Here is a 144,179-nt window from a genome sequence, read left to right as displayed (position 1 = left end):
TATCTTACCCGAGTCCATCATTATTTATTCCCCTTTTAGCATTCACTAATTCACCCATTCCGCCTAGAACGACATGCCATTGATTCTTAGCACTCTATTCATCCCAACCAGATGATTCACGAACATTTCTCGCCAACTCACTTCAACAATATTAGTGAATATCTTACCCGAGTCCATCATTATTTATTCCCCTTTTAGCATTCACTAATTCACCCATTCCGCCTAGAACGACATGCCATTGATTCTTAGCACTCTATTCATCCCAACCAGATGATTCACGAACATTTCTCGCCAACCTCACTTCTACAATATTAGTGAATATCTTACTCGAGTCCATCATTATTTATTCCCCTTTTAGCATTCACTGATTCACCCATTCCGCCTAGAACGACATGCCATTGATTCTTAGCACTCTATTCATCCCAACCAGATGATTCACGAACATTTCTCGCCAACCTCACTTCTACAATATTAGTGAATATCTTACCCGAGTCCATCATTATTTATTCCCCTTTTAGCATTCACTAATTCACCCATTCCGCCTAGAACGACATGCCATTGATTCTTAGCACTCTATTCATCCCAACCAGATGATTCACGAACATTTCTCGCCAACCTCACTTCTACAATATTAGTGAATATCTTACTCGAGTCCATCATTATTTATTCCCCTTTTAGCATTCACTGATTCACCCATTCCGCATAGAACGATGTAAATTGAATGATAGAGATTCTGATGGGTAGAATATCCATTCATGCATTGCTCTGGTTTCAGTTCTTGTAGTCGACTATTGATTTTGGAATATTATTATTACTTCATCAATATGATATGAAATTATGGAGTCTCTCTAGATTTATATTTCAGAAATTAAAAATTATCGCAAGTTATTAAGCCAACTGAACTGGTGTGGTGAATTTGAATATAATTGAATTATGACCAGATATTTCAGCTCAATGGCTACTTTGGCATGATTATTGCACACAATTTTCTCTATTTCAAATGCTTCCTCAAACTCCGATACACAAATAATTTACCAAAGTGAATTTCGTTGTAAATATCAAGAAATGAGAAATTCGGCATTTTCATCAATACACGAGTTTAAAAGTTGACCTGGTCTTGAATCTTTTCAAGATTTAGAAATCCTAACTAAAACATTCGATTCATTGAAAAGGAATTATTTTCTTTAGTGTTCTAACCCCATAAAGAATTCTACATAACAATATGAAATCAGGAAGTGCAAAAAATCTCCCAAACTCATTATTTTTATAAAAGCAATCTTGATGTTCTATCAAATTGGGTTTGTTTTGTCTTAAAATTTTACAAACATTCTTTATTTAATGAAAACGAATTATTTTCTTTATTGTTTGCTAATAGCATCGTTTTTCTGATAATTTCTCCGAAATTTCAACAATAAATGACAGAAATTTGCTCCATCTATTTTTTAAATTTCTGTAGTCTACAAAAGCAAAGTAAAAAGCACCATAAAAAAGAATTACTGCTTTACTGCTTCTGTATGCTTGACAGTTGTAGACCACCAAAAATAATTTGCCAACAAATAGTAGCAGATTTAGGCACTTCTTGCTGCCATGTATGGCATATTATGAAACCCATCATTTAACAAATAGGCAACTTGATTTCCAAAACTGATACTATCTTTAAGCTCTCTGTAACTTCTATTGCAGGTTGAGATACAGGCAGTATAAATTGTATTTTTGTGGCATATTTTGTTTTTCTGAGATAATTATTTAAAGTTTAATAATATGCGGTAAAGAAACCATCAGTATCAAAAAGTCCGAATATATATATAAATGAGTGAGCTTAAGAATAAGCCTTTATAACAGTCGCCAATAACTGCATTGATATATGTTTGAAAAGTGCTTGAAATAATCTGCTACTATTCTGAAAATTAAAAAAATAATGATAAACAAAGCAGACTTTTTTTTTTAATTGAAAAAGAAATTTGAAATTCTTTCGCTTTTTATATATTGAAGTTTATGTTTTTGTAAAGCTTTTAATTGGTTTTAATAATAATGAGTATATTGGATAATATAATATATACACTATATATTAAAAATCATTGAAAGAAAATGTTTTGGAAAAAGAAAGAAAAGACTTCGGTAAAATAATAATTTTTTTTTATCTTCCAGTGATTTAGCATATAGTTGATTTCATTTTCTTTAAAAAAATCAGAGCTGAAATTAAAAATTAAAGAGGAATATATTTCATTATCGTTTTTGTAAAATAGTATTTTTATTCGTAATTTTCAATAAGTATATATATGAATAAATTTTATGTTATTGAAATAATAATTACTATTTTAAAAATCATTTTTAATACTTGAATACCAATTTAATAATATAAAAATGACAATTACGCAGTTATATTTCATGCTATTTATACAACTGATAAAAATCTGTTCTGTTTCTAAATTAATTTATTTAAAATAATACATTTAAAAGGAATATTATCATAAGCAAATATTTCAAACGGCAGACGATATAAAGTACAAGATCTTCAGTATTTACAATTTCCTATCTATAACAAAAACCTTTAATCACTTAATCAATTATAAGAGCAAAAGCAATTTCTCAATTTGTTTGCCTTAATATAATGTTTATTTTCAGCGATACGAATAATTTAAAATAAGGAATGATAAACATAGATTTTATAATGCAGCACAGTATAAATCTCAAGATGGAAATAAATACAATTTCAAAACAAAAAGCTTTAGTAAACAAATACATCAAGAAAATATATACAACGATAATTATTGCGATCGTTTTTTGAAGTGTGATGCATTTTCCTATGTAGAAAAAAATACACCAAATTTATTTTTATTTAAAAAAAAAAAATGTTGAAGATTGTTAGGAAAAAAAATTTGAAGAAATAAATGTAGTCATATGATTGAAAAATACTATTTTTTTTCTTTACTGATAAGTTTTTAGTTTAGTTATATTAACATCCCGTTTTAAAGCAACATTAGGGCTATTTTGGGATGGACTGTGGTCAGATGACGAGGACGACACCTGAGCTGGAACCCCCCTCTCCACACCACACCACACCAGTGGGAAGACGTTCTTTGCTGAGATGGATAATTAGTAATAAATAAATGCATGGGCATTTCAAAATAAGTATATGAAAATTTGGGAGGGAATAGAATTTTAAAAGATAAATTTAGCACACATAATATAAATATATAAAGTCAGTAACTTTATCTGACATTGGGGATGTTTGATTGCTTGAAACCATTTCTTTATCAATCTGTTCGAAGAGTATAAGCAGATGTAGGACACTCAGGAATGAAATCGTTTGATGCGAGATGATTTGACTGTGGCGAGAAGAGATTCCGAAAAAAAAAATGCACAGGGTGTCGGAAAAATTACTATTGGAAGAAAGAATCCCTGTCGATATATCATACAGTAAACATTTATTAAAAAACTAATTATAAGCTAAGTCACTAAGATACGTGATGATTTGATTGTGACGAGATAAGATTCCTAAAAGAAATGCAGATGTCGGAAAAACTACTCTTTGGAAGAAAGAATCTCAGAAGTTGTACTATCGAAAACTTTTATTAAAAACCTAATTCGCTAAGATACGCGATGACTTGACTGTGACGAGAAAAGATTGCGTGAAAAAATGTACAGGATGTTGGGAAAAATCACTGTTTGGAAAAAAAAAAAAAAAAAAAGAATCCCGATTGGTGTACCACACAGGAAACTTTTATTAAAAATCTAATTATAATCTAATCTTCTAAGATACACGATGGTTCGGCTGTGGCAATGAAAAATTCTTAAAGAAATACAAAGGATATAAAAAATCTCTATTTAGAAGAAATAGTCCCCTTCGATATACCATACAGAAAACTTTTATTGAAAACCTAATTATAAGCTAATTTACTAAGATACACAGTGGTTTGACTGTGACGAGAAGATATTCTTAAAGAAATGCGCAGGATGGTGGAAAAAAAACCACTGTTAGGAAGAAAAGGTCCCAATCGATATACCCTACATGAAATATTTACTAAAAATCTAATTATAACCTAATTCACTAAAGTATGCCTTGATTTGAAAGTAGCAATAACAAATTCCTAAAGAAAAATGAAGAATTGGGATTGCAAATGCAAATCAGAACAAAACTGCAATAGTTAGAGACTTATTTTAAACTATTACATATTTTAGTTTCAATAATCAGCAATCATAACACAAAAGAAAAATGTCGCTACAGTAAGAAGTATTTTCTTCGGGAGATTCAATAGATTTCGTAAATTAGACAATTAACTATCCGCATTGACACTTTGCCCACAACTGATTAAATGATATCATTCTTAGGCAAATGAAGGAAGCAAGCGTTTCCCACCACCATTTTAAAAACGAAACTTGGCTCTTAGCAGTGAAAAAAAAAACATATCGTATTATATTAACAATTATAACAAGATACTAAAGTATTAAAAAGGGTCTCCCAAAATTAACGCAAGATTTGAATTTTCCACCATTCATACAGTAAAATTTTGTCAACACTATTAAAAAAACAATTTGACAGCTGATAGTTTAGGGTTAGTAAAACTGGAGCGTTACAAGATAGAGCAACGTGTTTTTAATGTTGAACAATATTTAAAAAATAATGGAAGTCGAGCGGCTCCAGTTTAAAGATGTGAGAATTGACCCTCTAGATCGTGTGATTTAACACCATTGTATTCTTTTTTATAGGGTTGTTTGAATTCAAAAGTTCATGTCAATGAGCCTACAAACACGCGTGCATTTACGGAGAAAATCCAATGCTCTATCAACGAAATTCAGCTACAGTTATGCAAAATGGCCATGTAAAATTTCAAAAAAATGGTGCACATGTGCTAGCAAAGCCAGGGAGGTCATTTGTCCTATGTGTTAATCCATGCATAACCCTATCCTATTTACTTTACTATTCAGTAAAAATATAACAAGAAACCCTGTGTTTCTTATTTAATTCAAATTTTACGTTAACACGTTGTTCTATCGTTTAACGTTCTATTTTTATTAAACATAAACTATGAGCTGCAAAATGGTTTTTTTATAGGGTTGCCAACGTTTTACTTCAGGAATGATAGCCAATTCAAATCTTAAATTAATTTTGGGATATCCTTCATATAATTATTTTGCATGTATAACAGTTTTAACATATTAAGAATTTGAAAAAAGTTTAAACAAAGATTATACATGAAATATAAGGTTGTTTGGAAGTAAGCTATATACGCAAATAATAGAAAAATTAGAAAAAAAACCAAATTTAAAAAATAAAAGAAATAAAGTTATTATGGCGACTCAAACATAAAATCTGTGAAAATCAATGTGGAAGTTAAAAACGTTTTAAGTATCACATTTCTTGAAACAGAGATATGCAAATTTAGGGATATAGTTCTCTAATTAAGATTATTAATGAGCTTATTTGGAACAGCACTTCATTCAAATTGAGAATTTTTGCTCAGGAGTTGTAGAGGAGTATTCCCAAATAAGTTTTAATAAAAGTCTTTGGTATATTAATTACTGGAGTTGTCGGTTGTATATGCAAGATCTCTGATTTTGTGTTTACAGTAATTCTCTGACCTTGCATTGTAAGGAACCATTGTTCTAATAATTATACCATATTATAGAGCATTTGAAAGGTTTAAATATATCAAAAAGAAATTTTGCCACATACTTTATATAAATGATGGAGTTCCAGGTATAAGAATCAAAATTGGCATTCTAGTTTATGTCAGTTATGGATTCCATTAAATGCCATAATTTTTATCTGATTAATAGAAAGATTAAGATTTTGTAAACATTTTGAAGGAAGGAAATTTTGCCAAATAGTTTGACTGTAAATCAATTTTCGCTCTTTTGTGAAATAGAATTTGAGCATAATAAGACACTCACCAATGTTTTCGATATTGCAGTAAGTATTTTTTTGGCATTGATTGCTCATAATTTATAGTATATCTGGCTAATATAAATAGAAAAAACTAAATATATCAGATATAAAATATATCCATTGACTTAGGGTTAATATCTAGATAGACAATCATGGAAAATAAAATATAGTTTCGGCAGAGTAAGATTTTTAACCCAACAGTGCACTGAGCAATTGGTTAGCTACCGTTTGGCTACACGTTTTCATTTCCATTTATAAGTTTTCAGATCTTTTCTAGAGTATTGAGTATTTCAAAATTCTTTTTTAAATGCGTTTTGATAAATATTTGTAAAAAAGACAGATATAAGTCAATATCGGTACTATAATTAGATTTAAACTGGAAACTTGGAAAAATGCCAATATGATTGTTATATAAATAGTCCTACCATCAAAAATATTATCAAAATACTTTTCTTTTTTTCTTTATACAAAAATATATTGTTAAAAAGTGACTTTTATTTTCATTGAAGAATTGTTATAATGTGATTTGTGCCACTGCGATATATTTTAATTCATAATGTAACCATTTGGCACTTTTTAAATTTCACTAAAAAATTGATAATTTTTTTTAATATTTTTCCTTAAATATATATTGCTATTCAAAGCACATGTACTTGTAAAAGAATCATGCATTCTAGGGTTAACCAATGGCATTAGTAAACATTTAAATTTGGCATTTGGGCGACGTTGCACAGTAATGTTGCTGGTCTTGTACATTTGCTATCTGTGTTACTAGACTACGCCAACGATGTGCTTCGTGCACGGTGTTGGGGAGGAGTGCCGTATTAAATGTGTTACTAGACTTATCCTACCTCAATTAGATCTTTCAAGGGTCACATAGAATTTTCGGTATACTACTTACTGGTGCACTGTACTGAGAATACTGTCACAGATGTATTTGTAACTTCCACACATGAAGAAGATACATCTTAAAACTTCCAGAAAATTAACTTATCTATAAATGTCTGAGACATTGATCATGTTTGATCATCATTTATCATCAGTCATGTTTTTATTCAATTTTATTAAATATGGCATATTTCGCAATTCTAAAGATGACATTTCATAAAAGAAGGTTCACTCATCTTCCTATAGATTAGATATTTTGCGTTCTTGCCTATCTTTGCTGACAATAAGCTATTTTAATATATACAGAATTTAATTATTAGATGATCAATTGACTTATGAAAATTTTTACTCAATGCCAGTGATGATACATGTTGGCAAATTTGAGAGATTCCAAGATTTGCATGATATGCATAACAATGAATCATAAAGTAAATAATAAAACCTTGTCAAAAATTGAAATTAAATTATCTTTGCAATTAATATAAACACATGCCCTCTTGAGATGTATAATTCTTGAGATGTATTGTATAAAAAAAACAATTTTTCGACACTCAGTATCCTTAAAACATGTACATGCTTATGTGCACCGATAAAAGTATTTCTTAAAATCCTTTTTGTGTATTTGTTTTCACAACATTCAAGAATCTTTTCATCTTACAAATTTGCTTTGACGTTTTACAAGATTGACCAATTCAAAATCTTTCAAGGAATGATCCTATTTGATGATTAATGAGCAGTTTCAACGATGATGACAGAAAGATGAATGATCTTAAAACTCTAAGTTAATAATTAACAATTTCTACCCTGACCTGTGGCACAGATACTCGAATAACGAAAGATATACATACAAATGAGTTACGGAACTGCTTTTATGCTCTTGAAAGAAATGAAATTAGCATTTTTAAATTAATTAATTGAGACTTTATATTTCAGAATCGGAAGATAATTCTATTCTGCTTCAATTGCTTCAGTTATTAATTAAACCAAGGTAAAAAATAATTTTAAAATTTTACTTTTAATTATTTAGCAACAAAAAAAATTATTAATTATTTTGCAGCAAAAAAAATATCCAGGCAATAAAATATATTAATTATTTAACAACAAAAATGTATCCAGACAATAAATTGTATTTCTTATAGTCACAATAAGCGTGGATATAAATACATCTACTAATACAATAAAAAACGTATTTGTCGTAAAATATGTCTTAAAAGCTTTTTTTCTTTTTAATTTATAGAAATTAGGGAAAGAAACTGTGTAGAATAAAATAAGTGTCCTTAAAAAAATTATTTTTTGACTTCTAAAGTCTGGCAAATATAATTATAGAACAATCACAGTAGTTTCATTTAAGCTGGCTGTCACTAAATAGTTATCCATAGTGCTCAAATTTCCAGAAGATGTCATCTTTCGACGCGATGACTTTATAAGCATATATGCTCATTTGATTATCTAGCGATAGAGAAGACTGCTTTCAAAAACATTTTAAATTAAAGAAAGAATAAAGAATTTAAATGTTTAATAAAAGAGAACGAAATAATTGAATCTGAAAGAAAAAGAAATAAAGAATTTAAATATTTAAAAAAAAGAAACGATTTAAAAATTTAAAAGAAAGAAAAAAAGAAATAATTTAAAATTAAGATAAAAGAAAGAAAGAAGGAGGTAAAGAAAAAAGAAAAAAGAAAGAAGAAAAAGTAAGAAGAAAAAGTAAGAAGAAAAAGACAGAATCAAAAAATTTAAGAGATAAAGAAAGACTTAAGAAAGTATTATTATATCACAGAGCTATCACCAAAGGACTATCAGAAACGTTCATATATTTGTGTCGCGCTACCCAAAAATCTAATAATTATGCATGCGTGTTTCTTAGGCCATAATCCAACGACAGAGAAATTGAATGAGGATATAAAATGATAAAGAACTGAAATTTGAAAAGGAATCAAAATTCGATATATTATATTTGAAATATTCAATATTCAATACTCAATATTATTATATTTGAAATATTCAATATTCAATACTCAATATTATTATATTTGAAATATTCAATATTCAATACTCAATATCATTATATTTGAAATGTAATCGAAATTTATTTTACAAGCAATTATATAATGTTGTTGTCGGTAAAATTATATGTCGTTCCCTCTTGCAGGTCAGACTTGCATATATAATTTTTGCAAGACATTGCTTACAAAATGACAAAAATAAATACGTCTGTGTATCCAAACAATGGAACCTCTGAAATATTTTCTATAATTCCTAACTAATTTAGTGGATATTTCTATTCTTAAAATAGCATTCATGGGCTGGTTCCAGTACTACTTAACAAGCTACTTAACAAATGGCAAAAATGAATACCTCTGTGAACCCACAGTTGGATTAAAAGTTTAACCTTTGAAATATTTTCTATAATTCCAGACTGATTTAGCGGATAGTTATATTTTTTAAATAGTATTCATGGGCTAGTTACAGTACTACTTAACAAACTATTTAACAAATGACAAAAATAAATGCATCTCTGTACCCGCAGTTGGATTAAGAGTGGAACATTTGAAAATTTTCCTAACTGATTTATATCCTTAAGATAATATTCATGTGTTAATTACAATGCTACCTGACAATCTTTTAGCTAACCATATTTTGATGTTGTATGAGTATATAAGTGATAGATTCTTTTGAATGCGAAGTGTATCTGTGCTTAAAATAAACTCGACTCTATTACCATTTCCTTCTTATATATATATATATATATATATATATATATATATATATATATATATATATATATATATATATATATATCTGCCTACGGCGGTTTTTGACCTTTAGAAAGTAGTTTACAGTCTTCATCATGTGTATGCAATTTCAATTTCGTCATGTTCTGTTCCCTCATCTAACTCATAGTGACTTCTTTACGATTAAATTAGAGAAGTGTTTAAGGGTAATGTGTTGACAGTGGCGTGACGAAGGTAAATACAGTCCGGGTCATAATATTATTATTATTTTGCACCCAGAAATTATTACCCAAAAGATTGGAAACCATTTTCCCATGGAAATGCTAAAATTATTTTTTTTCTTGTCTACTCAACATAATTTATTTTTAAAATTAGCATAATCTAATTAATGCTTTTTCTTCAAGGTGGTCTTATGAATGGCGCTTGGCACATGTCATTCCCTTGCTCACAGTCATCATATTACATAATACTAAGTGCAGATACAATGGTTTTAGTACAATCATGTGTTCCATTTAGATTTTTTCCTTCTCACAGTCTGGGGCGCTGCTTTCAATCTTGAATAGACCATGAAATGTTTTTTACTTTTAAGTACACTAAGTATTCAGAAAGTATAGTAATCGTCAAAAAACTCGAGATTTTGACGTATCCCCACATTTTCGACATCCCTAAGTTCAAAAAATACCTTTTGGAAAATGCTCTGTGACATAACTCAAAAATGCTTTAATGAAGACAGATGAAATTTGGTGTACGTACTTTACACCAATTTTGCAGAGTTCTACCGAATTTTAAGTAAAAATCTGTTCAGAGGAAGTCCGTCTGTCCGCATATTCGAATATAAGTTAACACGGTAACTGCTAAGCGAAGAGATTAAAGATTCGGTACACATATTTAACATCTATAGCGTAGCCATTTTTCAAAGTTTGAGCCAAAACCAACAAAGGCTGACTCTCTGTATGTCTGTATTTTCAAAAACATGTACACGCGATAATTCAAAAAGGCACTGACTTAAATATATCAAATTATGTAAGAGATTTTGTAACTATAAGCGCAGTGCCAAATCTTTGTTACGATCGATTGAGAAAAACGTGTCTATTGCATAATTCCGATTTTCGAATATTATTAGTCGCAAGTCGCCAAAAAACTCGCCAAAGAAGACACTATTATTTCAGTAAAAAATGCTACATTCATGCCAAAAGTTAATATTTTGTAATTATTGTATGCCATTTTCAGCAAGGCATTCTCTGACACGACAAGTTTATCAAAAAGTGTACAAGAATATTTTTGGGAGACTACTTCCAATTATTTTTTCTTTTTATTTTCTGCTCTATTACTAGACAAAAAAAAAATGACTAGATGAGAAAATTGACTTTTCTACCAAATATCGATATATGAACAAATCTTGATTGAAAATAAAATAAACTATAAAATATGAAGAATTATTTTAAATTCTAAGTTTTATATGCCTTGAAAGTGGATATCCTTGATATATACTTTCCTAAGCCAAAAAATCCCTGCAATTAAGTTAATTGGACATAATTAAGGCGTTTGACTTGAAATGTCCATTTTTCTCTATATGTAATAAAAAAGTAAAATTTTTCATGATTGCGTTATTGTATTTTTCGGAAAAGCTGTTTTCAAGTAAGACTGAAAAATAATTCTTCCTTATGGCTTTAAATTTCAAATTATGAAAGTTGTAATCAATCATTAGTGAGAGGATTAGGATTGTAATTGTTTCCTTTTCCTTGAATAAACAGGATATTTAACGCCATCTAATTGCTAAATAAATTTTAATTACGTTTGAAACACTGGATTGTTATCTATTCCATGATGAAAGAAATAATTTTGTGATAAAATAATAAAATTAATCCTTTGTTATTTAACTATTAATAGGATACCAGGAATATGAAGAAATGACATGCAATATGACACATATCAACCTTAAAAGCAATCTGGAAAGGAACATAGTCAAAAAAGTGGAACAATTCTACTTTCATTATCCAAACTTGCACTCTTGTAAGATCATCATTTATGCATTACTTTCAAACCCACTTAACTCCAACTACTAAACGCATTTGTTTCCCTTCCAATCCACCTCCTTAGTTCATGGATCAAAGCCACAAAGTAGCAACAATTCATAAAGATCAAAGCATAATAGAAAAATAATTAGAGGCTGCCAAACAAGAACATGGCTGACAGAAAAAGAAATGGCCGAAGAAAATAAAAAAAAGCAAAACTTCTCGATTCGTCAATTTTCTGCTGCTCAATCGGCTTAAATGATCTTGCATTGTGTGAAAAAGGGGAAAAAAAGTAATGGTTGAGCAGAGGTAACAGGATTAGAAGAGGAAATTGATGATTTCCGCCATGGAAATCACTCGTGACGTATTATGGAGACGGCGCCAACAGATTCCTCTTATATCCTCTGACACAGATCTGAACTCTTCATTGCAGTTACAGTTTCAGCGTTATTTCACATAACCATTATGTTTCTGAAATATTTCACACATGCTTTAAGAAGTCGTTAAAATATTCAAGGAAAAATTGTCACTTTGCATATCGCCATCTTGTACTAAGCAAATTTTAGTCATTTGTAACATATCTAGATTCTATTTTTAAACTTGTAATACATTATAAATCAGAGGTTATAAAATATTGTTGTCATAAGTTCTATTATTTAGTGAGAGCTTAAGATTGCAATGCAGTATTCAATTTTGTATCTGTACTTATTATTTTGTAAAAAAATAATCGATATAATTGATTTAAATATTATTTTAATCCCCGATAATCTTTATTATGTGTTAAACAATAATTACTATCTATCATATAGCAAATGTTATTATATTTATCCTAATTCCCATCAAAATGCATATTATATCATTTACCTGTAATTGGATTGCCTTTCAAAGATTCTTAGTCATTATAAAACGTTTTTGGTTACAGATAATATTCAATAAATTTAAAAATATTCTGTCCTTCTACAAAAAAATGTGCATGTAGAATTGATAAGGATCTAAATACGGTTTATAACATTTTTTTCTGTTTGTATTTAATTTCTTTTTAAGTAAGAAGTGAGCCAATGATGAATTATTCTAATCCATTGCCCCTTTAAAGATCTATAAATTTCATATCATCCTGATATATAGATACATTAATGAAAATTAATATCTAAAGAAGGCACCGAATATTGAATGCCTGCCGAATATATCACTGCATAAACATAAAACAAAATTACAAAAAAGACTTTTCCGTATCTAGTTGGAAACATAGATGCATGATAAGCTCGATCCCTACATCTTTAATTTATTTTGAAAACTTGCTCTAAATTATTCATAAAATATTATATTGCATTCATAAAAAATACAATGAATCTTTAAATTAAGTCCAGTAATGAAAATAATTGTTGCAAAATAAACTTAAAATATCATTTTTAAGCTAAGGAAAAAATTTGAAATGCAATTGATGTCACTGAATACTATACAATGCTTTTTTTTTAACTTTAAATTATTTGCTCAGTACACGCAGTTTTTTGAAAAGTGTAAAAATAATTATTCCATCCTTATAATAATTATTTTTCTCTCAAAGATTCAGAAAAAAAAATTTGGAAAACATTTTCTCCGCATCTCTGTATCCAACGGCTTCTTCTATATTGTGTTCTCAATGATTATTTTATGTCATGCATGATGCATTCTACAGATAATAGAATAGATTATAAATGCTATGACATTAAAAGATATGAAGCTTCGGACCAAAAATTTAACGACTCGCTATATATCATCAAGTTCTTCAATGCGCTGACAAATTTGAAATTTAGCCTTATCTAAATTTGTAACAATATTACTAAATCAGTACACAATAACAATAGAAGACATTAAATGCAAGCGAAAAATAATTAGTAAGCTTATTTTTTTTCTAAGAATTTATTGAATGGAATACTTGTATCTTGTCCAGGGAATTTTCTTTATTCCAAATACCTCTATTCTCTGAAATATGTATTATTACGTTTTTATTATTTTTTTTCAAATCTGTAATAACTATAATTTTTTTTGCTTGAAAATTAATTTTTCATGTTCACCATATTTCTCTAGCAGATATTTTAATTGAGCGTGCATTTCAGTAATCTTATTACAAAAAAATTCATATGAATTTTTCAAATAACATTATGTTATATTGTTATAAGAAAAATGACAGCATTTTATTTAAAATAATAAACCTTGACTTTCAAAAAGTTAAATTATAAAAGAATTAAAACAATATTGTCTGTTATTAAAAGAAACAAATAAGAATAATTTACACATTTGCATCAGCTTTCATGAAAAAAAGCATAATTACTTTTAACATACATTCATGCTGTCTTTATTTTATTTGTTATGATAACGCAACAGTTGTTCTTTCCGAATATAAAACAGCAAAATGGTTCAAAAGAAAAGATAAAGGATAATGCAATTGTTTGCAAATAAAAAGAATAGTCGCCCTTTTGTATTTGCAGCTGCTTTGAGCAATCAAACAACATTTTAAATACCACGAATAGAGCGACTAAATGATGAATCATCATAAAATTCAGCTTTCATCAAATACTTTTTTTCATTTTATCTTTATGGAGATAATCTAGTTTGCATTACATTTCTCCAGTTTCATTCTTTCAAGCCCTACCCACCTAGAACGATTAATTTTGACCTGTTTCTAACATTGCAATTTAGCTGTCTTTTAACGATTTATTATGCATAGTTTCAAGCAGTAAGAGAAGTACAAATTATTAAAGTAATTATCAACAATTGATGGATCAAAAGATTTTCTAAGACGACAGATTTTTTTTTTTTTTTTTTTGTTAATACTAAGTAATTTTTTAAATTTATGTTAAATTAAGTATGGAAAAAAGATGATTTAGAACTATACTTAATAATTCGATCTATGTGATATAGTGGGTTGGAAAATATTAAAATTCTGTACTTTAAAAGAAAATTGTTTCATTACATGCTAAATTTCCAAAAGAAAGTATTGAAGAACCAAATAATTTGGCAGTGATATTTCGATTGATCTCCAAATTTTAAATGTTTTTAATTTCTTCAAAAAATGATTGGAAGGAATAGAAAGAAAAGCAAAAGAAAACAGAAAAAAAATGATTAAAAAATAAACATTGAATGTAATATTAGAAATACATTTTACAATCATTGCAGTCATTTTTGCAAGGAAAAAGAAAAGTGAAAAAGAATGCCCAAAAATAACAATTATGGCAAATTTTGGTCATACGCTTTATATATATTTTTATTTGTGTAAATTTGAGAAGTTCATAATGCCCATGCAATATATGATTCAAGTTAGTTTATTGATAAATACTCCTTATTGTCAATGCAATGGAAGCTAAATTTGTGAAGTACATAATGACATGGAATGTATCGTTCAAGTTAATTTATTGATAAATATTCATTGTTTTCAGTGTAATGAAAGCTAAATATTAACCTGCTGAGAGCTAAAGTGGGGAAGGGGGATGAGTTTCCTCACATATAAACAATCTGCAAATAATGTTTTGCATTCTAAAATTTATACAAAAATATTTTCCAATAATTGCCTTTTTCTTTCATAGTTTGTCAATGCAGTAAACTTTTTTTGCTCATATATATTTTTTTTAATTTGTAAAAATTAGGAACTTATGATATATGTTTATAGATCACCCCATGACCCTACATATTCACAGAACTGCATAGCATGTTGGTGCATTATTAATTTCAAAAGTTTTACTTCCCATGTTATTTTGCGCGCTGATTCGCAGAGCTCTCTTCAGTACAACAGAAATGCACAATACAATATTATCATTAATTTTCTAACTTTTTTCATTTACTTTAGATTAGTATTATTGAAAAATTCATAATATTGGAGAAATCACATTATCTCTGCAATAAATGTTGATTTTCAGCATTATATAAACATTTTTATATCTTAATAATTCGAGACTTATAATTCGATATTAGCAAACTTATATTTCGAAATCTATTAAAAGATTATTTACAGGACACGTATTGTCTGACAGCTTGTGGGACTGTGTAGGTTTATAAATTATTTAATGCTCCAGAAAATTTTATCAATTTATCTTCTTTGGGAGTCTTCAGACTCAATTTTAACCATGCAGAAATGGGACATAGGTTCGGAGCAGATGTGAGATTTTTGTGGTGGACAATGGTGATTAACCGACATTGGAGGATTTTTCTTAAAGAAGTATTTTATCTTCACTATTTTCTTTCAATGATTTTGTTAGTAATCTCTTGTTCGAAAAGTTCCTATATAGCCTGGATTAAAAGTCTGAATGAAGTTTATCTTTCTAGAAACTATTTATTTATCCATGTTCCACTTTAAATTCGGTATACAGTTAATTAAATTAATAAAATCAATATTTATTATTTGTAATTTATCTGAATTATAATGAATTTTAATTTATAATGTAATGTACATTTGACGTAATATGAGTGAATAAAATTTATAGATGTCCTTGCTGCTGTCTAAATGGCACCTCTCGCCTGACTACAAGGTGGCAGTCTATCTTTCTATGGCACCTTTCACTTTGCAGTCAGTCTTTACGATCAGACAAGCATCAGTCTTTATGATTTCTTTATCCGTAAACATCTTCACGATGTATTAAGCCTCAAAGCTCGCAAATGTTTTAATTTAACGAAATCTATAGCAGTGGAAGCATCAGTTAAGATATTCATCTGCATAGTCACAAAGAACGGTGGGTGTCCCATCCAGAATCCCATGATGTATTACTGACTCTGCGTTCAGTATCGACTATGCGTGTAACCTTCAACCTATGAATAACTGTTAAGAAGCATAACCACTGAGACCTGGCGAGCATATGATGAATCTCTTTAAATGCCTACTCACTAATCTACCTATGAATATCTGTTAAAAAGCATAATCACTGAACGCTGCAAAGCACATAATGAATCTCTTCAGATGCCTACCCACTAATCTACCCATGGATAACTGCTACGAAGCAGTTATTCATAGGTAGATTAGTGGGTGTAGCCACATAACTCTGCCGAGCACATCATGAATTTCTTCCAATGCCTGCCCACTAATCTACCTATAAATAACTGCTAAGAAGCATAAACACTGAACCCTGATGAGCACATGATTAATCTCTTCAGATGCCTGCCAATGTCTACCTATGAATAACTGCCAAGTAGCATAACCACTGAACCTTGCCAAGCACATGATGGATCTCTTCAGATGCGTACTCATTAATCTTCATTCAGTTGTAGGATAAAATATGATGCGAGTTTTATCATTATAGATAACTATATTTGCAGATGTTCTTTTTTGTTAAATTGATGAGTTTTCTTAATATCGGATGAATATCTTTGTGTGTAATTCTTTTAAATAAATATTTTTGTTGAAATACTTTGTTGCCTGATGTCTTCATTAGAAACTATTGATTGAGTCAAAAATGTGATTAGGAATCGACATATAATTTTAAACCTCCAAGAAAATAACAAAGAATCTGTTACAATATCTGTAGAAAGCTAGAAATTATGTTTATAAAAATACATGTCTTCAGATCTAGTCAAAGAAAACCACAAGAAGAACGTAATCGAAACTCATCAGATTGATCGAAATCACTAAATATTTAAAAACCTCCGCAGTCGACAAGGAAATTTACTATTTTGCCATGAAGCAGCTGAATGTATAGTCTACATTTTCAACAAAACAAATGCGTATTTAATCTAAACAAAAGCAACTTTCATTTTTATTTAGAAATCCTAAATGAAGAACTCGACTTACAATTAAAATATTATGCACAAAAAAAATGAACAGCTTTTTTTAAACCTCAAAATATGATCAAATGCGAAAGATTTAATTTAAGAATTATTGCTTTAAAGTTTCTATATAGTAAATACTAAATAATTATAGAAAGTAAAAAAGAAACATCATTATTTTTCTTTTAAAATGTTAAAGCATAAATAAATTGCTGACATAAATTTGGATATAGAAATACGCACCGCAGTTGATGCGGCCAATTGTTATGATTTGGTCTACATTTATTAAGAAAATCAGCAGAAAGCTTATTATATCGAGAGAAATAGAGTCAAGATATCTGCTAATTATAGAAATGAATTTTATCTATGTTCATTTTTCTCGTGTTTTTTTTTTTCTTTCAAAGTTATTTATTATTTTTTTTTTTTAGATTCAAAAAATTATTTAGTTTAGGTTTTTAATTGAATTGAGATTTTATGAAACTTCAAATAAATAATCTTGATTATGATGATTTTATTGAAAAAACTAAGATGTTCAATAAAAAAAAATTAATCAAGATTTCACAATAATACTTATATATGCACCAAACATATTTTTGCTTTTGTGAAAAATTTTAAATTAATAAATAATTAATAAAACACATTAATTATTACATTATTTGCTATAAAAGATAATTAAAATTTAATAAATAATTAAAATCATTACATAACTAAACATTCGTTCTAAAATAATTCGAATATAACTTTCCAGAAAATCTTTTTCTTTGCTTATTTACATATATTAGTAAATTTGCTAGTGAAATAAATTTTTTGAATAGGTATTTTTTTTTTAATTTAAAATATGAGAATTATTTTCCTAGAAATAATCAGCATAGGTTATATTTGAAAAATTATAATATTGACTTATCTCTATGACATTTCTAATGCAAAGCAGATCTCCAAAAAACTAAAATAACAGAAAAAGCACGTTTTAAGTGCGTAGAACCTGTTTTGCTGTTTAAGTTAAGATATGTATGATTTACAGAATATGTAATCTATTTTGTATGCATTTCATTGACATATAAATAAAAAAAATCTTTTCAGCAAGCTAGAAGGCAAAGGTAGATTCCATCTAAGTTACTATCCGGCAACATAAATTGCTGATGTTAGAAGCAGTTAAAATTAGAACTTGAAAATCACTTTTCAGTCCCTAATTTCTAAAATATGCAGTTATCAAAAATTTTAAATACAAAAGTTTTTCGTCTTAATGAGACACTAATTTGGGTAATTGGATTTATTTTTCTATCTTTAGTATTAAGAAAGTGCTAGTGAAATGAAAAATCTCAACCCACCATCATTTCCCCCTCATTTAAGCTGGATGGGCCATCTACGAACTCATCCGAGATTTTTACATTTGTAACAACATATTACAAGCCAGTTGAAATCTAAATAAAATTATTCATATATTTGTGTGTGTGTGTGTGTGTGTGTGTGTGTAGCTCTATGGATCAGGTTCGGTGAAGAACTGAAGAAATTTTCTTGAAGTCCTGTCGTTAGAACTATTGCAATGGGTATTCTTCCAATAGGAATCTACTTAAAACTCTAGGAAGTTTATATTTTTATTCTTCAAAATACAAAATTAAATAGAATTTTGTTTCTAATTGAAGAAAAATTCCTTTAGTATTTCTTGCTCACTCTCTTTAAATGAATTTAAAATAATAAGAATACAAAAATCAGAACATATATCCTTAAATAAAACAGATTTAATTCAATATAAAAAGTTGCAATTGCTAAAGAAAAATCTATAATTGTTGAGTAGTTTATAGTACATTAATTAAATAAATAGTTTAATTAGAATTAAATTAATGATTTGTAAGTCGTACATTAATTAAAGTGAGTTCAACAAATCTCCAGACAGCTATAAAATACATCTGCATGATAAAAGGTTTCACTCAGTAGCAAATGTTTTTTTTTTTTCGTATTAAAAAAAACTTTCGCCATCTGCCACATTAGTGTTGGCCTTCTGTCAATTTGTTACATTGGGCGTGTCTGTTATTATACTTATATTCTTTTGTATCTGTCATATTTGCAAGTTACTTAATAGTCATGTACTCAATCGAAACAGGAAACATCTAACCTGTTATGACTTGAATAAACTCCTTTCATGATGAACAATGTAACAAATGTGTATTTAATATACTGACGGTGAAAATATAGTGTGGCTTTTTTATTTATTTTCATCAACTTGTTGCTTCAAGAAATACCGTCAATATTCAAATTATTTCTCACGTAACTGAGATACTCGAAACACATTCACATATTTTATGTCTATAAAAACGTGTGGGGGAGGGGGGGGGGGTTAAGGCGTATTCTTTGGTGAATGTAAAACTTTATATCAGTGCCTAAAAATATCCTTTAACTCTCTATTTTCTAAAATTATTGGAGTTCAGACAAGTCAGAGTACTAATAATGGTAATTGTAAAATTTTATATGGATTCTCTCAATCGGTCATTTAATTCTCTCACTTCTAAGATCATTGGAGTTCAGGCACTTCAAAGTGCTAATAATGGTAACTGTACAACTTTAGATGAGTGTTCCCCAAATATCCATTTAATCCCTCATTCCTAAAATCATTTGATTTCAGGTATTTCAAATTACTAATAATGATAATTGTCCTAATAATGATAATTGTAAAACTTTATATGGGTGTCCCCAAAAAGTCCTTTAATTCTCTCATTCCTAACATAATTTGAGTTCAGGCAATTCAAAATACTAATAATGGTAATTGTAAAAATTTATATGGGGGCTCCCAAAAGGTCATTTAATTCTCTCAGTACAAAGATCATTCGAGTTCAGGAATTTCAGAACACTGTAATATCCAAATTACTTTTTCTGGTATTAGAAAAATTCTCTACCTATTAAAAATTCATAATAGCATTTATATTCTTTAGAGGTTGATATACAAAATAATACCTCATGTGTTCATAACTATTGTGCAAATGCTTGGTCGAATATCCTTTGAGTGTTCCCAGCTAACTCTTTGTCCTTAAAGCCATCTAGGCGATCATTTCCGACGAATTAAATGTACGATACGGGTATTCAATCAATTACAATTTAACGAAAGGTGAACAAAATTTCGCAATGATATCCAGGCGTTTCGGATTGTGGATTGTGGAATTTAAGGGCGCAAGAGCCATAGATGACTATACTGCGCCAGACATATGGTTATAATAGAAAAAGCGTGTCTTTATGTAAAATTAGAAACCGATTAAAAATTACTTGGCAATGTCTCTTAAAATTAGCAACGAGAATAAAAAATGGTAACGAAGCATTAAATAAGATGATATAAACCAATTTCTTTTTAAAATTTAAAAAGATTTTTGTGGGGATGTTCCTCCACAAGCATTTGCATGTCCACTGTTGAATCATTAAAAAATCGTAAGCGATGATGATTAAAAACAGGGCATTCAATTAAAAGGTGAAGAACCGTTAAAATCGTTCGGCATCTGGAGCAAAAAGGAGCTCGATCGCCTAATAAAAGATGTTTGTGGGTTAAACGAGTGTGACCAATGCGGAGTCTAGTCAATTTGACTTCGATCTAGCGCACTGGAAGAGCATCCCATAATGTAATTGTAGGTCTAATAAAATATAATTTGTTACTGTTTTGTTGATTCCACGATTCCTGCCATATAGCATTAATACGACGCTTAAACGATTTCTTCGCATCGTAAATGGGTACCTCACGCTGCATCAACAAAGATGCTGTTTTCGCAGCGTTGTCCGCCTGAACATTTCCTGTTATCCCAACTTGACTCGGTACCCAGCAGAATAAAATTTCGTAGTCCCTGTTTTCCAGAGTTCTTAAGAGGTGCAGATCCAGGCGTTTCGGACAGCCATCGTAGTGTCAGGAATAGGTGTCAGGAGTAGGTGTTCGGAATCTTTAAGTAGTGGTAGAATTAAAATATGGGTCAGGAATACATAAACTATTAAATTTTTACCATAGATCATGGGATCGTTAACGCAACTGGAGATTATTATAAGAGCTTCTAAGCTAATAAATTAAGTAAAAGAAAAATAAATGTACCAAATAAATTGTCCAAAATAAGTTTATTGAATACATTATCCTTGCATGAATAATAATATCGTGACATTTTAACCAAGGAAAATAAATATAGTTGGAATAAGAAAGCAATATCAACAATAAATCTTTGAAAGCAACTGTCCAATGGACTTCCTGTCTAAAAAGATACAAGATTTACATGCTATTCACGAAAATAATTGCTGCGCTATATAAATTTATATTCCATTAAACATGAGTTGTGCATTTTATCTGCTGCATTCTTTTCTTTTATTTAATTCATTGACTAGTAGTTGCATACAGTGATCGCCTTTTGCTTTTTTGACCATGTGCTCTTTGACAAAAGCAATTTAATTCTATATTCAAGCAAACTTCTTAAAATTATGAATGATTTTTTTCAGGTATCTTTCTTAATGGATTATACTTTCTTCTTTTCAATATATTATTTATTTTTTCTTTGACAAAATTTATTAATATTAATAGAATTTTATACCGTACGTAAGTTTACGAGGTAAAATAAAGATGATTATATTTTAGGTATTAAAAATTACTAAAACAATACTACTTTATGAAAAACAAAGTGGATCATATATATTTTTTTTATGATTGCTTCAATTTACTCCTTTCCTTTGGTTAAATATCAAATTGGGAATAGAATTTTGTTTCCTATTTAAGTTATTATCCACAGACAAGGAGAACATCTAATTTAAAGATTTGAAATTAGTCGAAGCACGCCATTTTAAACTTTCTCATGTCAAAACTTAGCAGAAAATTTAAGTCCACATATGCATATGCGAAGGTCATGGTTTCTTAAAGAATCTCAATATAGCATGATGCATTTTTGTCAAAAGCTCATTTCTACAGAATAAGAAAATCCAAAACCAACAGGGGATTTTACATGCAATACATTATATTGAATATTTGAGATGTCCTTTACATTTCTTTTATGAATGGAAAAACAGTGAAAGTCGAAAATAAGATGTTTTATTCAATTAAGACGTAAAAGACAATTAAGATTCAATTAAGACTGCAGCTCCAGGGAGTAAATGAAAAATTCTACTTCAACAAGAAATTCAGTTGAAAATCCCTCCGAAAAATTTAAATACTATTAAACAACATAATTATAAGAAATACTGAATAATTCAGAAATTTCCATAAATAATAAAGACATCTGTGTATGCACACCGAACGTGTGCATGTGTTCATGTCTATGTCTCCATGTGTGTGTTTGTGTGTTCGTACGCACATGCGTGCTTGTGTGAGTTCTGCTGACCAGACTTCCGAACCTACAGCTATCAAATTTAGTACACATATAATACTTTTGAGAGTGGTTATTAACGCTTTCCATACGGTTTTTTTAAATTTTAATTAGAATTTTAATAAATTTAAAAAATTAAGCTGAATTTTGCAGTTTCTCCCGAAAATATAATGGTACAAATAAAAATTATACAATGTTTCGAAATTTCAAAAAAAAAAAATTTTTTTTTTTAATAAATTTTATAGTTGAGAAAATTTTTACTGATTTTTTCCAATTCTTTTTGAAAGTTACTTTGCCAAATTTATAAAGACAGACTATATTTTTGTACTGAAATTCAAGAATTTCCATTGTTTCAACAATCATATGAACGCGATTTTCTACCTTTAGTGAAAACTTAAAAAAGGTATAGCTTCAATAGTTATGTATAGCAAAACGGAAAAAAAGTGAAGTTGCAATCCCTCGAAATTTAGAAGACAGATGGTTTTTAATAGAGCCATTATGACATAAGTGCCGAATAGAAAGTTCATGTACACAGTAGCCAGAACACATGTAAGGCAATTAAATGGGTTTAATGACTAACAGTTTGACGAAATCATGGACATAAAGTTATATCTAAACGATATAACAATATATCCCTGGCGAACCAGTTGGTTCGCAAAGGCGACATGTATTTAAATAGATGTTCTTATGATCAAAAATTTCTATCTGATTGCACCTAGTTATTAATTAATAGTAAAGTAATTCAGAATTTAGAGTCTAAAGTTTTTCTTAGTTCTCATTTTGCAACTCTGATCAAATGCCGTGATACATTATTTATATTATTCAGTAGAAATTCAATTAACTGTGTTTATCATATTTAATCTACCGGCATGAATTAAATAATTTGAACAAAATTTAAATTTCCTTGAAATTGTAAGTTTTCCTTAAGCAATATCAATACATCTAAAGAATAATATGAATAATTAATAATTTAATTTACATAAAATTTACAGGAGGATTATGTAGTACTTGAATAATAGCATTTAATTGCAATAAAACAAATCTTTTTCATATTAGTAATCTCTAACCAAATTTTTAATAAATTCCGTTATTATTTTTTTTAATTAAACTCATTGTTCCCTAATAAGAGCATATATTGAGATAACTCTTTATTTATTCAAAAGCATCAAGACACGAGCAGCTTGTTTACGACTTTTCCAAAGAAAAGCAATAGCGGGAAAAAGTTGGATTTTATTTTTTGAAGATCGTTTAAGACTTAACCTTGATACTTCAAACAGATTTTATTGACTTTCGAATGCTTTAAGGTAAATGAAGCGTCGTAAATCAATTGATAAGTAGTTAGAGGATTTTGTGATAGTTAAAGAAAGAATCTTCTCTTGAGGAAATGTTGTTCGACGCTTCTTTTCTTTCATTTGAAATGTACTTGAAGAACTCTACTAAAGATATAACAAGTTTCATTCGTGTTCGAAATAAAGTAATTTCGAAAAAAAATATATTTATGCAGGTTTAAGTTTAAAACAGGGATGAAATTTCTTTTTGATTTTGTAGTTATTGCAATGTATGTCAAGTGAAGGCTTAAATATAATTTTTAAGTTTATTATATGAAAAGATCATGTTTCACTTTTCGAGCGATTTTGTTCCAATAAGATGGCTTATAACGCTATCATTACTTATCATTATATGAAATAAGTACCATCTAAATGCTTTATTTTCTGTTTCAAGAACAAAAATAGGTTTTATAATTCTTTGTGGAAATTTATATCTAAAATTATTATTTGCATTTTTTTTGTGGATATATAAATAAACATTATCATAAAAAATTAAAATTGCATAAAACCTGCTAAGAAGTACGAAAGGAGTAATTACCTGGAATTTCCAAAGAAGTGCAATAGTAGCAATTACATAGAATTTGCAAAGAAGTATAACAGGATTAATTACATTAAACTTGCAAAGAAGTATAACAGGAGTAATTACATTAAACTTGCAAAGAAGTAAAAAAAAAGTAACTACATAGAAGAATTTTACAAATAAGTATAGTAAGAGGAATTACATTGATGTTCTAAAACAGAAAGAGCAAAAGAGCAAAAATATTTCTTTATTGATTGAAATAAGAAGGTCTAGGAACTTCTTACTTTAAAATAATTAACAAAATCCTCGCTTACATAACACTTCATAAATGCGCAGTTAGAGACTCTACCTAAATACCACCTTCCATAATATGCGGCTGTAAATTCAATTTTCCTGAAAAACCTTGAATTTCCAAATGCCAATAACGTAGAACTAAAAATTTCTAAATTTTGCTTTTGTTTAATTGGGTCATCAGTTTTATAAGGGGATCGGATGTACTCTAATTTTTAAGGTCAGGAGTCTAAAATTAATTTCTCCAAGAACCTCAGTATATACAACAAAATATGCATTACATATCAATATCAATGCCCCCCCCCCCACCCACCCACCTCATGCTGTTCAACAGTTTAGAAAGGGATATTTTGAGTGAAATATCATCAACGTCTTTTGTCTAAGCTTCAGATTTTTAATGCAACGTAGACTTTATTCAAATTCGAAGAAGTTACTTTATTTCGAAATGGATATAATCGATTCAAGTATCGTCTTCGTCTTCTAAACACGTTTTATAATACCAATACAAAGTAGTTCTCATGTACTTTCAAAAATTTACTCTCTCGTTTGGAAACTTATTTTAATTATAACTTATTAAATGCATTTAATATAACTTAAAATTATTTTAACTAAAATGAGATGCGATATATCTTGATTTAATGTATTTTGGAATGAATATGATGTATTCAAGTATCGTTCTTTTCTTGTCTCCAAAGTTCAACTTCATGGGGCATTCGTTTAATTTAAAGAAGCTATACTAATTTAATCTTATAAATTACTCGAACTATTGAAATTTATTCAAGGAAAAAAAGGTTCAAAATTATAACCAGTTATTTACCCTCAGCGGTATGATTGATGATTCAAAATATAATCTATTTTTACTTCTCTAATTTTACTTTTTATTTTTCGTTTACGGTTGAATAATTATGAACTGTCATTGAAAAATACCAACTTAAAGCACAAATAAAATTATAAAAAGTAAGATAATCGGTGGATTTGATTTCAGTTTAGAAAACAAATGAATCATTGAAAACTGACAAAATAAAATTCTGAAAGGGATCCTAAGAAGCCTAATGCAAATTTTCATTGGATGAAGATCCGTTTAACTGATTTAAAAGGTATTGAAATTTCAAGAAATTTTGCTCATGTTCTTTCATTTGAAAAAAGAATTAAATATAAATATACATAAAAATAATTCAGAGAAAATTGAGAATTAGAAAGCAATTCTCAGAAATGCACATTTTCCGTATCATTAAAAACCATTTATTTAAACTTCAGAAGAGAATTTAATATTTTTTAAATTATTTTTAATTTGAAAGTTGATATAAATTTCTAATAAAAAATACTTTAGACTCTTACCAGTAACAAATACGATAAAATTAAAAAGATATTATTGGAAAAATCGTGGTTGCCGGTCTTTACTCGAAATACAGTGAAATCAAAGCAGTGTTCTTAACCACATAGCTTCAATGCAATATTATTTTCTTTCTTTAATATTTTCCCCAATCTTCAAAAAAAGTGACAAAGTTTATAAAAGTATCGAGACATGTTAGCAAAATATTGATGATGCATAAAATTGCAAAAATTTTAAGATTCCTTGAAAACTAGAAGAAGAATTACTTTGCTAGTATATATTTTATTTTTTTATGGGTCAGATATTTAATGTATCGCTTGTAATAGCTTAAGAAATCATAATATTGAAACAAAATGTTATTTAAAAAGACATTTTAATAATTAAATAATAAATATTTTAAACGCAGTAATTCAAAATGCTAATTAGTTAAAACAAAGGATAATTTGATAAATTAAAAAATATTTTTATTCTATAAATGATTTATTGTATAATGCTGAATGCATTATTTTAATTATTTCACTTTCTTAGGAATTAAAAAGGGCAAATAGCAAAATAAAAAAAAATGTTTGATATTTCTTAAAATAAGTTATTTATTCCTGTTAAAAATTAAACTACTTTTTGTTCTCTTATTAAAAGTTATCACCACTGTGCAATGTTTTGATGAAGTACTTGAGGTGAATGATTTTTCATTTCCAAATAATATTATTGCTGGTGAAAAAGAACTATAACAAATAAGTTAATTTAAAAGCTTTAAACCTCTATATTACCCTTAAGTTTACTATAAAATTTAATTTCCTATTTGAATTATATGTAAAAGCATTTTTATGATTTTAATGAAATGGGGTAAGCTTTTCTTTATTTTATTTTTTATGTTGCATTTATTATAAAGAGATCAGTTGCTTCATGAGTATATTGATGGTTATGATGACTTAGGCAATGGAATTTATATAATTTTATTTCATTCATTAATTAATTGTTTTATTTCATTCATCCATTGATTGGATGCTGAGCATTTTCATAATTTTAAAGTTTTTGTTACGTTTTGTATTATTAAATTCATCATATGATTCAACTTTCTGTTGGACATTATTGTCGCTCTTATCCAAATTTCGAATTGATGATTTTTTTTTCTTGAAGTCATTTACTTTTGTTGGTGGTGATCTTTATGAATATCACTACATGTTACAAACTATAGCAAATTATTTAAATTACTGATTAGTTGTTTATTATTTCAAATTTTTTCATGTAAATTTTAGCTACTGTAATTTAAACAGGCTAGGCATAATTGGTACGGAAGAATAACATAGTTATCTGACTCATTAAAAAGCATGAATAAGTGTTCCAATTTTACAAACAAAAATGTTTTAACACATTTGTATTTACTTTAAGAAAAATATCTTACTTAGTTAGACTGTCAATATGAAGTAATCTATTATTATTTTTTGAATTTACTTGGATGATTAATATGAATCGCAATACATATTCACTGAAACCATACTTTGTCTACGACACTTGTTGTGATTAGGAAAGGACAAGGAATTTAGGATTTCTATTTTAATATGTAAAAATAAATATTCTTGAAAGTTAAATTAAAGTACGATTTTAGTTCATTTAACTATAATTAGGGAAAATTTTTTCAATTAACATTTAATAATTACAATTATTAAATATTTTACAATTAATAATATTTTACAATTAATAATATTAATAATTAATAATATTAATAATAATTAATTTATTGAATTATGTAAATGCACATCTAAACTGCTTGCATTTTGATATGCAGAAATGATTTTGTTATATCTCAGTTCAATAATGTAGAAGAACTGTAAATAAACTTGCTGTAACTTAATGATACTGATAAAATATTTTCTTAAAATAATGATACATTTTCATATTTTGATTTCTAAGTGTTTTATCCGCTTACTTCATTAAAAATATTTTAATCCACTGCCATTCGAATGTCTCAGGATTTTTAGATTAATAAATCAGATTTTGAAGGATATTAACACTATCTCTAATTATTAAACTAAGAAGATAATTATTTAAGATATAATTTATTTATTATATTTTGTTTTTTCGAAAATGTATCAATTCTGAAAATATGTTTTTTAATTCAAGAATAAAATATTTGTAATATGATAAAACCTTAAAAAATACTCAAGTGAATTAATTTATTTCCCAATAGTGACATTTTTATAATAAAAAGATAATTATCAGATCATGAATATTTTTTTCAATTATTAAAACATGATTAATTCGAAATGCGGCTTCTTATCAATTAATTTATTCAAAAGCCTTTATGTTTTGTAATAAGAATTTAGAAATGCTACATGTGAATTGCTTAATTTATTTAATCCATTGAGCTATCTATTAATCTATTAAGCGTACATTATTATTCCATTCGGGAGACACTGATAAAGCTATGAAGAATAAATTAATTTAAATTAAGTATTCAGCAAGATACATAATAAGTTTAAGATAAATTTCGTGAGATAATAATCAAGTATTCTGTGAGTATTTTTAAATTCATTTTTATCTGTCGTAATCAATTTATGGAATGCTAAAAAATTGGAAAATTGGTCACGCATTTGAAATGAAAATATTTATTTACAACGTTAATAAACAGGATTTATTAAAACGTTAGTACATATTTTTATTAAATATTTTTAAATATATTTTGCTCGGTATTGTTCTTTGGTGAATGTTTATGTTCAAAAGTTCTTTGGCATAGCAATCTTGAATGACTTTGTTTCCATTGATCTTCCATTGATTCCTGAAATAAAAGAAATAAAATAAAATTAATGGGATTTTTTAAAAAAAATAGTAAAAAATGTACAATAATATTAAAATATAAACTTTATTCTTCAAAAAATCATTTCAGTTTGATTTTAGGAAAATAAGACCCAAATGTTAATTTCTGGTAGTATATAGAAATGTTGAAATATTTAAAAATATATTAAACATTAACTCAATAATAAATCGCATTTTTATTTATAAAAAAATTCAATAATTCACGATATTTTTGCAATTTCTTTATTCTTTTCATTTTAAAATGATGCAAAAATGCAACAATCTTTTAAAGTTTGAAAGCCCCAGAAAAAAATTAATTTTTATAAAATAAATTATGATGGTCCAATTCCTTTGCTAATTATCGTAAAAGTTGTGTTTTAAAAGATTGGATTTATAATAATTTGGACTTAAAAATATTTTCATTAATTTTTAGCCTGCAATTTTGATATGTGAAAGAAATCGTGCACGATATACTGCAATTAATGTGCGGTTCTATTAAAGGAGCAAATTTAATCAACTGACTCCTTAACTCCATTCAAAAGTAAATACCATTATTTTCATACCAATGTTTAAAATAGTTTTCATGTTGGAAAATGAGAAGAAGATGTAAATATAACTAACAAGTTGGAATAGTCTCTCCGAAACTGTCTCGCATACTCTCCAATAAAGAACTTGACTTCCTCCCCCAATAAAATTGTGGTCTTTAAATAAGGTCGCGAATACACCTGGTGAACAATAATGAAGAAATAAGAACTTAGACGTGAATCTAGCATTTTTACTGAACTGTTGGCGAGAATATCTATTTTGGATCTTACCATTTTTTCGATTGATGCCAAAATTTTACACTGAACTACAGATGCAGTCACAAAATTACATAACGAACGTCATTGAACTCATTGCATTTATGAGTTATTGTTTACATGCATGCAAAAATATGGATTGATAGTTGATCAACCATTTTCCAGATTTAATTCAAAACTTAATAAATATTTATAATTTAGTTGCTACGCCTAAGCATCGACTAGCAAGACAGTTTACAGATTCCGTTCAAAAATTGCCAGAATCTACAAATTTTTATGTGATTTTCTATGCTAATATCACCTATCTAACTGAAAGTGGTTTTGAGCATCGTATTCCTAGAAAACAGACAGACATAATGCTAAAAACGTATTTTTTGTAATCAGGGATTTCTGAGATGTATATTCATTGAAATCTCGAGTTCGAATTTTTGACGATTACAATACTTCTCTATACTTCATATATGAGAAAGTAAAAAGGAAAATTCATATGTAATAAATAGAAAAAAGAAAAGAAAAAAAGAAAAATTCATATGTAATAAATAAAAATCTCAAATGATTTTAGTAGTTACTTAATGAGAATACTTAATTGTTAAAAGTATTTTTTTCCATAATAAATTTTATTGTGTTCTGAAGTTTTCTATTTAAAGAGAATAATTACACATAGAATTATTTTTTTCTACAGATTAAAAAATGTAACAAAAATACAGTCATCATATAAATAAATGTAATATGAAATGCATGATTAATAATCTGTTAACATTAATCTTTTAAAGAATTAGTTTAATATATAAATTCCTGAAATATTTTCTACAATGCTTTTAATTACAAAAAGAACATGGTATCCCAACTTGCTTAGAATGATTTTCATATTTTGCGAGTCAACCAAATGTTAGAAGTGACTCAATGGCTGAAAAAAACAAAGTGACATAAATTCATAGAAAATAACAGTCTTGTAGAAAAACATAATTAAGCAAGAAAGCTGCCAAAACCAATAAAAATCCAAAGTATGACACGCTGTTTGTAAACACATTTAGTGTCATTTCTATTTTGTCAGGCTGTATTGATGGTTACGCTCAACGGAGATTTATGTCAAAAACTAGTGATTTCGCTGAAGACGAATTAACGATAATTACCAGCATTTTGAAGACTTAACAAAAGAATTTCAACTTCCGGATCGTAGAAGCGTTAAGGCGGAAAGGTGGAAAAAAACTCGAAGTTGCGAGTGATCTTTGGAATACACTCAAACCTTTTACTTTTTTTGGCAGTTAAATGGATTATTACGTGCGGTTTTTTTTCCTCCGCTTTGCAACAGCAGTTAATACGGTCTGAATAGATTGACTAAAATAAATATCTATGAGAATGATTTAACATTTAGAATAATATATTTCTATAAAGTATTAGTTTCGGCGGAAATAGGGGGATATCTCTAGTAGCACACAAATGTTGTACATTGTTGCATATCATTGATCAATATTCGCAATATTGTTTAATATCATACAATATCGCACAATAATGTACAACTAGGGATTGCAATACCGGACCAAAATTTCAATACCGGTATTCGGTATTTTTTAAATCTTAATACCGGTATTAGAAACTTTGGAAACAGAAAGAAAACACAGGTCTTTTTTTTTTATTTGCCAGTTTTGTTAGAGAGTGTAAATATCACAAAAAATAATTTGCAACTTATAAACTATAACAGCATATAATCACAAAAAAGTAAAGAAACATCTTATGTATTTAAATCACAAAAATAGTGTAAATATCACTATTCAGTCTGTGGTACTATTACAAATTTTTGAAATGCGATCTTAAAAAACATGATGCATCAGTTGTACTGTCATTAAGCCTCAAAAGTAATTTTGTGTAAAAATTACCAGCTGTCGAAAACGCTCTTTCGGCATCTACGCTAGTTGGTGGTACTGTTAGCAATGCGCGATATACTTTTTCCAAGTATTTACCTCTAAATCCCTCATCTTCAAATAAATCGATTTCTCGTCGGATGGTTTTGGATATAGCTGATTTCTGTATTGTATTTTGGTTCGTTGAAGTTTTTTTCTTTATTGCTGATTCTAATTTTTGTTCAAGAGACAATTCCTTTTCACTATCGACAGAAGTGACATCATAATCTTCGATAATTGAACCGAATTCTGAATGTGGATAGGTTTGTGGGAAAAAAAGTTTTAGAAACTTTACTCTAACTAAATCAGATTTGAATTGGTTATTTTCTTTTCTTCTTTTCATTTTCATTTTTAAAATCATTAGAATTATGTAAATACCATAAGACATTTTCTATTTCAGTATGCCTTTCTTCTGTCCTATTTTTCAATTTAATATAGTTGGAATCCGAAGTTTCTATATCCACAGTATTTGGATTCTTCTGTTCTTTATATTTTTGGTATAATACATCTATTACTCCTATTTGAATTCCATGTGCATAGCACAACTGCTGATTTGCACCAATCAACTTTCCAACTTTTTTCATAATTGTTGCTCCATCAGTCGTTATGGATACAATATTTTCATTCAGGGATAATCCATGTTTCGCTAATTTAGATTTAAGCAATTAATTAAGCCATTAATTAGCTAATTAATTTCGCCCGTTATGGAGACATAAAAACAAAAACGTATACTATTTTGCAATGTTGGTGATCCCTGAACATATAGTGAGGACAATTTAAAAAAATTTCTAGTAAATACCGAAAAACCGGTATTTAAACTTGTGAATACCGGTATTACAAAATTGTACAAATGGCTCAAAATACCGGTATTCGGTATCCCGGTATACCGGTATTGCAATCCCTATGTACAACAGGTTGTTCTACCTGGGACATATAATTTAATACGAAATTTAAAATTCAAGAAAATAGTTTTACATTACAATTAAAATTTTCTATTATATTTGTTTCACCGTATGATTTGCTTTCTTATAACTATTTCATTTTTATTTACTTAAATATTAAATTAATTTTCCTATCCATTTGTAGATTTTATATAAGTAATATAATTGAAAGGACATTTGATTTTGTTTTATAAAATGCATATAGGAAATAAGTTTAAATAATAATACCAGTTAAAAATAAGTTTGTATTAAAACGAATTTTCCTAGAAATACTTTGCTTATACGTTGTTTTTTTTAAATTCTAACACTAAAATTGTAATGAAATTTATCTTTGTTAAAGAAAGAGATCGAATACTTAAGAAAATATGATTCTATTTTGAAATATTGTTCCCTTAAGTTCTTGGAAATAAGTTTAAATAACGAATAAGCTTAAAACGAATTTTCTGAGAAATGCTTTGTTAATACGTTTTTCTTTAAAATTTAATTACTAAAGTTGTAATGCAATTTACCGTTGTTAAATATAGGAATTGTACTCAGTAAGATATAATTCTATTTTAAAAAGTTATTTCCTTAAATTCAAGTGTAAGTTTAATTATTGCTTATAAAGAATTAAAGTTTAAAATTTGATTTTTACTAATCATATTATTTATTCATGTAATGAACCGAAAGTACTGAAAATAAATTTCCACATATTTTCAGATAGATTGTCTCTAAATCTGTTGCAAGTTTTTATTCTCTAATTTTGTAAGTAATGAATAAAAGCTGAATTTGAATTATTAATTAACTGGTCTAAATTAGAACTTTAAGGTATATATGGATTTGAAAATCACGAATTTTATTTATCTATTTATTTTGAAGTATAATTATATATTCCTAGTAATATATAATTTTATTGAGAAGTTTTAAGTTCTCTTAAATGTAAGCGCAAGTTTAAATATTTCTCATTAAGAATTAGAGAGAAAATTTAATTTTTACTAATCATATAAAAAACCGAAAATATTGAAAAAAAAATTTTAAATACTTTCAGATAGATTGTCTCGAAATCTTTTGAAAATTTTTATTCATTAGATTTATCAGTAATGGGTAAAAGCTGAATTTGAACTTTTAGTTTACTAAGCGAAATTAGAACTTTAAACTAAATATGAATCTGAAAGTCTTGAATTTTATTTATTTGTGTATTTCATTCCAAAACCTTCAAGACATGTTTTATTTGCTGTAATTAAATTATCACAAGGTGATCAAATACTGCTTTTACTAAGCATTCTACTTTTAACAGTGAAAAAGACATACTTATAAAAAAAGGTAAACTTTTACTCTAATGAATCTCCTATCTTTATGATTGCGTTGGCAAATTAATCAGTCATTGCTTATCAGGTGAATTACAGGCATATTTTATTCGAGTTTCTATCTTTATTTCATAATGCCTATCTTCAAAAGAATGTGTAAAATTTAATTCATTATTTTTAAATAACTATCCAGACAAATTAATTTTTTAAATCAAATTAAAATATATAAAAATGCGTTTTATATTTAAATTCTAATAAAACAATATGAGCCACATTTAAACATTCTAAAAGTGTATAGTATTTAAATAAATGATCTCAAAAAACATATTAAACTGTTAATAAAATTCTGAATTTTTCTCTAAAACTCTGAAATTTTGATCATATTGATAAGAATTGCCATCCTCAATTTAAGAGTTATTTCTGAATTACATTTTATGCAAAAATAATATGAATCTACTTCAAAGAAATTTGCAAAACTTTGTCGTTGAAATCAACACGTAAGCTTCAGTGCTGGGGATAATTCACACGAGAAAGTTTAAATTTCATATAATTACGTTAATAAAATCATAAATGAGATTAAAAAAAAGTAATAATAGTTTTTTAAAATGAAAAAAGTAACTTACTAATAGACCTTAATCCCATCATTGAACTGATTCCATTAAGACACCTGCAGGATTTTGACTGGCTGTGCCTGGCTCATTTGTGACGATTTTCGCTCTGAAACCTTTCTCATCTGCGATGTAATAGACCATTCGATGAATGCCGTTTTCGTCTACGAAGCCATAACTTCCTGTGACAACACCTGCTCCATCACTCTTTTCGCTTCTGTGCTGCTCACCGTGCTCATCTTTAATCGAGTAGCCGAAGCTGTAAGGAATGGGCTCGAAAGGCTGCAGAAATTTATTTAGTCAGTGAACGATAAAATTGAGAAATTATGAAAATTCGAGAAAATTATTAAAGCAATTGAAATGGTGAGATTTATTCATTGTAAAAGTATTCAGTTCATGCCATGTAAGTGCTGAACTGTGTTGATGACTGCACAAGTGCATTTTATTTAGTGCATTTTTTTAAATGTTAATTATTTAAGAAAAAAGAGAGAAAGATTACTGATGGTTGAAGTTGTTTTTCCTGTTCCACAAAACAATATTCTATTATTAGAAGCTTTATTATATAAAATTCAAGGGAAATATTTAAACCAATATCACAATTTGCATCATTTTATTTTAGGCATAAATCTTCTTCAACATGCGGATATATACTTATTAAATAATATATGGTGCATGTGTATATATATATTTATCAAATAGTACTACACATGTGTATTCATATTTATCAAATAATATTAAACATGTGCATGCATATTTATCAAATAATATTAAACATGTATATGCCTATTTATCAAATAATGTTAAACATGTATATGCATATGTATCAAATAATATTACACATGTATATATATATTTATTAAATAAACTATGAAAAGTCCGAACAGAATTTTTACTTATTTACTTATTTATCCAATTTAATCATTTTTACTAAGGTGAAAAAGATAAAGTTACGAGATGCAGTCGCATTTTTGGATTTGCTTTAATCCTCATGTGAGCATAAGAAAATCTACGATTACTCACCCTATTTAAAATTTGTTATCGCGTATGTATGCAAATACTGTTTCTCCATTGAATAATAAATAGAAAAAAAAATTTCAGTTTATAAAAGACTGAAATGTCTTTTTTATACCTATTAATATATGCTTATTTTTTTTAAAGATTTCATTAAATGCCATCATCATGAACGACAAATTGTTATTAGATAATAAAATTATTTATATTTAAAATCTTTTTATAACTAATTTATGTACTTTAAACTGTAGCCAGTAAATCTTCTAAATTTTGAAAAATGTGGTTAAATTATATATTACTGCTGAAAATTGAATTTCTCATCTAAACAAGAATTTAAATCCGGGTGTCATATTTCAACCTTAGCAAATGGAATCGTATTGCAACTTTCAAAAGGGCTAATATTGAAATATATGTTAGAAATATTGCCCGAAATCCCGTGATCAGAATAATATCGAGTAAGATGACATTTTTTTCTTCCGAAAATATTCAGTTAACTGAGGAAATTTTTTTTTTTTCATCATATCGCAAATTATATTTGTCAAATTATTTCGTTTTAAATTCATTCACATTTTATAAATAAAAATTATGAAATCATCATAGTAAATTTTCTTCTATTCTGTCTAAAATTTAAAATATTTTCTTTTGAGAATCTTTAACACATTAACGCATATAACAATTGATTTTATCTGATAGAAAATATTTGGTTTATTTTAATTATATTAACGTTTTATATAACAAGTTATTTTTAGATGTACTCCATAAAACTGTCATCAAATGACGAATAACACACTAACAAAATAGTTAATTTTAAATAGACTCCATATATCTATCATCAAATGAAAACATCTTAATCAACCTCTTAAATGAATTTATACTCCTCTGAACTTGAACTGATGCATTTAAAGTATTAAAGTCGCGTAAAGAGTGAGAACTAAGATTGCCATGGTATAAATCGAATAATTAAAGGTATTTTAACTACCTTTAATCTTGATTAATCTTGTAAGTAAAAGGTCCTACTTACTCCTTCGAATTCTTCAATTTTTCCTAACCCAATTTGGGCAACAACAACAGTAACGGCTGCTGCCAAAAGCAAAATCTGTCAAGAAAAAAAAATAAAGAGATTTATAATCATTAAAATATAACGAAACTAAAATAAATTAAAAGTAATAAAGAAAACCATGAAACTATATTTTGTCCAATATGAAATATAAAATTTAATACAAACAATTTTTACAAACATTATTATTCAATGATTAAAAAGGATTTTTTTTTATTTTAAATTGTTGATTATAAATTATTTTCAGTTATTTATTTAAATTATTTTGAAATCTTCAAATTATTTTCAATTTTTTTATTATTTAAATTATTGAAATTTAAATTATTCCCACGCTTAAATTATACTCATTTTTTATTATTTAAATTTAATTTTTTAAATTATTTTTAATTTCTTTATTATTTAAATTATTTTCAAGTTTAAATTATTTTTAATTTTTTATAATTTAAATTATTTTCAAGTTTAAATTATTTTTAATTTTTTATAATTTAAATTATTTAAAAAATTATTATTAAATGTAAAATATTTTCAATTTTAAATTATTTTCACATTTTTGCTCTTCATTTCATAACCCATTAGCATAAATAGCGCACATCTTGATATCCGTCCTTTCTAAGAATTTCTACGCTAGGGGTGACACTCGTATGTATTCAAAATATAATTTAGTTAATTTTTTAGCTGATGTTTAATCGTTGAAAGTATTAAAATAGTATTTTTATCATTGATATTTGATTTCATATTTCAAAACAAATGAAACATCCAGAAAGGAAAAAAAGGCGTTTGCGATATTCCATGATTTAAACATTAAATAAATCAATTAAATAAAAAGAACTCATAAAAAGGCTGTTTTGGGTGCCGTATAATTTAAACATGATTTCAAATATATATATAGATATATGTCTATTTCCTTTCTTTTTGTTAAAAAGATTTTATCTATTTTATCTTCAAAACACCTTAGCGGTATTGATTTAGAGAAGTATTTAAGAATTTGGATTAAAAAACTATTGTGAATTATATTTTTGTATGTCGAGTCTCTTAATTTCTAAATTTTGTACACATTCGGAAAGTCTGGACTTTGAACTAGTTATTTAATTCAAGCTCTCTTTTTTCAGAAAGTCAAACATTAAAATCCCAGTTTAATTTTAAAAGAAATATAAATGAAATTGCATCTGAAATTTGCTAATAAAGTTTCAGAAAAGTAATTGAATTCAATTTTTTTATATTAAATAAAAAATATTGAATGTCAAATTGTATAATCGATAAAAAATAATACATTAAAATATTGAATTGATTAAGTGAATATTAATGTCCGGATTCCATATACTTTTTACACGTTAGACATTAATGCATTCATTTCTGTATTTTCAACACCAATTTTTCTAAAAAAAATCTATGATAATAAAACTTCCATTTAATTAAAAAAACAAAAAAATATATATATTTATGTTTATTAACTTATTAAACCTGAGATATGAAGAAAAATAATTATTTTATTTTTTTAAAAATTATGTTGAAAATTTTGCAATTTCAGTTGTAAAAAATGCTTGTATGCCTGACACTTGATATTATATGAAAGAAAACTTATCCACTTACTTTGGCCAACATATTGTTTTGCTGCTAAATAATCCAATGTCTAGCTATTGTATTTGTGCTGTGATAGTTAAGTTGTGTGATCTGTTGGGAGAAAATTCCCTTTTATACAAACCCTGAAATCTAAAAATCTAGAACCCTGAAATGTAAATCTAGCGACCGTGAATCTAAAACGTGAGAAATATTTCTATTTTCTCTTGTCTGATTCTATAGGTAATACGTTTCCAAAAAAATGGGTTAAAATTCTTGAAAACAGAACATTGAAGATAATGGCCAAAATAATATATAGTATTTCACCCCGTAAATTGCTTGGCACTAGCCCTAGTTACAAACACTCATGACAACGCTACGGTTCAGTGCTTAAAGATACGACCTTATCTATAATTTTCACACTTTACGCAGAATCAATAATACGGTGTGAAAAATAGCACACAACAATAACAAGTATTATTTTTCGCCGCATACATGAATATGCAAATAAAGCTATAAAAAAATATACTACTTTCTGAAATAACATTCTTCTGTTTGATTTAGTTAAAAATGTATCAAATCGAACGTATTATAAAATACAGAAGATCATGCATTATATTGACCAATTTTTTTATTATTTGGATTTGGAAAAAAAATAAAAAACTACTTATATTGAGAATAAAGTAAATTAAAATTAAATAGTTCGAGAAATATTCATATTTTATTGGTTGCTTTCATTATAATTTTGCTTTTCTTTTTCTTTTTTTTCTTATGTGTATTCTTCTCTTCCTTTTTAAAACAATTAAAATAAATTGTATGTTGTTTCCTTGATAAATAATAACTGCAATAAATGTTTGTACTGATTACACGAATATTAGAAATTAATTTCTTTGTTTAGTTGATTTCAAGTGAGTTTTAAACACACAAAAAACTGAAAATAAAAAGACATAACCACATATTCGTGTAGTTATATCAAGTTAGAGAAGATTAGGTATGCTAATTTGTATACTAATTAGGTAATTAAGTGATTTATTAATTATGATATTAATAAAACACTTAAATAATTTCGATAATTGCTAATCATTTTTCAGTTAATTATTTTTTTTTATTTAAAAAGGTTTTTTACAGTATATTGATTACACACACATATATATATACACACACACACACATATACACACACACACACACACACACACACATATATACACACACACACACACACACACATATATATATATATAAAATAATTTATATTATTTATTTTATTATATTATATTAAGATTAATTGATTCAAATGCTTCTTAGTGTCTACATATCAATTAAAACTATTTTTAAAAAAGTTCTCACTTTTTTGTATTACCTTTTTTTGTATTACTCTTACTCACTTTTATATATATATATATATATTTATAGACTCCATATTATATATATATATATATATATATATATATATATATATATATATATATATATATATATATATATATATATATTAATATATAAACATAGTTTTTTTAATTTGCATCATTTTCTTTTGTGCAGATAATAAAATATAAACTAGAACTATTTTAAGACATTATTACTTTTAAATATAAAGGATTTAATATTGGTGATAAATATGATTGTATTTAAAATTTCATTTACATATAGTTTTAAGTTTTGTTCTGAGTCTTCATGCTGATAAAGTACTGTTCCACGTTTTAGTACCCTAGTAAATGCATATTTTTATGAGTGGTTTTTCACATTTATTACAACTTCAAGTTAAATCTGTTTACGATAATTACACTCTAGCTTGATTATTTAAATCGCCTTGCCCATCTTAAAGAGTAATCAAAAATTAAGAGCAATTTAAGAAATACTATTAAAAGGGCAATTAATGAATAATTTTAAATAATTTGAAGCTTTTGACAGGGATGTTCGGGCAACAATGAGCTGTGACTAAATACCCTCGTTATTTTTGTGATTTGGATAGTCCAAAGATAAAGATTCACACTTAAATCTATAGTTGGTTTTCTCCAAATATAATGCCTATACAATAATCTTTTATAGTTACATTTCAGATCTATATAAAGCAACATAGACTTTATTAATAATCCAAACAATAGCAATGAAATTATTTTGATTGCTATTGTTTGGGCTATTTGTTGATTGCTAAAGGCTTTCGGTACGAAATGATAAAGGTACAATATGTATTAAGATTATGATACAATATGTATAAAGATTAAGGTACAATAAGTATAAGGTACAATAATATACAATATGTGAAAGATTATGTACTTATAAATTTTATTTTTTCTTATCATATTGTTTGACAATGGAATTGACTGATATCCGCACAGTCATTTCAGTCAATTTATTTGTTATCAAACACATATTCATCTGAATTACAAATGTTTGATTTCAGGTATGTTACATCAATTTGCATTGCAAATCTATAATTTAAAAAAAAAATCCTCAGCGGGAGTGGTCTCCAGGAAACTTTCTTGAACACCTTCTCATTAAGATCTTATCGCCCTCCTTACCCGCATAAAATGGAAACCACTGTCTATCTTGGATGCCTTGACGAACAGTAGTTAGGAACAATTGGTTTTACGAGTTCATTTAGTATTTTTAATAAATCTATCGTTCGAATATGTATTTTGGACGACATTTTTGACCAATTGAAACCAAAATTTGAAATGAAAGCATAGTTGTAGTTACAAGATCGTATACCGGATTTCTTTGATTTAAGTCATTGCGTTTACAGGCATGCAGACCAATATACTGTCCAAACTGAATAAGAATTAACATTTTAGATATTAGACCTCTGAACCAAATTTTATATATATAGATCTTAAACTTACTTATATACTCTTTATAGATATAGCTCAGTTCACTTGTACTTAATCAGCCAGATAGACCGATTTTCTCTGAATGGATTCCATCAGAAATTTATTAGAAATTTAGTCTAAACTCCATGTACCAAATCTTATTCTCCTAACTCAACTCATTTTTGAATTACTTCAACTTGTTCACAAATGTATAGACAGACAGACAGATAAACATAATGCCAAAAATATGTTTTTTCAAAATCAGGAATGTTGAAACGTGATGATTCGTAGAAATCTCGACTTCCTTTTTTTTAATTATTATTTTAATACTTCCTCTATATTTCGTATACCAGGAAGTAAAAATGAATTTATGCCAAAAAAAACTGTTTTCCAGTTCATAATCTAGATTTTGTAGATATATTAATTCGGTAATAAAATGGACGAAAGATATCGTCAGAAATTTGCAGTTTTGACAAAAGAAATATCTATGCTCCTTTATACCATATGTTTATAAATTCGTTAAAATAAACTGAAGTGAATTTCGAAATTTTGTAACAAAAAGGAGCTTTTTTGTAAATGATAAGTTGGTGGTCTGAGAGTGTTTTCTTTCAAATATTAGTGAATTTTATGAGGGGAAATATATATAAGTTAAAAATGGTTAAATAAATTAGCTCATGAAAATAACTTTCATTGATTTACAAAATAAAATACCTTTTACTTTGATTATTTTATACTTTGTGATCATTCATCAATAATATTCTGGAATTTTCACTGAATACTGAGTATGAATTTAAAATTTTATTAACTCGATCTATGATTTGATAAGATTGAAAATTTAAAGGTATTATACTGTCATCAAGAATAAACAAATGTGGAAATTTCAAACATTCCCTCATGAACATGCGAATGAAAAATTGTCTTTAGAAACACGAAACAAATGGTTTAATAAGTAAGAGCTTAAAATATTAATAATTTGATTTTAAAATTTGTTATTCAGAATCTTTCATGAATTCTTTCATTTATATAAGAACGAGAAAACTCTATATTTTTTAAAAAAGAAAATAGTTAATTGCTTCTCTAACGATTTTCTTTTAAATAATAGATACTAATGTCAAACCTTACAGAAAACGATATTCTTAGAAAAGATACTAAATATGCTCGTGATTATATGATTAAAATTAATTTTAACGATTTTCTTTTAAATAATAGATACTAATGTCAAACCTTACAAATGATATTCTTAGAAAATATATTAAATACGCTCGTGATTATATGATTAAAATTACTTTTAACGATTTTCTTTTAATTAATAGATATTAATGTCAAACCTTGCAGAAAATAGGCTTGTGATTATATGATTAAATTAATTTTAACATTACTGCAAGAGAAAAAAAATGTTTAGACTTTTATTTAAATACAATTTTATAATATAAAAACCCTTAAAAATATCTGAAAGCCAATTAGAAAATAATAATAACGGTTCTTTCAAGTTAGTTTATAAGTTTAAATAATCAAAATTTTCCCCATAAAAGAAAAATTATTTTTCACTCTCAATAAAGATAAATAGAAAAAAAAATTAAAAATTCGAATATATATTTCCATTTTAATCTTAGAGCTTATAAAAAATTTAAGGGTTTAATTTCTGTTTTAAAGAAACTACATGATTATATCAACTGCATTTTTATTTATACAGATTAAAAAAATTCAAATAACAATGTAAAAAAAAATGCATTTTTTGAAGGATTATAATGATAAAGCTTTATTTAAGACCAATCTGAACGAAAGACATCATACTACGGTCGAGGCCATCACAAAAGGGAAATCACCTGTAAATAGTTTAGAACTCGATCATAAATCTCAAAAATACTTTCTAAGAACGACTTTCATTTTGGCCTCCGGCAGCGAGCATTTGGGTTCCAGCGAGGTAAGACGGTGAACTACTTTCATGGGCATAAGAGTCTTAACATAGCGGTCAGCTGTCTTTAGTGGTTTTGATTAGCCTTATTTGTCCACCACTTTCCGTTCAATTGAACTTTTTTTCTGTTGAAAAGAAACTATTGTTTTTATCTGGTGCAATTCAAGCATTTCGGAATTGCTTTCCAAAACAGCTGTGGGATAAGGTGGAAAAATTGTGGCTACAGAAAGGGCTTCGCATGCATTATCTGGAGCAAATGTGCCCTTCCAATGAGCCATGCCTCATTAATGAGTATAAAATTCTCCTCTGCCGTTTATTTATTTGGCTAAGGAATGTGATTAGGGTATCAAAAGGAATAATGTGTTAGTCCAAAGGGATTGGTAAAATATTGAACTGTTGCTTACGCATTTTAGTTAGATTCCTTTTGAAATAGTTCTCATGACAAGACTTTGGGAAAATTTCTGCAGTATCTTGGCTATCTTGTATATATGATCAGGATAACCAGAATAATTTTGTTTATTTTTTAACTGGCTTGGAATATGTTGTTAGAAATGTAAAATTCTCGCATGAGTTCGGAAATGGCCCACCTAGCTCAAATGGAATGTGGAATGTGGTGGGGGATTGAAATTTTCACTTCTACATAACTTTCTTAATATTGAAGATAGAAAAATAAATCCAATCAGCCAAATTAGAACCTCATTAACACGAACAACCTTTGTATTTAAAGTTTTCTATAATTGCAATATCTTAGAAGATACGGGTTGAAAAGTGATTTTCACTCCCCAACCTTTGACTGTTGCTTATATATCCACAATTTATGATGCTAAATGGCAACATAGATGTAAAGGAATTTACCTTTGGTTTCCAACTTGCCGAGAGGATTTTTTTTTCTTTTCTAGTATATAAATTATATAAAAGGTATTGTAATTGATCTTGAAGTATTGATCAAATTTGTTATTTTAGACATTCTTCAGAACGTAAAACATAATATTATAATTTTGTCTCATCTTTCTCATATATATCTGCAAAAGCAATAATACACAAATGCATTAAACTTGAAGAATGAAATTTAATATGCAGTTTTTCAATCAAATTTAAAGATTTGAAAACAAGATGACTAAAACACTGAGATAATCTGGAATAGAAAATTTGAAATACAATTCTCTCATAAAATTGTAAATCTTTGTTTAATTTTGGATACAATGCAACCGGCAATTTAATCGTCAGTTAGCAACTATATTTTCAAGTATGTGAAATAGAGAAAAGAAAATGCTCGAATACGTATAGAAGCGAACAAGTAATAACTTAAATACACAAAATTTAAAATAGAATTGTAAATTGATCAAATGTTTGTTTCAACTGGCGAAAGAAGAACGTCTTTAAAAGAAGACGGAAAAAATTCTATTAGACTACAAAGTACGAAACGTGATAATTAGAAAGAAGAGGGAAATTTTCTTTCATGTGTTACCCCCCCCCCTTTAACCTTGAATGTTTCTAATTCCCAGAACAATAAAATTCGGCTTAGTCATAGAGATCCCACTTTATCCATAATCAATAATTATCCGTATTCAACATCTTTATTGGGAAATATAACAGAATGCCTGGTGGATACCACTCCTAATATTTTTAAGACATTTCTTGTGTAATGAATTATATTTGAAAATCTTGAATTTTCAAATAGAATTTATTACACATGAAAGAGAAGAATACTTTTTTATATGATATTAAATGATAATATGATTTCTCAAACTTAATTAGCTTATATAATAGAAATTTCTTCAATGTCTAACCCATTGAAAGAAGAATTTATTTGACTTGTAATTAGATATCAAGTTTAATTTGAGACAATATGGTAGATTCATTATACAATAATTTTATAAGACTATAAATAAAAAGATGTAAAACATAAGGAAATTTTAAAAAAAAGACCAAAAAAGAGACTTAAATTTCAATTCCAGGAAACTTTGATTTAATACATATAAACTGTGCAGTTTTCATAATTTTGTGATTTTAAAATCTAAATTTGAAAAAGTGCTTTTATAAATAACATTTAAGCAGAAATGTAGATTTCAAGAAAACAAATGACAAAGTTAAAAAAAAAACCAACACATTTTTTTTTCAATAAATATGTTTAACATATTACATTTATTGTTCTGTTTGCACTTTGAGTATGACCCCTGTATTCAATTAAGGTGTGGTAATGAATCTGAGTAAATATCTATGACTGCTAGCGTTTGTAAGATTCTTTCAGAAAATAAGCTGAAATTAACACCATGTTATTCAGGAACGGAATACTTGGAAAACAATTTGTCAAGATAATAATTTGTCTAGATAATACTGTTTCATAATTGCCATAATAATTTTTAATTAACTTTTTGGATAGAGCACTGAATAATTTTTAACTACATTTAGATTTCTTCAACCATTTTATAGATTTTAAGTAGTTTGTAATAGCATCATGAGACTTATTTATACTTATTAAAATTTTTGTGATTTAAATTGCTACAAGTCTTATCGATAAATTTGTGTGATAATGAATGTTGCCAACAACACAGTCATAAAAGAAAGTGTATTTTATGCCTTGATTAAAATTTTACCTGATCTTGATTGTTAAAATTGTATTGTATTTTAATTAAAATTGTATTATTGTATCTGATTTGGAATTAATTACCCAATAAATAGTATTACGATGTTTAAGCTATAAAATAAAAAACAATTTAATATAAATTATATAAAAATGTTGTATTAATTATGTAAAATATTTTGATAATTATTTAAAACTACTTCTTTATATTTAAATTGTAAACAATGATTTAAAGTATGTCCTTTTCGTTGTTCAATATATATTTAAAATATATTTGAAATATTCTAAACTAGTTTTATTACGTATTCAAAGATAATTATTGATATTCTATAAATAGATAACAGTTCTATAAAAGATATTCTATAAATTGAATTATATTTGTCAATATCAAAGTGTACTATCAAAAGTAATTGAGTATTCAGTTCCTTTTTCCAATAGACATAAATACAACATTTCTTGTACAAAACAATTTCAAAATATTACATTCAGGGCGAATAATTGCATCTAACTTCAAATATTTTTTCTAATCCAACAATGATCAGACTAATAATAACTATCATAAACTCGCATGATAAATGTCTGGTCAGGATTTTCTTTTTAATAAGAATCAGCTTTAATTTTGTCTTTCTGGTTTCTAAAGATTGAATATTAAGTAATTTTGGAAATCCTCTGAAAGCAATACGTAACGTCTTCTGTAAATAAAATAAAAGCTACCTTTAAAAATTAATGTATTAAAATGGTAAGAAATTTTATCTATTTGCCCCAATTTCTTAATCTAGCTGGTATGTTTAACAGAAAAAAAAGGGCAATAAAGATAATGAAACATTTAACTCCTTGATAATAAATGTATGTAAATTTCTAATTATATATTCCATTTCTAGTTGGGAAATTTATTATCATTTTAATCCATATAAGAACATAAAAAAACATTCAATCGAAGTAATAGTATCTAACATAATTTTTTCTTGTTTTACAAATTTAAGTATAGAGAAATTTGTAATTAGATGTACGAATCAGGTGCTTTATTGCATGCTAAGAGTAAAAAGCACCCCCTTTGAAAATAATCATAAAATTACAAATTTATTGCATGCTAAATAAAACGTATTGGTCTACAAATGTAAACAAATAAATGAAAAAGGCAATTGTAGTGTCCCTTCCACTTTCTTATATATATATATATATATATATATATATATATATATATATATATATATATATATATATATATATATATATATATATATATATATCACAAAAATGAAACACGAATACCGAAGCAACAAAACGCACATTTGAGATTAATACAAAGAGCAGCTCTAGAAGATATTAACAACGCACAAGTAGATAGAAAATGCTATTGAAACAACAGCACAACAGTTGGATAATTTTTAGGAGACTCAATAGATCTCCAGCCTTTATAGACAAAGGCCACAATTGGCATATTTTGAGAGGTAATACTATGAAGAAAATTTATTGCACATTTTTTGACTTTTACATTTAATCGATAGGACCCCGAATTTAATACCAATATGCTATTTCTTATAAAGACAATTTTAAATGTTCCATTTACTTGTTTTTATTTCATATTTGGAAAGAAAAATAAAGGGACAAAATATTCATCGATGAATTTACTCTGAAACTAAATATAAATCATCAGCATTTGTGTAAAGACTCAGTTAAATGTATCGGTATATTTTATTGTATTTATTACTGACTTTGCATAGGCATATTTTGATGGATAGATAAAATTCTTGAATATTAAATTAGTCTGAATTTTGATATAAAGATTTAGTTCAAGTAGAAACATCATTGGCAAAACTCTACATTCCTAATTTATTTTTAATAAACTATTCTATTCGTATGCCCACAGTTTCAGATTTTCCACAAACTAAAAAAAAATATATAATTTTGGTCTAAAGTAACTCTACATATAACCTCTTTCTTATGTGATTTTTCAATTTTTCATTTTTATCATTTTCGAAGTGTAAGAGAAGTAATTTACATTAATGGCAATCCTTTTTATTTGATTTCCTTAACATATAACATACTTCCTTGAAAAATGAAAAAAAAACTTCCTTTGCTTTGAATAAAAACAAGAATTCAAGTAATTCTCTATTATTTTGAAATTAGATTTTCATTTTTTATTCTATTTTTATCCTCAAATTATCAGAAAAAAACCTCCTCTTAAAAAAATAAATAAGCAGAATTGAAAATGTAAAGACACATAAATCAAAAATTGTATTCCTTGTTTAGAGTTGTAAATGAGAATTTTATGGTAATAGGTATATATAAAATATGTTAGAATTCCATTTTCATGCCATTAAACATCATCAAAACTATCATTGATGATCAGAATTATCATTAAAAATACTGTTCCAGTTTACATGAAAGTTATTTAAATGACCGCAAAGAAATATTGAATTGTTTATTTTATAAAAATATATGTATAATCACAAATATTGCCGCACAAATAAGACCAATTAGCAGTCGATGTGGTTTAATTGGAAGAGCTTCTCATTTTTTATTGGTAAGTCCATTTTTCGAATCCCATCCGCGATGTTTTATCCAGACTGAGATTCTTTTATTTAAAATTTTATCAATTGTTTATCAAAGTTCTATAAGGCTCTAGATCTTTCTTAAATATTCTAATTGGGTTGTTCTGAAGCATTCTATATAAGTATAAAAGCTGAGCGCTCTCAATGATGGGTAAGTTCTCAGTCTCGTGCTGTTGTGATTTACTTCGTTCTAGTAAATCGAATGTTTGTTTAAATTAACGGTGTAGTTCTTTATAATATATAATATTTATAATCATAAAATTTGTTTTTTTAATTCTGTAAGTATACATATTTACATTCTAGCAGTAACGCTAATTGTTATAAACAATGATAATGTACTACGCTTATAGCAGAACAAAAAGGATTTTCATTGAGCTAATGTTATCGCGTTTGTTTCCCATTTATATATTTTGCATTTATTGTTGTTGTTTCTAATGTACTTGCCATGGGCCAGCTCACATACGAAATCAGCGATTTTAAGCGGAGATTGAGTCCCTTGTTTTTTAGTAGGGCCAAGAGTACGTCTTAGCTACTCATGCATCACATTCGCTTGCACAGCCCTTTTTTACAGGGGGGATGGGCACATTCACACATCTCACAGATGAAGAACAACTATGCCCGAACCGGGACTCGAACCCAGGAAGCCCAGATCACCTAAAAGAGATCTGTATTTATTAAACTTAAGAAATAACGATTTTTATAAGAATATAGTGATACGATTTTATTTACGACTTATCTTTTATACACTTTAGATTAGAAATTAAATCAAAATAATGATTTTTAACTTCCGGAAATTAAACAGACTTTAAAAAGACTCGTTATCTATCATATACATATTGACCTATTTAGGCTACCAAAACAGTTAAAAACCTTTAATTGTATTACATTTTTATTGGCTAAATATATGACACATAGATTCAAAAATATGTTGTCTTACTGGTTCAGTTAAGAATCCATATAATATTTAAGTTCTTTTTTGGATTATGTGTAATTTTTGTATCGAATTCTATCATCTTTAAATGGTTTATTAACAATTCATAATTTTGTGAAAAGATAATTAGAATCACATATGATGCTCGGACATGACAATTTAGAGTCAATGAGTAATGATGGAAAACATTTAAATTAAAAATAAGTAGAATTTCTTATAGTTTATTTAGCTGTAAAAATATGCAATTAACTTTTTTAAAATACTCTTTAAAATAAAAATACCGTATTTTAAAATTGCACCATAATTCTGTTTGAAGAATGTGATGTTTGAATTTTGGTTTCTGAAACTGGATCCTCAAATTCTTTAGATACAATTAAAGTAAATATACTTTAACATTTCTTTACACATTAGATCATCTGTGAATCTCTTGTAATTCGCACCCACTTATTTCTAAGTGATGAGTATTTTCAAGATATTTAAGAAATATCTTATACTCATACTTATACATTAGAAAATACTCATTTAATTAGATGTTCTAATCATATGTTCCTGTCGTGACAGGGAACGTGTTAAACTTTCACACAAAGTAAAAACCGAATTATGACATTTTATCTCAATGTCATTTACTTTTTCTTCTCTTATCACTTCATATATCATTCAACACCCCGTTTTTCTTCAGCAAACACTTGATATTTTTATTGTTTTTCTTCTTTTTTTTCCTCTTTGATTTATTAAACTAGAATTGCAGTTACGATAAAAGTCTAATATAGGCGACCGCTCCAATAAGTCATACTTCTGGCTCTCCGATCCGCCCGAAGGCACAGTGATAAAAATACTGAATGATCGGACCGCCGCAACAGAAACACTGACGGGAACTGTGGTTAAATCCTAACGGCCATCACCGGCCATGCTACAACCCTTCCCGTAGGAAGTACGTAACGTCATCGATGGGAAGAGCCAGACCCTCCCCTTTTGTGTACTCTCCAGGGTGGCGAGATCCAACCACCATACCGGAAGCATCTCATCCTCATTTTGAGGTGTCCTCCGGGGTCGACCGCCCCAATAAATCTCTTCTCTAGGTAAAGTGATGAAACGAATACAAAACAAAGATTTTTTATTTATTTTTTGAAGAAACGAGTTTATTATTAAGCAGTGCAATATCCTCCTTCAGATAAAAAAAAAATAAAAAATTGAAGAAGTTTAATCGATACAAAAAGCATATTGATTGCAAACAGAGAATTTTCGGTTTAGATGGAATACAATAAAATTATCTCATTCATAGTTCTCTTACAGCATATACTACCGCATAATAATGAAAAAGAAAGATTCATTAAAGCATCGTCCAGATTTATTCCATTTATACAATTCCGGTTGAATTAATTTTATTATATTAAAAAATAATTAAGAGGACAGTGTACTTTGAAAGTAATAGAAAATATGAAATTTTATTTTTAATGTTTTATCACCAAACTATATGTTTATATTCAATTAAAAAAAGCCTTATAAAACTTATTATTCAATAAAATGAATACTATTATTCAATAAAATTTTGTCCTAGAAAAAAGGCACACTTTAATGACACAAAATCTCAAATTAAAAATAATATTCTAATTAGATTTATTTTTTTAATTTTCCAAGTGCCTTAATTTTATAGGGAATTAAACAAAATGAATAATTAAGGTTTCGGTTAAACATTAAAATGACACAAGGTATGCGTTTTATGTTTCGAATTTTTTTTTTGATAATTAAAAGTAAATATTAGTTTAAAAAAAACATAAAATTCTTGTGAAAATTCAGAGAGTTAGTAAAAATATTTCTAAAAAATTAACATTTATTTGGAAATACAAAAATACAAAATCATGCACAGCTTTGTTCCAAATAAATTTATAAAGGATAGTAGGGGAAAAATAAAAAATAAGTAATCTGAAATATTTTTAAAATTTTGAAAAATTATACATCTAATTTTAAAAAATAATGTATTTTGTTCTAAAGAGTTTTTTTAAAAACATTTGATGTATTTATATTTTAATACATACGCTTAAAAAATTCAAAACCCTAAATGAATAATTCGCAAACATGCCTTTTGCAGTCACCGTTCCCTTATTAAATAATTGAAACTATTTAACTTAGTTAATTTTGAGAATCAGAATTCTTTTGTAATTATTTAATTAAAAAAATTGATAACATTTTAGCTTTGTAGAAAACAAAAATCTAAGACGTCAAAAAATTATGGGGCTGCAATATAATGTACAGATCAGAAATGCATTTTACTCAATTCCAGGCATAGTTCGTCATCATCGCAAAATGCAATCTTTCCAGCAAAGATGTCAATTAGATTCCTGACCTGTAAGTTACAATTAAAATTATGAATAAGCTGCTCTTGTCTGGCAAATAATGAATAGGTGTTGACATGCCCATAAACTGACGAGAAATATTAATGGAGTAGTTTGATTTCATTGTATTAGTATGCACGGAGCGAAAAAGGTAGGTTGCAAAATGAATTACTTCGCCAGCAAAAGAATCTACAAACATACAGTCTCATTTAAAACGGTTTGTTGAAGGGTGAGCATGTAATTGCTTTTGTTTACAAATGCAATTATTTTTCTAAACATTTGATAACAATTATTAAGTGAATGTTCTGTTCTTTAGTTTTGAATGAAAAGAGATAGTTTATGATTCATAAGTTAAAGAAAGACAGGGTGTAATGTCAACATAATAGATTTTAAAATGATAATACTCACAATTTGTAATCTATTTCATGATGCGTCATAAATAATTAAAAATGCATAAAATGCACAAAAGGTTTTATCATTCAATTTAAAGCTACTGAATGTGATAGTAGTTATGGCTATATATGCCATAATAATAATATATATAATTTTTTTTAATTAGTAAGATTTTTTATTAAAAAACTTTTGGGCTTCGCACATTGCTCGCTTTCGGTCTTCTATTCTGATGTGCAAAAACGGAAACGGAACAATGTTATGAAAAAAAAAACTCAATCCAAAATAAAAAAGAAATATTTTAGCATTAGTTAAAACTGAGAAGAAATCATATCATTAACTTTTTCGGCAAAAATGGAGAAATAAAATAAAAAATTTTTTAAATATTAAAAAAAAATTCTTAAAATCTTTAAGCCTTTCTTTGCATTTTTTCTTCATCTGCTATTCCTGGAAGACCCACTGCTATTAAAAAAAATGCAGGGTTAGCATGTGTATTCGTTAGGTATTCAGACGATTACTGGTCAAAAGAACAATTTCCTTTCCTCGAAAAAGGTAAACATACCGGAAAGTTATTCATTAGTGTTGCCACAAAAGGTGTGTCTAAAAGTAGAATTATCATATAATATTGTTTTAAAATTATTTACTGTTAATTTGGTGTAGATTAAAGCTTTAATTTTCTTTTTTATCGTCATTTCATCGTCAAATGCAATATTAATAATTATTAAGCTATAATAAAAATTTTCATTAAATATTTCGAACAATACTGATTAAACAAACTTAAACTTCATTGATCAGGTTATCTACCAATCGCTATCTACCAATCAAAAAGCGAGTAAAATGGATTCTTTTCATTAAAAAAATGTATACAATAAATAGACTAATAAAAAAATGTTTTAGAATAACATCGGATTATATATACTTTTACACAAAAACTATTTTAAAATGACTATAAAGTATTAAAAAAGACTTTTCAATCATACCAATTTTACTTCCACGCATTTTTTTCTCTACTTTTTATGTGTACTTTAATTAAATAACTTTTATGGAAACATTTTTCAGTGTTTTAGTTGATGGAGTTTTATTTGGGAGTGTTCCAATGCTATTGGTTATACTCAATTTTTTTGTACAAGTTTTATATTAAGCGAAAATTTAAAAAAATAATAATAAACATTGAAGAATAAAGCCTAAAATATTAGCATTCTTTCGAATTAAACATAATTATCATTTTTAGTATTTCTCTATATAATTTGCTTTTCATAATGAAAAGAGGCTTATAAAATGAAAGGAGACAATTTTCGCAACAAATATTAATAACAAAATCAGCAGTCATGAAACCAATTGCATCAAATCATTTGAATATTAAATTATTCAAATCTGTTTCGTGATTTTAATAAAAATACATTGTTATTTCGGAAATACTTAACATACTTCTGAGGATTTGGGCCTTAAAATCAAAACTTTGCGAATGTAACTAAGGTAATTGAACCACAATTGCACTAAAAACTTGCCTGTGTATATCATTTGATAGTTAACAACATATTGAAAATATTATTGGTTATTTGAAAAGATTTTGGGTGCAGTCTTCCAGTAGGGAAATATTGCGTCTTGTAAACAAAAAGGTAAGATTTTTATCCTTGAAGTGCACAACGAATTCAAAATGAAATTGATTAGAAGCCTTTGTAGCTTGTCATGTGACATACTGATTTTATTAACATGCATTATCATTATGGCATTATAATCAATGTGTCATCAAACCAGTGTGGGTCTTGATCTTCGCAAAGAGTTATTTTTCCTTGACTTATTAACGGAACTTTGTTATAATATATATTTCATAATATGTGAAGTTTTGTTATTGTTCAGGTTATTTAAAAAGGCACTTGACGTAATCTTCCAGTTGAAAAATATTGCGTCTTTAAACAAAAGGGGAAGATTAGTGTTAACGTTTTCAGGAAAGAGGTGATTTGTCCGGGTGATTCTTCGGTTTCTGTTAAGTGAGTTCGTTTTTTTTTTTTTTTTTTTTTTTTTTTTCAGTCCGACGTAACTGAAATCTTTTTTATTTTGTAAATGTAAAGAAGATTTTTTTTTTCTAAAATTTGATATCACTTCAAAAAGAAACAAGCATTAAGCCTTATTATAACTTTTGTAAATTTTTTATTTTTTCCTTCATTGCAAACCATCTAAGAAGTATGTTTTATAATATATATATATATACACACATGCGTATGTGTGTGATTTGACTGAAAAATACGTCCATTTGAAAAGTTAAGGTATTCATCTATTGAAAGCTATAATAAATTTTCAAATAATTCTTCATTGACTCCCGAAGAGATAATTTATTGATGATAAAGTAAACAAGTATGGTGGATGATGTGACTAAACTTGGGTCTCAATGTTATGATAAACCGATAAAGACAGGTATCCAGATATCTTCCATTTTTATTTATCAATTTGGTGTCTATGAAGATGTATGGGAGGCTCAAATATTGGACATATTATAGGTGAAAAGACTGTACTTTCCGGAAGCAGTCAGAAGACACATCGATCGCCTTTTGGCAATACTATCATAATTATGGGCAGACTATATTTATGCGCACATTGGACAGCACATATTATCGGTTCAATGTTTGTACTGAAAAAAAATCAAAAGGTACATTGCCCACATACGCATTATTATAGATCAAAAAGTTTCTGCTCATATCAATCAATACTTGCACATAATTAACTGAAATGTTTTCACATATCACAAGACACTTTAACCACTTTCGATTGGAAGAAATTCAAAACCGCGCGTGACAAAACAGTCCACTGTAATTCGTAGCGAGACCATACAAAATATTTGATACATTACAGAAAACGAAACAAAGATTTATATCTATTTATCTATTATCTATATATCTATTTATTATGTCTAACAAAGATTATATCTATTAATTAATTTTCGATCTAAGACTGTGTTCCTTTAATTGTGATCCACAAAATTATCTCAGTCGATGGGTCATGAACATCATTTTTATTTCTGTGACAAATATCTGCCGACGTGTGTGGTACGTCGTTGGCAATGCTGTGACACAAACCATCTTGACGTACGTGGCTCGTCATGCCATCGCAAGTGGTTAATAACTTTTTGCCTAAGAATTTATTAGAATCCTAATTAGATAACACACCTAATTTGGGATATTTATGTTCTTTTAATACCTATAATAATATAAGGGGTATTTTAGATATTGAAGCGTTTTTATATAATATCAGATTTAAAACTAATGATTCAATGATTTAATTCGCATATCCGACACGTCATTGTATGCGAAGGGTTTAAATCTACACGCCAAACTACATGATTGCTGGCTATGAATAGTTTCTTTGAATAGTTTGTTGCATCCTTCGACGGCTCCGTATTCTCTTAGGTAAGTTTTTGTCCATAATATTTTTATATAAATTTAAATGACACTAATACATGTTACCTATTCAAATAATAGTATTTCTTCTATTTATAAAGAATTCGTATATTTTTAGGTCTGAAATCGTATGAAACGTCCATTTTGAAAAGGAATCATCTCAAATTTTTTTCACAAAATATCTATTTAGTAGTAGTACTTTAGCGTCGCTTCATGTATTCGGGCGTAAAAGAAAATTTTTCTTTTTTTACAGCATGTCAAGATGGATTCCATTCCGACGTTCAGTTTGAAAATGGATCATCTCTTACAGCAAAATTATAATCTCTTCTATCAAGTATACACCCACTTCTTAAATTTTATAAATACAAATAAATTAAAATAAGAAATGCCCCACTCTGAGATATGTGATTTTAAATCTTGCTTTTCTTCTTGAAAATTAAACTTCATCCATGTGAAATTACGGAAAATCTGCTTCTTATGAGCAGAAATATTTTATAGTGAATGAATATTATGAATTCTATTTCACCAATAAAAAATCAGGGTTTGTGATACCTGAAATTGTGATAGCTGTCTCCTAGACCCTGACCTACATCGACATTATTCAGGAGAAGATATATGAGTAATTGAAGAATCAAATGGGCTCCCCACCTCTCATCCCAATCGGAGAAAATAAGCCTATCAATCAAAAATGACTTCCCCTCAATATTGAGAAAATATTAGAGATTTATAAACGGTAAGAATAATATACCAATCAATTACAAAGACTTTTACCTCAAAATAATAAATGAATACAACGGATGAACAACTGTAGATCCCTCCTTCTCTTTCCCCTTTATCTTGCCTATTATTTGCAAATCAAATCAGTTTTGGATTGACATTTGCTTTGTATCATGAATTTTATAAAATATTTGCATTAACATTCATTACGTATTCAGTTCACATGCATTACATATAAATATATAAATAGAAAATGTATATTTCACAAATCCAACCATTTTAAAATAGTGAAAAAAAATTTTCAGATGATTATGTTGTATTATACATTAAATAAACCTTTTTGCATCATCTGTAATTTTCTTGAAAGGGAGAAAATTTATAGCTTATGCTTACAAATTTCTAAATATTCTTTTAGCTTAAATAAGCATAATATAACATAACAGATGATTTTTCTGTCCATCATTTTTAGCTGAATATATTACTTAATTCTGTTTAAGAATTCTTTACAGCGACTCATTCGATATAGTGTTTTCGTGAATTAAATAATTCTGTTTTAATGAAATGAAGGCACATTCTTTTAAACAGTAGCAGTAGAAAAATTAATTGAATGCGTATAGCCTAAGAACACTTGGTTACGCCAAATCATTAGATAAAATATATTTTCATATTTCTGTACTAAAACAGATTCAAAACGCAATATAGTTATTATAAAATGAAGAAACATTCGTTTAATAAGAGAAACAAATGCTATAAATGTAGTAAGATTATGTAAAAATTAATTACTTGTTTCTTAATAAGGTTATTGTTAGGACTGCAAAAGATCGGCTGTTCAATAATTGCATTGATTTTTTAATCTGTCTCAGTAAATCTTATATATCTTGTGAAAATATATACTATCTAACGATTCTGCTTAGGCTATACACATTCAATTAATTTTCCCGCTGTCTACACTTTAATGGTACATATTTATTTTCTCACTAGACCAGCAATTAAAGTCAGACTATTTAGGCTAATTTGAAAACTTATAAATATGACCTAGAAAATTGCATTTTTGTTGGAATTCCTATATTTTATTCTACAAATCTGTGCTTTGATTTCGAAATAATAGTTTATGCAATATAATTATGTGCCAGAAATTAGATTTTGAGTCATTCCAATAAATCCCAATTTCAAAAACAAAGAATCTTCTCATTTTAAATAGTCAATAAAATCTGATCCGCTTTCAAAATAACGAAAATACCAAATTTTAATTAAAATCGTTTGGCGTGAATTTTAAGAAGTAGAATAGTAGAAGAGATCCAAATGAATAAATACAAAGATAAACAAAAAATAGTCGATCACTGACTTCAGAGATAGTCGATCAAAGTCAATAAAAGTTCCAGATATGAATCTGAAAGTTACTTTAATATTTACCGATATAGATCATTAAGTTGGACTAGCCACAGGCCATACAGACTTTTAATATTCTTTTCATTCTCATGCATTTAAACATAAGAAATATGTTTACTTATTACCAAGTTTAATTGTTCAATATCCACTGTTTCAAAGAGGCAAATTGCAGTGTTTGTGAGATTCTGATCTAGGACATCTCAAAGCTGACCAGGTTACTGTTTCGCTGTTACTCGATTGTAAATCCTAAAATAATCTGAATCTAATAATACCATTTGCAAAGATTCTAGTTATGTTTTGCGATGTTTTATAGTCTGCCAGCATTCAGACAATTTTTTTTTATGTCTAAAGTATTTATTTTTGCTACAAAAATTGGATTAATTAATAATACAATTTATTCACAAACGAATAGTCATGAAGAATTTTTGTTCTAAAAATTCACTAAAAAGAATTTTACTTATGAACCTAGTGGATCAAACGTCTTCTAAAAAGATATGTTCGGATATCTGAGAAATTTTTACATTACTATTGTTGCATTTTATCAAATGTTTAAAATTAATTAGTTGCTATGAAAAATATTTATTGATCCAGACCATTGATAGGTACCAAAAATGCCACCAAAGACATTCAGACATCGTGTATGCCGTGTATTATGCGATATCGTGTATTATGAGCAGCGACCTCATGTATTATGAAAAGCGACATTGTGTATTATGAAAAGCGACATTGTGTATTATGAATCATGACCAATAGGATATAACCAAAATGGCCTTAATTTTTTTTAAAGATTTTAGTTTGGTAAGTGCTGGAAAATTGGATTTTAGGTTCAAAAACAATATTTAAAAAATTTGGTTTCAATATTACATCATCTTGAGGTGCCGTAAAAAGCTAGAAATTTGTAAAAAATCGGAAAAATGGAAATTTTTAAAAAGGGCCTTTAAAAATTTTCTTAGATTTTACTTGGTAATAGCACGGAAAAATTGTCTTTTAGGCTCAAAAACAATATTTAAAAATTTAGTTGCAATATTACAATATCTTGAGGCTTGAATTTGAATTTACAAAAGCTTGAAATTTGTAAAAAAAAAAAGGAAAAAATTGAATTTTTTAAAAGGGCCTGTAAACTTTTTTCCAGATTTTAGTTTGTCAATAATGGTGAAAAGTTAGCTTTCAGGTCTAGAAAGAATTTTTAAAAATTCTGGTTGCATTACAACAATATTTCTTGTCGAAAAAAGCTTAAATTTTGTAAAAAAAATAAATAAATAAATAATAATAATAATAATATATATATATATATATATATATATATATATACAAAAGTATTAGAATCAAGTTAATAGGAAAAACAAAAATCAAATAAAAATTAAACCAAAAAAATTATTAAAAAAATATTAAAAAAGAATCCGGCCTGAAGACTTTTTCAAGGGTCACCCTCAGGCAGGGATTCAAATAAAGGGATTTTTTCTGTGAGGACATACAGACATAAGTCTAATAATGAATATATATATATATATATATATATATATATATATAAACTTTGATGAAATATTCTTATGAATTTTTTGTTCATATAATGTTACAAAAGAGGATTTTAAATGCATATTTAAGCGTTAAAATTGGAAAAAATTATTAATTACAAATTATAATAATAATAAAAGAAATATTTTTATGTTCAATTTCCCGTTCCTTACTTCTGAATCCTTAATGATTATAACTGGTACAGATTCAAAATGTTTGTTTCTACTTTATTGCCACATTAAAAAGTTTTTAAAATTAAATTTGGGCATATTCACGCGATAGTCAAATTTTGCTCTTAAGTATGTCTCTTTTGCGATTGAACCGCAGACATTTTGAGCCGATTCGACCACCAGTCTCACAGCTTTTTCAACCTCTAGCATGTGACAAGGAAGCCAGGGAAAATCGACAACCGAGTCACATATACTATTTGGTTCAGATTCAAATGGCTTCTTTATAAAGTTTTATCTTGTTGTTAAACCACAGGCACTTGGTAGTTTTATCGATTCTTATCTATTTGATAAATCTGGTTGCCTTGCCTCCTTTTGTACTGTTGTTCTTCAGCGTTGTCATTGTTACCAGTAATATTTTCTGATATACTAGTATTTTTTTTTTTGCCGTTCTTGATTAAATTTAACTATTCTTTGTAGTTCTTTATTCTTTTTTCCTCAAAGCGATTATGGTAGCAATATCAATATTGCCTATAACCATTTTCCTAGAGAGCATTTATTGAGCATTGCTTGTTTAGAACCTTTTATTCTTTAATTGGCTCTTTATTTTTTTATAAGTCAGCAATATGAAATAAACGTCGGGCTTCTTCTCTAAATTCTGCAAGGTTGAAATTAAAACTTATCTGATCATTTTCTGCTTTTAGACTTTAATAAATTCCTGTACTTAGCATAATAAGCTTTTATCATTTGTGAAATTATTTTGCTAGAAGCAACGGGGATAGAATCTCTTGACCATATTTGTCCTATTATGAGAACTAAAGTGTCACATATTCGCAGAAGGATCATTTCCGGAAGCAATTTTTGAGTTTATGCCTAATATAACAGTAGCACTAGATTCGTCAGTAATATGTTCAACTTCAAGCAAATCACTAAATTTCCCAAAAATAGAATATTCCTTGTCTTTATCAATTTAGACTGAGCCATTTTTACTCACAGCAAAGAACACAAGCACAAACTAACAAATCAGTTACACAATAGACGGAGGGGAGACGCTGATTCAACTGAATACGGCAAAGCTACTGATTTGAAGCAAGCTCTGTCCTTGCCACCAGACGCAGACAAATCTTGGCCTTACTTCAATAGCAACCACTCCGGAGACGACTCAGTGCCCTGCCAGTGAAATAGTAAAACTGTTTTTATATTTTTATTCATATGAAAATGCATAATGGAAGCTTTTTATTTCATAATCAAAGCAAGCAAAAATCTTTAAAAAGTTGCAAAATGTGTTTTTATGAAACTTTAACGTCCTTGCGGTACCTCAAAATATACTTTAATATTTTTTTATAATTTTTATTTATCTTATGTATATCAAAAGGCAACTTTTCCGCGCTATTACAAATTAAAAATCAAAAGTTGATTATTTCGTAAAAAAAACTTTAAAAAGTAGCAAAAATTTCAATTTTATGAAACTTTAACGTCCTTGCGGCACCTCAAGATCTACTCTAATATTTTTCCTATTTATAATTTATTTTATCTACACCAAAAGGCAACTTTTCCGCTCTTTTACAAATTAAAAATCAAAAATTGATTTTTTTCGTTATACCCTAATGGCCAATTTCATGTCAACTGAGAAACGAGTCAGGAAATTACCAATGCAATGATTTGTTGAAGTTTAATTAATAATTAAAATATTATTTCGTTTGAATATTCTGCTTTGCTTATGTTATATGAATGTCTAATGTTACAGAAATTAATTCAGTGACTCTTAAAATGGCGGATGACAAAGACTTTAGATATTGCTTTTAGAAGCTTCACCAGAATTTCAAAATTGAAATATCGTAGAGTTCAGAAATGCGTTTCTTCACTTTTTTTTGCTTAAATAAATAAAAAAAGTAATTAATAAAGCGATAATTTAAAAAAATTAAAATGTAAATAAGAATTAAAATAAAATAAAAATTTTAATATAAATAAGAAAAAAGATTGTGACAATTTTATTCATCTTATTCATAATTAAAATTATCGTATTTTTGTCCATTAACTCAAAATAATAATAAAGAAATTTTTAAAACACATGAAGTGTTCGATGAATTATTAAACTATTTAACAAGATTAAAACCTACATAACAAAGCAAATGATCTGAAATTAAAATTTATCCATCATAGATTTAAAAATTGAATGTAAAATTAATTATAATTAGCTTATTCTCTTGAAAATTTTAATTAAAATATGAGTATATCCTACATTAAAACTGAGAACTATTATCGTTAACACTAAATTAAATAGTTAGTTGCATTTAATAGTTTCGCTTAAATTAGAATATATTATACTTTTACATTATTTCCTTTTTTTTTTTTTTTTTTTTCTTTTTTTAATTATTTCAAAAATTGTGATGCGAGCTGTTACGACATTGAACCTGTTAATTCTACCATTACTAAGATTTTGACTTAAAATTATTCATTTTATATGCTACATAAAAAAATTTTACATCCTTTATTAAAGTAGAATTCTTGATAAATTTTTGATTTGAAAAAAGGAAATTTATAATAAAAAAATTAATGAAATTAATTAATAATTAATTAACTGCAATTAGTATAAAGCCAAAAGGAAAGATTTTAAAAAACTTGAATTATTTTTCCTGCATTCCTTGCATTCAAGAAGCCTTGACTTAAAAATAAAAAATAGGATGCTTAATGTAAAAAAATAATCCATTTAAAAGCTTAACCGTATTTTATTCAGAAATTTTCATTCAAAACTTAACATTGATTATTCCTTTTTATAGCAACAAAGGTTAATATACTGATCCCTATATCAAAATTAGAAAACAATTTTACTCTTTAGACTGAAATATAGTTTCCAACTTTTTAAACACGATCTTACAGTTTACCAACAAACAGAAACCCTTCTTAAATACTTCCAGCAAGCCAAAAAAAATTTTAATGACAACCCAACAAAGTCAAAAACTCGATCAAAAGAATACGTGACTAGGATATCAAACAACGTATTGTGAATATTACATAGTGATAATGAATGCAAAAGAAAAAAAGAGAAGTAAAGAAAGAGAGGAAAGGAAAATCGAAAGTGTTTTTTGATTTTTATTTCTTTCCTTAGGTTTCTTTTTTAAGTTCTCAGGAACACGTTCCTGAACAACCCTCGGGGCCATTTGCAGCCCGCCTCCTAGTATTGAAGAATATTGATAGACTCGATAGTTAAACTAGCTTAATAATAGCGTGACTGGATTTCCAATTCATGGTGAAATCAAAGAGGCGTATTAGGGTTGAGAGACGATGAAATGTGGAGGGAAGAAACCGTCAAACTTGGCACGTTTAGAAAGCAAAATTCTTTCAGCTCTGTCACTTATCGGAAGACGATGGGTTTATCCTTATAAATTCGTGATTTATTCAAATTATTAAAATCAATTGCCGCAGATTGCTCGTCTCTTAAGTGACTTTTTATGTTAATGGAGACAATTCAAAATCACGTGATTCGCTGCATAAATTAAGTCTTCGAATCCATTGATCATCATACAGACGGAAAATGGACATAATCCCATCACAGCGTAAGATATCTTGCCCTTTAATTATTGGATTTTGTATGCAAGGTTTCAAATGATAGCTTTATGTTCACCTTTTTTCATTCATAGGTGTGGCGATCAAATAAAGATGAAAAAAGATGAATGAAATGTTATTCCATTATTCCCAGCATTTTTTTTAAAGTTAAGTACATTGTAAAAACATAATTCCAAATACTTAAACTTTATTTAAAATAATTTTAAATATATTTTCTACTAAAAGATAATTTTTAAAAAATTGAAAGAATTTCCTCAGTGATTTTTATTTCATAAATTTTGTTTTCAAATCTATTCATCATCATACAGGCGAAAAACTGCAAAATCCCATCGTAACATAAGAAATCTTGCATTATCTCAATCTATAATTGTGGTAATCAATCGATGAGTAAAAAAAAGAAGAGAAATAATAGTTCAACAATAGTTGTGCCGTTGCATTTTTTTTAAATCTTATGTGTAGCTAAAATATCATTCCGAACGTTTCACTTTTATTTTATTTATATTTTCTACACATTCATATTTTTAAGAAATTGAAGCAGATGCTTTAGTTTTTTTCTACTGCTTAAATTCAGTTTTCGAATCCATTCATCATCATACAGCTGGAAAATGGCAAAATCCCATCACAGGCATAAGATATCTTGCATCAGTTCTACTAATGAGTGTGACAATCAAACAATGAGCAAAAAGAATGTGAAATATTAGTTCAACCATAGCAATGTCCTTGCATTTTTTAAACCTTATGTGTAGTTAAAATGTCATTCCGAAATTTTCACTTTTATTTTAATTATATTTTCTACTCGTGCATATTTTTCGTAACAATTGAAAGACCTTTTTTTTTTTTTTCATTTCAATTTATATCTCTCCCGAACTGATTAGGAAGGATTTACAGTCTAGGAACAGAGATATGAGTAAAATTAATCAGTTTTTAGATGAGAATTGAAGTTACGCTTGTAATTTGACGGTGATACACTATATAAAAAATAATTTCATTACAAACAATGTTATTTTTGTAATGAAATTATTTTTGTTATTATAAAAAATTGACCTTCTGATAACTTTCTTTTAGACCCAGTTACTAAAGGCAAAATTATAAATGCTTTTATTTCACGCATAAATGAATCTATACCAAAATTCTCATGGCATTTGTTTATTTTTACAGCCTCCTTCGAAATCGCCAAAAAATGCAGACCATAAACACATCGGTGATTAGCGATTGGGAGATGAGAATCAATGTAATCTGACAAATGCTAAATAAAGCAAATGTTCTTAACACAATCGTGACATCTTAGATTGGCGATCTTGGAATAATTCGGAAATCGCCAAACAAGACATTATTTTTGCATTCGTAGTATACTCATCCAAAATGCGCCAAGTAAACCTGGAATGCATCCATCTTGAAGAAATCTTGGCATTTCTTGTATAACAGAGCTTGGCAATATCGACATAATCTGAGAACTTCCAAGTAAGTCAGAGGACAGTAAAAATAAGCAAGTACCGGTTTCACTTAAATACTCATCATTATAATCATTACACAGTTCATTAGCATATCTTTTCTTTGTCCGTTATATGTTATAAACGCTGTTCATTTTTTTCATTTTAAATTTATTTTAATTATTATTCAGAGTTTTAAAATAAATTATCTGCATTTTTCAATATCAACATATGATAAATTTAGTTTATTATTAAAACATTTTTCTCTAATTATAATCTCATAGTAAATATTATTAAATAAATACTAATTTAATAAAATACAATATTATTTATTTAAAATCATTAAAAAAACAAAAGGTAGATAAATAACTACAAAAAATTTCAATAGGTTAAACAGTTACGAGGTTTGCAGAAACATAATTTTTGATAAAACCCTAAATAAGTTGTTCTTATATTAAATATCGACATTAAAGAATTCATACTAATACTGTTTTTCCACACAGTAATCAGAATAAGAAAAATAGTGTATCGCTTTACTTAAAATATGATTAAAATGTTTTGATGTCATGTCTTTCTTCTTTTACAATATTCTCAATGCGTTTTATTGATAAATAGTCAAAACATTGTCAATGAAATATATTTCTCTATCATGAAATCTAGTTAGGGCAATACTAAACCATACAAATGGTTAAAAGTAAATTAAAATATAAAAGAGTTTTGAAACCAAATCAAAATGCTCTGCAATTGGAAGGGGTATAATCTGTACAGGAAAAGTCTCACAATCGATAAATCTAAGTATAAGCTGATGAGTGAGTGTAGAAGATATGGTCACGATATTAAGGTCTTCTAATTTTCTTCGATTGGTACATTTGACCGTAAAATGCTTCGTAGTACTTCATCAATTTTGTTCTCATTAAAAGCATCTTTCACTTGCATATTTTATTACAAAATTGTAATTCTAGCTGATTCCGAAAAATGCTTCCTTTTTAAATAAGTGTGATAAACTTTAGAAAGAAAATTTCCCTATTAATGTTATTCTATTGATTCTTTTAGGTTTTTTTTTTCTCGGCAAACAAAAGAATTCAATTTGAGGAACATAACAGATTATATTGTCTACAAATCTATAAAAAATGATACAGAAATATGGATTCTTCAGTATCCAAATTTATTTCTTGCCCATCTTCCTGATATTTGATATAATCCAAAAATAATCTTCTAATCTAGAATAATATTTCTAGATTTCCAGACCTATGTAGAATGAAAGACCTATTAAGGATTTGAAACACTGAAACAAAAAGAAGGAAAATAAAGAAACTTAAAACTTTAAGAAGATAATAGACTATGACTAAAAAAAAACTTCTTTAAAATTATCGTGAAAATTTTAAACCATCATGAATGAAGTCGTATAGAGTGAAAAAATAATAATTAATGCATTTAGCTCATTGAACAGAAATGTTAGAGGAACAGTAACTATCATATTTTTTTCAGTAAAAAAAATCATTATAAATTTTTGATTGAATAACATTTGAATTGATTATCGGGGGCTAATGATATGGAGTGCAAAATATTTAGTGTTTTAAATGAATATCTGTTATTTTTAATAATCTTATGTTTAATGACAATTTCAATTTTTTACAAGCTTAGAACAAAATTTTTATAACATAGCATCAAGTATTTCAATGAAAACCAGTTAAGATAATCTTCATAAATAGTTTATATAGATTGTTTTTAAGTTTTCCATTAACAGTACAATTTTTTTAATAAATTGTTAAATAAATCAAATTAATTCATTTAAAGATTTTTAACGTCTGCCATTAAAATCTAGTCTTGATTTAACTGTTAGTAATATCTGTAAAGCAAATTGCATGAAATAAAAAAATTAAAGTTTAGTCAAACGATATTTTGTCGATAAAAAGCTTCCAAGAATAAAATTATTTAGGAGCAAAGAATACCTTTGTAAATATTCAAAATCTTCTTTATAAAATATCATATAACTTAATGCCATTAATTTATATTTTAAACGTTTTTGCATTGATGCAATTCTATAGAAATAATTGGATTTTCATATCGCCTAGAATTAGAGATCTGTTACGGATTTGAAACAATAAAATGAGGTGGGAAAACAAATGAGCTTTAAACTTTAGAATATATTTAACTATAAAAAAAACTGCTAAAAGTCTAAACTCTTTCCAGTTTTCGTTAAAATGCTAAACCAATATGTATGCAGATATTTTGAATTAGAAACTTTAAACCAATTAGCTCATTGAACAATAGGATTGGAGGATCAACAACAATCTAATTTTTTCAATTAAAAAATTAATTAAAATATTTTTAACGCGATTTATTTTCTTCTAAATCTTCATTAATCATCTTTTGAAACAATTTTCGAGTGCATTTAATATTGACGAAAAAATAATAAAGTGTAATATATTTAGTATTTTTATATGATTACCTATTTTTCTTAGCAGTTTTCCAATTGTAGAAAATTTTAATTTTTATAACCTTAAATCAGAATTAGAGTAACATAGCATCAAGTATTTCATAGAAAACCATTTAATTTAATTTTTAAAGTAGTTTGTATATAAAATTACTTTTAATTTTCTAAATAACAATGCGATTTTTTTAATCAAATTATTAAATTGAAATGAATGATCTAATGAAGTCAAATTAATTTATTTAAATAATTATAATAAGTCTTATTTTAAAATCTATTTTCAATTAAGTATTTTTATTATCTTTAAAACAACTGCAAGAATTAAAATAGAAGATTTTCTCAAAGGATATTTTATCGATTTCGCAAACCTTTTTTTGCAGATATTTACAAAATCAAAATATTTAGTTTCAAAAGATACTTTTGTAAATATTCACAACCTTTTTTTATAATATATCTTATAACTTAATGCCATTTATTTATATTTTATATGTTTTTTACATGCATGTTACTCTTTGGAAATAAAGCAGCAGCACTGAAAGAACAAGTATGATACGTGTAAATTATGAGTAACTCGATGTCTTTATTTTTTTCTATTTAGTTTTAGTGGAGAAACGATGTTATCAGTTGAGGTTGTGCTTATCAAATAGAATCATGCGTCATCTCCAAATTTCATGTGGCACGTTTCAAACTCTGTAACTGATTTACGAGCATCGGACAAGATATAATCGTGACCTCAAGCAGCACACGAAAAGTTCTCATTATTTTAGCAGCTTAACAGGATTTAATCTCTGCTTACTAGAGTTTTCCTGATACTTTTCTGATAATCAGATTAGTCTAACAGTCTGATAATCTAATATTTCTGATACTTTTCCGAAAGTCTGATTCTCACAGGCATCATTTTGAAAAATCTACTACTTTAAATGAAATCAGCAAAGACAATGAGAATTTATAGTTCCACGAATAGACGATTATTCATTAATGAATGGAATGTATATAGAAATAATCATAAAAACATTATCTATAATATAATCATCTATCGCTGCCTTAACGCAGGGAGGAGTTAAAATATACTCAACCTTTTGGTCTGAGTCATTACAGTTTTATTTATATTTATGCTGATTCATAATATCCTCAGCTCTTTGTATATATTTTCTTTCAACATTGTTTTTATTTGTATTTGGCATTGTATTTTTTTTCTGTTAGTGGATCACTATTTTTGACTGAAATATTCAGTTTCGTAGAAGTCGAAATTAGGGATAAGGGATTTTACTTTTTCAATGAAATTACCCGTAAAGATAAACATCTATTCAATTCATTCAGTGAACATTAGTTTAAATGAAATTGATGTTCATATATTTTGAGAGAAATATACCTTTCACAATCTTTCAGTAGTCTAGCTTCAATAAGAAAAGTAATTCAAAACAGAATTTTAAACAATTACTGATAACTCAGAAGTGAAATTTATACAAAATTAATCATTTGTTTATTATAAAATATTCTTTTTTTTTCCTTTTCATAATAATATTGTTCTGTTTCTTATGTATATGAATAAATATTTCAGGAATATGATAAAATGTTTTTTTTCCTCGTTTGCAAATAAAACTGGATAATATTTGAGCTATGCATAAGGTATAAAAATTAAGTAATAGCGCTTATAGGACTTTAATGCAAAAACAATAAATTTTTCTGCATTCATATTTTTAAAGAGCATACTTCATTTCAAAAAAACGTATTAATTGTAGACTGTATTTTTTTTTAAATTAAGCACTTCAACTTTAATTTGAAGTTCAAATTTTACGGAAGCAACAGAGAAAAGTAGAGACGAACATAATACAATGAACATAATGACGTAAGGCTTCTGTAATATTATGAGTTGTTTGACATTCAAAATTTGAAGCTTTAGAATATTTTTTGAGGAATTTATTAAGAGACCAAGTTACATAAAATATTTATTTGCAAATTTTAGCGAGCGACCGACAAATCCAAAGGTGGCTAGTATAAAATCAACAATTCGAAAATCTGTTCATTTATTGAAAGTGGGATTATTTCCTTGATTTGGAAAGAAATTGATATAGAAATTTAAATGTATAGAAATTGCCCTCAGAAGCTGTTGCATAGTTTAGAAATGTTATCTGAACAAATCAATCAATTATCAAAATTATTCGTGACTTTGCGGAAAAGAATGTTTCTACTCTCAAAAGTAATATTGTAAAATGAACTATTGATTTAAAATTGATGTAAAGTGGCAAGTATAAATAAAGAGTACAAAAATCTGTTCGGTTATTGGAAGTGGAGTTGGTTCTTTGGTATTGCCAATTATTTTAAATACACAGGATTTTTTCTCAAAAGCCACTGCATAGTTTAGAAATGTTTGCTAAACAAACCAATCAATTATCAAAATTATTCATGCATTTAGTGGCAAAGAATGTTTCTATTCCCAAAAGAAATATCATAAAATGAAATATTGTTTTAAATTGATATAAAGTGGCAAGTATGAAATAAAAAAAGCAAATATATGTTTTGTTATTAGAAGTGGAATTGGTTCTTTGGTATCAAAAGTTATTCCAAAGTTTAGAAATGTTAACTGAGCAAATCAATCAATAATCAAAACAATTTGTGGCTTTAGCGGCAAAGAATTATTTTATTTTCAAAATAAATATCCTAAAATGAACTATTGATATAAATGGAGTGATTTCATAGTCTTATAGTAATTCTCTTTGCCAAAATAGAAATAATAGTCTCAGGAACACAAATTGGTGTGCAAACAAAGGATTAGATAATAACAGGAAGTTTTTTTTAAAGAATTTCTATTCTTGGACCAAGATTAACATTTAATATGATAATCTTCTTACTCAAAAGAAAGTCAGTTTTTGAGTTCAAATAGTACACATAAAGGATTTAACACTCGGATAAGTTAAAGCTAGGGTGAATTAATCAAACTGAAAACATTCTCCAGCTATGATTAACTGTAAAAATATGTTTTCATACATTAACGAGATAAGGAAATGGATACGTATTATTGCTTTGTGAGAAAAAAATGCAAATTTATTCAAAACTTCCTTTGCACTAAAATGTAAACAGAAAGATTTGAATTGCATGAGGGGAGAAATGATATCACTTCAGTAAAATTCATAATTTCCGAGTTATAACTGGTGATGCATTACAATACATTTTTCTACAATGAGAAAAGTATAAATGGCAAGTACTTTAAAAGTCGGAAAATGTTAACTCTTTGACTTGGATAAACTTGCGCGTTTCATGCCTCATAGAATCGTCTTATTGTACGTTTATCTGTGCATTCGTATGTTTGTGAAACCAATGACCAAATCAAGCGAAATGGTCACCACTCTCTCTAATAAAATTTTTATCACCCCCCACCCCACATAAAAATTTGGAGTTTGCTCAAGATTATGAATGTTACGAGGGCGAATATTAATTTCATATATTACAGTTATATCTATCTATCATATAAAAAATTATATAATCATTCCGTTTTATTCGCGTTGGAGTTGGTAGGTAGCGAGTCACATGGCGCATAATATTTTGATGTTAGTTTTGTCAGTATTGTTTGAAATTTTTATGAAAATTATCATTATGTCCTAACAAGTGTTTATATTGCACTTGACGGTGAGATGGTGACAAAAAAGAAAAAGTAAAACTTTGATCAACCCCAAATTAAGAGTAAGTGAATTTAAAACAATATTATTTATTAATTCTACTTTCAGATACAATCGTTTTGACAACACTAATTAATAATTTGCAGTTTTATTTACTTTTTTTGAGAAGCGAAAAAGTTTTGTCTCTCGGCTAGCAATCGCCAGAATGTATAAGCGTTTGACCTTGCATTGTATTTTTAAATAGTAATCGGGATTCTAGCGATATTAAAAGAAGACAAAATGGGAAGAAAGAACTTTTAAAAAATTAAAACCTTTAAACAATTAAATTTTTATTCAATTTGTTTTAAAAAAATTGATTTTATATTTTAATTCTTTATTTCTACCGAAAAAGTTAAAATTCAGCTTAACTTTTTTCTGAATTTGAACTAACGCTAAAATATATCTTTTTTTATCTTTTTTTATATTTTAAATTAATCTTTTTTTTTTATTATTCATGTCATTTTAAAAATAGTTTGCTTTCACTTACTTTTGCTGTCAAACACCACTAACCTGAGTACATGCATAATTCGAGGGCAACATGGGGGTTGCCGAGAAAAAGCGAGCATAGGACAAAGCTTCCTAGTTAATATTATATTAATATTTCAGAATTTTCTCTTGAGAAAAAATTTTCGTAATATAGTAAAGAAAACTGGATATGTATTTTTGACGACATTTTTTTTGACGACTGAAATCAAAAGTTGACAGAGAACTACAATTGTGTTGACAGAATCGTATACCAAATGTGATACAAAATTATGATTCAGATTCTAAATATATGGACCAAATATATTTGTTTATCTAGCTGGCTATGTTTTGTAGTTATTGTGCTCATTTGAATTCAGACAAACAGACTTCCTGAGAATGGATTTTGTTCAAAATTCTAGCAGATGTCTACAAATTTGGTGTACCAATTTTGATGATATCAATTTTTATTTTTCTAGCTCAAAGCAGTTTTGAGTAATCCTCTTCACAGACAGAGAGACATGCCCCAAAAATGTGTTTTAGGAAAGACCTAAAAGTTGGAATAATGTCAAAATATCGTGTTTTAAGAGGATTTTTTTTATGATTACTTCGTATATTTCTTGTAAAAAAATAAAAACACATAAACTACATTAATGATTTTAATATTTAACATTGAAAACAAAATCTTATGTATTTATGACATAATAATGTTGTTTCATTGTGTCAGAAGCGTATAAGAGTATTCAAACTCTACTTTTCTCATAGCACGGATAAAAAAAACTGAGCATATAGTGGGAAAAAAATATAAAAGAAAATCTAACAAAAATCTGCATCAATCGATTTTCCTGCTGACTATTAGGAATAAAATTAAGTCTAGTTGCATTTAAAAGGTATCCGATAACGATAAATTTCGTTATATTTCCATATTATGTTTTAGAGATATCCTCTAATGATAAATTGCATCATGTTTTTATATTCTATTTACAAGGCATCATGTTTCTATATTCTATGTACAAGGCATCATGTTTCTATATTCTATCTAATGATAAATTTCCTCGTGTTTCTATATTCTATCTAATGATAAATTTCCTCGTGTTTCTATATTCTGTTTACAAGATATCCTCTAATGATAAACTTCATCATGCTTCTATATTCTGTTTACAAGACATCCTATAATGATAAATTTCATCATGTTTCTATATTCTATTTACAAGATATCCTCTAATGATAAATTTCCTCATGTTTCTATATTCTATTTACAAAATATCCTCTAATGATAAATTTCCTCATGTTTATATATTCTATTTACAAGATATCCTCTAATGATAAATTTCCTCATGTTTCTATATTCTGTTTACAAGATATCTTCTAATGATAAATTTCAACACGTTTCTATATTCTATATACAAGGTATCCTTTAATGATACATTTCATCATATTCTATACTGAATCGCAAATGTTTGTTTCCTTATTTGAGTGCAATTACAACCTATATATAGTAATAAGATTTTTTTATAATTGAATATTATAAAGAAAACATATGAATAAATATCCATTATAAATCATACTGAAAGAAAAATAAATATTTTAAAGAATGTTTTTATTTTTGAATTTAGCGTTTCATTTGTCAAATTAAAAAAATCATTTTCCAATTTTAAATTTCAGTTTCTTTCAGCAATTTACATTCAGAAAAATTCATGAATTTATGCACAAAAAAGGAAATCTTCATTTAATATGAAAAATTCGATCGAAAGCAGCAAGCTTTCGTATTCTGTCATATTGCTGTCATTTTTATTACCTAGAAAATATTAAAGCTAATGTTGCAATTGATCAAAGAATGCTTAAATAAAGATGATTGTAATAACTGAAACTGAATAAAAGATACATCATAATTCATCATCATATATATTTTTCTTTCTGTCAAAAAGACTTCAGTACATTGTTTTCGTAGCTTTGTAATTTTTTGAATGTAATACCCAAACAATAGGCTATGTTGTAACTTTAAAAAAATCTAATTATGGATATTGAGCATAAACCGACGGCATGTGTAAGAAAAAGGAGTATAATTTAACTCCAATTGAGATTTTTTTTAAATAAGTGTTTTCAATTTTCTTTTTACATGCTTATATTCTGAGTTTTTAAGAGGCTATCTTATAGCTTTTGGGTACAAATTAATCTGCATTATTCAATAGTAATGTGTTCTCGAAAACCCAAATTCTAGCTGAAACTTCAAATCTAAAGTATTAAAATTTTAGCAATTCTTTTTTATTTTAATCTCTTTTAAAAATAAAAGGCATCATTTTTAAGTTAACTATAAAAAGAAAATCCCATTTATCTTCCAAAATGTGTGACAACAAATAAAGTCACGACTCTTCAAACATGCAAACTAGTTTCTTATCCTTAAGCCTAATAATCAAAAGAGAAAACCAAATTCCTAACCACTTCTATCACCACATAGAAAAAAAACTGAAGGAACGTAATCTCTAAATCACAGGTTTTCAATTTCAGTCACGCACAGCAAGAAAACCGAACAATAAAAGAAGCAAAAATAAAATTATTCCTTTTATAATTTTTTTATTATTTATCATTCGAATGTCGATTTGGAGAAAGCTGTTCGAATTCGGAGCAGCTGTTCGATTCGACAGGTGGTATTCGAAAACTGTATACGTGAGAAACTTCCTGGTTTCTGGTATCTCAACTTATGCGTTTTTGAGTGCAATTTGGAAGAAAAATTATTCGAATTATGCTGTGTTTTGGATAATAAGACAACAAATCTAGTTAAAAGGACTCTAAAATTTCCAAATAATCGATTGCTTGATCATTAATGTAGTTGAAATTCATTGAAAGAGAGATATCTCCGGAAAAAACCACTCTTGATCACTTTCGAAGTAATGCATAAAAGGAAGTGAACAGCAGGCAGAATAATTCATTTGATTCTCATGCGCTGATAGCAGTTATCAAGTGTGTATTCTAGCAACATTTTTTCCTTTCTCAAAATATATCTTTTGAGATTCAACTATTGGCATCATATTAATAACGAATGATATGAAATATAAACTTCCACTATAACAAGTTTGATAGTATATGTAAAAAAGTAATACAAATATTAATTAAATTTGGCTAGAATATGAAGTAATGGAGTAATTTCATCAAACATTTACTATTTTTCACTTTCGTGTACAGTATAGAGAAAGTATTGTAATCATCAAAAAATTCGGTCTCGAGATTTTCTCAACTCTTCAAAATTTTAACTCTCTCTGAAATAGCAATACACATTTTTGGAAAATATCTGTCTGTCTGTCTGTGACAAAGATATCACAAAATCACTTTGATTTAGACAGATGACATTTAATATATAGTATTTACGCCGAATTTGTTGATTTCTATAAACTTTTGAGCAAAATTCGTTTGGACGAAATCTATATATCCGGCTGTTAGAATCATATAAATTAGCATGATAACAACAAAACAAAGGGAGCTAAATAAATGAAATTCTGTACGCCAATTTTGAGCCAAATCCAACAAGGAATTGACCGTACTTTTAGAAATATATAAACTCGATAATTCAAAGACGCAGTGACTTAAATATATCAAATTAGGTATGCGATTTTGTAAATACATGTGTAGTTTTGTCACAATTTTTTTCAATCGATTGAAAAAAAACTTTTATAAAATACAAATTCGATTTTTGGATACTATTAATCGCATGTCAGGGGTTAATCCCTAGAATATTGGCCAATGATCAAACGATATATTCAGTAAAAGTACTGAATTCACAGAAATGATTAATATTTCTTAACTTTAGTACGTCAGTGTTATTAAAAGCATTCTCAGGGATAATATCTTTATTAGATAGTATGCGATAAAGTTTTATGGAAACCACTATCTCTTTTTACATAAATAATAGCATTTAAAAATGAGTTCAAACTAATATTTTTTTTATTTATTTACTTTACGAACATTCATCAATCATTTTCAATTCGACAAAAATAATATTTCAAGTTGGATTAAAAAAGTTATTTAATTATCTGATTTCAGTCACCATGTCAGAGAGCGAAGGTAGATTCAATAATTCGGCTAGAAATTTTAACACCTCTCCTTTCTTCCACTTCGATAAAGATTGAACCTGTAAGGACAAAAGCAACAGGAGGAGAATTAAAGTGATCAAAATTCTTTAAGTATAGACCAAAATGCAGTTGAACATAGGCTCAGGAATTCACATTTCAATTTTTAATCTAATGAAGATGTTGGAAATTTTCAACCTAAAAACTGATCATTAAGATAAGATGTTAATTTTTCTGGTAATTTCCCAATTTTTCTAAGCGAGTGACAGAGAAATGAAAATTTCAGGCCCTCACCACTTTTTACTTAAACTGGATGGCACATCTGTAGAGTTAGGTCGAAATATTTCATTCTCTTTAGAATTGGGTTTAGATTTAATTAAATATTGCGATAACATGCGTAGTGTTCATATATATGTTACACGAGCGAGCACACGTTTATGAGCAACATGCTTTGAAAAAATAATCGTCGATGTTTTTACAATTTTTGTTTTTCGTAAATTTAAGAAAATAATCCAATATTTATCACTTGTCGAAATTTCTTAAGCAAACCAGGGCAAACATGTTGCAGTGAATCTAATAAGGAAAGAAAGACCGACGAGAGTATATTCTAAGGCCTGTGTGATATTAGAAAAGAAGATGTTGACACAACATTTTAGTTCTGTGGGGAAAAAAGTTATAGATCGCACAACCTAAAGATTTAAATTACATTTTTTTTTTATTGAACATTTATGAATCCCCCGTGCACCACAAAGTATCACACGGGGCTTACAGAAGTAAGTATGTAACACATTACAAAATTAAAAATAAGAAAATTTAACAGTTATGAAGAATTACATATGTCAACAATAAATTTACAGAAATTTTCAAAAGCACTTCTAGTGAAAATAAGTTGGTGAAACTCTGTAGGCCAATTTAAATTCATGTGCTTAAGAGCCAGTCTTAGGATCTGTCTTTCTTTGACAAACTTGGAACATAGAAGGAGCGCATGTTCAACATTTTCCTCCCCACCAATATCACAATCGCAGAAAGGTGACGGAAACAAATTAAATTTGTACAAGTAACTTTTAAAGTTACCATGACCAGTTAGAAATTGGGTTATTTTGTAATTAGTATAAAAATGATGGCATGACAGTCTCGTATTAATGTATGGAAAAAATTTCTTTGTTAAGCTCCCTTTATTTGAAAGGATTTATTCTTGATTCCAAGACTCCACCATTTTTTCTCTCGTAATCTTCTTGTAAAAGGGTTTAGGAATATTAACGTCAATGTCGATTTTGCGCTTCGTGGCAGCTTTAGCAAGCCAATCGGCCCGCTCATTTCCATAAATGCCCGTGTGTCCACGAACAAATGCAAAAACTATTGAGATATTTTTATCTTTCAGGCTTTTAATTTGCTTTTGGATTTCAACGATTATGTTGTTAGACGAAGAAATACACTTCAGAGAATCCAAGGATGATAGAAAATAAGTACAAATAAGATAATCTGAAATTACACTATTTTGTTCAGCGATCCATTTGATGGCGAAGTTTAAGCATAAGAGTTCAGCTACAAAAACTGTGCATTCATCTCGAATTCTGAATTGGAAGTGCTTGGATTTCTTCTGTCGATTGAAATTAAAATTACACATGGTACTATAGTTATAACAAGAAAACATACCGAATTTCATTGATTTAAGCAATTGTGTTTATAAGTTACTGACCATGCCTGCATGAAAAAGTACAGGCTTACACACGTTCTACACTTTGACATATTAAAAAGAATCTATAGCCGGGATAGCTTGGTTGGTAGGGCGTTAGATTCGCCCTACTTAGAATTCTGAATTGAAAGTGTTAGGATTCAATTCCACCCCTGAAAACAACAAATGCGAAACCAACTCTACCATCAATTTTACTGCCATCAGTATAGCAAATAACAGGAAAAACATCCTTGATTTTATCACTAAATTGAATAATATTGATAGCGGTTCTCTCTGAGGGATGAGGTAGAAAAGATGGAGACAGAATATAATCATAATTAGAGATGTAAGAAGCAGAGAGATTTTCCTTATAGGCAATATTATGAAGAATAACAATATCAATTGGAGGGAAGCCAGAAATTGCATAAACAGACTCGTAACTAATGGTACGATATCCGCGTATGACCCGCAAAAGTATCCTTCTTTGTATGCGTCGCAGATATTTAGAATTCACCTTCCTTTTAAGCGCTGCACCCCAAACTCTAGAACCATACATTATGAAGGGTTCGATTCCTTGTTTATAAATGAGCGAATGTACGTTGGAATTAATACCAAACGTGTTGCGGGCAATCCGATTTAATCCACGCTGCAATTTGTTACATTTCTCTAATACGTAAATTAAGTGTTGCTTCCACGAAAATTTACTATCAAGAAGAACCCCAAGATATTTCATTTGCTTTACCATAATCAAGGGAGCTCCGTCGAGATAAAGCTGAAATGCATCATAGCAAACGTTTCGTTTTTCAATAGCCATGACTCTGGTTTTTTCAGGATTAAATTCTAATTTAAAATCTTTTGACCATTCGGAAGCGAGGTTCAAAGTTTCCTGTGCGTGTAGGAATGTCGCTGGAAGATCCTTACCTTGGAAACAAATTAGGATGTCATCAGCAAAAGCTATGATGTCACAGCAGGCCAGATATTTAAGTTTAGATAGGAGATCATTGATAATGATATTCCAAAAAATACAGATACTGATCCCTGAGGGCAACCCCTTTCAAGACGACGGATTGCTGAAGTTGAACCCAGTTGCATTTTGGCCATTCTGTCATTTAAAAAGTCAGCAACAAGTGAAAAAATGTTAATCGGAATATCCGCTTTTTTAAGGAGATTCAGAATGCAAGGCCACCATGCATTGTCAAAAGCACATTTTATATCAAGAGAAACCAAGATTGAGTGTAAATGTTTCTTTTTACCTCTCTGAACAATCTCATTCAAACGTAAAAGAGTTTAAATTACATTGACGATAAAATTCTAGCTATTAGACAATTATATTTAGAACGTAGAATGATTAGAAATTGTTGCAAACACACACATATATATAAAAGACAGGCAGACAGATGGATGGATAGATATCAGACAGACAGATAGATATATAGATAGATATCAGACAGACAAATAGATAGACAGATAGATATCAGACAGACAAGTAGGTAGACAGATAGATAGATAGACAAACAGATAGACAGGCAAGCAGATAGACAGGCAAGCAGATAGACAGACATACAGAAAGATAGTTAGATAGCTAAAGAATAAAAATATAACAATACCGAAGATAGACCAGAATAAAGAAGAAAAGTGCTGAAAACATATGAAGAAGTGGGGAAAAAGATAGAAAGCACATGCAAAGCGAATGTGCAAAATGCTGCAATTCAAGGAATGCTGTAGAAGTAAGTTGTAAATTAATATTAAAAGTGAAAATAGAATGTAAAATTTAGTCAATAAACTTATAAATAAACATGTTCGAATAAATAAACTGGTTATTATATACAGTTATCGGTGATTAATAATCACTAATAATTAATAGTGATTTTCAATAATCATCATAATTATGTATAATTATCAAATTACTCGCTAAAGTTGCAACACACACAAATATATATTATTAATTTTATATTATTCTATTTAAAATATAATGATATAAAACTTCACATTTTTCGAGTATAAATGTTTTATTATTATTTGTTCCAAGATTAAAAATAGATTTTTCTGCGATATAACTTGTTTTAAAGATTTAGCATTAGAGAGCAGCAGGTGTAGATAGCTGAAGAATATTTAAATTGCAGAAAAAGTGAATCAATACCATGAATTGCATTGATCAAATTTTGTAGCATATATTATTTCAATTAAATAATAAGTTAATTAATTAAGTCTTTTTATATAAATTCAATGCAATAATTAGCTATATGTTGTTTCATTGATTAGATTATACTGTAAAAACTTAGAACAGTTCATTTAAAAATGCTTGTAGTAGATTAAAGAGGCTGCATATATATATTACAATAAAACTTTTATTCTTTAAACTTTAAAAAAATATAAATCTTATATTTATTTCCACAGTTATTAAACAAAACAAAAGCTATTTCATCATCAATCAATTTCATTCCGAATGCAGATCTTCTAAACACCTATTTGCTGATAGCTAATTGATCAATATGTCTGAACTAAGGTTTTTAAAATTCTCAATAATAAAGGAGAAAACAAAATCAGCTACATTTTCCCCCAATCAATCAATGTCAAAAGGTTCTAGAAAAAGAACAAATTTAGCTGGTCATGTCTGGGCAGACATGGCAGAATCTACGGAATTCTACACCCAGACACAACATTTTTAGAACTCTATCCTTAATACTTAGGTATAATATCTTGCTTTCGTTATATACGTCATATTCTGAAATATTTTGAATGAATGATAAAAATTGGTAGTTTTTATATTCCACAATTTTTTTTTACAATTATTGGAAATTTTATGCTAATAGAATGATATGTTGCTGTCAGACATTTAATCGTTCAGAAAGGTAGAGCTGGATTAGGTTATTGTATAAGGGCTTCTTTCTTGTGTAGAGCCGATCATGCCGCCACCAATGAACGAAGTAGTATCGACATGATTTGTTGTGACCGATTGCTATTCCGATAAGAGATGGAAGGGGGAAGAGAAAACGGAAATACTGGCATTTTTTGAGCTTCATTAAATGATAAATAAAACACTAAAGAAAAAAATTAAATTAAAAAGTTATAGATACACAAACCTGGGGATAATCAAAGAAGAGAAGTAAGTTGTAACAATCACTTCAAGCAGAGCATTTTAAAATTTTTAATTAGAACTTTTTGTTCAATTTAATTTTTATGACAAACCCTATTCCATTAGCACAATTACAGCAAACATTATAGTTTGTTGTAATTGTTGTTGTTTTAACCAACTTATCTTAAATTTTGATATAAGATAAGTTGGTTAATATTCTCAAAAATAGTTTTATTATTATTATTTTAATTTCTGCCTATGTATTAGATTTTTAAAAAATGCTGCTTCAATTTTGTTTCCTAAACACAATATTTACTATTAATCAATATAAATGTCCAAAACTATGAAATATGTTAAGCTATAATATATTACAAATTGTAAGATTTATCTTGATTTGTGTTGGATTCAAATAGTTGGAATTTGTACTTTAAATGAAAGCATAGTCTCAAAGATCGGATTTCTTCTTTAGAATTCACCTTGCAGAGAGTCTAACAAAAGTTAATTTACTTAAAAGAAAATTTCCTTTTATAACCGACCCACATGAAAACGAAGCAATGGACAAAAAATATGGCTACATAATTAATAAGAATTGAAAATAAGAAAAAGGTATAAATGAATGTTTAGTTTAATTTAATTGTATTAACGTACCATTTTAAAACACCACTAGGGCTATTTTGGGAAGGATCTCCTAAATATCTGACACCTCTCTCACCAAACCCCGTCACTCCAGGGGGACATTTGGCCAGGACGTTTAACGTACACTAGACCCGCTTACACGACGGTTCTTCGGTGGAATCGTGTCTAGAACCTGATACCCGCCGGTTCCGAAACCGGGACCTTACAAACAATCCACAGCGACCCCGGAATAAGAGAAAATGGAAAATTTAAGAAAAAAAAGTTCAAAAGCGTAAACAAAAGAAAACATTGTATAAATAGTTTTTTTGAACTAAATGCAGATACTGATGAATAAGAATGATTCTTGCCATAGTCACGAGGACACATGCAGCAACTCTAGCGATATATTATATAAAGCTAAAACCCCTTTTAGAAGCATTGTTGAGGTTATTTTGAGACAAACCAGGTAATTCTGAACAACGGTCAGATGCCGAGGATTGCTCCTGAGCTGTCATACTTCATCCTCTTTAACCTTCTCCGCCACATCAGTTGGGAGTTTGGCTCCAATAGATTTTTAATGATGGACGTAAATGTGGGTGATGCTTAACACTTTAATCGAGAACCTTCAATTAATTTTAAAATCATTAGAGTTATGTATATTTGCAATGTGGAAATTGTTCTAACTGCCCTAAAGAATTATATTTTTTGATATTTAAGAAAAAGAAAGTATAGAATGTATTATAAAGCACCAAAATTAGAATGATAAAAATAGAATGTGCTTTCTTTTTTCGAATCTTCAGAAAATTTCTTTTTAAAATATACAAGAATATGCATGCGATGAAACTGTGTCTGTCTATCTTTTGCCACTCTACAGGACAAAACGTTTGACCTACAACTATCAAAATGGGCACAATATGTTTTGAAAGGTGGTAATATGCACTTTTGAAAAACATTTTTGAAATTCTAACTAGGATGTTAATAGATTAGTAGTTAAACAGTTGGTCAACAATTCTTCCATTTCAGTAAGCTAAAGAAAAAGAATTCTTCTTAATATTCGTGTTGTTTTCATAAGGAATAAGATAGCGAAATTACATTGAAAAAAATAAGGCAGATTATCTTATATGTTACTTTTTTAATAGCGCTATCATGTATTGCGTTTTGCATTTGTTAGCATGGAAATCCGAACACATATAAACCTTTTAAAATAACACAGCTTCAAAATCTGTCCCAATTTGATGTTTAAAAACATTTCATTGGGAAATTCAAAAGTATTCAACAATGTATAAAGAGTTTTAATTGAAAATAAGCATGGAATATTAAAATATTTTATTTTTGTATGTGTCATATTGGAAAAAATTTTAAAAAAATCACAAATTAAATGACATAAGAGGGGAATTTTCTGGTAAAAACAAATGACATGGATCCATTACATTATACAGCAGTTTAAATACAAGTATTCAAAAAGTAATCAAATATTAGGGATATATAGAGAGAGTTTATCACCTCCTTTTGATCTCTTGCTAATAAAGATAATGATAATTGAAACGAATATACTCTCATCACTAAATCCATTCCATTATTTGAAATTATCAAGTAGACAGCTAAAGTTTCCTTTAATTCATTGAAAATCTTTGACCTTTCGACCGCACTCCAATTACTATTCCAACTTGGGTCAGATTACTCTAAATATAATGAAATGATCGTATCTGGCTTGAACTCTATCAACAAGTATAATGACTGACAAAGATTATAGTTTAGGCCAGGTAGCACTAAACCTATCGAGTGAATTAAACACTCCAGCCTTTGACCATAAATTAGCAAAGTTTGAGACGCTTATCAGGCGCGATAAATCATCTTCTCGAGCATCAATCATTGCGTTGGGAGCCTAGTGGCTGTTTATCTGCGCATATTTTTGCATATTCATAGCTTCTTACCATTTGCAACCTATTTCCGGGTTGCTTCTACTCTGTGAAATTTGCCCATGCGCGACAATCAGCTACTGGAAATTTCGCAATTAGAGATAAATTGAAAGCCAATTGCTTTCCATTTCAAACTATAGTAATTATAAAATGGTATATTAGACATTCCTCTGGATGATGAATAGACTAATTAAAAAAAACTAAAGTTATTAGAAAAAATTTAATAAAATTGAGTTATTCAAAAAAAGTTTGCCGATTTTGCGAGGAAACATAAATAATATTTTATTTTAATAATGAAGCTTTCTCAATAGTTATGCATCATTTTATCTGATAACAATTTGTTAGTTCTTGGTAAATGTTTTGAGAAAAGAATTGATGCCATGAGTCCATAATATTTCTGACTAAATCAGCTACTGACGATTTCGCAATTACGGAAACTGCTATTCATTTTAACTAACTGCTATTCAGTTAACTAGCTGTTATTCATTTAAAACTAATTAGTAAATAGCATATTAGACTTTCTTCTAGATGATAAATGGACTATTAAAAAGCTAAAGGTATTAGTAAAAATTTAATAAAATTGAATTGTTCAAAAAGTTGCTGCTGCTTATACGAAGAAATTTATTAAAATATTTGCTAATTCTTGGCATTATGCATCATGCATCATTCTTGCTTATTCTTGCTTATGCATCATTTTATTTGATAATAATTGTTAATTCTTGGTAATTAGTGTGAGAAAAATATTCATTCCAAGATTCCATAATATTTCGAACTAAATAAGTTACTGAAGAATTCGCAATTATGGATAAATAATAAGCTAAATGCTGTTCAGTTAAAACTACCATAATTTGTAGATAGTATATTAGACTTACCTCTAGATGATGAACAGACTAATTAAAAAACTAAAGTAATTTGAAAACTTTTATAGCAATTTGTTGTTCAAAATATTTCTGTAGGTTTTGCGAGGAAACTTAAAATTTTTTTTATATTGTTAATGAAGCTTATTCAGTAATTATTCATCATTTTTAAATGACAATAATTTATTACTTTTTGGTATTTCCAACTAGATAGGCTACTGAAGATTTTGAAATTATAAATAAATTGTAATTCAATAATATATAAATAATTGCTATTCAATTGCTATTGTATAAATAATTGCTATTGTATAAATAATTGCTATTCAATTAAATCTAACGTAAATAGAAAACAGAATATTAGACATTCCTCTAGGTGATGAATAGACTAATTAAAAAGTTGAAGTTATTAAAAATAATTTAATAGCACTAAGTTGTTCAGAAAGCCTCTGACAATTTTGCTAGGAAACTCATAATAATTTTTTATATTAAAAATGAAGTGTATTCAGTAATTGAGCATCATTTTATTTGATAATAATGTGTTAGTTCTTGGTAATTATTTTGAGGAAAAAAAATCGATGCCATGTTTTTATAATATTTTTAACTAGATCGACTAATGAAGATTTTTCATTTATGTATAAATAGTAAGCTAATTGCTATTCAGTTAAAACTACCTCAATTATTAGATGGATTGGACATTAGACGTTAGATATAGACATTACTCGAAACGATGAGTAGACTAATTAAAAAGTTAAAGTTATTAAAAAAAATGTCATAGCATTGAGTTGTTGTGAATGTTTGGACCAATTTTGCAAGGAATCCCAAAATAATTTTTCATATCAGTAATGAAGCTTATTCGAAATTATGCATCATTTCATTTGCTAATAATTTGCCAGTTCCTGACAATAATTGTGAAAAAAAAAATGATACCATGATTCCATAATTTTCTGAAGAGCAGGTGTTGTTCATGTTTTGAAAAATGTAGAGAAATAGAATCAAATAAACATAATATATAATGCTAAATAAAAATAAAGGAAAATAATCAGGATGTTACATGCTTATCTTTTATGATGATTTCATCACTGTTATTTATAACAATAGAAATTAAAATAAATATCTGGAAATGATGGCTCTTTAGAACAAACTTTGAAACAATTTACAAACAATGAAAGTAAAGATTTATAAGGGATGATATAGCAGTAAAATTTTCCAATGAAGAAAGAAGCGATGAACAACAATGAAAAAATAATCAAATTACATTTAAAAAAAAAATAACAGAAGGTTACATGCTATGCGCATTCTTCCCGCCATCTTCCAAAGATAAATTAATGATTCTTTTGCGGTTAGTTGAATGACTTAAATTCCTTTTGTTCAAACTATATAACTCAAAAAAAAAGAAAAAAATATTCTGCTGCCCGGACTTTCAACAATTCCAATGGCATCCCACTGGTGGGGTTAAATTACGAGGCCCATCCCAAAATGGTCCTGGTGTTGCTTTAAACCGGGACGTTAATATAACTAAATTAAACTAAACTTCTGCCATTCCAAACATTTAAATAATCCGAAAGTGCAAGCTGCAGCCAAATAGCGATTAATAAATTTGCAACATTTTTACGTTTACATGAGTGTTTATCTTTATAAATTTCTGGGATTCCTGATTTCCAAATTTGGTCCCTGCCTTGCCAAATTAATGACAAATCTTCTCATAGCACATTGGCTTCAGATATGCGAATAAAATTTTTTGTATTCATTTAAAAAAATAATTGAAAATCAATCAATACAAATATTTTGATCGTCTTTCCTTCAAATTAGAGAGAAATATTCGAAAAGTCACAGAATCAAAATGCAGAAATTTTATATTCATTAATTATTTTTTCATTCATTAATTTAATTTTTATATTCATTAATTAACTTTTATATTCATTTATTATTCATTCATTCATTAATTTTTATATTCATAAACTAATTTTTATATTCATTAATTTTATATACCTTAATTATTTTTTTCAAAAAGTAATTTATTTTCAACAAATTTTTATTTCAAAAGTAATTTTTTTAGAACAATGGTTATATAGCCAATTATATATTATTCTACATTCATTATAAACGATACTACGGACCAATATTTTCCAAAAATCATCTAAACGAAGCCAAAAACATTAAGTAAAAAATTTCCTAGATTAAATTTTAAAATCAGCGTCTTTAAGTACACTAAGTTACCATTCCACTACCTGGGTGAAACTTTTCATTGCTATAAGTGCTATAAATTTGTTTGAACAGTTTAAATAATCCCCAGATACAGAAAACTTCTTTTTATAAGTATAGATAATAAATTAAAAATCAGACTTGAAAATACATTCCAATTAAAATAAAATTTATATGTATTTCATAAACTAATAAAAATGGATTTTTAAATGAATTTTTTTAATCATTTTTTTGTATTTAAGATAATGGACTAGATTATCTGGTAAGTTATTTCAAAATTTTAATAAGGAATAAAATTTGTTTCAAGTTTTTGGCGAAATCGTAATCAAGAATTATTTGGAAACTTTATTTTCACATACATTGTATATAAAAACAAAGTAATAAGTCGATCGCATTAAAAGGGGGAGAAATTTCTGTCAATGAAACATTGCGTAAGAGATGTGAACTCTATGATTAAATTAATTATTTGAAAATGTCTTATCTATCTAATCATTTATTGCCAGTAATAAAACATGAAAAAATGTTCTGAAATCAATTTTCTGGAATATTTCAACGATATTGCATGGTATTTACTCTCAACTTCATCATATACTGAAAAAAAAAAAAAAGATTGCGCATTTTGATGTAATAGCTGCTCAAGGTCACCTATAGACTAAAACATTTCACATAGACAAAGTATTGAATGATATGGCAACATACAAAATTTCATTTATCTGGTTTGTTGTGATGTTGTCTATCCTATATGATTATGCACTGATAAACTAACACACAAACATGTTTTCAAAAATGTTATTTTTATTTATTTATATAATCATTTTGTAGTCGGGGGGGGCTAACAAAGAAGATTCATCAACATCCAAAAAAAAAAATTTTACTGATTAATTTTACATTTTTTTTTTTTTTTTTTGTATATACTGCTGTGAAATTTTGAAATTGAAGAATTTCAGTATTCTGTAGTGAATTTTGAGATATACCAAATAAGTAAATAAAATAAAAACAATACTTTGTTATAGGCTTATGCATTCGAAACTTGTTTTTGTTTTGTATATTTGAAATTTGTTAAATTATTATCAGTCTTATACATACGAAACATGTATGTAAATAAGCACAGATAAATTCTGGTAAGAGTTGAAACGGAAGGTCTAGAAGTCAGAGCCAGAGTGGCAAGAGTTGATATAAATAAGAAAAGCTTCTCGTTTAAAAAGTAGTACTTTTTTAGGTTTAACAGTTTATTTAATAGGATTAATTCAGTTTTCTCCTATTTTGGTGTAACCATAATGTTTATTAATACTAAAGTATGATTTAGAAAGTTGAATTACTGCCTTTACATATTGCCATCACATTCGCCACCAGAGGATGTTGAGATGTCAGCCTATTCTGCTATAAGTGGAAAATTAGAATGTTTAACACATTTTTTGGATATGTGCCAAGCAACTCTAAAAATGCTGACATTCACAAAGAATATCGGAATTAGCCATATATATGCATTTTAATTACATATGCAGTGCATTACAATAGCATGCACTGCATATGTAAAAAAAAATAAAGAGAGATTTAAAAAAAAAGGAACGATATTTAAAGATTTATATTTTATTCGTCCATATGAAGTTTGAAAAAGTGTTTTTTAACATTATTAATGATTCCTAAGGGGAAAAAAAGGAACTCTTTTCGGAAGAAAGAGTTTCGGAAGATTTTTCAGAAAGTAATGCATGATTGGGCGTTTATCTTTCGTTAGATAAATTTTGGATTTTCATGTCTGTGATATTCGTTTCTTGAATAAGCATATTAAGGATTGAGTAAATAAAATAATGAAAATAAAAATAATTTTAAGGAATAATAATAATTTAATGTATTATTAAAATAATAATGAGCATATTCTATTAAAAATATAATTAATTTTAACCTCTAATGCAAAATTTCTCTTGTTTTGAAAATGCGCATGGTCTTTACAATGAAACCAAATGCATCTTTTCTCTACTCTCTCCCTCTAAACTCTACAGAACATTGTGTATCTTGACGCATGTTTAAGTGTATACTTTCTATTTACACTAAATTGTGGAAATAAAAGTTTGGAATATGTATCTGGCCTTTACATTAAGCGTTAGTATATTCTCAATCAAGTTTTATTACATTCTTCCGTCAAATGTTATTATATTCTTTCAGAAATATAATAGAAAAAAAATAATGAAAAAAAATCTTTTCACTTCCAGAAAAATAAGTGTAGGCCTCCGGTAGAGTTTGGCCACAGAAATTATACCCTAAAAGGAATACCTGAATAATTTGTATTTACTATCATTAATAAAGTTCTTACAAAGAAGGCCATCATTTCATGAAAATGTCTAATATCAGTAAAAATGTACTTACGTTTACGAAAATGTCTATTACTTTTACTAAAAATATCGTATTGGACTATCATGTGTTTCGAGTTTATTTTTAAAAAGGAGACACTTTCTGTTCAATTTTATAAGCCTCTTTTGTCATTGGGAATATTTTCAGATCACCCGAGATTGCCTGATATTTCAGGAAAAAGAATCGACATTTTCTTCGGAAGTAGCTATTTTTTTTTTCATTCAAGGTGCCTGATTGTTTAGTTTGATTCATTGCAAAATTATTCTTAACTTTTCTATTGGAACAGTGACCAAATAAAAAGCCATTTAAAAATTAATTGAAATTAAAAGTTGTTTTAATGACAACAAATTAATAAAATGGTATTTAAATAATTACTGAAATGTAATTCAAATAATTACTAAAATATAACTCAAATAATTACTAAGATGTAATTCATGTGAGTATAAATGTATGTAAGTAAAGAAAATGTGAGAAAGATAAAATGGAAGCTTCAATATTCTTTACAGGCATCAAGTTAAGGAAAGGTACAGGCATCAAATTTTTAGGGATTTTTCTGTTAAAAAAATCAACTGTTATGCTCAGATATTTATTTATAGAAGACACATCATGTAATAGCACTCTGCAAGTCATTAATAATATTTGAAATAATATACAATTGAAATTAATCTCGATTCTTAATAATTCAAAAAATTCTTTCGGTTCTAAAACGAACTTTCAGTTTCCCTCATCCAATTGAACAAAAAGTTCCCTTTGCATTTACAATATAACATTAACAATCAGTAAATATTTTTAGGTTTTTTACAATTATTTTTCAGTTAATTTTATTCTTTATTTAACTGTTGATTGTGGAAAAGTGAACTTGAAGAACCTGAAAGGAATCAGCTGATTTTTTTCATGAGTTTTTTCCCCCTATTCCTTCTAATTCCTATCCCATTTTCCCTTTAATAACAGGTTCAAATAAATTTACCACTGTTTCTAGATTTACTAGTCTAGATAAATCTTTTTTAAAATGTCTGAATCATATCCGTTAAACGATGAAAAATGTGTACCTCAGCAAGAATATGGTAAAATGTCTTGCTAAGGTACAGAAAAAAAAATAATGCATCTATTTCTACTGAAGCGTTAATTAACGATTAATCTCGTTGATGATTAAATGTTTCATCAGGAACATTTATAAATAATTTAAGTTTATCATAAGGAATTGATATCCTTTCATTTGTGTGTGTGTGTGTGTGTGTGTGTGTGTGTGTGTGTGTGTGTGTGTGTGTGTGTGTGTGTGTGTGTGTGTGTGTGTGTGTGCGCGTGTGTGCTTGTGTGTGAATTTATTTCACCGCAAGAAGAGGGCATAATTTGCACAGAGAAGAAGCAATTGTACGAGTTTGGTTACATTGCAATATGAGAGCAAAGGTAAGAGAAATTTTTCACTGGATGTTTTTACTATGATATTCTGATAGAGATTTCTATAAAACGTGTCGATTTAGGAAAGGGAATCTCAGATATCTTTGAAAAGAATGTGTAAGAGTGACTTTTTGTCTCATCACTCGGAGTATGGGAAGTCCAGAATCAGCAATTTTTTTAGACCATATTTAAGAAATAATGAAATAAAAAAAATTAATTTTGGATCCGGAAAAAAAAGAAAATGTTAGAAAAAAGTAACACGTGCCTATTTAAGATCCAAAATTAGGAAAATAATTAGATTTAATTTTAAAAAATACCACTATATATGTGTATATAATAATAGATGGTATTTAATAAACTTAATTCTAGACCATTACAATGGAATTTATTAATTTTAAGGTCATACATCCCATAAACTCAGCACCAGTTTTGTTTTGGAATCTATTGCGCACTTAACTAGATTGACGTGATGACGTAATATTAAATAACATAAAGGTTAGATGTTTTGATAACTTTGTAGTTACATTAGAACATCAGAGTAATAGAATAAAAAAAATAAGAATAAAAATTAAAAACAATTATATATATAAATTAGATGCTTAATAGTTTTAATTTAAAAGAAATGAGAAATTTTCAGAATAAAGTTAATTTAAATACAATTAGTTCATATATTCAATTCTTTTGTTCCTTCTAAAAATCCTAATAGTACATTCATTAATAAAATTTAAGGTAATAAATATTTACATGAATTATCAAAATTAGTACCATACAGCTTAAACCAGAATATGAAATTTCATTATATGCATTAAAACAAATGATATTATATATGGCATTAAGACAAATATATATGTTTTGTTGCATTGTCCAGAGTCTTTAATTTTAATGTACACTGATTATTTCCTAAAAAACGAGAAACATTCTTATGCTAATTTAACCGACCGCATGAAAACTGCTATTAAAACAAATTTATTTATAACAAAGCAGTCGTTTTTTCCTTCATTCAGTTTGTAGAAACCAATTTTTGCTAAAACAAAATTTGTAACATTGAGAACAATACGCAGATATTGATAGTTTCGTAAAGACATTAAAAAAATATAATTTCGTTTAATTTTTATTTTATCTAAGAATAAAATTATAGATAAATTATAGTAAAATAACAGATGAAATAATAGATGAAACAGTAAATAACAAATAAAAGTTTTTTTTTTGCTATTTGTAATAATTTATGAAACTAAATTAGGAAGCAAACGGGAAGCTCAGTTTTCATACAATAAACAGTTACTACTTCCTGCTTAGATAGGCGTGGTCACAGAAATCAACATCCGAATGAAAAAGAACACTAAATTTCATAAGATTTAATTTCATAAAAATAAATGATCATTTAATATACCGGAAGTTTCAATTGCTTTGTTAGAATGAATGGCAAAATTTACTTCAATAAATATTAAACATTTTGAAACAGATGTTTCATCAGATTCATTTTATTTCGTTTATAAAAGGAATTATAAAAGCAAGTTCTTGTGGAAAACTAAAGATTCATTGATCTGACCAGTTTACTTTATTAATCCATTTGTAATTATTTTTCTGATATAATAATTTATCTTTCTAATCTAAATTTATTTGAATTTATTAATTATTCTTATTTTAATGCAATATTTAATAAAAATACAATCAGTATTTTTAAAAATCTAGTAACAGTTATCTTTTCAAATCTTTCTTGTATAATTCCCGAAAAAGATGTTATCCCCTCCTAACCCGCTTAAAAATTGCGAACTTAGAGCAAAGCCTTGAAATCCACGAGTGTTCAGATTTTTATTTTTAGCGTTCTCAGCATGAGTGATTCGTTTTTTGTAGTATAACGAAAAAAAAAAATGATTGTGCATTTTGGATACGATATTTTCGACCGATAGCAACTAAAATTTGTCAAAGAACTACGATTTTAGAAAGAAGATGATATTCCTAATTTCGTTTATTTAAATTATTGCATTTTTGAGTTATCGTGTTCAGAGACATGCAAAAATATGGATCGATTGATGGATAACAGCTAGCATCAAATTTGGTTCAAAATTTGATGCTGATCTATACTATAGATTTGATACTGTTCACCCAATTTTATCAATCTAGCTCTTTGCGTTTTAATCGTTTTCGACTGCACTCAGATCGACAAAAAAACTTCATCAAATGAATTTCAAAATTTAATTTCAATCTATAGATTTTTTTTTTGTTGAAGCCACATTTTAAATTTCCTGCTCTTAACGCAAAACATTTTTGTGTTAGGGGCCAAGTATAATTTTAGACAAACATATTTCCATAACACATTCAGAAAAACATAATTTTATTTATTTGTAGTGGTCTTCTCGAAGTTTTCTCTCATACCCCCCCCCCCCGAAAAAAAAGAACATATCATCTCCATTTCATAAAAGTGTGGAACTCGGGTATGATCACGAATGCATTGCATTGAATTGGCAAGTAATATTTACAAAGTATTTAACTTCGGTTTGAATCTAACCTTTTCACATAATCAGACGTCCACATATATATTTTGAACTCCTTTTTTTCGATCAATTTAAATCAAAATTTGAGCCTAAACTGTAGTTGTATCCACAAGATCACTCACCAAATTTCAATGACTTAAGAAATTTCTGTAATGAGTTACTGCATTTACATGCGTGTAAAAAGACAGATAAACCTCCTGCGAATGAGTGTCTTCAAAATTTGAAAGAAATTTACAAATTCGGCTGTGAGTCGATATTCTAAATTTTAGTCGCCATTCTCAAAATGTTTTTGAGCTATCGTATGCGCACATAGACAGATAGACATAATGTTAAAAATGAATTTTTCTATCTCAGGGAGAGAGAAACGAGGAAATTTGTCTAAATCTAGAATCAGTTTTTTAATTGAGTTAGTTCTCGAGTTTGTTTGAGTTTATATTTTTTTCACAATATTTCCTTTTGATATAATAATCTCCTTTGATATAATCTTAATTGATAATTTCAGATAGATTCCATAAAAATTTTACAAACAAATAATATAATATATTATTTATTATAAATTTATGATAATAATTAGATAATAAATTTATTTGGAATGGATCTTATAAATTATTGTAATAATATTTATGATAGATAATTTTTGGCACAATATTTTTTTTTATTCCTAATTCCATGCTATTAACTAAACCAATGAAATTTAGCCTAATAACAATTCTCCATAAAACAAAAATTCTCTTTGAACAATAATATAAATTTTCAAAATAAATTTCTTAAATTCTTAAATTTTTTAATTCAATTCTTATTATAAATCATTACATTTCTTCAAATAACCCAAAATCTTTTACACAATCAGCTATAAACAGAATCATAATATGCTTAAATTTAAAAATATATATATATATATAATACTTAGGTCAAATGAAATAAAACTTAAATTGTGTATAGAGGTTGCAGAAATTAATAAAAATTTGAATAATTTAATTTCTTAACTGGTCCATCCTTCCTGTGGGAAAAATCAAATCTTAAATAGATCATGCTTACTTTTTCATTACTTTTATCATAATATAAAATAGCTCTAAGGTCCAATCTCACCATCTATCAATTATTTCGTTGCTGCAGCTGATATCTTGGGTCATATTTTATTGAAAGCGCGAGTATACCCCTTTAGCTATAAATGCTTTACGCTAAACTAATAATTAAGCCACATGAATGAATGTGATGCGACCCTAAACTGGTTTCTCGGAATGGGGCGGGGCCACGACCGATCAGTTTTGAATCATTTTTTGACCAGAAACTGTCAGTCGGAAAGACCGGAAGAAACCCATTTTTTTTCCTCGGGTTCATTTTATCTTTCTATCCAGATGTTCAGTTTCTCAAATTTCGTTCCCTTTTAAAAACTTCTCTTGTGAAATTTGCAGCATCACTTCCGCCTAAGTAAGAGTCTCATATAAACCATGGAATTTAAAAGTAAATGAAATAAAATTTTATTCAACAGAAATCACTTTAATTCTTGTTAATATTTTGCTCTTATATCTTTATCTAAATAATACGAAAGAATAAATTTAGTAAAAAAAAAAAATATTGCAATTAAGAAATGTATTTTTTCTTGTAGCGATTAAAATGAATTTTAGAACATATATTTGCTTAAATTTTGATAGAGAAGATTTCATTGAAATTTTTTGCCATGATTCTTTAAAAATAATTTCAAATTTTTTTAATTGACATTTGTAGTTTAAATATATATAAAAAATAGATGATTTAAATTTTGCTATGTTTTAATAGAAGTAATGTCACAATTAAAAGAATTAATTTTCTTCTAGGAACTAGACAGTATTTGAGAATCCTTGTCGTTATTTGAATATCTATTCAAATTCTGTAATAAAATAACTATAAATTTATTATAAAATTCGATATTAAATAATTTAAAAGAGCAATATCATCTATAGTAAACGGTAGTGCGCGTGTGTGTAGACATTTCTACAAGGATAGATCACTAGACGAAGAGACAATAAATTCGTAATGGATACAATTTCGAAGGATTCGGAATTGTGTACCTCCAAACGATCTTTTAAAAATTTTAATGAAATTAAAATTAAGCGACGTTTTTGATTTATTTTTATCAATTATATCTAAAAAAAGTTTTCACATCATTTATTTATATTGTTGGCGAAAAAAGTGTATTTTTTATGATACCAGTTCAGAAGCGAATTTTGTTTCCTATATTTTAACAAAAATATTTTTCATAACAATTTACAGCAATAATTTTGATTGATGAAATGAAATTCAAACCATTTTTTTTGTTTATCAATTATTTAATCAGGTTATTTTCTTCGACAATTAAAATTTACGAAAGAAAGATACTACTTAATACCAACAATCAGTATCTATTTATCATCTTTCAGTTTATATAAAAAATCATAAAGTGAAATTATATCATCATGCAACATGCAATTTCAAAAAGGTCACCTAGGGAGTTACGTTTTTAATTGGCGCTGTGATGGCATGAGATTTGACTCCAGTTGGAATTTTCATCGATGTAGTATTCAGAACGGGGATAAGTGTGTTAAAATAAAGCTGCTTTTATGTCTACCACAAGGTGATGCTTAAAAAAAGTTTGTTGAAGGAATCTTGAACACTAAAATTCCCTCTACAGTTCTTTCTGAAAAATAAATTTATTTAAAAATAAATACAAACAACATTTCCTGAAAACCATTTAATTACGAAAGATGTTTTTTTTTTTTTTTTCAAATTTGGTAAATTTTTAATGTAAGTTTAAATAGACTTGCAATTGATTTTATTAAAAGGTAGTTGATTGATTTTATAAAATATCAAAATTAGCATGCAAATTTTAATTTCAATTATAACTGTATGAAAAAAAAGAATTTATTGAGAAATTCATTATCTTATTTATTTTTATTGAGCTGAAATAAAATAAAGAATAGTTCTAAAATTATTATAATTGAGTCTGACATGGCAACCATTCATCATCTGCTAAGCTTCATCATCTGCTCAGCTCTTGCTTTAATCATCTGCTGAGATCAAGTAGATAAATAAATAGATAGAATAAATAGATAATAACCATTATATAATACAAATTCATATGCATCTGCGTTATTTTAAATTCACATTTTTTCATAATCTGCATGCGATTGCAATGTGGCAAAGAATTTTAGAATTGCCAACTCATTATTCAAAATAGATGAATTCATTACCTTCAACTATCGGCTGCAATTAGAATCACATAAAATGAAGCATTAAATTCTCGTAAAACAATCCTTGGCATATTTTTAACACGTGAAACTAAATAATAAGATTACTTGATGTATATGTAATCATTATAAATAAATTCTAAAAATATCTTCATTAAACAATAGCTTTCTCATTCATAATAAATAAAATTATACCTTTTGAATATACTAACCATCTTTCATTGATGTTTCAAATGACTCAGTTCTTTAATGCAAAGGGTATAATTTAAACATATCTTAATTACATCAAAAACAGATCATACTCTATATGTAACATAAAATGCGTGTGTTGCAAAACATTTTAAGTGGAAAAATCTTAGGTGTCAGATTAGAATTAAGTGTTATTCAACTTGTTTTGTGTCTGAAGGAAGTTGAGTGTTATTCAGTGTGTTTTGTTTAGTTATCCTCAATGAACTATCTATAGACCATAATATAGCGTCTATAATAAGCCATTTCACATGTGATCAGTTTAAAATCTTTTGAGGTAAGAGTTTGCGTGCAAAGACATATTAGATTAACATACCATCTTAGCATCTTCACTACCATCAATAACGAAAAATCGATTTGATGTTCTCCGATGTTCTTGAATGCATTACGAAACCTGTGCAAATATCAAAAGGAAGGGGGAATAAAGGAAATGGTCTATAAAGAGTTGATATCTTTTAATTGATAAATGTGATGGATGTGAAATATTTCGATGAATTAAACAGATGGAAAATAATCGTTTTTCTTTAACTACCAGACTTTAACTAAACATTAGTACTGATTATGTTCCAACTTATAATTCAATATTCTTTATCGAAATAATTTTTTTTGATTTTAAATATAAAAGGATGGTTTATTCTATAATTATAAAAACGAACTATTTTTTAAAAAGTTTTTTCTACAAACTGATTAAGTTTCTGGAATTAAAAAAAAAGATATTTCGTCATTCCGACGAAAATTTTAATTTAGCACCACAGCTGAAGTGCAGAAGTACTTCAGCTGAAGTTTATAGATCACCATACAGAATAGCAAAAGGGAGGGGGGCTTAAAAATTAATATTGAACCAAATATATAATTAAATTTAACTAAATTGCAATATTTTTTAAATAAAAATAGTAAGAACAGTTGTTTTTTTACATCTAACAAGAAAGGTAGCAGGTAAATTATTTCATTTAATAATTATTCAGTAATTCAACATTCATAAAGATAAAAGAAAGGAGAATATAAAAATCAAGACATTACATTAACTATTAGTCAGTTACACTAATTACACACCTTTTTGAAAATTTTACTGTGAGTCTATCATGTAATCGACAGTTGTTGATTAGTTGATATTCTTTAAATGAACCGTTTAAATGGTATGAAATTCCCAAAAATTCTATTTTGTAAAACATCTTAAGTCAGTTAATTTTAGCCACGAGATAGCAGATTTTTTTTAAATTTTTTGTTTAAAACTTATTTTACCAAAACTATTTTGATAAATATGATTAATAACACCTGTAGATTGCATAAAAATTAAGATTTTATCATTTAAAAAATATAATCAAAAGAAACTGTAATGAAAATGAGCAGTTTATTTTTATTTTAATTATAATTATTTTCATATTTATGTACATATATAGCCAATTCAGTAATTATGTAATTTTAAGCTATAATATTTCCAAGTAATGCTAATTTTTCAGTTATTTCTCTGTTGTAGGAAGTATATTTCTAAAATGATATTAATAATGAAAAATACTATTTTCAATATTTTAAATCATTTGATATTCATTTTTAAAAAATTTATTCCTTAAATTTGAAGTATTTTTAAAAGTAAAAAAATAGTTGTAATTATTAAATTTTTATTCATATATAATTCCGATTTTTTTTAAATGTTTTTATGATTATGAACTTATAAATTAAAACATCAAAATACACCGTCAGTTTACTTTTCAATTAAATATTTTCGATTATTATTAATATAATTAATTCGATAATTAATTCGATTAATATTAATAGATTTTGTTCTATTAAATATTAATACTTTTAAAGCTAAATATTTTTTCACTTGAATGAATAGGATGGGTTTTATTATTCAATAATAAGGAAGATATCATATTCATTCTCAATATATTATATTTTAAACATTATATTATAATCTTAGATGCTTTCAAAATTTACAACTGAAATTTCAATGATTTCAAGATTAACTGATCTTCAGTTAAGATCTAAATCCTTTAAATTTAACATATTTTGCATAATGTCTATAATAACAAACTAATTATACATTAGTTTAATATTCTGAATTAATTCAAAATAAAATATATTCTTGTACATATATTTATTATTGAATAGGTTCAGTCTAAAATAGAGTATTTTGAATTCTACTCTCTCTCTATCCGTTCTTCACACAGAAACTTACAAAATCACGATACAGCCCTGAACGCTTTGTGTTTTAAGTAACAACAATAAACTTTTTCGAAGATAATTAGTTGATGTCACGAAATCACCATAGCAACGACTTCAAGGTCATGGCACTTAAAAGTTTTCGAAAGTGCTATTTATACGCTACAATTAAAACTGTTTCAGAAGGTGGATATTTAGGTCATTTCGTGAAAAAGCGTTGTTTTCATTACAAACTTCCTTTTCTCCTGAATTATTACAAAAGACAGAAGCTGAAAGTCAATTTAAACTGCGGTATTCGCTTATCTTGAAAATTTATGAGCATGCATCATGTCGAGAATTATGACTTTCGCTGAAGTGTGAAGAAAGGTACATTTTTCTTAATAATATCTTTTGCTTTAAAATTGTAGCTGAAAACAACAGCTGTGACTCATTTGAAAAAAAATCAATCAGTGACTCATTAAGGCTAAAAATTGACGAGTTCTACAAAACGTAATGAAAATTATGATTTGATTTATATGGTTGATAAGACCAAAGAAAGAACTGGTGATTTCACAAGTTGATATAACTGATAATTAGCTCTTTTAAATTGATTATTTGGATTTTCATTAAGGAAGAAGGATAATTAAATTTAAGAAACAAATCTTCTTTTTTTATTCGAATGTTAAGCAAACATATAATTAAATAAGTAAATAATTAAGTAAACATTATGACTTCTTACCAAATATATATATATATATGTATATAATTTACAAAGGGAATTGTTATCATAATAAAATTCATACTGATCTCCATTTTTTGTTTTCTCGTATGAGAAGTAGAGAAAGTATTGCTATCCTGAAAATATTCGAATTCGTGATTTTCAAGAATCTCCATATTTCAAGCCTATCTGAATTCGAAAAATATATTTTAGGAATTATATCTGCCTATGATCACGATAACAAAAATGCTTTGAACTGGACATATGAAATTTGATATACAGACTTAATTCCAAATTTTTAGGTTTCTATCAAATTTTGAAGGGAATCAGACATAAGTCAACCATCTAACTCTCCGACCCGCCACGAAGACACACGGATTTAAACCATAAAACTGAATGACCGGACCGCCGCAACAGCAACATTGGCGGGAACTGTGGTTGAGTCCTAAGGGCCGTCACCGGCCACGGTACAACCCTCCCCAAAGGAAGTACGTCCCTCATCGATCGGAGGAGTCAGATCCTCCACCTATTAGTGTACCCTCCAGGGTGGCGAGATCCAACCACCATGCCGGAAGCATCTCATCCTCATTCATCAGGAATCAGACATAATCTATCTGTAGAGTATAAGTGATTATGATAATTACAATGTAAAGAGCTAGATAGATAAAACTTGTTACACATGTGCAACATGTAGCAATTATATTGTCATCCAATTTTGAACCAAATCTGTTGAAGTGTTGACCATCTCTCGATCTGCAATTTTGAATTTAAAAACACAGCTCTAAAACGGCACGATTTAAATGAAATTTGTTATGTGGTTTTGTTAGGCTACTAGGTAAAGGCCTCGAAAATAAATTCTGTGACTTGTGTATTAACAAAGTGTCAAATCAAAGATCAAAGATCGATATTTCCGAAATTATGTTATTATGGTCGCCATTTCCGAGCAATTGGTGCACACACGTTGGTTTTCCTTATTATATTACGAAGCATATAACTCTTACATATGAGACTCTTAAAATAAAAATCTGAGCATCTACTCAAAGTCCATAATTTTAAGCGTAGGAAATAAGGGACAAGTTCCTATATTAGAGAGTACGTGACATTTTTAATAGAATAGATGCGGAATCATAAGTAGTTAAAATTCAGACTTCTTACTCATCTCATTAAAATATAAGACGAGAGTCCCAAAGAGGTCTCACTTCATTTTAATTAAGTCTTGCCTTGAATTGTTTAACATAAATTCTTTTTATGATTTTATGCTACGAGATTTCAAAATATTTAAAATGAACTTAAACGAATTTCACGCGATTCTTAAGCCTGAATTTAAACTAAATCCCTTCTGAAGCTATGTTGAAAAACAAATATCTCATCATAGAAGTGATAATTATTTTGCCATTCATTTGCAAGACCAAGTATAAATATATTGAATAAATAATGCTTTGAATGAATTTAAAATTTGAACAGCATTCAATTAAAACTTGTAGTTCAAAGATGCAAAAACACAAGCCATGAAAAATTACATACTTCCAGACAAGATTAATTGCTCATAGTATGCAAATGCAGTCGATCGAAATCGCGTTTTTGATCAAAGAAGCTGTCATCGGAATGAAATCACGTCTTTGATAAACCTGAAAAGTATGCATAGTAAGAAAGAATTAGAAAGAGAATATTTAGGGGCGCTGATTTGATTATCGGTTAGTTAATTAAATGTAGTCAAATGATTGCGAATCGAATGACTTATAGTTAGATGAGTTTAAGCAAGTTTTGAATATAGATAAGCCGATAATGGTCAACTGATCCTTATAAAAAAGAGAAAAAAAGATATAATAGAAAATAAGTAGATTTTCAAAATTTAATTTTCAATTCAAATACCTTATATTTAGCCGTCATTTTAATAACTTAATCGAAAATTCAATGGGTGCTATATATGCTAAAAGCTTAAATTTAAAATAATAAAATAAATATAAAATATTAGAAAAACATCAAATTAACATATTTTAGCTCATTTTGATTGAAAATACGTTAATTTGAGTTAAAATTAAAATATTTTAACTCTCTATTGTAGTAATTTATCATTAGAAAATGGTAAATAATTACAATAATTGATTCAAAATTTATGTTAAACATTGAAATTTGTCAAATCTGTAAATAAAATTCAAATGGACGAGTCCTACAAAAATTAAATTTTTATTAACGTTTTTGAAATATTAATAATGTTAACTAAGCTAACAAGTAGAGCTAAACCAATTTATTAACTCAACTCAGAACACAGGGACTCACAGATCTTCTGCTTTTATACTAGCAGGGAAGGTTTCAGAATACTTTTCTGGAGACAGTAAGAAAAGTCCAGAACACTTGTCTGATAAACTAAAGAAATGTCCAGAATCTTCTGGAACATGAAATAAAGGGAAACATAAAATTAAGGAATTAAATATTTACACAAATTGTGAATTGCAATGGCTGTAGCGGAATTCGGACTTATGATCTCTTGATTATGAGACCAGTGCTATGACCATTCGGCCATGAAGAGTCGACAGCCACTTTTCAATGCGGCAATATATTTAATGTGTTCATCCTAATAGAAAAAAAAAGAGCTGTTATTTAAATTTATTATATTCGACCCTATCCTATTAAATAGAGACTAACACAAATAATGTTTTATCCTTTTTTCTAAGAAACTCAAATTAAACCTTTAAAAGTACATAAAAATATATAAGTAATTTGCTAACTTTTTAAATAATAATATGTGGCTTCTACCGCATAATTAAAGTTTTCATATAAAAATGATAATAAGCCCAATTTAAAAAAAAAATCGTAAACTAAGACTTTTTTTTTTTGCATTTGTTTTAGGATTCGCAGTGTACTTTGGCATTTAAATACGTTACTGCCAGAAATTGGGACCAGAACGTAAAACACGGTATTTATTTATTTATACTAATCTTGCGATAAATCCTCTCAAAAAAGCAAACCATTGACAACTTTATGATTGACAACTCGTTCAGTTGGCTTCAACTTGAACAACTGGTGATTTTGGAATAATCTGAAAATCGCCAATTAAACCCATTATCTTGGAATAATGTGAAAATAGTCTTATTTTTCTCTTCTACAAGCAATAAAATGGTGAAAAGGTATGTCTTTATTAACTGTTCGTATAAATTTTAACAAGACATAATTTTAAGTTAAATGATAAATTAGCTTTCATCAACAGGTATCTCCGTCCCATTTTTTATAATAATGAGTATATCTAAAATTAAGGGTTCAAACTTCAAGGATAGACCTAACGTACTTAAAGTACTTTCATTCAAAAGAATTTTGAATGGTAAGATAGCCATAGATTCATATATCATGAAAGTGTTTTAAATTGACCTTTTAATTAACTGCATATTATATGTATCGGTCGTCTTTGACATTTGCTACCCCATGTTCAATCATAAAAATTTATTTGTTTCTGTATCTTTAAGTTTTCGCATGACCTTAAAACATCTTAGGGTTTGTTTGTTTTTTAATTTCTGCAATAATTTTTTATGATCTAAAATGCGATTCGTTTAATTTTAAGTAATTTATACAATTTGTTTGATTGTTTAAAAATTACTTGCAGGAATTTTGCATAGACTGACTTCGAAAACTCAGTAAGCAATAAGTTTAACACATTGACTGCCACGTTGAATTTTTTACAATGTAATTTATATGGGCCCGTCTGTCACCGGCAATCCCCACGGCATTCAAGGTGTTAAAAAATATTGTACTTATTTAAGGCAAATAAATATGAGATTAGATATATTTTCAAAATGAAATTTAAATAATTTTGTATAAATGCGAATTACTTAGTATTTAATTTCCTTTAAATTTTATTAGATCTCACTGTTGAAGGTACATTTGAAGGTTTTAAGGACAAAATATCAAATTATTTGTTTAACTTTTATTTAATTTCTTTTGCTTACGCTATTGGATTTCATCATTTTCCTGATGTTCAATTTCTTCTTCTTTCTTTCTCGAATGCATGAATCGTTATTTACAGATGTTTATTATTTAGAAATAACGTCTATTAATTAAAGTAATCGACTTCCATTTATTGTCCGTATTCGTTTTGCTGCATACATTGACTATGAAAATTGTTATTTTTCCTCCGTACACGGCTCATTTAGCGCTCACGTCTATTAACTGATTCTTCTTTCTTTTTGAATTTTTGTTTTAATTTCCTGCTGCATTTTGTCAACCAAAACACTGTGTGAAAGAAGTCAAAATAAAAAAAAAATTAAGGTGAGAAGAAAGGAAGAGAAAATGAATGATATCGGTGTTTGTAATGTTAAAAAGTTGTCAGATTCATTCAAGTGAGTGAAAAAAAATTTATGTGGATTCTGTTGTATAATTTTTTATGAAATTCTTTCAATCAAACGTAATTTTTAAAAATGAGAATTATACTCTCTATGTTGCATTAGCTACCAGCAACATTCCTACCATATTAACCATCTCTTTTCAAAAATCATTCGAATTCAAGTAATTCAGAATGCTGGAATTCCCGAGCTTCTACCTCAAAGATACCCTTCCCCCCACCGTCTCAAAAACCGCAATGATAGTCCATATTCTTAATATATGCTATTAAATATATGCTCAGCTATTTCTTGAGAATTCTCAGAAAATCCTCCTGCCCCCAAAACCACCAAGCCGAACGTCTCTAATAAACAAAGCAAACGTATCGAAAATTCAACCAAACACATTTAATGAAAGGATGAGAATTATCGCAGTAATATTTTATAGGTTTTCGGGCACCTACCATAATTTCCTTTAACGGGTGTTTGGGGCATTTCAGGGCTGATAGAGTTGAAAACATTGAGTTAATAATGTCCGAGCATTTTGATTGATTAATAAAATCAGAACATTCTAATTGATGAAAAAATATAAAGCATTCTGACAAATCAGAAACAGATCAATCTAATGGGTCAATTATGCAGGCAAAATGGCGAAAGAAATTTGCGATTTTTATTTAATTGTTGATTCTGAGGACTTTATAAAGGAGTTTTTGCGATATTTCTACAAAATAGAGGAAAAAGAATGACAAGCAACAATCGATATTATATCTAAACGCCTTAAGCTTCCAAATGAAATAAATATTTGCAGAATCTATCAAATGCCTGGGACTTGGGGACTCTGAATATGGTTTCTTCCCATAGAGATTCAAATCTGAGGCAAAATTTTATCTCTCTAGCTGTTTTTTTATTTTTTTTGTCCAATAGTTGTCTTATTTGTTTGTATTCGGGCAGTCGGACACATATTTTTATAGATGTCTTTCTATAAGACTGCCTCTGAATAGGCTACATTCAAAATACTAAAATATTAGCAAACAGGATTTAAAGACTTTATACTAAATTTCAGTCATCCAGCTCAAAGTTTTTTGAATAATTGTGTAATCAGGTAAAAAGACATAATTCCAAAAATGAGTTTTGCGGAATAAGGGTAGTCTGAAATACTGAGTTAGTCAAAATTTCGTGGGATTTTCTTACTGTTACATTACTTTTTCTTTGTATATTTCATATATAGAAAGTAAAGAAAATGGCAATTGCTTTTTTTCATTCTAAGTTGATATGTTTTAGTTAACCATAATATAAACGTTGAGTTACACTGATTTTTAACTTCGACTTATCAATATACAGTTTAGGAAACTATATATATATATTCTCATCGAATAATTTTTTTAAAAAAATAGCACAGATAATTTGCAATAAATATATAATAAAAAGTGGAAGCCGGAAGTAAAGGCAAAAGATGTTGCAATATACAAATTGAAGTACCTGTTTGTCATTATATAGAATATATAGGATTAATTTGCAAGAATGGAAAAAAACCCAATCAATTTCTTTACATTTATAAAAATCACCTACAGTTTTCAAGTATTCAGACACAAAAATAATATAATTTTGATAAATGCAATTTTAAGTCATGAAACTGATCTTTGATATAAAAACATACCTGATGCACGATTCAGATTAGATAAAGAAAATTTCTAGACAATTTCAATTCATGAATGAAATTTTGAAAATGTTTGTAAATATTGTTTTTAGCTTCAAAATTCTTTATAAAAATATAATTTAAATTATTCACAAGATTATTCATTGAAATTTTCAATCTATTATTTATTATTTTATAACAATTTACCCTTAAATACATGAATTTCTATTTTTAATAAATAAAATTTTATATCAGCCAGGTTAATAGAAAAATACAAGAAAAAAAACACATAATTTTTTTTTAACTTAAAAAAAATGTATTGATGTATTTTTACATCATCATGAACAATCACTAGTTGAGTTCAACAAATTTACTGAATTAATTTTTATTAATTAATTTTTATTAATAAAATAATTATTCAAACATAAATAACATCACTCATTAAATTACAAAGCATGAAATTTCATGGAACAATTATTTTTAACATTTTAATATAAAGGGACATTGCATTTACTATATAATTATTGTGTGGTACCTTACATAATGGAATTTTACACCTCAGTGTTTCTGAAATTAGAGACCAGTGATTAATACTGCCTTTTCGTACATCTATAAACGGCAAAGGATGAGATTACCCTCTAGGTGTATTAAAGAATAATGTGGAACCGAATTTGCAAATTGATGTATTTGTACATCGTAAAAAAATCTACATTTTTGCTTATATAAATATATCGTATATTCAAACATATTAACTTTGTCTGTTACTATTATCTGGTTTCAATCGAAAAGCAATTTTTTCTGCTTGTTTTTATGGATTTTTATATAAATAATCGTAATACGTAACACCCACCGAAATAAAACTGCACCCAAATAGCGCGCCAACAATAAAAATAGTCACAGATAAAGAAATAAACTGTCAAATATTCTAGTTGCATTTAGAAACAATAAAATAGTTTTGGTAAAATTAAAATTAAAAAAACACTATGCAAATGTTGCTACATAAAGAAATATGAAGTTTTAAACATAAGATGAGATCGACATTGCTGTACATATAAGGGTTAAGTATTAATTATGCATGGCTAATCATTAATCAAAATAATTCTTCAGGGTTATTTGGAATTTTTATTATTTCTTACTAAGCAATCTTTAAAATACAACAATATTCTATTTTATCTTTTGAAAGACTAAATAATGGACCCAACTGAAAGCTGCTTATTTCCTAAGAATTATTTCCAATTCGTTTTGTCAAATAACTATTAAGCATTCAGTTTCACCTATTTTCATTTTGACAGCATATATTTAACTATCTTTTAGTTCGTAATTTATCAAAAGCTTAGCAACTTTATTTCTTTCGTTTATAAATAAATTATACCTTATCTTTTATTCCTATATAAACATTGACACAACAGTCCTGTCATCATATTATAACGCGATGTTAATAGCATTACTCAAATTTCTCATACCAAGTTAGTGATAATTGTAGAATTTTAACGAATTTTTATTCAAAAAATATGTTAATTTACACCACAGTTTTGCGTGTGATAATTGCAGGATTTAAACTGATTGTATTCAAAGAAAGAATATATGATAATTAACACAGCAGTTTTTCAAATGATTTTCGCTGAATGCCTTATTTAAAGTCGAGATAAAAGGGTTTTTTTCCCCTTCAAATTGTTATTAAATTTTGTGATCGCGTTTGGAATTTCATAGATCTTAAAATTAAAAATATTTAATCAAAATAATTCAACCAAACTCAAATGAAGTAAATAGCATCCTGATTATTGAAGTGATTGTTAAAGAAAAATGATTATAGTAACGCAGTCATGTTTCGGTATTGTGTATTCGAAACCCAATTCCGCTGGTGATCTATCAGTATATGAATTTGATGCAGTTTTATTCAACGATCAAACTGTTTTGTATTAATGTATTGAGATAATATAAAGTGCAACTTACTACTCAGGAACTATCCTGGATATCTGACCATTGTTTTAATATATTATGTCTCAAATCCTAATGAAATACTAGAAGAGGGTGAGTCTCATAAAGTAATAAAGAGTTCTTGAAATGAAACATGCCATCCTTGCAGACATAACAGTAGATGAAATATGAAAAAAAAATCAAATTATTTCTACATTTTGCTAACAGTTTCAATGTTTTCCAGTGTTCTAAAATGGTAATTAAATTTTGAGCAAGAGAATTGAATTCTGAATATTTGAAATAATTATAATACACATTTGTGCTGATGATGTTTATTATATTTCTTTTTTATGGGTTTTTCAGTTATTTTTTTTTTTAACATTAGTGATGTTATAAATAGTCTTTATATTATATCTCACTATTTTAATATATTTTGCACGAAATATAATATCTTTCACAAAAAAAAATGCCGTTTATAAAAATAATTACATGAAATTTTTTGAATATCAGTTGCGATGTTAATGATAATGATATTAAAAAAATGGCCTTTGTATTTAGCCATTTTTAATAAACCATTTTAATTTATGTTTAATTTTTTCCTTTCTCAAATTACATTCATTTTTTTTCATATAAAATATATAAAGTATTTTCTTATTATTATTCATTTAAAATTTTATAGAACATAGTTATTTTTTTTAAATTTTGCATAAATTTTAAAGGATTGAGGATTATTGGGTTTGTTATATAATTTGAAAAAAGGATAGTTCTGACGTTCTATTTTTTTAGAACTGAGAAATAAATCGACGCCTTCGTTGAAGATTAATTGAAATATATAATAAAATATCATAATTTCTTAAATTATTTATTTTTAATATTATAATTAAAATAGTCTAAGTAATTATAATAATTTAGACGTTTGTATAAAAGTAAAGCATTTTAATCAGTAGTAACTTTAAAATAGTAAAAAAAAATCTACCTTAATTCCTGTGAATAAAATAAAATTAATTAAGAATAATTTTTTTCGCAATCACTCTGCATTTTTACATGCAGGGAAATAATATTAAGAAAACAGCATTACATTAAGATGATAATTTCACTAACCTGACATTTTTCAGCCTATGCCATTTTTTTGAATTATTAAAAATAAAGTAATTGCTTGAGCTTGATGTTCAGTTCTTTTCTTTTTACATTTAATTCGATACATTAATTTCTTTCTCCTCCTTCTGTTTACACCTCTTTGTGAATAAACTGCAACTTTTGAATCACAGTCATTATTCGCAAATCTAAACCTAACAATCTTTTTTTTTTCATACATGGAAATAACATTAAAGAAACAGCATTACTTTAAGATGACAATTTCACTAACCTGACATTTTTCAGCCTGTGACATTTTTTTGAATTATTAAAAATAAAGTAATTGCTTGAGCTTGAGCTCAGTTCTTTACTTTTTACATTTAATTCGTTTCAAATTCCTACAAGTCATTTATTTCTTTCTCCTCTTTCTGTTTGCACCTCTTTGTGAATAAACTGCAACTTTTGAATCACAGACATTATTCACAAACCTACGCGCTTATTCCTTTATTACTCACCCTCATATCTTTGCATTTTTAATCTATCAATTGTATTATTCTTGTCTGTAATATTCTTGGCTTATGTGAAGATTTCTGAGGCAGGCAGTTCTTTACATTTAATCTTCTTAATGCGGTGGGACTTGACTGACACAATTAATTCTCTACAAATGAAAAGAACGAACAAAAAAAATATTCGTACGTGTTAAGAAGAAAATGAGAGGCGTTTTCTCTGGCATAAAGCATTAATCAAATCTGGTTTACTTGTGTTTTGACTCTTATAAAGCCAAGTTATCCTATAGAATAAATTTTGTTTTATTGGGAAAGGAATTGTTGCTTTCAGTAGAATGTACGTTGAGTAAATTATTCATAAACAAACTAATTACATTTAAATAGAATGGATCTTCGTCCCTTTACAATGAATTTGTTAAAACCTCTTTTTAATTAAAATGTTTCACAGAGGAGGTTCGCTGCTAATGATGTGTGTATCATGTAAATTGTTTCATCATGGGTGTTTTTAGCGACTTCCGGCTATTTATTTTGTTTGAAAATAAATGGAATCGCAGTTTTTCATTTACTATCTCTGAGTGAAAGTGCATTTTCAATTTTTAATTTCATTTCTTCCAAAATTTTATGTTTTAACAGAAGATCTTTGTGTATTTATTTTCCGCAGATGTTTTTTTTTTTTAAATTCCATGTCTTTTCTTCGGACGATCTTTGATGCACTTTATGTATTCCTCTCAGATCTTTGAAAAAGTTTATGTATTTCTGTCTGATCTTTGAAAGTGTGAATGTACTCCTGAGACAATCTTTGAAGCGGTTAATGTATTTTTCTCAAATCTTTGAAATATTTTTTTTGTATTTTTCTCTGATCTTTGAAAAAGTTAATGTATAATTTACAAATCATTTATTTTTTTTTATTTTCCTGTGATTTTTGAAAAAGTTAATGTATATTTTACAGATCATTGAAATATATTTTGTATTTTCCTCGAATTTTTGAAACAATTTAGTAATTTCCTAGGGTCTTTAAAACAGTTTATGTATTCCCCTTACGATCTTTGAAACAATTAGTGTATTTCTCTCAGATCTTTTTTTTTTTTTTGCATTTTTCTCAGATTCTTGAAAAAGTTAATGTATTTTCCTTAGATCAATGAAAATATTTTTGTATTTTCTTCAGATCTTTAAAAGAATTTACATATTTCAATAAGAAGATTTTCGTAAATTGCTAGGCTTTTCTTCAAACATCTTAATGAAATTACATGTATTTTCTTGAGATCTTTGAGAAATTTTGTGTATTTAATCCAGATGGTCTTTGAGAAATATTATGTATTTTCCCCATAAGATAATGCAGTTTCATGTATTTTCTAGAGATCTTTGTGAAATTAAATGTATTTTTCTCAAAAATCCTTTGCGAAATATTATATTTTATCCACGAAAGATCTTTATGAAATCATGCATTTTTTTCACATCTTTGTGAAATTTCACACATTTTTCTAGGATAATTTTGTAATTTCATGTATTTTCATCTGGGGATCTTTATAAATTTAATGCAATTTTCTTTGAAAATGTTTGTGAAAGTCAGGCATTTTTTTCGAATTTTTTTTTTTTTTTTTTAATCTCAGGTATTTTTTTCAGACGATCTTTCCAATATGTTATACGTTTTACTAAAATATTAAAAAATTATTTTGTAGTGGGATATTCATCGATTATCTCTACGCAACTGTAATATTAATTTAATTTTTTCTTGATTTTTTAATAAACTTTAAAATTTAGATCATTCGTTATCGGACAGTTCTAGTATTTAGAATATTTCGGAATCATTTGATATCGGACAACATTTATTTAAATATTTAGTCATATTATTATCGTCATACATTAATACGCTTTTACGTTAAGGAAGAATAGTTGAAACTTACTAATGTGCTTAACCAACAATAGCAACGCCAGTCAAATGAAAGTACATCAAAAATCCTCTCAAATGAGCGATTAGAGGATTTTGGATTTCGAATTCATAGTTCAAAGACAAAACAAAATTTCTATTTTCCTAGCAGTGTTTCAAATTTATTGATCAGGAATTTTAATAAAAGAAAATAATTTAACTAAAAATTTCAAACATGGGTTAATGAATTTAAACATGAAATAATTTTAAAAACATGAATTAAACAGCAAGTTTTTGAATCATATATCATGGATCTGCTTTTCACCAGCATTATTCAAAAGTTGCGTTCCAATGTATGCTTCTGCAACAAAATGCCAGTAACGATCAGCCATTGGAGGATTTTATACAAACAAAGCACGTGGTCCTACAGTTTTTCAGTGAGGTAATCTATTTTTAGATTTAACAGTTTTCTCCCTTAGGTACTACCTAAATGTTCGAAGGTCATTTTGATATGCAGAGGATGACACGCTTCATTTTCATGAAGGTTGATGAACAGTGAAATGATGCCGACAGTTGGATGAGCACTGGATTAAAAAACTTAAATATCAAATCTTCGAAAGTCAGTTTTTTACCTGTAGTTGTGTTGACCAGATCTTGATGACGGATCATATTTTTTATTGGAAATGTTTGTGTAAATAGCTATTCATTATATAGAATTCCCCTTTTTCGTATTTAAAAAATATTGTAAGAAAACTCCAACTTGGTACAAAAAGTGGCTTTACAAAAATAGTGGAAAAAAGAAAAACTGATTTGAAAATTTTGCAAAAAATTAAATAACTATGTTTTCAATATACTTTTCATTAGCAGCAGTAACTTTATGCTGTCTGAGGCAAAAAATTTCCAAACATCTGTGCTAACATGTCAGCTGGAAATTGGCCAGCAATCTCACACAGTGCAGCTCATTATGTCGCTGGTAATGTTATAATTACCAGCGAGTGTTATAAATTTTTAGTTTAGTGTTATAAATTTTAATTAAGTTTTTAATTTAGTGTTATAATTTTTTTTAATTTCCAATGCAAAACGCAGTAAACAACACAGATCTATTGCTGTCTTTTTTTACTTATTAATTCTCAAAATCCATAAGTTCATTTTAGGGACTCTTGATAAGAGGCTAAAATCCCTTTTATAATGCAAAAATTGTTACGTGTAACATTGCCACAGACAGGTAGCATTGCACTACGTGTGAGATAATACCAACTGATATATTTGCACGGATGTTTGAAAATTTTTACCTCAAATAGCGGCCTGTTGTTCCTGCCAATAAGGGTTGCATTGAAAACATCGTTATTTAATTTTTTACAACATTTTATACCAGTTTTTATTTTCCTTTTTTTTTGTAAGGCCAACTAGCGGTAAGCGGTATTAACTAAATTTGCAATTAAGTGGGTGGGATTAAATTTCTTGATTTCCCAAGCATAATCCCGCAAATGATTTTTTTTTATTGATTTTCAAAATCAATCAGTCCTTTTTGAAGACACCCTATATGATTCAAAAATTCTATTTCATTATGAAAAAATCCTTAATCGTATAATGCAATGATTAATTCAATAAATCAAGTCGAAGGTAATCTAAATTATCATGTTTCAAAGTTTCAGATTACAGAATCGATTCTCTTTCTTTATACTTCCAGTTATTATTATATTACATTTACTGACATCATTTTCAGATTAATTTAACTAATAATTATGAATGAAGTACACAATTTATCAAATAACTGCTTAGTAAAAAAATGGAATTTCTTACTACAACTGAAGTTATTTCCTGCAAAAACAAATAAAATGTGGATATTTGAAGGACAATTTTTTTGCATTTTTCTATCTGCCAATGTCAGACGCAACAAACATTCAAACAAGGAAAATAAATTGCTGACAGGTATCGGCGGTTTAAATACTTATTTCCTCTAAAAACTCGAACTTTCTCGAAACTGCAGGTAAGAGAGATCAGTAAATATAAAAGTGAACTTCCCTTTAAAGAATGGTTCCTTCTTCCGGATTAAATAAGACAAAAAAGTTTATTTACGTATTGTCTTTTAACGTTGAATTTCATGTTAGGGATACGAAAACGTACACCAGGTTTACATTAAATAACATGATTTGTTAATAAATTATCGGCATTTTTAATGTTTTTGAAATGAAATAAATGATAAATTAAGGATGAGATCACTTCATAATAAAAGAAATATATTAAAATAATCAATATCTATCTCTACAAATAATAATGGAGAATATGTGTGTTTTGACCTTCTTCAGGCTAGATATTTGAATCGGAGCTACCAAACTTGACGTATTTCAGATACATATATAATTTAGAGGAAGAAAATATGCAATTCGGAAAAATTATTTTCGAAATGCTTATTAGAATTTTAATTAATTACAAATTACGTGAGATAATGGCCCTTTTTTTTATAAACAATAACACCCAAAAATATCACTGCAAAAAAAATTTGCGTAATTTTATAATTTTGAAAACTTGACTTTTTATGATACAGATTAATCTTAGACAGACTACTCCGACCCTTCCGAAGGCATACGAAAAAACTTGAATGACCAGACCGCTGCAACGGCAACACTGTGGTTGAGTCCTAAGAGCCATCACCGGCCACGGTTCAACCCTTTCCTAAGGAAGTACGTCTCATCGTCGATTGGAAGCAGCCAACCCCCACCTTTTCGTGTGCCCATAAGAGTGGCGAGAACCAACCACCATGTCCGGAAGCTTCTCACCCTCAATTATGAGATGCCCCCCTGTGGGACATGATACAGATTAAATCCTCTTACTACTAACTCGGCCAATGGGCCATTTTCTCTATACCGATGGGCAACAGGCAGTGCAGGACGTAAAGCGAGGGCATCCTTGGTGATATGTTTCGCATTTTCTGGACTGTAAAATAAGCAGCCTGGTCATTAAAAAATGTTTTATGCTTATTTAAATGTTTTATAATGCAAAACCAATTTAAATTTTCGTGTCATTGATCAATAGAATTCCGGCATTTAAAGACTGGATGGAAGACACTTTATTTCCTAGTTTAGGATCTAGGCATTTCTTAGGTTAGTTGCAAACTTTTGCGCAAATTATTTGATAAACTTCTAAACTAAAAAGGTTTTTGCTCCATACCTGATTTCATCAAAAAGACAAAAGTGTATTTCTTCACAATATTTTTGACTTTTTAGAGATATATATTTTTTCATAAATGTTTTTTTTAAATATATCTTATACAAAAATTTGTAAATATAAGCACTTTATAACATATTTCAAAAAATTCATTATGAATGTTGCCATATACTAAGATTATATCCATCTGCTTTATTAAACATAAATAATGTCTAGCGCATTTCAAGCACAACTGTAATCTCAAATGTTTAAGTCTAACATTTGTGAACGAATTAGATTGTACTGACCATCGCCATTTTTAAAGTTATTTGGAAAGCCAAAAACAAAAGTATGCTTCTAGTTAAATCGTTATCAAGAATTTACATTAAAATATTTTTGTTTATTGCAATTCCCTTATATAATACGAAAATGAATGTATTTGTAAAAGAGTAAGAATTCTATCAAATAAGAATCAAAATTGTAAATCAGAAATTGATAAAAACTTTTTTCATTATCATTTTTGAATAAAACTCTTTCTGGTTCCAAATGTTTACGCCCAGTTTTGTAACAGATGGACGTTTAATGCGTTGAAAATGGACAGCAACTTGAAAACAGTGCATTGCCATTTGAAATTATTTCATAACGTAGATATGCGATCATTTGATTTGTAACATTTAACAGGTGTCGTTTTTGTATCTATATACCATATTTTTGTTAGAGAACCTTACTGGGCACATTTTCATATAAAGCTAACATGGAAAATTTTGTGCTTTTGCATTTGAAATGCACTGAATAACATATTCGTAAAATAAATTTGGTTTGTCTTCTTAATTTTTTTTAACTGAACTAATGATCTGAACGACCTCAAGAACAGAAATGCTAAGATGAATTGGAACAATCTTGCCAATTTGGTGGTGGGATTCTAAAGTTGGTTAAATTTTAGTCAGGTAAACTTGCGGATCTTACTCAATTAAAAATAAAAATACAAGTATTAATAATTTTTGATTCCGGTGTTCTAAACAATTTAGCAATCATTATAAAGTTGCTAATTCCCAGTCTTTTATATCAAAAGTAATAGGTAAAGCAATAATATTCTCTCCTCAAGAATATATAGAAATAAAATGTGTGAGTTTTAGTCACTTAAGCTTTAAATATTACTTAGTTAATACTTGCGGTGCTCTAAACAGTTTAGCAATTAACATAGAATTGCTAATTAACCAGTCTCATGCCACAGCCTTCTTTCTCAAACATAATAGGGAAAGTAATTATAGTCCGACCTTAAGAATATATGGAAATATCATTCTTTTGCTGCAATGATGTGCCAGATATTTAAATGATTCTCAATCGTATAGCTCACAAGTGTTCAATGCCAAAGCTGTATAAATTTATTCAAGACATGCTTTACCATTTTGAACAATTTATAGATAACAAAGAGGATACCTCAACTGTTAACTCCCAATACTTCCACCAAACGAATCTGAAAAGCCAGATCGCTTACCAAATCTGATTAGTATAACTCGCGAATGTTCCGTGCCAAAACTGTACAAAATTACTTGAGGCACACATTATGACCTTGAAGAATTTACAGATACAAAGCTCACATCTGAATTGACAACAATAGCCATCCCTCACCACATCAATATGAAAAAATTTCAGTGCCATAAATTAAAAGACGTACACAATATATAGAGCAAGAAATCGAAAAAAAGTACAAAGAAGGTTGACTGCCTTTTACACCAGTTTAAAACCAGACATCACATTGCCAACAACGTCAACGTCTTCTAACTCTGCTCTTTCCTCTAGTTGCCGACCGGGCGAGAAGATATAAGCGCCATGTCCTAACTACGTATTGTTAACATGTGGAACTTAAATCCTATTACACACATATAATGTCACCATAATTCTTGGTAAAATATCATTGGTCATCTACAAAATTCTCCGATCAAAATTACTCTCCTATTAGAAAACTGTGTGAAAAGTATTACATTAACCTAATTCAGAGTGCTACAGCACATAAAAAGGAGTGGTCTCCTTTTTGTGGCACATAAAAAGGAGTGCGTTAAATATTGCACCTTGAGTAATAATTGTACTAATATCTTGCATGGTATTAGTACAAGAATATATATAATCAATAATATTACAAAGATATCGATCTTTGGTAAAAATATAGCATTTCTAGAGAATCAATCTCGAGAATATGTAAAATTGAAGCCTTGTAATAGCCACCAAAATTTGACATAAAACTATAGTTATAGTAACGAAATAACATGCATAATTTTATTATTTAAGTCACCGCGCTTATTTATATTGCGAATACATATATACTATACTATATTAGAAACCGATAAACGATCAACTTTTTGACGAATTTCGTACAAAATTTCATAAGCCTCTATATTTTAGTTTCTACACTATACCAAATTTTATCTACCCAAATATTTGCGTTTTATAGTCAAACAGTTCAGAGTATTCGAACAGCTAGATAAAAAACTTTCCTCTGAATGAATTCAGCTTCAAAATTGGAGAGAAATCTGCAATTTGGTCTTTCGTCTATATATTAATTTTCAGATGTCTATTCCAAATTTTTCTGAGTTTACGACAAAGAGACAGATAACACAAGCTAATTAGAGTATATTTGAATTACTGGAATGCCACGGTAGCATTGCCGATAATTAAGACAGAGTTCTAAAGGCCATCATGGTACAACCTTAACATGGGAAGTATGCCCCATCATCGGTAGGGTTTAGTCGACCTCCAAACCAAATTTGCGCCCACCCGCGTGGCAAGAACTGATCACCATATCAAAGATTATCATCTTGATATCTGAGCTGCCCTCCAGTGGGATAGATTTACAGACATAATTTTTAAAAATCTGTTTTTCGGACTCAGGGGAGTTTAAAATGTGTAAATTCGTAAAAATCTCAATTTCGAATTTTTTGAAGATTATAAAAATATTGACATTTCAGTCAGAATAATGAAGACAGTAAGCTTAATGCAAGTCCAGGGCAACTACAGATTGATAAATTGATTAAAATATCTGATTTATAATGCCCTTTTTTGTTTATGGTGATCAGTTTTTTTATCCGGGTAATTGGTGGCTAAGTCAGTCTGGGAAAATCTTTTCTAAACTTGCTTTCTATAAAGTGCATAAAAAATAAAGAGCAAAGGGATGTTTTTTCCAAATTACTTTAACGCCATGAAGAAATGATTTATGAAAGTTGTAATTATAATTTTAACGTAAAATCAATCACACTTTAAAAATATTTCCTCCATGACTTAGGAACATATCATTGCGCAAAATAGACTTTCATGTCATTTTTAAAATCCATAAAATTATCTTTTAGTGATGCCAATTTAAATTCTATAAAAAAGGTTTTCAATAAACTTTTCAAACTATTTTAAACATGCTTTCCAACTTATTTTTCATTTATTTTGTTACTACATTTATATATACACATTTTGCCGCATTATTACATATATTTTTGTATGAATGTTATAATTTCTATAATAAATGCATTTTAATTCATATAAGGATAGACAAATTAATTCGAAAATATCATTATACTACTAAGCTTTACTCTAAAGGATCACGCCTTTAAAAGATGATCAGTTATTAATTTAATCTTAAAAATATCACAATAAAAAATTATTGTGAACAAAATAAAAAGATAAAAAAAATTCTAAACTAGCTTTTCCACAATTTTTTAAGTATTTCTAATCAACATATGTAATTATCTTATTACTATTTTGTATATTATGTTGTGATTTTCACAGAACTGCATTATCAGTTAAAATCTATTGTTTTAGAATTTTGAAACGAATTAATTAAAAAATATTCATGAATTAAAAGATTTTAGAACAAAATACAAAAAAAAAGTATAGAAAAGAATTATTATATAGAGTAAATAAAAAAACTTAAAAATGAATAAAATATAAGCTGGAATTAATTTTATTAAATATTATTTTAGTTTAATTTTTCTTATTCTTCTTATTTTTTTCAAAAAAAATGCAGTTTGTCAGTATATAAATGTAATATAAGCCACTCAAAAGAAATACACGTGACAACGTCAGCATCTCACTGCAGCTAAAAATATCTTAATGAGACAGTATCCTATTAATTATCTCAACGACATGATTTACTGTTTGAATTAATTATCATTTTTTTATTCTGTAATGACATATTTTGACCAAATTAATTGGCTGAAAATGACAGAGCCGCCACTTATTAATTGGTATATCTCAAAACGCTCTTACCTATGTTATCACAGCTCAAAGGCTTCAGCGGAAGCTAATTTGGTCAAGATTTATTACTCGTATTTAATTGTCTATTTTCACATTGTCGAAGAGTTTTGAATTCATATAGAAGCAATGATGAAATATATATGAAAGAGGCTAAAAACCATAACAAAAACGTTTTTTTACACAATTCGTTTGAAGTAATTAGTCATTTGTTTTCATAATAATTTCACAATGCTTTGATATTATCTGTAAAATGAAAAAAAAAAAAAAATGAAAAAAAGCGTGACAAACTTATCAGATATTTAATAAATATATACGTTATTTTTAAAATGTGCAATTCCATTGTTCAATATATTTTTTTTTATTTTATAAAATATAATTTTATATCATAAAATTTTTAATTATTTTATGAAATAATTGATAATAATTTTTCAATAATTTCATAGAATTTCAAGTTATTTCACGAAATAATTCGAAGAATCAGGTTCACAAACTAATTTCCTTACGCCAAGATAAATTAATAATTTTTAACTAATTATTAATTTAAAAATTAATAAAAATTTAAAAATGTTAGAAATTTTAAATATTTATGATGTAGAAATAAAAACTATTTATTCATAGAAGCATAATTTAATATGGAATAACAAGTACAAAAATAGTTGTCATATTGTTTCATAGTTAAATTCTAGAAAATGCAGATTTCTTCTCATCAAAATACAACAGATAATTTAACTTTACAATCTTCTAGTCATTTATTAAAGTAGGATTTAAATAATTTTTGATTTTGAATTGTTCGATAAAAGTTAAAATAAAAAAAAGCAAAGCATTGTCAAAAATCCATGCCAATTATATCGTAATATAAATACTCAGCATTTACAAATTATTTTATTTCATATTAAATATTTTAGTGGTTAATTGCTATATATTCAGAATATATATTTAAAATAAACTATAATAAATAAAAATGATATACTTACATTGATAAAAACGGCATGCTTTAAGTTGATTTGCAATTTGAGAATTCAAAAGTTGGTTTCTAGTTAAATTAATAGTTCCATCCAAATTTTTTTAAGATAGATTTTCATGGAAAAAAATCTAAATTATATATATTAATATTTCAATCGAAAATATAGGAGTGTCTAAATTTACTATAGTTTTAAATTTATTCTAAGATATAATTTTTTAAAGGTAAAATGAGAAGAAATTTAAAACAACATTTCTTTTACTTTTTTCAATTTTCATTCTTTTTTCTCATGATATGCAACAAAACACAATGAAAAAAAACTGAAAATACTATCTATTTTCACTATATTATTGATTTAATTTTTAATTCAGTTAAAATCTATTTTAATAGATTTAATAAATAATTTAATATAAATTTTTAATCATTTCTAAACTTATGTAGTTCCCAGCATAAATTTATTTTAGAAAAGGCTTGGAAAAGCAATAATTAATGACAGATATTGATTTTGGTTTTGGAATAAAATTCAAAATAAAATATGGTGATTTTAAAATATTTATTTTCTTTTATTTATATGAGAATTAAAATATTTTCCTTTGATTTAATTAAAATTTATTTAAATGTTAATTCACTTTCTTCTAACTTTATCTATATAAGTTCAAGTCCCCAATATAGCTTTTAGCAAATCACATTTTCTTTTATTTCTATGTAAATTACGATAACTAGACATAGGTCCCAGTGATATACAGATATCATTCCATCATTGTCATTGCCGGTTAAACGGTCAAACAGGCATGGAAGCACGCATTAATTTTATTCTTACTTTTTTATAAATTGAGCTAAAGTCCATGTTAAATCACGAATGACACATTAATTAAGATAAATGACCGCATTATTGCCCATCACATAATATTTAGTACCCTAATGGGTAGTTATTATGCTTAAAAAGATTTTGATCCAATTTAAAGTATGTGCTGAGATATAAATTACCTAATTATGCGTGAACCGCCCTTACGATGAATAAAAAAAATAAATATTAAAGCAATAGAAACATCGCTTTGGGTCTCGGTGAATTGCGTCATCCGTTTGCGTCGCAATAAAGAATGGATTCCCCTCAGTTCCAAGTTCCACAATTTTGACATCCATGAACTTTTTTATCTGGTAATTAATGTGGAACACATTACTTCCTTTGACTGAATTGCGAGGTACAGATTCAAAAAGGAAAATTGAACTGTCCAATAGATTTAAGCCAGACGTTGTGTGATTTTTATTTTAAGTTTTGTTCTTACTGACTTATCACTCATGTGTGAATAATGAGTAGATTGTAGTTCACCTTTTGATGATAAGGCACTACTGCGGGGGATAAACACAGTATTTGAATTATGGAAAATAGCCTACTGCTTTGTTTATTTGGTTTTTTCCTGGGTTTGAAGTTTGAAAGGGTGTAGCATGATTGATTACTTCGGGGTGCTCTGACCTATAACAGATTCTCTATCAGTTTGCTTATTTTTTTTATCTATTGGATAGTGAAAAAGTATGTTTCAGAGATAAAAATGTGATTTAAATATGATAGATTTGATAAATTAACATACCAATGAGTGAAAGAGTTCAAAAGTTGAAGTATTGATCTCATTGAATCGTCGGAATCTTTTTGAAAAATTAAATAAAAAAATCAGTAAATGAAAATTGTATTTCCATGTTAGTAAATCGGAAATGTAATATTTTATTATAAATGAAGCAATAAAAAAATATTAATCGAAATGAAATTTTGATTAAAACCTTGAGTTTTGTTTTATCATATATTTAAAAATTTTCGACTCGAAAAATATTCAATATTAATTAGAAGCATGTTTACACTTTTTAAAACAATTGTATTAAACTTTTAAGAAAATAATAACAACAAACTGCTTATGTGAAACCAAGTTAAATTAAAATTTAGTGGAAAAAGAGTACATTTCAAGAAAAAAATTAATAATACTTATAATTATATCCCACTTCCAACTTTTTCTATAAATTAATATTTTTGGGGCGTTGTAACAAGTTGTTTACTTGCCGAAATTTTACGCCAATTAAAATTCTCAAAAAAAAATTCTAAAACATAGTTTATTACCTTTTAAAATGTAGGAAAAATTGTCTTTATAAACTTCAATGCAGAGCCCTCTCCTTTCCAATTTTCAAACTTTTATTGGCTTTTTCTTCTCTGCAATGAATGCTTCTTCATCTTTAATGTTTGCGATTTAATCACAAATTTCTGGAAACTGATCATTACCAAACTAAATTTGTACATTTATAGTATGTAGAAAATAATTTCCTTTATAATTTTCTTTCTTCTTATTTAATGAAAAGCCTTCCCCATTTCAATTTTGAGAATTTAATTTATTTCTTCTCCTCTTCAAAAAATGCTTCTTAGTATTTAATGTTTGCTATTTAATCATGAAATTCCGAAAAAATTATATTTCCAAATCAGATTTGTACAATTTTTGTATGTAGGAATTATTTTCTTTATTAGCTTTAATGCAGAGACATTTTTTCCTTACATTTTTTCGAATTTGATTTTTTTTTTTTGCTTCTTCATCTTTAATGCTATTTATCATGAAATTCTGGAAAATTAATATTACCTATATAGTTTTGTATATTTTTAATTCGTGAGAACTAGTTTTCTTTCTAAATACTTCCCCCATCTCTCATCATATCTTTAGTCTCTTTTCGATCTCTTTATTAAATGCAATTTAATTTCTGCAATTCCTATTACTTTAAATAGAAATTATAAAAATTGATATTTTAAAACGGCGGTTAGTAATTTTTTAGTATGTTGTAATAAATGTTCTTTTATAAGTTTTAATTACTGTGCTCTTCCACTTATCGTAGACTTTATTGAATATTTTCAATTCAATGAATATAATTTTATATCTTTAAAATTTTCTATCTAGTATCGAAATTTTTGAAATTCAATATCACAAAACAGTCCATTGTAGAAGTTTAAAATGTCCTTTACAACCTTTTATCCTATATAAAACTTTTCGCCTCTATTTTTTTAATAAACGCTGTTTCGTCTCCTGAATTTTCAATTATTCATAACTTTGCTGTATATAAAAACGATTTTTGTAAATAAAGTTTTATCTTCCACTGATTTTCTGTGTTTTTAATTAATGGTGTTTTATTTCTTTAACATTTGATATCCTGTGTAGAAAAAACTTAAATTTTAGCCTTTGAAAACAACTTCTCGAATTGTTTAGGATACAGAGTTTCGTTTAGTTAATCGTTATTATTATCCTAGAATTTTCTTTATAGCTTTGGTTCAAGCAGGCATTTTTTAGAGTTTTTTTTTTATTTTTCCACTTCAATAAATGTTTATTTTTTGGAAAGTAATATTATACAGCAACGATTCATAATTAGTGTAATTTGGAATCAAATTCGTCTTTAATCATGGCAGACTCTGAAAATATCTGCCTTAAACGCAACACTTGGGTAAAGCCTTAAACGCAAAAAGATTCACAATTTTGCATTGGAGAAAAGATGATACCTTTAAGAGAAAACATGGGACAAAATTCAGGAAGATCACTTTCACTTATTTACTAAACAATATATAAGAACTTTATATAAATTCTGAATTGAAACATATTAATATTATTCAAAAATAAATTAAAAAGTAAAATTAATAGCTAAAAGAAAAATGTGCTAAACTAAGGAGTACGGGTAAAAAACGCTTTATATTCACGCATCTCCTCTCGGTGTAGTCAAATCGTTCGGAATTGATAAGGGTGGTACAAATCTCATTTGAGGTTAAATGACAATAAAAGAATAGTGAATTGCTTTTAGAAATTTTGAAGAAATGCTTCTAATAAAAATTAAAAGTTAATGCACAAATATGATGTGCAGCATTTTTCTTTGAATAAATTTTTAAAGATTTACCCTTTTCCTTTTTAATAGATAATATTTTCGACTCCAATTCTGATATTTTACCATTCTGATTAAATTAATGAATATTAATTATCTAATGTATTGTTTAATATTTAAAGATTTTAATGATTTATAAATTATCTCGAATTTTTTACACTTATATGTCTGACTAATACAGAAATCTGTTTAATAGAATATTTTCAAAATGTATTTATACAAAATTTTTATCTAGAAAAATAAAAATGAAGCTCTGATTTTAGCTTTAATGGATCTGAACCTGAAAAAGAAGAATTTTTAGAATTTTTTTTTCTCACTATAATTTGTAAGAAGATGTAACTTTAAATTTTTCTGATCCTAACATTAACATTTTAAGCGTTTTTATATTTTTTTTCTTATAGCTTTAGTCGTAATTATCAGGAAATATATTTTAAAAACTGCGAGCAGTTTTAAGCTTTTATTTGGTAATCTAGTGCTGATTTTTCTAACATTTTGAATTTATTTATCAGCTCTTAGAATATCGCAATATATTGGATTTTATAAACAATTTGGAAACATTTTTAACTGTTTAATATTTTAAAATATTTTTCGGTGATATTTGATGACAGTTAATTAAATTTTTGTCAAAATTACAAATTATTTTCTGTGTGATATCAAGATTCAATGTATATAAATACTTTAAAAAAGAAATTGTCTAAATAAAATAAATGTATATTCTGAAAATACAGATATATGTATTTTTTGAAACAAATCAGTTAGTTTTAAAGTAATTTTAAACAGAATATTTAAGTAGTAAAAAAAATTACCAAAGGAAAGAACTGCTATTTAAAGTTTAATATTAAATAGGTATTCAAAAATTCTGAAAGTTAAATTTTATTTTAAGTATTTACATATAAGCATTTATTTAATATCAATTTATTTACTCTCGATAATTATTTCAAGATTGTCTTAGTCACAAAAAAGCATGACAGAAATATTAATATAAAAATTCATGAGATTTCAAATTTTTTATTTTACCTGTTTTTACCTGGGAAGGTTAAAAACTTCTGTAATATCATGAATAATTTTTGTAAACAATGTGTTTATGAATATCCATAGTTAGTTAGTTAGGATTTTGTAGCACAAGAGTGACACATCTGACTATGCTGCATCTGCTAACTATTATATGGATATTCTATGAATATCCATAGAACAAAAAATTATAGAATTTTTATTTAGAATTGCAACAAAAATTGATAGAATTTTTATTTAAAAACAGATAAATAATTATTTTTGGCACTAAGCAAAAAAATGTAACCACAAAGAAGCTATTAAAAATAAATAAAACATTAACGAGAAAAAATAACGCTCATTTTTTGAAATGATTTTTTTTTCAAATCTTATTAAGTATTTATTAGCGATGAAGAAAATTCGAAAGATAGATAAATGATGCACTTTTATCATTAAAGGTAGATAAACAGACAAAAATATATCAACGATGTCTCACAAAAAAGCCATTAAAGATAATCGAAACATAATCAAATGCTTAGCACATGATTATGTTTCGATGCTTTTTCAATTCTAATAAATATTTATTAACGATGATACACAAAACCAACTAAAGATAATGAAACCATTAACAGAAAGACTCTAGTCCACTCTTTGAAACATCCGCACATGTCATTCTAACTCAGTGTAACGGAAGGAAAAAATAAAAATTTTCGTTTAATGAAATTCCACTCGGTGAGTGTAATGAATGGTCAATGATTAATTCCAAACTTTGTGAACGCTCCCAACCTGCAGACGTCACACATCTTCCTCCTTTATTGTCCTCATATTCTAGATTTCGTATCCCCCGCTCGCCCCCGGTTCGGGTTCAAGAAAGTGGTTCGTTCGAAAGGGTATTCCATGTCCACGCCCTTTTTTCGTAATCTGTCATAATTTTTCACTCTCTATATAAACCCCAGGTCTGCTCTGAAACCAGCATCATTCGAAAGCTCAATTACAGCATTCAATTCACTCTTAGACTTCACTTCCGGAGCAACAATGATTAAAGTAAGTTGAAACTTTCCACTTTTCTCCTTTATCAAATCCTAATGAAGAAGGCAATCAATTGAAAAGCATAGGACTTGCAGTTTCAGATTTCGGTTTCTGCGAATTTCGTCTCTTTTTTTGCTCAAAAATTTGTTAAAGCAGAGTTGGATCTCCTTAATAAAGATTAATATTTTCAGTAAGCTAATATTCTGATTAGATTAAAGACTTGGGAAAGATAATTACATTTTTTCTTGAAATGATAGTTAAAACTTTTTACTTTTCTTCTCCTTCAAATCCTAATGAAGACAGCAATCAGTCGAAAAGCATGGAACTTACAGTTTCAGATATCGGTTTTATAAGAAGTTAATCTCTTATTTGCAATAGTTTGATAAAAGAGAATTGGATTGAGTTAATAATAATTAATATGCTATATAGTTTCAGTAAGAGAATTGTTTGATTGAATTGACATGGAAAAGATATTTACAGTTTTCTTAAATTGTTAGCTGAAACTTTTCACATTTCTCCTACGTCAATTCATAATGAAGAAGGCAATCAGTTGAAAAGCACGGGACTTTCAGTTTCAGATATTGATTTCTTAATCTCTTTTTTGCAAAAGTTTTTTAAAGCTGAGTTGGATCTCTTTAATAATTAATAATATTCTATATATTTTGAATAAGATAATTTTCGGATTGGATCAAATACTTGGAAAAGATAATCAGAGTTTTGATAAAACGTTAGTTGAAACTTTTCACTTTTCTTTTTCATCAAATCTTAATGAAGAAGGTGGCCAATTGAAAAGCTTGCTGTGTCAGATATCGGTTTCTGTAAAAACTTATTTCTTTTTGCAACAATTTGCTAAAGTAGAACTGGATTCTCTTAATAATAATTAATGTTCTATATATTTTCAGTAAGAGAATTTTCTGAATAGATTAAATATTTGAAAAATCTAACTATAATTTTTTTTAAATGCTAGTTAAAACTTTTGACTTATCTCCATCGTCAAATCCCAAAGAAGGACTTGCAGTTTCTGATAAGTTGATTCCTTTTTACAAAAATTTGCTATCAGAGTTGGATTCTTTTAATACTGCTTTTTAATCTATAAAACCATTTTTTGAATGGATTACACTCCTTGAAAAAAGATACATTTTTCTTAAGATATTAGATAAATGAAGTCGAAATTATTAAATAGTTTATAAATTTTTGAATTTTCTTTTTCATTAAATCCTAACGAAGAAGAAATCTAAAAATAAAGGGGGGCTTCAGTTTCATATATCGCTTTGTTCAAAATTGATTTCTTTATACAGAAACTTGTAAAGTAGAAACTAAACAATGATTTAGACAATATTACTGGCTTTAAGAGTTTGAACAGAATGACTATAGAGATTTAAAATCTAACATATTTAATTATTATTTATGTCTAAAAACCTTAAAGAAAAGGAATTTCAGTTTTAAAAACAAGATTACATTACAATAATTCCAGATATGTAATTTCTCATGATATGTTATATAAATTAAAAAGTAATTATTCGCTTTTCTTCAACCTTAAATCTTTAGGAAGAAGTAAATCAAAAAAAGGAAATGGCCTGCAGCTTCGAATATCAGTTTTTCCGGGATTTGTTTCCTTTGTCGATTATTTCATTTGTAAGAGCAATAGATATAAGTAAAAAAAAAAATCTCAATATAATATATTTGCCTTCTAGACATTTTCAGAATGAAACATGAAGAAGGGAAATTAATTTAGTTTTTTAAATTAATTTAGTAATTTTTAAAAAAATTAATTTAGGTGAATGAAAAGGAAATAATTTCATTCATTTTGCAAGATGGTTTTATTTGTGTATGCTTTCATATTTCCACTAGAGTATCTAGATTTAGTAAATTATTTTTATGAAATTTCAAAGGATCAACACTGGCGATTAGTTAAAATACTTTTGAATCGATATAATCCCGATACAAAATTCATGAATTCACAGCAAAACACAAGGACCTAACAATTTAAATTTTTTTATTGCGTTCCTATTTCAGTTCATTTTTTCAGATTCGACCCAAAATAGCATCGAGTTGCTTGCTTCAAATGAAAAAAAAAATAGTTAAATTATTGCAAAAAAAGTGTTAAAATATATTTTTTCAGGTATAATGCTTTTTTGCCATATGTATGTATTTGATTTTTTTAACATTCAAAAATTTAACAGCACTTTTAACTGCATTAATTAGAAATTTTCTAATTGATAATTAAATTTAAATATTAATTATAGAAATTAATAATATGAGGAAATACATTTTCATGATCTCAGTACTAAAAATGTAATGTCATTCAAATGAGTTTAAATATTAATTTTCATTCCTCTTGGATTTAAGAAGTAAAGTTGTTAAGCTAGAAGACCTCTTTAAAATTACTTTCAAAGAATTTTTAAGGATTTTATTCGTTCAAATTTGAGAAACAATCATTAAGTTTTTATTGATTAAAGATTATAAAATATATAAAAAAATAATACTGAAAAATTATTATTTCTTAAACACTTAAATCTTTAAAATCATTATTATAGCAATATACTTTAATGAATGAAAACCAGAGCAATGTACAAATTAGGATAAGACCTAATTACTGAGCACGCAGGTGGAATCAGATTGCGAATGCTATACTTCCTGTCTATATTGAGACTGAAGTTCAAATGGAAGTGTTTCATTTAAAAAAAAAGTGGATCTTTTACCTGCTTGAGGTTTCTTAATTTTTTTTTCTTTTCCAGACAATTTGCTTTTTAGCTTAAAATAATAATTCACAGTTTTTTATATTAAGTTTATTTTTATAATTTTTTTCTCATGGAAATAAACATAAAAGAGGCGAACAAATGCTCGTGGCAAAAAAGAAAAGGGCGAATAGTCTTGAATCATGTTCGAAATGGTTTTTAAGAAATGAATAATTAGATGTTTAAGTATAACAATCGTGAACCTATTAATATCTATCTACTTTTATTAAACATTAAAAAAAAATCCTTAAAAGCTAGGTATATCCAGCCATTTTGATTTCAGTATTTTTCTTTTAGAAAATTTTTAAATAATAGAATCTTTTCCCTCCTGTACATAAACGATTATGTATATTTCTATTTAATTTAAAATGAAAAAAAAATAAAAATTAGTTTAATACATTTATTTTTCAGAAACCTTACCTAATAAACATAATTACAATATCATATAAAACTCCGACTTTTATTATTCCGTAGCTTAATTTTATGGGTACCTTTTTTATTGTTTATCATAAAGTAATCTATAGTTTCTTTTAACAGTTTTGCTCTAAACTTCTGTCTATCTGAAACTATTCCTTTTTACAGTGGATAGTGGAAAGATGTGGATTCACTTAAGTTGTATTTCACTTGCTGACTATTGAAAATATTTAATCCACTTTCATCGCCATATTTCAAATAAAATATGCTTATCTAATTTATACATTATAATGTAGAAAAATTTATTCCATTAACCACGATATTTTTTTTGGGGGGGGGGGGCTTAAGTTTTAATCTGAGTAGGATAGTGAGTCCATTCATGAAATGTAATCTTTTTCTGTTCTTCAAAACCAGCAGTATTTGATAATCACTGAAAACAACAATGAGTTATAGTTTATTGTATAATACTAAGAAGAAAATCTCATATCATTTTACAATTTTATGTAAAATTTATTTATTAAATGAAATCCTTGCATTATCCTTATTAAGTAATATCTTTAAACAGTCATTATTCTACTCACCTTTTATGACTGGAGGTTAAGAACCTTGAGTTCAAGCACTCTAATACTCTCCCCTCAAATCAGAAAGTTACATATGTCCATCCACGTAATCACACTAGAAAAAACTTCTTATAAAACTTCTTTTGTTCCTAAACTTTTTTATAGAGCAATTTTAACTTTCAGGCTCTTCTTGTTACCTGCCTTATTGGACTGGCTGCAGCCCAGTACGGACATGGAGGATCCGGTTATGGTCCCGATGGTGTCCGAAACCGATACTTCATTCTGGGACATGGACGAGGACCTATCTCTACTTCCATCGGAAGTGGAATCTATGGCACATCCTTAGGAGGTAGCTATGGCGGATATGGTTCAGGAAGCAACGGACGATCCAGCTACAGACCCAGCCATTCATCTGCCTATTCTGCAGGAGGAGCTGAAGGTTACGGGCATGGAGGTCATGCTTACGTTCCAGCCCCAGCTCCAGTCTACGCCCCTGCACCACCTGCACCAGTTCACGCCCCAGCTCCAGTCTATGCACCAGCTCCTGCTCCAGCAACTCACTCATACGCCCCTGCCCCTGCAGTCCGATCTTACGCACCTGCTCCACGAGCCTATGCTCCAGCTGCTCCTTCCTATGCCCATTCTGCTCCAGCTGTTCGATCTTACTCCGCCCCAGCTGTAGGCCACGGTTTGTACGGACCAGCTGTCAGTGGAGGTTATTCAGCACCAGCTGCCTCATACGGTCACCATGATGATTTGGTAAGTCTGGTAAATCATGTAACATGCCTTATTCGACAGTAGGAATAATGCTGAATATTAATCCTGGTATGAAAGGAAGCAATCTTCCTTAGAGTTAAAATATAAATTAAATTAATTCATTATAGTTTCCTTATTGATTGTACAGATTTCGTGCCAGTACAATTTGCTCTGAATATGAGAACAGATCATGTTTAAATTTATTATTAGAACTCCATTTTTCCTCCTCCACAGAATTAATGTCTCGCCTCTAATAAGTTGTCTTATTAATCTCTATATCCTCTAATAATCCCATCACTTAATGTGTGACGAATATATTTACTACTTATAACTGAGATTTATCCGAAGTTGACCGATAGAACCACAGATATCTCTCAAAATAAGTTGAAGAAGATAAAGGAACTTTTCTGTTTGCTTAGAAAAATTTCTGTTTTCGAAGCATATTTAAAGTTTTTGTCTCGTAATCAAAATAGAAAATAACTTACGAAATAAACTAAATAATTGGCATTTTTTTACTATTTTGAAATTACAAAGATCTTTGTAAGATATTATGGATCAATGCATTAACTTAAACATTGTAAATTAGTTCTAACAAAATATTCTATCACCTTACGTCATATGCATGCATTTTAATTTAAAGAAATCCATGTTTCAGCTTTTTGAGTTAGCTTTTTTTTTTTTTTATAAAACTGGTCAATGATAAATAAAGTAATTTGGCACTAACAAAAACAATTCGAAAAAATTTATAAGCAATTAAATACATTTCTACAATACCTGATTTCTGAAGGCACCGAATCAATTAATTTAAATATATCTTTTGTGCAAGTAAAAATTCTGTAAATAGAATTAAATAGCTCAAATTCATTAATTATTAATGTTAATTATATTAGCCAAATACTAAGGCTAATTTAAAAGTGCTGTATGAATTCATTTTAATTAAAAATTTACCATTATAAATGAGATAATTAGTAAATAATTACAGAATCGATAATAAAAAGAAAATTTTATGAGAAATTTCATCGCACAGAAATGTATATGCACTTATTCCACTTTTTATACAATCTGTTACTATAAATTATTTATTAATCTTAATTTATATAGAAAATGCTTTAGAAAAATTTATTTAATTATTAATATATGGAAGTTAATTCAATTCGTTAATGGATGAGCATTTGAAACGTTTTACGAGCACCTTACCTTTCAATCACCAGATGGCAGCACGAACAAAAATAATCCTACGCTGTTTTTACCTAAAAGATACCACGGAAATAAATTTGCATGATGCATATAAATTTCTAATTATTTACTATTCATTGATTTACATACTGAATTATTAATGAAACATTGATTGCATAAGATAACATACTGATAAGAGGATTAAAAATATACCACTTATTTCTGTAACCATATGACAATGATATTCTATCTTTTAATTGCTTTTCCAGAATTGTATTTCTTGATATTTTATTCATTAAAATATGCAAATGAGCAACATTTTAAACTTAAAAATAATAATTTAATCTATGATGTTAGTAAAGTTCGGTTTTCAACGTATTATTTTAATATTCGATAGCAAGTCAAGCTCTATTTTCATATTCTAGGCCCAACCTACCCCATACGATTTCGGATACGATGTCCACAATGAGCACGGAGATCAGATCTCTCGACAAGAAGCTGGAGATGGTCACGGAAACGTAAGGGGCAGTTATGGTTACAGGGATGCCTATGGTATCTTCCGACATGTCGACTACGTTGCTGACCACTACGGATTCAGGGCTAATGTCAGAACCAACGAACCAGGAACCGCTCCCCAAGACCCAGCTGATGTAAGAATGCACGTAGAACATGGAGGATATGCTGGTGGACACGGTTATTAATTTATTTAAACAATTTTATTTCTGGAGCAATTTGTAAAGGTAAGTTTGAAAGGAATTATTCTACATTTATTCTAATATTACTACTTAATTATTCTTATATTACTGCATTTCAGTAGACAAATTGAAAAATTAGTCACGTTAGTTAAAATCTTAAGATGAATTTTTTCTATATATTTGTGTTAACTATAAATAGATATAAAATGCGTAATAAATTTTAAGTTAAGTTTTTTATAATTAATTAATACAAGCACTAAAGGCTATTTTAATGTGTAATTTTAGTAAAATCATGTTGCACTTTGCAAAAGTTAATTTTTTTTCCCATTAATATGAGTGGGTAAAGATTTCTTAAACTTCTTTTTAAACTATAGCATTTACGAATTCCTAGGAATCTGTGATTCATATTATACATATAATCTATTAATACAAAATCACTTTAATTTTTTTCTAGATTGTTGAGATATTAAAATCATATATTTCTATTTATTAATTTTTCGTAAATATATTGTTTTAAATCTTTTTAAATGAAAGTTGATGATAATAAATTCATTCAAACGAGCTATGATTCTTCTGAAAATGAATGAAAAAAATATTTTCAAATACTTGATATCTAAAACTATCTCAATCATTTTATAAAAATTTTATCGAGATATATGTTTGACTATTCGAACTAATGTAAATTTGTAAACTTCTTGTAAATAAAGCAATAAAAGGCAAAATTTATTTGAATTAATTACCAAAATATCTAGATAATGTTAATTCATGAATATTTATAGTCTATATAGACGAACATAAGCTATTTACATTACTATAAAATGATTTACTTTAAAATCTAATTTAGGCTATTTAAATAAAGATTCAGCTCTATATAAACAATCATTTTTAATATCTAATCTCTCTAAAACAAATCTATCTGAATTTATTTAAATAACATAAAGTAGCTAATTTTAAAATAATATTACTATATACTTTTTTTCTTTTAAAAACTTTATATGTGATTTTATATTGTGTAGAATATTGGAGCTAACATAAAATTTAATAATTCTATCCTAAAGAAAGTGATTTTAAAACTAAATCAAGTAATTTAAACGAAAGATCTAATCTTAAAGATCTATTCTAGATCTTTACCTACCAAGTGTTTTTTAAAAAGTTATTTTTAATAAATTATGTATATAAATGCATCTTTTTTTTTTTAATTTCAGGTCTTTCATGGAAGTCTTTCTGAAAAAGAAGGGCTTTCGTGAACTTTGATTTTACAGGGAAGCGTGTACGTACAAATAATAACAACTTGTATGTTCTGCAATCTTTTTTCTCTTACGCCTCTACGAACAAATGCTTATTTTATAGGGAATTGTGATGTTTCTAAATAGTCGTTATTTTTTGTTTTTGTGTTGCATGTTGTTCTGTACGCTGTACAAAGCTTGTTGAATAAATGTTTTTTTCTTTAAAAACTTTTTTTCATATTTTTTTCGTATGCAATTCATTCAGGATTTCCATTACAACAAAATATTACTAAAACTACTAAAAACATTTTAACATTATTAATATAGTTCAAAATATTATTATACATTAAAAACATTTATAGTAAAACAAAACACCTCAGCTGTAAATTGAGTGATTTTTACTATGATAAACTTGGAAATATCAGCAAAAATTGTCTTTTTTTTTAAATTTTCAGAACAATAATGAATATTTTTCATTAAATATTTTACATATGGATTCAAAGTATCTAAAACCGGAGTTCCTCTAATGACTTATATTGATTAATATCAAGAGAGCAATTCAATGTAAGAATTTTTAAACATTAATTTCGATGTTTTAATATTCATTTAATTACATACATATTTTATGTTTATAGAAATAAATTATTAATTTAAAAAAAGTAAGGAAATGTAATAATACTAATATTTAACACATATTTTAATATTGATTATTTCAGTGATAAATATGTAATAAATTATTCTAAAAATCTATGAATTAGTTACCATGATATTTTTTTAATTATCTTAAAAAGAGAATTTTGGTTGTATTAAAATCATGCATTTAATAATTCAAATTATCTCTTTTGGGGGGGGGCTTAAAAGTTTTTTTATAACTCAAAAGATTAGTCACTTCAAATTTCATTTAATAATAATATTTAATAGACTAAAATTTCTTAGAACTCTAATTGTTTTTTCCTGCTTTAATAATTTCAAATATTAATAAATATTTCATTTCTTAATTCTTTAATCAATAATATTATTAAATCAAAACATGCCTTTAATTTTACATCCAAAACCTGTAGCATATTAAGCAAACATGCAGCAAAATTGTCAATCTTCATCAGATTGTTAATGTAGTCTTAAATGCATAGGTATTCTGTAAACATTTCTTTTTTTCAATATATCCTGATATCTTTTTAAGCTTAGTACTTTTTTTAAAAAAAATTAGTCTTTTATCTTTTTAACTCCTAACTTTTTAGAAGATTTATTCCCTTATCTCTTTACTCTTAACTTTTTAAGATTTACCCTCTTAAATCTTAAATTTTAAAACGATTTTTTTTGTAAATTTTATTAGTGAATCAAATTAGTTCTTATTACAAGCATCTTTGTAAAAATCAAATACTCATTTTTAAAACTTTTATCAAACTATTATTTTGAATAAATTTCCAAAATTAAAATCGCTAAACTTTCAAATACTTACGAGCCCCTTCATTTTCACATCAGTTTAATTATAATGTGATTCACATAAAATATCTACTAAGATTTATCTTTATTCGGCTGAATCAAAATTAGCTTATAAAATTTATTCTACAAAAATAGGATTTCGAAGTTTCGTTCAAACACCAAACTTATAAATGTAAATAAATATAATATAATAAAGTCTTTAATATAAAACATTATTAATAAATATTATTAGTTTGTCAGTGATTAATGGTTAATCAACTAAGCTTTACACCTTGACTGGAATAGACTGGGTCTATACTGGTTATAAAATAAAATAAAATAATTTTTAATAAAAAAAATTGAAACCAACTGCCCTAATATTATAGAATTCTTGAAATTTTAATAATAACATATTTCCATTCATAAATTTTCAAATATAACATTTAAATATTTCAAAAATTAAATTAAAATATACGAATTAATATATTTAATCATGGAACGTAGAAGAAACTTTCATTAATGTAATTCGAAAAGACTTTTTTGAATCTTTAAATAATAATTATAATAACCAGCGCTTTATTCAAATAAAAATATTACTAAAACAAAATTGCAATTAAACAAAAAAAAAATTCTGATTTTCATAAAAATTTATTTCAACGGAAAATTATTTCTCAAAATCAATTAAAAATTTTCTGTTAGCATTTTTTTTAAATTCATTAATTTACAAATTTATTAAAGATTTTTTAATTTATTAATTTTTGAATAAAGAAAAAATATGAAAATGATTTAAAATGCACTTTTCCAAAATATATAGAAAATTAACCAATAAAGAAAAGGAAATATGAGCACTTCGATTAACAACTAAGCAATATTTGGATCTGAATTGATTAATAGAGTTTACTCAACTCAAACTCATGAAACTTTATTTAAAACTAAGTATATATTAAGTCAAGTAAAAGTTACAGCTATTAAGCTTTTATTAAGATGTATTCTTAGTAAGAACGTAATAGGTAAATTAAGAAAAAAAATGGTATATTTACTTAAAAATGATATACTTACTTAAAATATACCATTTTGCCAATATTTTTTTATAAAAGATTCAATTCAATTAAACTCAAATGAATTCACAGTGAATTAAATTTATATCCTTAATTCTTTTTTCCTATATTTTAGAAGATAGTACACATGCCATAATTCTTTTTTAATATTCAAATGCACAGGAATATATTGAATCCTAAAAAGACAACGTACAGATTAAAAAGATATAATAATAAGAACGATATAAACATTGTACTAAAGAGAATTCATTCATTGTATATTTTACTACTATCCAATCAGTTTCGAGCATATAAAATGCTTTCCAATTTAGAATAATTTTCTTTGAAAACATATTCAAGAATCTTCAAATTAAAACAATAAAGTTTATATTTATCCTATTTTCGAATTATTTTGAATTAATCTTCTGAATGAAAAGGATTACGGAAATAAAGATCGCATCATAGTATATATCTGGAGATTATATTTCATTCCAAACGCTCGAGAACTTGTTTTACTGGAGTCAATGATACGATAAAATAAAAAAAAATGATAAAAATAGATCCATATCTCAGTAAAGGAACAAAAATTTAAATCCTTAAGGCAGAGGATAAAGTGAAATTTATAAATTTTTATTCTTTATTTTTATAAAAAATGAAATTCCCAGAACTTATTTATGTTAACAAGGCATGATAAGCAAGCTTTTTTAAGAAACAAAATAAATAAGGCTTATAATAAGAGTTTGCGGATAAATAGCCTATTTCAAATATTTTTAAGGATCATTTTAGATTCTTCCTCCTACTTAGAAATCATTAAATGTCAAGTTTTTTTTTTAACTTCTTTTCAAGAGCAACCTCTTTTTAAGAAGACATAGCTTTCGTAACTGCATTTGCTCTAAAAATTCTTAGTGACAATTTAAGTAAAAAATAATGCAAAAGATTAAAGCTATTTAAAAGCGAATTCAAATAGAAATTGTTATTTAGCAAATTTCAATGGAACATTTTAGAACACTTTAATTTTGTAATATTTTTTTATCAACGAACTTAAAATATCCGATATCAAGAAGTTATCGCGACTCCGATATCTCTATACACGTTCATAGCAGAAGTCGTAAGTCATTGTTTATAACTCTCTGATCTATATAATCATACACTCATAGATTTTCTTAGAAACTCTCATTGACTGTGATTATTTAAATCAGAGACTCTCATTGATTACGATTTATTCGCTGAAAGATTATTTAACAAGTAACTTGTTTATAATGAAATTGATGGAACTCGCATACCTATCCCTTTCAGGGGCGAGTCATTAAAATGTTTGAAATATGATAAAAAAAATCCTATCAATGTGATTAATAGGTTGTGTAAACATAGATTTTGCAATCAATTCTTTTTTTTTTTTTTTTTTTTTTTTTTTTTAATATATCTTCTTTCACAGAGGGTGGCGTCCTCGTTTGAGGACTCCGCCCGTCTAGAGCAATCTCTGAAGATGAAAGAAAAAATTTCTTCCGAAAAAATTTCTTCTGATTATAGCGGTAATTATGAATATTTTTGGTAAATAAACAAAGTTTTAGGTAATTTGAAGCATTTAAAATATTAAATATACAATTTATGACATATTTATTACGAAATTTCTAAATTATATCTGATATATAAATTATAAAAAATAGAAATTTTTGCAACTTAAGACAAAAAAAGCAATTAAGAATAAGAACTATCTAACAAAAATGCTAAAAATATATATTCACGATTAAATTTAAATTGATAAATATCAAATCGAAAGCAAAAAAATTAAGAATAGCTCATTAGTTGGCAAGAAATCTTTCGAAACATTTAAGAGTGTCATTTTGTTTAACACACAATGGCACATTGCATATTTTACACATTGTTCGTGTTTTATGCACATTTTCTTTTGGAACGGTACAGAAATTTTTTATAACTTTATAAGAAAAAAATCGCAAATAATTAAGCAGAGCATGAGTGTTAAAAATAAGAAACCGTCTGGGACAAAAGGAAATCTGAAATGTTTTCTGACTTCAAATACGGATGGTCTTTCTAAGAAAACAGTAAAAGACAATCAACCCCCCCCCCCCGAACACAAAATCTGCATCGTACCTTCTCTGAAAAATATCAAGTTGTAGCTTTCCCACAAATACGGAAGGCGACAAAACAGAAGATAAGCGGACAAATAAACAGATCTCCTAGACGGGCGGTGTCCCCAAATGAGACCACCCAGAAATCGACCATTTTGGTTTGTTCTTAAACTAATTTGAAGCTTCAAAAGAATTATGATTTAAAAACTCGTGGATATTGTAAGAAAGCGGATGACTGATTCTGATTAAATTCCAATTCTAAAGAACACAAAAAATTCCTATATTTAAGGCAAAAAAATCGAGACACTTTTAACATAAAATTAATACCAAAAAACAATATAAAATTGCTACCGTTGCCATCTATTCATTAGAAAAGAAACTGATTGCCCTTTACCACTATTTTTTTGAGTTTGAAAACCAATAATTTCTTTTACAGATTTTTTTAAAACTGATGTCCACAACCCTTTAATGGGTTATTGATGTATCTCTATGTTGTACATTTGCTTCCTAAAGCGATAAGTTTGCATTAAAAATATCTAGCGCTTATGAAATAAACATATTCAAAGTATTAGGTACTAGTTTCGGAAGTTGTGAGAAAATTATCGCGATGTAACCATACACTCATAGATTCTCTTAGAATCTCTCATTAATTACGTTTCATTTCTGAATGATTATTTATCAAGTAAGCATGTTTATAATGAAATTGATGGACATATCATAATTACAGATGTATCTCTATGTTGTACATTTGCCTTATAAAACAATAAATTCACTTTTTTTAAAAATCTAGCGCTTATGAAATAAACCGATTCAGAAGATCAGGTACAATTATCAGAAGTCCTGACAAAAATTATCGCTATCTTTAATAAATATATGCATTTAAAAAATAAAATTTAGAGTCATATGTCGCAGTTATGAAGCTCTGAAATATGTAATTACACACATATTTCATTGCACTCATTGATTATGTTAAAAAGTTATTCACTCAACATTTTTCTTGATAATGAAATTAATTGTAATCTCGTATTTAAAAGTACCTCTATAAAATAGTTTTGGTATTTCTAACAGATTGAACAGTATTCAGAGAAATCTAAAATTGAAAAAATAATAAATGTCAAATGAAAATTTTTCCAAAAAGTGCTGTTAAGGAGAGCAAAATGCGTAACGATAATACAAGCATCTTTAAAAATATGTAGTCAATAGTTTTTCAATATTTATTTTCATACAATTCTTTACATATGTATAAACTAGTAAAATAAGTAATATCATTGAGAAGAAAATGGAACTAAATATACATAATCAGGAACTTGTGCCATAAAAAATTCTTAAATTTTTATAACCCTTTTAACTTTAAGCTAAATAAAAATATCCTCTATGAGAAAGTTTAACATTTTATTTCTGAAAAGGGGAAAAAAAACCAACCTAAGAACAATTTTTTTCAATCACGTTTTTTTTTCTTTTGCGAGTGCATTTGTGTACAAACTTACTCCTTCTACACGATGATTTCATTTTCTAAACATTTTGCCTCATTCATGTAATAAATATTCATCAACAAAACACGAAAAGATAATAAAACATGAAAGCCAAAAATACTTAAATTACAATTTTAAAAAAAATCCTTCAATATATTTTTGAGCAATAAAATCAAAATATCTCATGATACTTCTATGTATTTCTAAAATAGACTTTTGTAAACTTGCAAAAGAATAGAAGTAATCTCCTTTATTATGCAATTAAGGCTATGAAAACATCTGCTATTCTATGCTAAAAAAAAATCTATTTTGATATTTTCTATTTAAAAACTTTTCCTCATCGATGTGATTTTTCAAAACAAAACCCAGTTTTACAATCGATTATTAAAAAGCTGAACCCTTCACTAAGTGTTAGCATTCACCGTGTTTTCGATTTATCTTAATTGCCTGAACATAAAAGTTTGAAAAGTTGAAGAAGAATCACTTCCTGAAATTTTACTGGGATCGTAAAAATTAATTACTTGACTGAAGTCTTTAATTCTGAGGAAATAACAAGTTGTTTCAGCTTTTATCTGATGCAGTAAACTCGATTTTGATGACGCAGTAAACACGTGTTCCGTCAAATGAGCTGTAAGAAATCCTCCCGGCAAATGGTAGCAGGAATCAGTAATGATTTATTAACGATCATTAATGCTTATTTTTCATTTACTGCCATCATTCATAAAAATAACATGATCATCTAAATGGACTGCAGCGCATTAAAGATCTGCTGAATAGCACAAATCAAATCTCACGTCACTTTCTGAGGTAATTAATTATTTATATGCAAAAATAAACGGTATTCATGAGAAACTTTGTATTTTTCGTCACCAACTGAATTCGTTTCTGTGTTCCAGTATGATGAATAGACATTAAATAAGTCATGGGAAAGCGTGAAATGAGATTTGGATTATTCTTAACATAGTAGCATGCTAATGCTTTTTGCTTGATTCACTTAGCACACAAAACTAAAACTTATACAGTAGCTACGCGCATGAATACAAATCCAATAACTAAAAAATAATAATAAACAGTAGGATAAAATGTACTTAAATATTTTTAAATGTTAAAATTATAGGACAAAATATAACAATGTTAACAAAGTAAAATATACCTTTCTTTTTGTACAAAAGTGTACTGTAACAAAGTAAAATATAGGTTTCTTTTTGTACAAAAGTGTACAGTAACAAATTAAAATATACCTTTCTTTTGTACAAAAGTGTACGGTAAAAAATTAAAATATACCTTTCTTTTTGTACAAAAGTGTACAGTAACAAATCTGGTGTCATTTAAATGTTTCTTTAAATTTTAAAGCAGTTTAGAAATAAATTTAGAAAAGGGCAGAAAAAAAATTATTATTTCAATAACTTCGCATTCGAGATTTTGACGTATTTCCATGCATCAGACCATCCTGAGTTCGGAAAAACATATTTCTGGAGTTATACCTCCTGTTTATGAATACGATAACACAAAAACGATCAGAGCTGTACCTCTTGAATTTGGTATATGGAATATATACCAAATTTAAAGGGATTTCTTTATAAAATCTTAAGCTAAATCCATTCAAAAGACCTTTGCTTGATTAGTCGATCAAATACAAGTGAATTCAGTAAATTCAGATAACAATAACATTTGGTGCGCATGTTTAGCATCTGAAATGTGGGTTCTTACCAAATTTAAAATTAAATTTATCAGTGGTTGACCATCTGTCTGTCTAAACTTTCGCATGCGTGTAAATGCAATAAATCATAAACCCATTAATCAATGTAAACGCATTGACTCAAATCAATGAAATTATGTACGTTGTCTTCGGACTACAACTGCAATTCTGTGTCAAAATTTGATTGTAATTGGTTGGGGGGGGGGAGTGTTCAAAATACATATTCTCTCAACAGAGTCAATAAAAAGGATAGATTCACGCCAAAGTTCTGTATTTCATAATTAATGTTTGTCAATACATGCAAGACATTTTCAACCTTACCCAAGATCCACAATTTTATGCGGGGGGAGGGGGGGTAGAGCTAAGAACTTTATAGCACAGTATGCAAGTATTTCTTCTGGTGACTCTCCCTATTGTTTTGAAATAGTATCCTCCGGAGTTATTGAAGAAACTCGTTCAAATTTTGATTAATTTTTAATTAAAATTTTGAAAACGCTTTCTTAGTAGAACTGCCGTGTGGAAAATTTGGAACGCTTTCTTCGTGATGTACGTCCAAGGCCGCATGACGTAATTTGTTGGTAGTATATCAGCATTTTAACATTCCCATATTAAAATATGGATTATGTCACATTATTCCGAAAACTCTTTGGAATTTTGATGAACTTTTCATTATAATTTTGAGATCCCTTTCTTAGTAGAACTGCCGTGTGGAAAATTTGGAACGCTTTCTTCGTCATGTATGTCAAAGGCCACATGGTGAAATTTGCTGGTACAATATCAAAATTTTAACATTTCCATATTAAAATATGGATTATGTCACATTATTCAGAAACTCTTTGGAATTTTCATTAATTTTTAATTAAAATTTTGAAAACTCTTTCGTAATAATACGGCAGTTAGACAATTTGGAACGATTTCTTCGTCATGTATGTCGCAGGTCACATGGCTAAATTTGCAGGTAGTATGTCAGCATTTCAACATTCCCATATTAAAATATGCATTGTGTCTTATGAAGAATATGAAAAATGAGGTATACAAAAAGAAAGAGAATTTTATTATTTATTAAAAGAATTTGTGTATGGAATTGAAAAAAAAAATATTAATGTCTAAGAAGCAGAATATGCACATGTTACTTATTATTATATTATTATAAACTACATTAAACTATATTACCAACAGTGTGCAAGAATCTAACAATAAGGAACATAGTTTCTGATAAAAGCAACAGATATTAATGTAGACTGTATTTGATGCCGTCATGTTTTGCTTTCGTGGAATAATAAACAACAATTACTCAATTACCAGTTAATGTATTAATCAGAGATTCATCATACACATTCCATTTCAGTTTAAAATGAAAATGAATATTAAAATAAAAATATATTTTATTAATGGTGGAAACTTATTTTCTGATTACAATGACAATTTTAAATAAAGATATTTTTTTATTAATGATGGAAACTTATTTTCTGATTACGATGACAATTTTAAATAAAGATATTTTTTTATTAATGATGGAAACTTATTTTCTGATTACGATGACAATTTTAAATAAAGATATTTTTTTATTAATGGTGGAAACTTATTTTCTGATTACGATGACAATTTTAAATAAAGATATTTTTTTATTAATGATGGAAACTTATTTTCTGATTACGATGACAATTTTAAATAAAGATATTTTTTTATTAATGGTGGAAACTTATTTTCTGATTACGATGACAATTTTAAATAAAGATATTTTTTTATTAATGGTGGAAACTTATTTTCTGATTACGATGACAATTTTAAATAAAGATATTTTTTTATTAATGGTGGAAACTTATTTTCTGATTACGATGACAATTTTAAATGAAGATATTTTTTATTGATGATGGAAACTTATTTTTTGATTGCGATGACAATTTTAAATGAAGATATTTTTTATTAATGATGGAAACTTATTTTCTGATTATACGATGACAATTTTAAATAAAGATATTTTTTTACTAATGATGGAAACTTATTCCTCGATTACGATGACAATCGGCAGATATGACATTCGCTAGTATTTGGTTCATGATTTTAATGGATTTTTCTATTCAGCCTTATAATTTAAGAGAGACCAAACGCACACAACGAGATACAAACAAAATACAGCTTGATAATAGTTTTACAAGATGAAAAATAAGTACTATAAAATTATGCCATCAAAAAAACGAGAGATAAATAAAAAAAAATTAAAATATATTATCTATTTATGTTCAGTCCCACAAGGGCTAATAAATATCCACATTCATTCTTCCAATTCTTACTATTTTGTCGAATGTCATAATTATATTTATGAATATAAAAAAATGTAACTGAAATAAATTGCAATCAGCACGAATTAATTAATTTTGTCTGTTCTATTCTTCATAAAGCGTTCTTCTCACTTGCATGTAATGTATTATCATCATTAAAAATAAGCAGCAAAGGATTTACATGTTGTTATGCCAAATCACATAAAAAACAGCAATTTGGCATTATTCCATCATTAAAATTATGAAATAATTTAATTGATCATGCTTCATAATATTGAAATTTTCAGCAGGAGATTAACAAAAAGTTGCAGGCAATTTTGAAATTTCTCATTTTTAGGCTCCAGTATTCTGACATGATGGAAGTTCAGATATTTGATATAGTATTTCTAGCTCTATCTATAAATCAAACACTTATGCTGATAAGATTATGGTGAAAAGCTTATAAGTCAAATAACAGCTACGAAACACGAGCAGTTGCTTTTGTCTTGTGGTCTTGTTACTCGGCGTCGAACTACGAGGTGCCATTTTCTATCCTCGCTCATAACAATCCACTACAAGATGATTGTGGTAATTCTAATTCCACTTTATACAGTGTTTCCAGTAATTCCCATGACTCTAATACCCATAATTGTAAAGTAACGGCAGCTGTTTCTATTGATGTTCTGTTTCTAGCCCTATCTACGAATCAAGCACTCATGCTGATGAGATGATTGTGGTAACCATGATTCCATTTTGTCCATTGTTTCTAGCTACGCTCATGATTCTAATACACAAGGCTGTGAAGTGATGGTAGTTGTTTTTATTGATCTACTGTTTCTAGTCCTATCTATGAATCAAGCACTCATTATGATGAGATTATTGTGGAAATTCTAATTCAACTTTGTCAATATTTTTAGTATTGCCCATGACTCTAATATTCATGGCTGTGATATGATTGTAGCTGCTTCTATTGATCGACCGATTCTAACCCTATCTATGAAACAGGCGATAAGTGACTGTTTGTTTCGCCAACTGGCGATAAACATCAATCATACCTACGGAGATGAACTTTGCTCTCCAACGGATACGAGTGACTCACTTCCTGCCTTCGCCAGCTGGTTTAGAACTTCTGTCTCGTGCTGGTCGATGGAATTACGGCCAATGTATCATGATTTATATTTGTTAATTTAATTTGTAATTAAAATTTATTTTTGTTATTTACATGGCTGGCAGTTTTCATTAAGTAAAAATGTTTTAATACTTTAATTTAAAGTAAATTTGTCAATGCGTGTTAAACCACGCACCAAAAATATTTTTTGTAATGTAAACTCATGCTGATGAGATGATTGTGATAATTCTAATAGTACTTTGTGCAATGTTTCTATTATTGCCAATGATTCTAAGATTGTGAAATGATGGTAGCGGTAATTCCACTTCGTGTAAAATTTCAAGCAAATTCCCTGGTGATTATGAAGTGCTGATAATTATAATTACACTTCTTCTAATGTTCATGAATCAAATACTTATGTTGATGATAGTGATTGTAATTCCGCTTGGTTTATTGTTTCAAGCAATGCCCATAAGTCTAATATTCATGATTATGAGGTTATGGTAACTCTAATTCCACTCCTTATAAAGATTCAACCAAGAACTTGAGATAAATATTCATATTTCATGAGATGATAGTGATTCTATTTTCATTTGGTCTAAAAAAGTATCAATCGAATAATTTTGATAAATAGAATCGTGGGAATTTTATCAACTAGAGCGATCTCAGAGCATTTAGATAGCACTTGGGATAGCATGCTAATCTTGTTTTAATATTGTGTCTTTTGGTAAGAAATAGGTCTATATTTGTGTTTCTCTAAAAGGACTTCTAACTGCCAGCCAGAGAAATACCATATGCTATGACATAATTGTAATATAAGAAATATAAGAAGGAATAAAATTAAATCTTAACAAATAAAAACGAGAATATGAACTAGAGAATATATACTTCACTCTATAAGCTTATTTCACTCATTTAAAAAAATTTATTTGAAATACATATTACTTTATAGTGACATATTTTTAAAAACAACAAAAACAATATTGCTCCATTTCATATTGTCTATTTCAGTTCTTCCAAAAAAGAATATAAAGTGAACTCTTCGTAATCAATAATGCATACTTATGATTATGTTTTACATTTAAACACACTGTCTTACGTCCGTAAAAAAATGAAAACAAAAATCAGAATATCCATCATTAAATTGATAAAAATTCAATTTTTTAAAAAAATTATTTTGTTTTAAAATTTTGAAAAATGAGATTAACAGTACATCTTGTTAAGTGACGATATTTAACTGATGATGAAAAATTCTCAATTATAAAGAAAAAATATATTGGAAAGGAGTACGGATTATATGCAAATTGAACACAAGCAACAAACAAACAAGAAATTTACAAAAAAAAAAAAAAGGAAGAACTAGATATTTCAATATTTTTTACAAGAACATAAAAATATTCATTTTTGGAGCAAACATTGATCCGACAGACAATTCGTGTTGAAAATTCTAAGCAATATAAGCTATGAATAAAGAAATTAAGTCAAGATGATTGATCAAAGTATGATTGATCTCTTTATTTATTTGTATCAAACGCTGCCAAAATTGTCTAGCATATTTTTTATTTTTAAGACATAAAAAAAACTTACGATTTTATGGTTTGATAATGTTGACATAAAATGTTTTTTTGATCTATTAATACTTTTTTAACTCTCAATTCTCTAAGAATCTTGGTGTGAGGTCTGACTTGAATATTTATTTAGACCTAAAATTTACTTATTGTTATTCAATCCACGATGCTTTCAAAATGTTTCAACTCAGATAAAGATTTGGTCTTCATTAGTTTTGATTTGACAGCAGATATGTTATTCATAGTATTTCGGAACGAAGGGAAATTGAAACATTTACAGATATTATCATTTGATAAAAATAATAAAAGAATGTATTAAATAATATAAAATAATAACAAAAAATAGTAAATTTCTTTGGCGTCAATTTTGCGTTTTATTTCGTATTAAAATTTTGATGTTTATTCTTACACAAACAATTTAAAAATATTTTTTTAGAAATGTAAATATTCCACTATCGTTTAATGGATTTTGAAAAAAAAAAAAAAAAAACAAGCAATAATAAACTTCCAAAGACAATATTTTAAAAAAATTAACGAACATTTTTCACAATAATAAATTTCTCTTTTTTATCTAGGCCCATTTTATATTCTCGTATTTGTTGTGTTATTTTATTTATTTTTGGCGACAAGCCAGTTTACCAATCTTAATGCTTGTTAAAATGTTTAATTAAATATTTTATTTAATTTGTCATTTAATAGCTTCTACTATTATAAAAAATTATATATATATATATATAATTTTTTATTATATATATAAATCATGTTTGCTTTAAATAAAGCTGATTTATTGAATAAATAATGTAATTTTTTGTAGATATTGAAAAAGATCACAGAAAACTTTGTCTTATATATATATATATATTTTAATTTTATATTTCTTGTTTATTTCATTTCATAAAGACAAGTACTAAAAACTACACTTTTCTAGGTGTTTGCAGTAACATTTAACTTATTTTCTAAACTGAGCTTTTGTCAACGTGTTGGTAACTCGTTGATGAAGCTAACGAGCGTAACTAAGCTAAGCTTTACGTGCTCGTGCAGGTTAAATTTTGTTTTTATTTTGTTCGAAATAAATTGGTGAAAAATATTGTTAAAATATTTTTTTTTTAAATTCATTAAAAAAAGGAAATTAAATTTCTATGTTAAGATACTGATATCATAAAAAAAAAAAAAAATC

At 27.3% G+C, this 144,179-nt stretch overlaps 2 protein-coding genes across 3 annotated transcripts; one reads left to right on the top strand and one right to left on the bottom strand.

The window, feature by feature from the left end:
• Positions 1–28,629: 28,629 nt before the first annotated feature.
• On the bottom strand, positions 28,630–92,002 carry LOC129984738 (cuticle protein 10.9-like). Of its 2 annotated transcripts, none has more exons than XM_056094685.1 (4): positions 91,934–92,002; positions 36,401–36,475; positions 34,384–34,650; positions 28,630–28,815 (listed from the first exon to the last, which is right to left on the bottom strand). In XM_056094685.1, exons 1-3 carry the CDS (start codon positions 91,985–91,987, stop codon positions 34,402–34,404), a joined length of 378 nt encoding a protein of 125 aa, XP_055950660.1. In that variant the 5' UTR covers positions 91,988–92,002; the 3' UTR covers positions 28,630–28,815; positions 34,384–34,401. The 2 variants fall into 2 exon arrangements, with proteins under 2 accessions (XP_055950660.1, XP_055950661.1); XM_056094686.1 differs by lacking the exon at positions 91,934–92,002 and adding an exon at positions 38,027–38,085.
• A 30,534-nt stretch (positions 92,003–122,536) lies between these two features.
• Positions 122,537–130,528, top strand: LOC129984672 (uncharacterized). Its single transcript, XM_056094600.1, has 4 exons — positions 122,537–122,795; positions 126,676–127,251; positions 128,850–129,164; positions 130,325–130,528. Exons 1-3 carry the CDS (start codon positions 122,787–122,789, stop codon positions 129,123–129,125), a joined length of 861 nt encoding a protein of 286 aa, XP_055950575.1. The 5' UTR covers positions 122,537–122,786; the 3' UTR covers positions 129,126–129,164; positions 130,325–130,528.
• The last annotated feature ends 13,651 nt before the right edge of the window (positions 130,529–144,179 follow it).

The sequence above is a fragment of the Argiope bruennichi genome, chromosome 9, assembly GCF_947563725.1.
Source record: "Argiope bruennichi chromosome 9, qqArgBrue1.1, whole genome shotgun sequence".
NCBI lineage: Eukaryota > Metazoa > Arthropoda > Arachnida > Araneae > Araneidae > Argiope > Argiope bruennichi.
The sequence above is the reverse complement of the archived record's forward strand: the minus strand, read 5'-3'. Positions and strand labels throughout refer to the sequence as shown.

Excerpts from the sequence above, each read along its gene's own strand:
- LOC129984738 (XM_056094685.1), bottom strand. The coding sequence starts at position 91,987 with ATGGTGAGATTGGACCTTAGAGCTATTTTATATTATGATAAAAGTAAT. Across the intron at positions 36,476-91,933 it reads ATGATAAAAGTAATGAAAAA|ATTTTGCTTTTGGCAGCAGC; the intron begins GTAAGCATGATC and ends TTTTCTTGACAG. Across the intron at positions 34,651-36,400 it reads AAATTGAAGAATTCGAAGGA|CCTTTCGAGCCCATTCCTTA; the intron begins GTAAGTAGGACC and ends AAATTTCTGCAG.
- LOC129984672 (XM_056094600.1), top strand. Across the intron at positions 127,252-128,849 it reads ACGGTCACCATGATGATTTG|GCCCAACCTACCCCATACGA; the intron begins GTAAGTCTGGTA and ends TTCATATTCTAG.